General features: G+C 41.3%; 16 protein-coding genes, 2 long non-coding RNA genes and 2 other non-coding genes across 38 annotated transcripts in view; 9 read left to right on the top strand and 11 right to left on the bottom strand.

The window, feature by feature from the left end:
* Positions 1-5,515: 5,515 nt before the first annotated feature.
* On the bottom strand, positions 5,516-16,165 carry LOC130414133 (uncharacterized). Of its 2 annotated transcripts, none has more exons than XR_008905577.1 (3): positions 16,073-16,165; positions 13,377-14,787; positions 5,516-6,542 (listed from the first exon to the last, which is right to left on the bottom strand). It is a non-coding gene; the product is annotated as an uncharacterized LOC130414133 (long non-coding RNA). The 2 variants fall into 2 exon arrangements; XR_008905576.1 differs by lacking the exon at positions 5,516-6,542 and adding an exon at positions 12,922-13,053.
* A 5,056-nt stretch (positions 16,166-21,221) lies between these two features.
* Positions 21,222-28,474, top strand: LOC130413803 (cingulin-like protein 1). Of its 4 annotated transcripts, none has more exons than XM_056739251.1 (20): positions 21,222-21,298; positions 21,401-21,491; positions 21,679-22,468; positions 23,323-23,408; positions 24,159-24,255; positions 24,381-24,488; positions 24,583-24,701; positions 24,813-24,948; positions 25,037-25,249; positions 25,323-25,529; positions 25,695-25,799; positions 25,874-26,026; positions 26,150-26,320; positions 26,507-26,650; positions 26,740-26,829; positions 26,934-27,017; positions 27,120-27,244; positions 27,323-27,431; positions 27,498-27,661; positions 28,069-28,474. In XM_056739251.1, exons 3-20 carry the CDS (start codon positions 21,725-21,727, stop codon positions 28,151-28,153), a joined length of 2,940 nt encoding a protein of 979 aa, XP_056595229.1. In that variant the 5' UTR covers positions 21,222-21,298; positions 21,401-21,491; positions 21,679-21,724; the 3' UTR covers positions 28,154-28,474. The 4 variants fall into 4 exon arrangements, with proteins under 4 accessions (XP_056595229.1, XP_056595228.1, XP_056595230.1 ...); XM_056739250.1 differs by having other exon boundaries at positions 21,401-21,541; XM_056739252.1 differs by having other exon boundaries at positions 21,223-21,298; positions 21,401-22,468; positions 26,150-26,203.
* Positions 28,475-29,547: 1,073 nt separating this feature from the next.
* aqp9a (aquaporin 9a) lies at positions 29,548-32,400 on the top strand. Its single transcript, XM_056739257.1, has 5 exons — positions 29,548-29,727; positions 30,127-30,264; positions 30,338-30,456; positions 31,899-32,116; positions 32,199-32,400. The coding sequence occupies exons 1-5, from the start codon at positions 29,574-29,576 to the stop codon at positions 32,398-32,400; spliced, it is 831 nt and encodes a 276-aa protein (XP_056595235.1). The 5' UTR covers positions 29,548-29,573.
* Positions 32,401-33,992: 1,592 nt separating this feature from the next.
* LOC130413806 (hepatic triacylglycerol lipase) lies at positions 33,993-39,444 on the top strand. 2 transcript variants are annotated; one of them, XM_056739256.1, is made up of 10 exons: positions 33,993-34,161; positions 34,753-34,867; positions 35,049-35,239; positions 35,744-35,923; positions 36,004-36,118; positions 36,487-36,720; positions 37,731-37,976; positions 38,105-38,219; positions 38,314-38,532; positions 39,143-39,444. In XM_056739256.1, the coding sequence occupies exons 2-10, from the start codon at positions 34,783-34,785 to the stop codon at positions 39,273-39,275; spliced, it is 1,518 nt and encodes a 505-aa protein (XP_056595234.1). In that variant the 5' UTR covers positions 33,993-34,161; positions 34,753-34,782; the 3' UTR covers positions 39,276-39,444. The 2 variants fall into 2 exon arrangements, with proteins under 2 accessions (XP_056595234.1, XP_056595233.1); XM_056739255.1 differs by having other exon boundaries at positions 34,657-34,867.
* On the bottom strand, positions 39,298-49,808 carry LOC130413805 (disintegrin and metalloproteinase domain-containing protein 10-like). The gene is made up of 16 exons (XM_056739253.1): positions 48,674-49,808; positions 46,495-46,645; positions 45,716-45,834; positions 45,382-45,540; positions 45,200-45,300; positions 44,949-45,092; positions 44,774-44,866; positions 43,934-44,117; positions 43,467-43,630; positions 43,142-43,325; positions 42,916-43,066; positions 42,653-42,836; positions 42,475-42,583; positions 42,170-42,390; positions 41,961-42,087; positions 39,298-41,569 (listed from the first exon to the last, which is right to left on the bottom strand). Exons 1-16 carry the CDS (start codon positions 48,741-48,743, stop codon positions 41,385-41,387), a joined length of 2,346 nt encoding a protein of 781 aa, XP_056595231.1. The 5' UTR covers positions 48,744-49,808; the 3' UTR covers positions 39,298-41,384.
* A 1,406-nt stretch (positions 49,809-51,214) lies between these two features.
* LOC130414592 (cAMP-dependent protein kinase type II-beta regulatory subunit) lies at positions 51,215-60,137 on the top strand. 2 transcript variants are annotated; one of them, XM_056740563.1, is made up of 12 exons: positions 51,215-51,747; positions 52,585-52,620; positions 53,976-54,028; positions 54,100-54,183; positions 54,341-54,447; positions 54,521-54,674; positions 56,214-56,315; positions 56,467-56,541; positions 56,721-56,789; positions 56,918-57,053; positions 58,067-58,251; positions 58,342-60,137. In XM_056740563.1, the coding sequence occupies exons 1-11, from the start codon at positions 51,474-51,476 to the stop codon at positions 58,207-58,209; spliced, it is 1,233 nt and encodes a 410-aa protein (XP_056596541.1). In that variant the 5' UTR covers positions 51,215-51,473; the 3' UTR covers positions 58,210-58,251; positions 58,342-60,137. The 2 variants fall into 2 exon arrangements, with proteins under 2 accessions (XP_056596541.1, XP_056596540.1); XM_056740562.1 differs by having other exon boundaries at positions 58,067-60,137.
* Positions 60,138-60,489: 352 nt separating this feature from the next.
* Positions 60,490-67,308, top strand: hbp1 (HMG-box transcription factor 1). Of its 7 annotated transcripts, none has more exons than XM_056740399.1 (11): positions 60,491-60,561; positions 62,074-62,254; positions 62,379-62,577; positions 64,299-64,422; positions 64,558-64,669; positions 65,099-65,214; positions 65,284-65,440; positions 65,517-65,661; positions 65,737-66,018; positions 66,125-66,266; positions 66,339-67,308. In XM_056740399.1, exons 1-11 carry the CDS (start codon positions 60,547-60,549, stop codon positions 66,354-66,356), a joined length of 1,491 nt encoding a protein of 496 aa, XP_056596377.1. In that variant the 5' UTR covers positions 60,491-60,546; the 3' UTR covers positions 66,357-67,308. The 7 variants fall into 7 exon arrangements, with proteins under 7 accessions (XP_056596372.1, XP_056596377.1, XP_056596371.1 ...); XM_056740396.1 differs by lacking the exon at positions 60,491-60,561 and adding an exon at positions 60,583-61,008 and having other exon boundaries at positions 62,334-62,577; positions 65,263-65,440; XM_056740397.1 differs by lacking the exon at positions 60,491-60,561 and adding an exon at positions 60,585-61,008 and having other exon boundaries at positions 62,334-62,577.
* A 5,302-nt stretch (positions 67,309-72,610) lies between these two features.
* LOC130413754 (uncharacterized) lies at positions 72,611-76,198 on the bottom strand. The gene is made up of 3 exons (XR_008905531.1): positions 75,362-76,198; positions 75,249-75,285; positions 72,611-72,692 (listed from the first exon to the last, which is right to left on the bottom strand). It is a non-coding gene; the product is annotated as an uncharacterized LOC130413754 (long non-coding RNA).
* Positions 73,484-75,236, top strand: gpr22b (G protein-coupled receptor 22b). The gene is given in 2 exon segments (XM_056739166.1): positions 73,484-74,918; positions 74,921-75,236. Coding segments are annotated over 2 exon segments (1,422 nt in total). The 5' UTR covers positions 73,484-73,564; the 3' UTR covers positions 74,989-75,236.
* A 1,090-nt stretch (positions 76,199-77,288) lies between the features above and the next one.
* On the bottom strand, positions 77,289-80,759 carry slc35b4 (solute carrier family 35 member B4). The gene is made up of 10 exons (XM_056740014.1): positions 80,522-80,759; positions 80,310-80,423; positions 79,620-79,722; positions 79,494-79,543; positions 79,328-79,409; positions 79,187-79,247; positions 78,989-79,098; positions 78,825-78,900; positions 78,149-78,224; positions 77,289-78,050 (listed from the first exon to the last, which is right to left on the bottom strand). Exons 1-10 carry the CDS (start codon positions 80,596-80,598, stop codon positions 77,804-77,806), a joined length of 996 nt encoding a protein of 331 aa, XP_056595992.1. The 5' UTR covers positions 80,599-80,759; the 3' UTR covers positions 77,289-77,803.
* Positions 80,760-81,106: 347 nt separating this feature from the next.
* Positions 81,107-83,510, top strand: golt1bb (golgi transport 1Bb). Its single transcript, XM_056740437.1, has 5 exons — positions 81,107-81,287; positions 81,711-81,802; positions 81,920-82,098; positions 82,816-82,897; positions 82,980-83,510. Exons 1-5 carry the CDS (start codon positions 81,263-81,265, stop codon positions 83,016-83,018), a joined length of 417 nt encoding a protein of 138 aa, XP_056596415.1. The 5' UTR covers positions 81,107-81,262; the 3' UTR covers positions 83,019-83,510.
* Positions 83,447-86,456, bottom strand: ldhbb (lactate dehydrogenase Bb). The gene is made up of 8 exons (XM_056740436.1): positions 86,330-86,456; positions 85,440-85,576; positions 84,969-85,086; positions 84,732-84,905; positions 84,483-84,656; positions 84,262-84,379; positions 83,842-83,965; positions 83,447-83,770 (listed from the first exon to the last, which is right to left on the bottom strand). The coding sequence occupies exons 1-8, from the start codon at positions 86,382-86,384 to the stop codon at positions 83,603-83,605; spliced, it is 1,068 nt and encodes a 355-aa protein (XP_056596414.1). The 5' UTR covers positions 86,385-86,456; the 3' UTR covers positions 83,447-83,602.
* A 682-nt stretch (positions 86,457-87,138) lies between these two features.
* slc25a3b (solute carrier family 25 member 3b) lies at positions 87,139-92,523 on the bottom strand. Of its 2 annotated transcripts, none has more exons than XM_056740480.1 (8): positions 92,399-92,523; positions 91,955-92,104; positions 90,589-90,713; positions 89,503-89,682; positions 88,752-88,933; positions 88,244-88,416; positions 87,930-88,040; positions 87,139-87,576 (listed from the first exon to the last, which is right to left on the bottom strand). In XM_056740480.1, exons 2-8 carry the CDS (start codon positions 92,088-92,090, stop codon positions 87,416-87,418), a joined length of 1,068 nt encoding a protein of 355 aa, XP_056596458.1. In that variant the 5' UTR covers positions 92,091-92,104; positions 92,399-92,523; the 3' UTR covers positions 87,139-87,415. The 2 variants fall into 2 exon arrangements, with proteins under 2 accessions (XP_056596458.1, XP_056596457.1); XM_056740479.1 differs by lacking the exon at positions 90,589-90,713 and adding an exon at positions 90,331-90,458.
* LOC130415107 (small nucleolar RNA SNORA53) lies at positions 87,657-87,834 on the bottom strand. The gene has a single exon (XR_008905876.1). It is a non-coding gene; the product is annotated as a small nucleolar RNA SNORA53 (small nucleolar RNA).
* On the bottom strand, positions 88,533-88,710 carry LOC130415106 (small nucleolar RNA SNORA53). The gene has a single exon (XR_008905875.1). It is a non-coding gene; the product is annotated as a small nucleolar RNA SNORA53 (small nucleolar RNA).
* A 798-nt stretch (positions 92,524-93,321) lies between the features above and the next one.
* tmpob (thymopoietin b) lies at positions 93,322-96,835 on the bottom strand. Its single transcript, XM_056740726.1, has 6 exons — positions 96,205-96,835; positions 95,544-95,661; positions 95,286-95,462; positions 95,114-95,211; positions 94,919-95,028; positions 93,322-94,765 (listed from the first exon to the last, which is right to left on the bottom strand). Exons 1-6 carry the CDS (start codon positions 96,421-96,423, stop codon positions 94,432-94,434), a joined length of 1,056 nt encoding a protein of 351 aa, XP_056596704.1. The 5' UTR covers positions 96,424-96,835; the 3' UTR covers positions 93,322-94,431.
* A 15,471-nt stretch (positions 96,836-112,306) lies between these two features.
* Positions 112,307-117,259, bottom strand: metap2b (methionyl aminopeptidase 2b). Of its 3 annotated transcripts, XM_056740488.1 has the most exons (12): positions 117,058-117,259; positions 116,128-116,220; positions 115,926-115,988; positions 115,515-115,617; positions 115,268-115,429; positions 114,961-115,142; positions 114,780-114,874; positions 114,497-114,593; positions 114,313-114,416; positions 113,974-114,089; positions 112,832-113,103; positions 112,307-112,685 (listed from the first exon to the last, which is right to left on the bottom strand). In XM_056740488.1, exons 1-11 carry the CDS (start codon positions 117,215-117,217, stop codon positions 112,851-112,853), a joined length of 1,428 nt encoding a protein of 475 aa, XP_056596466.1. In that variant the 5' UTR covers positions 117,218-117,259; the 3' UTR covers positions 112,307-112,685; positions 112,832-112,850. The 3 variants fall into 3 exon arrangements, with proteins under 3 accessions (XP_056596466.1, XP_056596465.1, XP_056596468.1); XM_056740487.1 differs by having other exon boundaries at positions 112,307-113,103; positions 117,058-117,258; XM_056740490.1 differs by having other exon boundaries at positions 112,307-113,103; positions 115,926-115,985; positions 117,058-117,258.
* A 2,043-nt stretch (positions 117,260-119,302) lies between these two features.
* On the top strand, positions 119,303-122,311 carry cib1 (calcium and integrin binding 1 (calmyrin)). The gene is made up of 7 exons (XM_056740592.1): positions 119,303-119,515; positions 119,711-119,745; positions 119,838-119,931; positions 120,151-120,304; positions 120,864-120,982; positions 121,059-121,147; positions 122,114-122,311. The coding sequence occupies exons 1-7, from the start codon at positions 119,465-119,467 to the stop codon at positions 122,133-122,135; spliced, it is 564 nt and encodes a 187-aa protein (XP_056596570.1). The 5' UTR covers positions 119,303-119,464; the 3' UTR covers positions 122,136-122,311.
* On the bottom strand, positions 122,301-124,224 carry LOC130414610 (RCC1 domain-containing protein 1). Of its 3 annotated transcripts, none has more exons than XM_056740588.1 (7): positions 123,992-124,224; positions 123,530-123,724; positions 123,282-123,447; positions 123,047-123,168; positions 122,662-122,964; positions 122,551-122,580; positions 122,301-122,483 (listed from the first exon to the last, which is right to left on the bottom strand). In XM_056740588.1, exons 1-7 carry the CDS (start codon positions 124,149-124,151, stop codon positions 122,302-122,304), a joined length of 1,158 nt encoding a protein of 385 aa, XP_056596566.1. In that variant the 5' UTR covers positions 124,152-124,224; the 3' UTR covers position 122,301. The 3 variants fall into 3 exon arrangements, with proteins under 3 accessions (XP_056596566.1, XP_056596567.1, XP_056596569.1); XM_056740589.1 differs by having other exon boundaries at positions 122,301-122,465; XM_056740591.1 differs by having other exon boundaries at positions 122,301-122,465; positions 122,551-122,574.
* A 149-nt stretch (positions 124,225-124,373) lies between these two features.
* gtf2h1 (general transcription factor IIH, polypeptide 1) overlaps positions 124,374-126,629 on the top strand; it is a 4,826-nt gene continuing 2,570 nt past the window's right edge. Inside the window, exons 1-7 of one of the 2 annotated variants that reach the window (XM_056740008.1) lie at positions 124,374-124,592; positions 125,231-125,386; positions 125,546-125,738; positions 125,878-126,043; positions 126,136-126,229; positions 126,355-126,504; positions 126,596-126,629. The exon at positions 126,596-126,629 is cut by the window's right edge and continues 46 nt beyond it. In XM_056740008.1, the coding sequence (XP_056595986.1) occupies positions 125,233-125,386; positions 125,546-125,738; positions 125,878-126,043; positions 126,136-126,229; positions 126,355-126,504; positions 126,596-126,629 (791 nt within the window). In that variant the 5' untranslated portion in view covers positions 124,374-124,592; positions 125,231-125,232. The remainder of the gene's footprint in view (positions 124,593-125,230; positions 125,387-125,545; positions 125,739-125,877; positions 126,044-126,135; positions 126,230-126,354; positions 126,505-126,595) is intronic. The other variant, XM_056740006.1, reaches the window with a different exon arrangement.

The raw sequence follows: 126,629 nt of genomic DNA, 5'->3' as shown, positions 1-126,629 counted from the left end.
TCAGTTCAGTTTTGCTGTACAGTATTTCTGAACCCTCGGGGGTGATCACTTATTAGTGTGCGTTAGTGCACTTGCCCTCCCGCTGGTTTAAAACGATCACAGCGAGCAAACTGCTCTTTATACAACACATGTGAAAGTGCTCATTAGAGAGAAATCTCATTGTGCGGTTCAGGACAGTCGTCTTCTCACAGCTAAACAACAACATGTGCTTCAGGTCTTTAGTGCACACTGAGGAGGGGACACATGCACCAAAGACAACTTCAGCGTGGGACAATTATGTCATAACGTATGTTTGTTTCCGAAATGAAATGTTTTTAAAAACGTTCAAAAATCTTGTTCTTTATTTTGTTGTCGTGTTTTATTGTGTTAGTTTGAGTTATTATGGCTTAAATCAAAACAAGCCGACTGCAGTTTTATTGATATTCATTGGAATACACAAATAAAAACGTGATTTTTGAAGCCATATAACTAAAAAAACACAATAAAAGCATGAAAACATCATAAAGAATGTTTGAATAATGAAAAAACTGAGTTATCTCATCTTGGAAATAAACTCTTCATCTGTCTTTGATGATTCTTTGTCATGATTTTTCTAAACAGACAAGGTCACAATTATTCAAAGCTTCCAGACCATCAAAACAAAGAGCATCATGGGACACTGGCGACTGGTCATTTTAAATCAACCTCTCTGAAGTGTGTGTACAGACGGTGTTCTTACCTTCACCACGGCTGTCAGATCATCAGCTCTTCTTCAGCTCTACATATACATCAAGACTGAATGAACTTCAAATAAAAGCCTGTCTGACAAATGTATGAAAGAAAACACATTAACTCACACAATGAGCTTCATGTTGTAGCACGCACAACAAGCTTCCGATCGCTTCACTTGACCTTTGACACAAGCGATGACCCCTTCGAGACCTCTGTGTGGCCCCCAGCAGGACCCTGGGAAACCACTGGAGCTTAGTGAACAAGGGTTGAACTTAAACGCTTGAGATCAGACTCAAACTTCAGCAGTTTGACGTAAAAAAAGGACTAAAATGTTCCAAATGTGTCATGAATGTATAACCTGCATAAACTATTTAAAAGATGAGATCGACATCAATGTAAAGATCACTTTCTGAGGTTTGTACTTTCCTGCATAATTCAAAGAGAAAAAGCCAAAAAAAAAACTCTGGGAATTTGAAAAATTACATTCAAATGCCAAAAAAAAGATGAACCCACGTTCTGTCCAAATATACGCTTGATGTAGACGGAATTTATTGAAGAAATTTGTCAAGGCAGTTTTCTTTACCAGCGTGCCAGAGAAACGCAGTCCAGCCGAGAGTTTTGTGTTGAGCTTTCTGTGCTGCTTTAAATTCACATGTCAATAACAGACATCGGGAGGTTCTTTTAATCCATTATTGTCTCAACAAAAACTCAATTGAATTTAAGCATGTCTATTTTTGAACCCTTTCTGATTCTTGAATCAGACCAGATTTTAATCAATCAAACACTTGTGATTTATCTAAACCACAATATCATATAGATTCAGGGTGGACCATTAAGGAAACCAGTTTATAACCACCCAAATCCCCCTAGCAACCTCATAGCAACATGCTTAAACATACTCAGAAAACCTTAGCAACTGCATAGCAACACTCTTGCGAACAATTAAAAGCCCCTAGCAACTACACAGCACATAGCAACACCCTGGCAACCACCGGCAACATCATTTTTAAACGAAATTCTTGTTTTATTTCAGTTTATTGCTCTGTGTTCATTGACATGATGAAGGCTTTGACCCTGAACTCAATGGAAACAGTAAATATGGGTCGTTAACAGAACTGACTCTCTCTCTCTCTCTCTCTCTCTCTCTGTGCATTTCATCCTTAAGCTTGTGTTAATGTTTGACACACTGATTGTGTAACGGTGTGAGACGCCTTCACACGACTACAACAAAAACACATTTGTACAATAAAAGCACAATGGGATAAACCTTCTATCAGACAAAGAACGTTTTTTGTTTTCTGTTTATTTAACAAACCTGTGCTTGCTTTGTCACGGCCTCATGCCAGTAAAAGGATTTTCACTCAACCTTATCGAATACCTATAAAGACAAACCGTGTCCAGAGTGGATTCAACTCCATTTCATTTAAAGAGAAGAAAATGCCCAACAGGACTTCAAGATTAAAGATTTATTCAGACAGATATTGAATGTCGCCCTCTCTCTCTTTAAAAGCAATCAGTCCTAAAATGACATGACACTCCAGCTAATGAAATGAGTTGAGAAGGGGAACGCTCACAGGCCAGCACACGAAGAGACTCTGAGCGTCTGAAGAAGATGAAAGCAACGCTACTTTGATTCCACCATTCAGACTTCAGTCCATTCATTCCGTTTCCACCTTAAACAATCACAAAAGTGGTGTAACACCCCCTGTTCACAGGCTCACCTTTGGACGGGTGGTCCGCGCGGCCCCTCATCATCCGGTCTGACTCTGATTCTCCACAGCGTAAGCTTTAAATTCCACAGACGCTGGAATGCCGGAGCGCCTCGCGAGTTCTCTGCGCTTCATTCGGAGACTTCACAACGCTGTCAAAACATCTTCAGCCGGATCTAAAGCATCACAACTGCGGTCTTAGAAGAAACGCATGAGATCACCGTTCTGTTAACAGGAGGACCCTGCACAACATCAACAACATCTCATGAGATTCAATAGAAGCTTTGGCTTTAGTCTCATGTGCGTCTCATATGTTTCTCCTGAGAAAAAGACTCAGAAATCTTATATATGTGTTCGTCAGAGTTTACATTTTCATTTATGCATTTGGCCGACGCTTTTATCCAAAGCGACTTACATTCATTTATCCTATACATTTTACATAGGTATTTGCAATCCCTTGTGATTGAACCCACAACCTTGCGTTGTTAACGCAATGCTTTTACCACTGAGCTACAGGAAAGCATGTATTTGAGTTTGAGAAGAGATGTCAACAATGAGTCAAACTGATCTGAGATTTGTCCATTTTATTAAAGATCTCAAACATTTCTCATCACATTTACTCAAATCCAGATTACATTCAATACAAATAATTCTAGATAAAGGAAGAAACACGACTGAGAACTCCAGCATGAAGCACAAACATTCGTCAGGGACACAACATGTGTGAAGCGTCATGATGTGACCTGGTCATGTTTACTCCGTGAGCAAGCTCTGAATAAACACGTGTGTTAGTGTGACAGGTAATGGCATGACTAAAGAAAGCTTTCGAACTTTCAGGAACTGATATTAAACCCTGTGTGAACTTCTCTCCTGCAGTCCCTTTACAAGCTTCACACACTTTCAAGAGGTTAGCAGCTCTCAAACAAATGAACCTCAACACAGATTGACCTGCGGAGCCCAGCGGACGGGAGACATGAGTTTAAAATAACTAAACATCGCCACACTCCCTCACGCCATCACCCATGATTTCATGAGGTTAAAACAGCCACTCCACTCTTGTGTGTAAACGGTTTTATAAGGCTGTAAAGTCGCAAACCTTTAAAGTCTCCGTGAACCGGAAGTTGCAATCATTTTTACTTCCGCATTTTGATGCATTTCTGAGTGTATTTTGTGTTTTATATAACGATAAATAAACCGTCACATAACTTGTTCAAACTGCCTGAACACTGTCATGGAAACGCAAATATCCTGGCCATTAAACGTAAATTAAAATTAAACTAACATACATTTTACAGTAAAACCTGCAATATTTCAAGAATAAATTGACATTGTCATATTTAATTTCACTGGGACTTTAACATTTACGATGGATTAAAGGTTCTTCAGACTATATGAAGGTAAGAATGTTTCAATGTTCAAGAGGCGTTGACTGACATGTTTTTCAATTTTAGGAGTGCAGGCTTCACGCTTCCTGTTTAATACTGATGATGTTGAATAAACTTCTTCAAATCCTTTATTCCATGTGAGCTCACAAAGACTCGACCTGGACGGACAAACAGCCCCAATAAAGTGTTCCTCTCTGACAACACAGCAAGACGTTCCAAGACAGAAACACATTGTGACGTTCTTTGAAGTTCTGAGATCTGTAAGACTAACAACATATGCAGTGTTTTGTTTGGTTTGTTTATTCGGAACACAACAGAAGATATTTCGAGAAACGTTTTCATACAATGGGAGTCAATGGAGTTCAGTATTGATGGATTATCAACATTCTATAAATGATCTTTTTCTATTCTTCAGAAGAAGGTTTGAATAAATCAAGGTATGATCTGTGAGAAGTGTGTCTGGATGAAGTGTGCAGCGATTGACATGAATGACGGTGTGTGGAATAGATTTGTTGTACGCTCCAGAACTAGATGCAAAACTTGGCTGGCGGGACCACGAGCAGACTTCAAACTCTGAACACGTCTGAGCTCTCCGGTTTCATTCTGGATAACAGCTGCTGGAGTCACACGCTAGTGCTGTTCTGGTATCAGTTTCTTCAGCTAACGGAGACAGATGAGGCTAAACTGACCTGAGACCAGCGATGAGACCCATCTGGAGCATCTGTAGTCTGAGACACACACTAGTGCTGCTGGGATACTGGTGCAGAGCTTCTCTGAGAAACACTTGGGTATAAATACCAACATTTATTTACACTAAAACACACAGAATCAAGGTATTTTTGGATGCTAAGTGTTGTGAGCATGTGATGTGATAACAGCTGAAAGCCCCAGAGACTCATGGGATATGATGACAACTGTGTGAGGTCCACAGCAGCTCATGGGAAGAGTTCTGTTCAAATTGACATCAGCTGTAGATGTGTTTAAACACTGAGGTGATGTCTCTGTGTCTCTGTGCCTCTTTCTCTTTCTCTCTCTCTCGCTCTCCCAGTCTCTCTCTCTCTCTTTCTCTCACTCGCTATCTTGTTCTATGGCTGTCTTGCTCTGAAGATTCAAGGAAGCTTTTTTGTCATGATAAAAAAAAAATTACATTGTCAAAGCACAGGAAAATTCAATATAAAAATAACCTGAAACATTTTTTTTAATATAATCTCTCTCGCTCTCTCTCCCTCTAAAAGCCGGACAGAGTCATGACGTGAAGTTAACATGTCAGAACATCATCTGAAGATTAAAGAGTCAAACAAATTGTTAGTATGTATAAAAAGATTAAATGCAAAAGCATCTAGCAAAAAATAATCAGCACATTTTTTAATCTTATTTTAATGTGCAAAACTACACACCTACTAAACACAAAAGATGGCTTGAAACGGGACATCACGGGTATGCCATTTAAGAAGCATTCAGTGAAAGTTTCTTTTAAGAGTCATTTCTTTTGTACCTTTGTCAACCTTTTGGAAACCGAGAGCTTCTGTAGATAATTCTTCAAAAGTATCTTTATTTGAAAGACTGTATTCCATTTCAACATACCCAAATTATACAAGCATAAATCCCTAAATCATTTGAATAAATGTGTTTTCTGAATAAAGGTATAAAGACTGAAGATATCTCAAGTTTATCAACAGAAGACTTATAAGATTATAACCGCGTGTGATGTTGTGGACGAGGAATGTTGTCATTGGCTGGAGGCACCGCTGAGGCAACTGCTTCTCTATTTGTGAAGTTTAACCAAAATAACAGGTTGTGTAATGGATGGGATAAGATCTCCAGCGGCCAATCAGTGACTTGAGCAAGGGTCAGCCTCTATTACAGGGGTCTCTAAGTGTCTCACCCCGCTGGCTTCTCCTAAACATCATCTCTGGTTTAACATGAAGGTGATATGATCCGAGCTTCACTCAATTTAATGTTAAAAAAAATTCATCTTCATGATGAAAGACTTATAATTTAAATATATCAGTACATTTCAATTTTGGATACATTTTTCTACTGAGCTATTTACAATGCATTCTGGGAGTAGACCTATGATGCCTTAAAATCCCTACCATGGCGGTTAATGGGGGATGAGATCGGTTTGGTTACTGACATTCTCACAAATATCTTCCTGTGTGTTCAGCAGAACAAAGAAATGTATAGAGGTTGGGAACAATCTGAGGGTGAATCAATGATGACAGAATTAACTTTGGTGTGAACTGGCCCTTTAAGATCCTTCTTTGTGTGCATTCATGATAAACTTTTAAAATTTTCCAAACGCAAATAAACATATTCAAGGATATGAAACTGAAATGATTCAGTCAGGAAAGCCAGTGAGCAGCTGAATTCAACCGTACGTGTCTTTCTGTAAAGAAAAAAAGCAGTGGAACTTTCTTCTTCAAAAAATTTCGAGCCTTAAAACTCATGTAAACCACAAACGTAAATCTCGTCCATGTCCCAGAATGGGAGTTGTTTGGGTTGAAGTAGCGTATTTATCCTCCTGTGGTCCCGGCACCAGATATGAAAGGCCGGAAGGCGGTTGATAAACTCAATATTTATGTTTGGATGATGTGGATGTGTAGACATGTCAGTGATGGACGTACACCAGCGCTTGTTTAAATCATGTGGAACCAAACCCGTCTCCGGCTCGTCTCCTCACCTGAACTTTATATGTGTGAGTGTGGTCAGGTCCTGCTTCCATGGGTCATCTAGACTGAATCACAAAATCAAAGACATGACAGAATCGATTTAGCCTTAGTCTCGCATACGCTGAGAGAGAAGCAGAAACACAAACCCAAGCATGTAAACAACACGAGTCTGACATGTTGATGTGTATTTATCATGAGCTGCTGTGGTGCCTCATCAGTTTACACAAAAGTCTGACGGGTTATGAGCGCTACCATCAGAACATAACAGAATCTGCCTAGTAACAGCATAGTACCAACGCAGAAAACCCTAGCAACCAGATATAAAGTTCTAGCATCTACCAAGTACAAAAATCCTAGCATCTCCCTAGCAACAGCATAGCAACAACACAGAACATTTGGTTACGCTTTAGATTTCGGTCTGCAATGAACATTTGAACAGCACCAAATTCTGCTTTATAGCTTTTCTTTAGAAGCACCTGTTACTATTACTTCTATTTAAAACAGAAACTGCACCCTAGTAACACCCTAGCAACCGCATAAAATGCCTTAGCCCAGGACAGCAGTCCAGAGTCATCACACTGGAGACGAGTGGAACACTGATGTAAAGATGGACTGGTGTGAGATGTGTCATGCGTGACAAGCAGCGACACACACACACACACACACACACACACAAACACACACACGGAAGCTTTTTGCTGAATGCACAAAATGTTCCCTGAGGAAATGAAGCAGTTTGCTGGAGACATCTGATCTGTTTAAATCACATAGTTGAGCAGTGAATGGGTTGAACGCCCAGCCCAGTTAATATCTTTAATGAGTCTCTCTCTTATTATCAGAGGACAAACCCAAACTCAGACATGACTGCTGCTTTAAAGGAGGATTACTCAACTAATCTCTCTCACACACACGCGCACACACACACACACGCGCGCACACACACACACACACACACACACACACACTCACATACACGCACACACACACACACACACGCACACACACACACACACACACACACTCACATACACACGCACACACACACACGCACACACACACACGCGCACACACACACATACACGCGCACACACGCACAAACGCACACATAAAATAAAACGGATGGATCCATGAGAATGACTGACTGTTATATGAGGAGGATCTTGAAATAGGTTTGTTTTTTCTAATAGAATAGATATTAAGATTTCCACTGGTAAACAACATCTTTTGTATTGAAACAAACATCTGTTGGAACTGAAATCCAAAGTACATTTATAAATGGTTTGATTGGTCCAGAAACTGTGATGACGGGTCAAGGATCACACACGTATAACAACTGAGAAAACTACACACGTCTCACCATCAGTAAACAACTGAAACTAAAACATCAACTTTCATTAACATTCAAGGCGAAGCATCTCAAATCTACAAGATAATATAATAACACAGCACCTGTTCTGAACTCAAGACAGAGAGGAATTCATTCTTTTTTCTTTTTCTGTGTTTTTACTTCACTACATTATAAAGCAAACATTTAACTCTACAACGTTTCATAAATACATGTTGTTACATCTTTTTCCTAAAGTACATAAAAAATCTAGAACTCTTTAACTTTCACTCGAGTATTTTTTTACTTGAGCAAAAGTAAAGTGTGATTTTTACCTACACCGAGACGCGTGACCTACGCCGTACACTGGACCGCGACGTGGACCACGAGCGCTGTGATTGGTCTGCTAGAACCTCCTCCCTTCATGTCGCTTCTTCTTCGGCTCTTGTCTTGGTTACACGAGCAAACACGCCTGTGTACACTGACCCCTAGTGGCCATTTCTTTCGATGCAGACAACGATGCTCGAGTATAAACAAAACCGGCGTGTTTCCTACGGCGTAGGTCTCATGCAGAAGTAAAAATCTGCTTTAAGAAAGTACTAGATTTAAACGCAATTAAGTATTAAATGTAAAATAAAACACACAAAAATGTGAGCATAAGTCAATGCTGGACTAAAAGCTAATATCTCAAAAACTGACACTTTACAGGAAATGAAAAAACACTGCATCTTTTCAACCATTAAACACTGTTGACAAGCACTTTTGAATACTTCTAGTTGATCAAACCCCACAAACATTAAATGTGTCCAATAGTGATGATTGATTTAAAATAATGAAAAACAGTGAAGATATAATGTTGTGAAGTAAATACTGTCCATCTCTATCTCAAGAACACTTGACGTGGCTGTTAAATGTCGATATATTGTGCAGTTCAGACCTGGAAATGATCACAGAAAACTGAATTGTTGAGTGAAGAGTCGTGATATCAAACTTCTTCAGCTATTACGAAGACAAAATTCTGCTTCAACATATTAACTGTTGCCTTTTTTACGACCTCTGCGGTCGGTTTGAGATGTTAACAAGCACGTCTCTAGCGTGTGATTCTGGTGTCTGTGCTCATGTGTTTCAGCACACGGGTTCAGAGGTCCATGTGTGTGCAACACATATGTGTGTGATTTAAGAGCCAATGAACACAAGCCAACAGAAAACTTGATATTATCATCATCTTCACGAGCAGCTTGACTGGTAATCTGCGCTGTTTCAGAATGCTAAAGTGTGTTTCTTCATACACTTCAACACAAATCAAAGCCAAACCACACGCAAACGTCTCCAGACCAAACACAACTGCTCTCGTATTGTGTAAAATAAGGGCTTGGAAACAGGTTCATGTGTTTAGTTGTGAAATGAGGTGTATGTACATTCAGTGTTTGTGTTTAGTAAATTGAACAATTGAGTTCAAGTGTTAAACACATGTAGAGTAATGCATTAATGCAGCGTGCCAAGACAATTGTGAGCGCTGCGAGCATGTGCAGCCGGTCAATGTGAACGCTTTCTGCACCGCTGACTAAAGAAATGAAAAGTCCAGCGCTGCCATTCACTTTGCTAAAGAGATCTTCAGGGGATTCAGTCCACGTGGATTTTATTCTTATCTGGAGATGACATGTGCTTACATTTATATTTAATCTCTCTCTCTCTCTCTCTCTCTCTCTCTCTCTGTTCTGGGTGTATGATAATCAGTGTTGGCTGTAATATTTAATAAGCAATTAGCAACTGTAACGTAATTACTTTTTCCTTGAAAAAGTAAAGGGAATATTTCTCATTAAAGTTACTTCTGAAGTAATTAAACGAAATACTTGATGTAATATATGTGTGTGCGAAATCAAAATTCAAAGTCTAACTTTATAATCCATGCTTTAATGTATAATTCTCACATTTTAATAATTCAGTCAGTTAATAATAATAATTTATGTAGTTTTATATTATTTATTTTAATATCCTGTCTATCCTTGAATCACTGAACTAATCAAGGTTGATATAGAATATAATAAGTAAAATAATACTTTTAGAGAGATTCATTTGTACAGTAACCTAAAGACACTATTGATTGTGTAATAAATAACTAGTAATCCATTACTTTTCCAGAGTAATTTACCCAACACTGATGATAATACGTAAGAATTCATCTGAATGTTGTGTGTTGTGTTGACTGACCTGTGTCTGGTGAATGTGGTGATTCGTGGGACGTTTGTTGGAGGTCAGTGGAGGTGACGGGTGACATGTCAGGTGACAGCTTCCTTCAGACCACCAACAAAACATTCAGTTGTTTTTTTCCTTCTATGAGAGTCAACGGCTGTTGAGATCTGTCTGGTCACAAGCATTCTTCCAAATATCTTTCTCTGTGTTCACCAGAACCAAGACATTTGGACACATTTGGACTGGAAGGTGAGGAAATGGTGACAGAATTTTCATGTTTGTGTGAAGTATGCTTTAAAGTGCAAAACAAATTGAGCATTAGGCCAGAAACACACAAACATATGAATCCCTACAGCATGGGACCTACAGCACTAACACGACACAATCATTAGAATACACTATTGTGTTTCTATGAGCTCCCGACACATTTCAGTTTAGACCCCACGGGACCCTCGGTGGCCACACAGAACGCACGAGTCGCCCACTTTCCCCCGCACATGGAAGCTCTCGGGCCACCTGAGCGGGTCGTGACATCTGGCCTGAATTATTGCTGTGGATGACGGGTCTCAATGTGGCTCACATTAGAAAACACCACGGCACGGCCCGCTCGGAAATGGATTCGGATTCAGCGCAGGAGGATCTAATTAGCCGGCAATTCTTCACTGGGGAAATCCTGAACGATGACACGTACACACATTACGATGACACGTACACACACAAACACACGCTGAGGTGAGATCTATTATAACTGTCTGAAACTGGGTCTGATTTTAACGAGACGAGAAATGAAATGATCTTCTTTAGAGAAAGCTGTGGATGAACTCGAATGATCTCCATCTTAATGAACTCTAATGTCATGTCAGGAATTCTGTGTGTGTCTTACCAAAACGATCCCTCATGTTTCTTTATCAGGTAGGTTTAATGAAAGGATTAGCATTGTATCCGGACCCTAAGGAGACCCTCTCTTCCCTCAGATAGCAGGACTGTAATGGCCGGAGTTGATCTTATCTACACAATCCCACAGGACGTCACTAAGACACACACACACACAACACCAAATATCCTCCATACGTGTGACACGAATCTTTCCAGCGCCCCCTTCAGCTCGCGTCCATCATGTAACTGTGTTAAGTTCACGGCTGGCAAGAATCCAGCGGAGGAGTGAAGACGTGTCCCGGCAGACGCGCTGGGAATGCTGATAAGTTTCTCCATTCATCCCCACGAGCCCCCCGTCGCCTCGTACCTCTTTCACTTCATATTTCGGTGCGGTTCTATTGACTTGTTCTTCCTTTCAGAGCGTCTTTAATCCCGACCTCAGAGTCCAGCTCGGCCCTCCACAGAGCCGTCTTTATTGGGGGCTTACGGCATCCGCCGGCGGGTTTATCTCCCACTCTTTTCAGCGTGCTTCTTAATGACATGGAGAAACTCGCTCTCACGCTGGGCTTCCCAGGACTGCAAAAACCCTGTGACATCAGGAGAATTAAAAGAGATAGGCCGAGACCATCTCGCCACGTGTGCGCTCTTAAAGATTCTTTCTATTCTTTCCTGATGACTGTCTTTCTTTTGCAGATATTCTAAAGTGTGTTTACTTCCCTTGGTTTGTGTCAAAACTGGGAGACATCGTCATGAAAACACAACACGGTGCTCTTGCAACAACATGATCCGCTGCCGTCTGAATGAAGACGAGAAAATAATGACCATGGCCCAGATTCACGAAAATGTTCTTGAGACAAATATTAGAAATTTCGTAAGATAAATTATAGGAAGTTTGTAAGTGCAATTTTTTAAACATTTCTTAAAATATTTTCTTAAAAACATCTCAATTTAGTCGAAAGAATAAAATAATATGATTTAACTCGTTTGCTCGGGTGTTAACTGTATATGTTTATCTATACAATAAACTTAAGTTGTGTAACAACCACATCGCGTTCTTATGCACTCTATATATTAGCATGTGATGTGTTAAACGGCATTTACCATAGCATGTTAGCTAATAGCCTATGTTAGCAAGCGTCAAAAAATAATAATAATAATAAAAACGTTTTGTATGTTACTATGACATAGGACTTGTGACCCTCTCCGTTTCAGGTCACTAGGTCCCAGGATAATGTAAAAAGCAGTATAATAATGAAAGCTAAAGTGGGCTAGACCTTATTATTATATCAAAATAAATATTCCTTAATGGGAAGTAAACGTGAAAATGATGATTCTGCCTCAATACACATCACGTGTGAAATAACCAAATACATTTTTTAAACATGGCAGTTCAGAATAATTTTCTTCTTAAGAATGTTTTGTGAAGGTTTCCATTCGCAGGTGAAGGACCTCAAACTGTTCTCCGAGAGAAGAAACAGGAGACCGCTGGGACATCTCAGTTGGGATGGTGGGGAACAGCTGGCCAAATCCATTTGAAGCATTTCAGAAAAACACAATCAGTCCAGAACTACAGACGAGAGCTCATGAAATGAATTTGTCCTGTTGTCACCCAGCAGGACAGAGATCAATATTTGTGAATCATTCCGGCACTCTTTAAGTCCTGTCATCCTGAAATAAAATCTCATGACTTCTTCTCAACTTGTTTAGACTCCAGCTTCACCTCACTAGAATGTGTGAGTGTTTAATGAGGGAACTAACATGTTGCAAAAAATGTACACAATTATTGGAAAAAGCAATGATGAACTCCATTAACATATGATCAATATACTGAGCTGTGATACATTATCAGAATTAAACCCCAAAACAATAAACAATCGTCACATTGACTGTGTTTTCACGCTCAACTTGTTCAACATTCTGTCCAAATACTTTTTAATGATGCAAAAGAAAAGCGCCTTTAATGAATCGATAGACAACATCAAGTTAAACAAAGTGATGAGCTTCTTAAAGTCAATCTTTTGACATGTGTTGTCAGTGTATTGAAGCAGAGATTTAACTTCAGCTTCAGCTCATCTGCGTCAGTGCTTTCATTCATCACAACAGTCAACAAACAAAGAATCTCTCTTTCTAAATGAGCTGTGGATTATTGTCTGAGTAACGTGAAACAAGAGCTTCAGTTTCATCTGAAAGAAGACGAAAGACAAAAGCGTTCACAGACAAAACAAATCAATCGCTTTAACAGCAGGACTTCAGCTCCACGACTGCACAGACACAACACAACACAACACAACACACGTGAGAGGATCCGACACACAAGCACATTAGATTTAAGCACTTTGATGTCCAAATAGACTTTTTTAATGCAGTACAAATGTATTTGCAAAATAATCACACACACACACACACACACACACAGACACACACAAACCAATACACACAAAGGTGGCATTTGATCTCAGCGTACACAAAGACGTGATGAGTTAATAATTGAAACGCTGGTGTGTACCTGTTGTGTTCCCGTCAGACATCACTGCGTCTCCACAGAGCCGGATCTCAAGATGTTTGAGAGCTGAGAGACTTTATTTATGTTGACATCAGTCCCACCGCTGAATGAAGTCATGAAACACTCAGGAAAGAACAAAGACAAAGACAGTTATGATAATCTGTGCTTCTTTATAACACAATAGAGACACTAACAACAATGAAAAACATGATCAAGAATGAATGGACATTCCCGTCATTTCCTCATGACATGACTTCACTTATTCCATTGAGAAAAAAAGAGTTTTATTGTGATGCGTTTCTCTGTCTTGATGTCTACAGAGACAGCTAAACAACCAACACACTGTACATACATAACACGCATGTTCATAACTAGTGCCTATAGATTGACATCGTTATGAAGGATACACACAATTCAGTTTGTATGTGCGCATATGTGAACTGTGTGTGTGTGTTAATGGGTGTGTGTTTGTGTGTCTGTGTGTGCACGTGTCTGCGTGTTAGTATGCTTGCTTGTGTGCGTGTGCGTGTGCGTGTGCGTGTGTGTGTGCGTTGCAGGCCAAGCATGCTGTCATGTCTGGAGGTTAGTGTGTAGTTTCTATTGATGTTGTAAAAGGTGTCATTAGCACATGACCTGCACGACCTCTCTTAGGCTGGCAACTGAGGTCAGAGGTCAATTACTTCACTTTGTACCAGGAGTGTTAAACTGGAAGAGCCAAAGAACATAGAGATCAATGATATCAAATCTCATATTCACACACATTCAATAACAACACGTCACCTCCATCAGATGTGAAACACAATGTTTCTGTATTTACAGCAAAGTTCTGAGATGCTTTCAAAGGGAAAAATGACAAATCTTTCATCACTTACTCACCCTCACGTCAGTATGAGTTTCTTTCTGCTGCAGAACCCAAACGAATTTTGAAGAATGCGGATAATCTGAAACCACTGAGACATTTCTCAAAATATCTTCTTTTCTGTTTCACTTAATAAAGAGACACATGGACGATGACAGATCCATCATCTCTGTATTATTAATACATACGTGAGTGTATGCTATAGTACTAAATGAATCAAATATTCGAGACAGAATCACAGATTACGTGATGTCCTGTACAATATTCATGTGCTACTTCAAGGAACAGTTCACTTTACTACAACGGTAACATGACAATATCTGACAAAGATCTGAACGTTGAGGTCCACCTCGATCCCACCAAATAGTTTCATGAGAGGTCAGAGGTGAAGGCCTCAGGTGTGTGTGAGATAACATCTAAACACTGTTAAACCTTCAGCCCGGAGGATCTGTCTGGAGACTCGTCTTATCTCCTCTCCGTCTTCCTCGTGTCGTCTGCGTCACATCTACAATCCATGAGGTCAGGAGAAGATCAGCGCATACTTCCTCTTCTGTCCTGATCAACAGACAGATGTAGAACTCTTCACCATCTCATCTGAACAGTCTAGTCCTCTTCAAAATGAATTGACATGCTCATCATTAATGTTTCAGAAGCATACATTTATTTTGTCTAGGGGTGTTAGATACTCAGATCAAAGAACGATCACCATGCTTCGAGCAAGAGATCAATAATTAAAGTGAAATTCCCATACACACACCATTCACAGCACCATCATGAGCAAATAATCATTTCATACATGTCTTCATATCTCTGTTCAGCAGCTGTGTCATGATGGAAACTCATATTATTTACAAGCGTGAAAGCTGTGAGATCACTAAGCGTCCAAACGATCAGGTGGAACGCTTTAAAGGCTGAAAGATTGCTGTGTTCAGTAATTGAAGAGTACTTGTGAAGAACGTTGTGTTGTGTAAGAACGCTGGTGTACACACAAACATCTCAGTACCTGCCGGAAACACAGATTACAGGGACGTGTGCTTTACACGCTCAACTCCCAACATGAAACACAAATGTTCAGACAGCTCAACATTACAGCCAACCTACAGATTACAAATGTGCTGATCATCATCTTTCTCACTAATGCTCAAAGACTGTGTGTGTGTGTGTGTGCATGTCTGACTGTGTGCATGCGTGTGCATTTCAAACTTTGCGTGCATGTCTGACTGTGTGTGTGTGCATGTCTGACTGTGTGTGTGTGTGTGTGTGTGTGTGCATGTCTGACTGTTTGTGTGCATGTGTGTTAAGGTGCGTGCATGTGTTTGTGTGTTAATGTGTATGTGTGTAATGTGCTTGCATGTGCTTGTGTGTCTGTTAATGTGTGTGTTAATGCGCATACGTGTGTGTTAATGCAGGTGTGTGTGTATTTGTGTTAATGTGCATGCATGTGTGTCTGTGTGTGTTAATGCGTGTGCATGTGTGTTAATGCAGGTGTGTGTGTTTGTGTTAATGCGCATGCCTGTGTGTTGTGTGTGTGTTTGTGTTAATGCGCATGCCTGTGTTTGTGTGTGTGTGTGTTTGTGTTAATGCGCGTGCATGTTTTTATGCGTGTGCATGTGTTTGTGTGTCTGTTCGTGAACGCGCATGTGTCTGTTTGTGTTAATGCGGATGTGTGTGTTAATGCGGATGTGTCTGTTAATGCGCATGCAATAAGTGTGTATGTCTGTGTGTGTATGTGAATGCGCGAGCGTATGATTGTGTGTCTGTGTGTATGTGAATGCGCGTGCGTGTGATTGTGTGTGTACAGCACTAAATGAGTTTTCTACACTGCGGGACGTCTGCTTACCTCATTCCCTAAAGCTTTCGTATCAGTGGGAATGTTGTTCTCACGCTATCCAACTCCTCCTCCTCTGGGAATCACAGAATCCTGACATTCCATACGGGATCCAGAACGACTCAATCATCACGACTTCAGCAGAATTCTGCCACTCCAGAGGGAACGTTAGGATTACTGCACTGCAGTGCTATAAACTAGGGCTCTCACCATTAATAAATCATCTCATTGCAATTAGAATAAATACTTTATTAAAACTTCTATTGTCAAAGCCTTAAAACAGTCAACTCATCACCATAATCACAATTATTTAATAAACAATTAACCGTCAGCCACTTGTGACAGTTCTACTGTTAACAACAACAGCACACGCAGAGGCCTGTCGTAAGAAATAAATCTGTTTGTTTGCAAACATCATGTCAGTCCTGCTTTCAGAACACTTGGCCGGTGTGTTGTTGTGTTGTGTTGTGTTGTGCAGATGTGTATGATGAGAATCCCATTGAAGGCTTGAAAACACCTGTCAGACGGCGCAGGTCCACACTGGCTCACAGGAACAAACCCACTCACACAAATGTAAATCACTGTTTTTTCCCACTTCCCCTTTGTGCCGTAACCTAAAGACTCTCTTTGAAGTCTTTCACAAACCTGAATGTAGCCGGCCCGGTGGCTTCTGGGTATTTATTTAGCTGCAGAGAAATCAAGAACGAGTGTGTGTCTTCTTTTCAAACGTCTAAAGCCGACGGCTTGTGTTTGTACATCCAGAGTGTGAAAACCTGTAAAACACAGATCTCTATTCTCCATCACAGCCAGAAACACAACGACACACACCGCACGTGTCACGGGTCATGATGGCTACCAGGTTGATGATTGGCTGGCCCTGCAGGGAGTGATTCGACTCTAACCGGGGGTCACGGGCTCAGGTTTGACTCCCACACAATCACATCAGCCGTGCTATTGGTGGGAAAGTGGCCTTTAAATCTGATTCAGGATCAGTCTGATGGTTTCTTACAGGTGAAGGTTAAGATTGAACTCCAGTCACTAATAAGCACATCTGACCCGGACCTTCTCTTCATGACGCTGTTCATATCAAATAAACTCTCAGAGGGACTGTGAAATGTTAGGGTCAGAGTTCAAAGCATTGGCATGTGTTCACTAACACACAACCGCTGTTAAGACCTCACTGGCACAGACCTTCAAAACTAAACAGACCTCATCAGCCAAACACTTACAAGAAACATAAAATCTTTTGGTTGATGAAGTTAGTTTGGTCTGGAAACACCAAACAGGTGAAACAAAGTTTCTTGGTGAATAAGGTCATCCCGACCCAAACCCACTACGAGTCCGGTTTTATAAAGGTTTCTTTAAACTCACTGCTGCTCTCTGTGTGTTTCACTGAGAACTACAGTGACGTGTTCTCTGCCGTATCACTGCCAGTGTTGTCTCGTGAAGGAATTTAAGTCTGTGTCACATTAAAAATAATAATACCACTGAAATATAAACACGCTTTCAACATTGGTTCGGTTCTGACTGTTTCTAATACGCGCTCTTAACTCCCAGAGATCCATCCCAGGTGCTCGTCCAAAAAAAAGAGGAAATGACATCACTGATGCACCTGGGGTCTCGTCTGAAGCCAACTTTCCATCAGCAGGACCTCTTTTACACCCCTATCATGATTAATGAAGTCAGTTTCTGCGCAGATGCGCTCGTGTAATTATTTGTTTCAAAGATATACACGAAGATCTCCTCTGGTGCAGTGTACATTAAAGCACACATATCACACACACACTGACAGATGTGTATATGAAACATGTTCTAATGGACTCAAACAGGTGTCTCGAGTCAACGGGAACACTGTGAACATCTCCTGAAGCACAAGATCGTGTCCAGATTGTGTACGCATGGACTTCTTCAATTGATTCTGCGTGACATTTAAAACAGATCACGTCATCCTGTTCCTTTATGGTCTAATGCACACAATTTCTCAATGAAACTGAAGATTTGCATACATATAAATGGTTTAATAAACTTCATTTAGATTTTCAATGTGGACTTGACCAGCACGTTATGTGCAGAATAAACATTAAACCAGTCGCATAAACTCTATTATACTCCTGCCACATGGCGGTCTAATAGTGCTACTGCATACGCACAGTTATCTGTTTACTTTTATTTGCTTAAAAACATAACAAAACAATTATAACAATACTTTATATCAGACATGCTGTACTTATACAAATACATATCCGATTCCGTGACGTTTAAATGATTTACCACAAGACATCTGTGATTGGGCCATACTGACCAGCGCTGAGAAATGTAACAGGTGTCACGTGATTACATCCACAACGCACTCGACTATAATTTACACACAAATAAATGTGTAAATGAACTGTAATGAACTGTAACTGTAATGAACTGTAATGAACTGACGAACTGTAATAAAAGTTTAAATAGTCAATTATCATCAAATATAACCAGTTACAGACCAAAAGAGATTAGGTTAACTGACAATGCTCTACTATTATTATTAAATTGTCGTCATCAATGTACCTGTCCAACACAAACACGGCAGAGGTGATTACAAACAGAAATTACTTTCACAAATACACATTTAACATGCACTAACAAACAATAATCTTCCTTTATATTAACATGTGACACGGTACTATTTTCTACTGAGCTGCGGCCAGAGATAAATAAACAAATAAACAAACAACAATACAAAAAAATATGAAAAGACACATTATTACATAAATAATCTATATTATGTTGAAAACAATCATATTTATCTTACCATTCCCCGATGATTCAAGAGAAGTAAGTTTCCATGCGCTGTTTTATCTCCAATCCTGAACAGAATACTTTTATATATTTCAAGTCTATAACATTTACGATTTTTATTACTTTCACAGTCTGACACAACACATGATATGAAGCATTTCGTACAAAATGTGTTGTTTAAAGTTATTGTTAGTGTAATATCTTTGAATTCAGATTTATCCGCCATCAAGCATCACGTCAAACGTAATCTTTAAACGGCCAATCAAACGACTAATGCTGCCACGTGGTCTCGGAAATGTGATCATTCCCACTTCTGACGTCATGATTCCGAGCTGGTTGTGTTCAGGTGCAAAGAATGCAGGACGTCTTTCAAAAATGTTTGATGATAATAGTTTTCAGCTGTTGAAAATCCTTCTCCCATCCGCCGTGTTGACTGTTGGGTGGCCAATCTCGGGTATCAAACTTTTTTCCCAAATTCCCAGTGGGAAACCCGACATCAGAGGACGCTCGTGTGCAATGTTTACCTCTGAAACTCGTACCTCCGACCATTCCGAGAGTACAAGGCAGCAAAATTATTTCATGAATTGTTAATGAGTTTTTTTTGTATAACATAAAACAAAAACAACAGTGTGAGATATACATATAAACACATTCTTAAAACTACAAATAAAAACGTTTCTTAAAACTGAACGGAAACAGACAGCTGCATCACGTGATTATTGTTACTTTTCTCAGCGATGTACGGAGTGAAGCAATAACACTTCAGCTTGACCCCGCACTGACTGACGAACCGAACTTTACGACGTTCTATCATTAAATCCTTGATGTTCCGTGTCTGACGTCATCACGCAACCGTGTTTTTTGTCAAGTTTAACAATGATAGGTAGTTAAGATGGTTAGAGTTAAACCCCAAAGGATTTAGTTTAAACCAACAAGCCACGCCCACTGATCTGACACGAAACACCAATGATTTAAGTGAGAAACAGAGAAGAAGAACACATACAGGTGAACAGATCAACGTTCAGCGTTCCTACTTGATAAAAATACAATAACTGATTTCCAGACATGGAGAACAGATAAACAAATGTGAAACTCTTGACAAGCATGGACATGGATATTCTTATTTTTTGACGTTTGCTCTTTCTCGATGAATGATTGTGAAGACGTCCATTTTGTCATGACACACAATGACTGTGTGTGTTATTCGTGGACAGCCACTAGATGGCACTAAAGTTCATGATGTGTTATTGATTCTGTGCAGCAGAGATCCAGCCATACACTGAAGAGTATGCTTATCATGTTTATTTATTTTGCATAACAATTAATATCAATTCAACTGCAGTTAGTTTGTTTTGATGTCGGCAAATACAATAACTAAATAAAACATAATAACAAACATAAATTTTGACTCATTTTTGATCTCATTTTGGAACCAAACTCTTCACACATATATCTATGTAACCAACAAGGTGTTTAACTCCACAACGTATGTGTTCTTGTCGAAATGATGACGTGGTTAGCGGTGTATTGTTGTTGGTTATACACATGCATTATGTTTACATGTGTCCCAGTCCATCTTTGTCGAGTCCAAGACCAGGACTAGTCGACATCGAGACAGTCTGAGTTTTAGACCAGCAGATTGAGGACTAAGAGAGTCAAGTGAGGACATTTTTTCCGGTCCTCGCTTTCGGAGACCTCTTCAAAGGACTGTTTGAGGGTCAAGACCTGGTTTTAGGGTTTAGGTTATAATCAGGTTTAGGTTATAATCAGGTTTAGGGTCAGGTACTCACTTCTGATGGTTAGGGTAAGGGTCTAGAGATTGCATTCAATGTCAATGTATGTCCTCATAAAGATAGCTGTACAAACATGTGTGTGTGTGTGTGTTCGGCAGTGTGTACATATACACACAACACCCTGACAAACCTGTTCATAAGAGACATGATGTGTGTTTTCTTCTGGTGTTTCTCACAGTACACAGAAATATTCTCTATTTCAGCACATGACACAACGTTTGCTCTCCTCTCTCAGATCTGTTGTTAGTCCCCTTCAGACCACTAAACATGATTGAATCTCTTCTGTAGCATCTGTACTTCTGATTTATATCATCAGATGTGTTTGTGTAAGAAACACTTTTATAATCAATGATTAGATTTTAAAACATTCCTGAGGTTGAAGTTTATCAGCTAATATCTCTGTTATAGAAAGAAAAGAATCCAGATTATCTGCCAAAGTGTTCTTATTTCAAACTTTCGTAAAAATAAATGTGTTTTTAATCTATCACATCTGGAGCGTGTGTGTGTGTTCAGGGTGTGGGCGAGTCTCTAGAGAGATGGGGAGTGGTGTTGTTGTGGAGGCGGGGCTCCTCTGAGCCTTGACCAATGAGAGCGAGGAGGGTTTACGGTCAGTATGTCTCTGATCAGCTGAGCCTCTAACAGTGAACACGCTTTTACTGAAACGGTAAGATCCTTTTAAGAAACCAACATATCTGTTTTTAATGCATCAACTTGATTTGACTTTCATTGAGTGTGTTCCTATCATTCTGTGACTCATTTATTTCAGATATGAAGAACTCACTGTAGATTTTCCTTGGACCAGCTGACCTGACACAGTTCTCAATCAGGTCCTGTTGGACACACCGTTCATTCCTCAAGTGATTTGAGTTTTCAGATGATCTGGTAGATTGTGTTATCAGAGAAGAAGGTCGTGTCATCATTTAAAGACAATTCGGCCTTGTTGCATGGGGGGTTTACAGAAAACACTGTGTTATAAACCATGACACTATTGTTTCTCACGCTGATGTCAATCTAACTCATGCACTATTGTTGACTGTCACACAGACAAACAGCTGCGAGATAACACTGAGAGATCATTCAGTGACTCTAGATGGAGTCGTACCACGGAGACGAGCGGCTCCACCCGGCCCAGAAGGATGAACCTGGATTGTTCGGGGTGCAGGTCCAGGGGATCAACGGTCGTCCTTGTGTGGTCCTCTGCGCTCAAGGGAAAAATGTCCTGGAGTACCCTGACGTGTTTCTGACGGAAGACCCGCAGCAGGGTTTGCTCTCATATATGAGCGGAAGTGCTTCAAGGATCCAAACTCCTCCAGAGGATTCTACATCTCAGAGGAAAAGCCCCGAGATCCTCAGACCGTACGATCCCAGAAACATCCAGAGTCCTCCGTACCACAGACACACAGCGGGTCGGTCCGGTCGAGTCTGGTTTAGCCCCCCTCCGTCCCCAGTGTACGCCTCGCCCGTGATGGTAAAGAGAGCTCGGATTCCTCTGCCGGGAGCGGACAGGGAAGTGGAGAACATTCCCTGTCGAACATCTCAAATCATCTGCAGACCCGCGTCAGGGGATGATCCGAAGCTCAGAGAATCACCTCGGCTCGCTCGACTGGGTCACAGGAGCAGAATGAGACCGGACGACAAGAGACGCTCGAGAAGTGCCGAGTCCAGATCAACACTCACGGATCCAGAGACATCAGGCGTTGAGATGGAAGTCGAGAGCTCCAGTGATGCGTCTGCTACTGTCAGACAGCAGGAGGTCACAGGGGTCACATCTGCAGAACCTACTGAGAGGTCAAAGGTTAGAGGCGCAGAGAAGAGCAGTGAAAGGGAAGCTCAGGTAGAGAACATTCAAACTAAGTGACTAAATGAAGACACGACCAATCAGACGTTTGAAATGTTTGAAGTTAGTTTTGGAGGCCAAAATAGTTGTATTTAATCGAAATGTTTTTGAAACGCATGAATAATGAGGAGGAATCAGTCTCAGTATTTTTTAAGTTCTCATTTATTTTAGAATTTTCTAATCTCAGCATCATTTACAAAGGAACATTAACTCTTAAAAGAAGGTGCTACAACAGGTTTTTCAATGCCATAGAACAACCTTTTGGTTCCTTAAAGAACCTTTAACATCTGAATTCTTTGTGGCGAATAAAGGTTCTTCAGATTATAAAACGGTAAGAAAGAGGGGATTCTTTAAAGGAGTGGTTAACTTTCAAAACCAAATGTTCATGATCATTTACTCACCTCACGTCATCCAAGACGTTTATGTGTTTTTTTCTTTAGTTGGAAAGAAATGAAGGTTTTTGATGAGATGAAGAATACATTTGTATTTTTTTATTGAATGGCCGATGGTTTCACTGGATAAGATCTTTATTCATGGTCTGGTGTGGTTTAAAGTCCTTTGGAGCTGCACTGAAACTGTCATTTTCACCTTCAACATGAGGGTGAGTGAATGATGAACATTTATTTTGAAAGTGAACTACTCCTTTAAGAACCTTTGACTGAATGGATCTTTGTGGAACTAAAATGGTTCTTGTATGGCATCGCTGAAGAACCTCTGAAGCACCTTGTGTTTTCTGTCATTCTAACACTGATATTAGAGAAGTGACTTTTGGTTTTGATTTGGGTTAAATGATTGGTTTGCTTCCATGCGATCTTTTGAAGGCTCTGATTGGTCAGTTTGGATGTTTTCAGGTCACACCTGATCTCTTGAGAGGACAGAAAGAGCTTCCTGATGAGACAACAGCTAAACAAGTGATGTTGAGCTACCTGAGAGAGGGGTGAGAAGTTATCACATCAACTCTTTCTTTGACATGAACTCTGGCACTATCATCGTTTGCACTGGTAGATGAAGGTACTGTTGGAATATTATGGGATGTTGAATAAATATTGTGATAATATCAGTGTGCCATAGTATTGACACAGTTTGAGTTGTGTCGTAAAGTCAGTGAAGGATGTTAGCACGGAGCGTCCAGACGGAGGTGTTGTGTTGTTTCAGCTGGACGATGAGTCTGGAATTCTGGGAAGGATCGTGAAGAGCTCTCGCTGTCATTCATGTGGTTGAGAAAAGTGATTTTTAAAAAAACGTCCAAGAAGTACGTTTAGAAAAACTAAATGTAGATTATGTTATCATTTAATCACCCTTACATCATACAGAATAAAATCATGTTTGGTGGAGTTTACCATACTCCATAAAGACCTCAACTATCATCAGTGAGATTTATTCAGACAGTAACAACTGAAGTTGATTTTCAGTGTGAATCTCCTTCTGTTTCCATTTAACAGTAAAAGAAAACAACACGAGGAAATCATTTGATGAATCTTAATGTCTGCGTGAAGAGTTTTGATTTTCTTGTGTTAGTTGGCTGTATTTAATGATATTGTTATTGAATCAAAACAACATATTTTGCATCCACAATTTAAAAACATCTGTATTGCCAACAAAATCTTCATGTGTTTGTGATCACGTTCATTCAGCCGATGACCGCTGTAACACTACATCAGTGTATCTGTGTGCTGCTTTCCTTCAGGTCCAGTGACGGTGAAGACGCTATCAGACACAGGGTGGACGTGCTGTTTGAGAAGATCCACATGTTGAAGTTCAGCACAGTCGAGACGCTGGGGGTGGTGAGAACAAAGACTTGTGTGATGGGTTTCTTCTTGATATCAGAATCAACTAATATGTTATTTTGAGTTTCAGAGAATGACATATTGTTACAGAGAAGAGTCATGTTGATGCATTTTGTGATCAGTTTGAGATGGCAGATCATCATAAGGAGGTGAAGGATCTTAAAGACAGAAGGGCGGCGCTAGAGAGCCAGATCTCTCAATTAAAGCAGCAGCTCCAGCAAGAGTCAACGGTGATCTGACTCAACACAACTCACAAACACAACATCAGTGTTCAGATGAGCTGGTGAGTGATGTTCTGCTGTTATTCTTCATGTGTGTCTACAGAACAATGAGGAGAAACAGAAGAGACTGCAGGAGGTGCTGGAGAGGAGTGAACACCAGCAGCTGACGCTCCGTCACAAACTCACTGACATGGAGAAAGACCTGCACACCACACTGGACCAGTGAGTCCAACACAACATCACCATCTCTGTGCCTGTGTGAGTTGCATGTGTGTGTGTGTGTGTGTGTGTGTTTGCATGTTAATCTGTGTGTGTGTGTGTGTTTGTGTGTAGACTGCTGCAGGTGAGGAGATCTCGAGACGCGTGTCGTGCTGATATGAGGGCTCTACAGCAGCAGTTGTCTGACATTCATGATGAGTTAGACAGCAGTAAGAGTTCAGAGGCAGCTGAGAGAGACACACTTCTGCAGGTACACAACACAACAACACAACACTGATACCAGATCAGCTCCATCTAAGCGTCAGCGTCCTCGTGTGTGGTGTGTTTGTGTCCGTCAGGATCTGTCAGCGTTACGTGCAGAGTTTGGAGCTCTGCAGGATGTTTATGAGGAGCAGGAGGAGGTGTTACACCTCAGAGAGAGAGAGCTCACGGCCCTGCGGGGGGCGCTAGAGGAGGAGATCTCCGCTCATGCCAGAGACGTGCTCATCCTGAAGGAGATGCATCAGAGAGAGGTTCACAAACTCCTGCAAGCAACCGAGGAGGCCAAAGAGGCAAGAAACCCCCATCTTACAGCGTCACTCTGTCCTCTGATTGGTCTGTGACCGTCTGTGTGTCTGTCGGCAGAGTTTGGCCGTTCTGGGGCAGAAGGTTCTGGAGGTGGCGGCGGAGAAAGCGGCCAATCTCACTCACATCTCACAACTGAGCCGGACTCAGACTGAACTCCAGGAGACCATCAGAGCTTTAGAGGAGCAGATCACAACCCTCAATGACATCACACAACACAACGACACACAGAAGAACCTCCTGGAGGAGCGTGTGGAGCAGCTGAGGGTGAGAGAGAGAGAGAGAGAGAGAGAGAGAGAGAGACAGAGAGAGAGAGAGAGAGAGAGAGAGAGACAGAGAGAGGGAGAGAGAGAGAGGAGAGAGAGAGAGAGAGAGAGAGACAGAGAGAGACAGAGAAGGTGTGTGTTTTAATGTCTATGTGTGTGTGTTTAGATGGAGAATCAGGATCTGGAGGCGGAGCTGATGGACGTGCGACAGCAGGAGGAGGACATGTGTGGAGCAAACAGAGCTGTCATGAGACGTCTGGAGGACACACAGGTGTCTGTCTACTTCTCTGTCTGTCTGTATGTCTGTCTGTCTGTCTCTTCATCTTCTTCTCATCTGTGTCTCAGAGTGAGTGGAGCGAGCTGAATCGAGCTCATCGTGAGCTGAAGGAGAGACTTCAGGAGGAGAGCGGACAGATGGAGGAGCTTCAGGAGAGAAAGAGAGAGTTAGAGGAGCAGAGGACCAACCAGAACAGAGAGTTTGAGCGCCTGCAGGAGGAGGTGATGCACATCATCATCATCATCATCAGCTTCATCAGCTTCAGCAATCAGTTCATTCCTCACATCTCTCTCTCTGTCTCTCTCTCTCTCTCTCTCTCTCTCTCTCTCTCTCTCTCTCTCTAGATGAGTGTGGTGGTTGTGAGTTCAGAGCGAGAGACACAGCGTTTGCAGAATCAGGTGTACACAATCAGAGATAACAACCAGAGAGAACTGAACGCTCTACATACACAACTACACAACACACACACTCAACTACAGACAAACACACAGACTGCTCAGGAAAACCACAGAGAGGTGTGAGGACACACACTTAACTATACACACCAGCACTTAACCACGCACACACACACACACATGCACACACGCACACACACACACACATACTCAACACACTGACTGCATATCAGTATCACAGATTGACTGACTTTATTGTGATCTCTTCGATCATACTGTGTGTGTTGTGTGTGTTTGTGTTGTCAGCGGTGTGTTTTGGAGGATAAACTGTCTCGATGTGAGTTTGAGCTGAACGAAGCGACTATGAGAACACAACAGCTGCAGAAGAGAACACAACAGCTAGAAGAGAATAGACACACACATGAAGACAAACACATCAAACTCATGGAGGTACACACACACGCAACAAATGTTGATGTGACTGTTAGATAGAATGTTTGTTGTGTAGTGTTGTATTGATGATATGTTTGTGTGTTCAGGTGAAGGTGCTTGAGCTGGAGAAGTGTCTGACAGACGAACAAAACAGTTCAGATTTACTCATGAAGAAACTGGAGAGAGGGAGAGAGCAGGTGCTCACACAACACACACTGCACAAACTCTCCAAGTCTGTGTGTGCATATGTGGATGTGTGTTTACATGTTGAATCAGTCAGTTGTGTGTGTTTGTGTGTCAGACGGAGCAGGTGAGATCAGATCTTCTTCAGGAGAGAGCCGCTCGACAGGATCTGGAGTGTGACAAGATCAGTCTAGAGCGACAGGTGCTCACACACACACACAGACACACACACACACTTTGTGTTACACTGACCTCTGATCAACATCAGTGTGTGTGTGTGTCGTGTTTTTGTTATTTCCTGAAGAATAAAGATCTGCGGGGCCGTGTATCACAGCTGGAAGCGTGTCAGTGGACGGGACAGGACTCGCTGCTCTCCAAACTACAGCTGCACATACACGAGATGGAGGAGAAACTTCTGCAAGAACAAAAGTACTAGACCAACAGAACATACACCATGAACATGTGAAAACACTCAAGAGAAACTGATGTGTGTGTTGTGTTGTGTAGAGACAACAGTGACTTACAGCAGCAGAACCGTAAACTGGAGCGTAAGATGAAGGAGACGACGTTACATCAGGAGGACGAGCGTCTGTCTCTTCAGGATCAGAGAGATCAGGTGATGATCACAAACACACACACACACTTGTTGTTCAGACTTGAGATATTAAATGTGTGATTTCAGCTCCTGCTGCGTCTCAAGAGTCTGAAGAGACTGCTGGACGAGGCCGAGGAGGAGATCCAGAGACTGGAGAACAGCAAGAGAAAACTTCAGAGAGACGCAGATGAGCAGCAGGAGATCAACCAGCAGCTGCAGACACAACTCTCTGCTCTCCGCATGGACATCAGGTGACATCATCATCATCATCATCACACACAACCACAACACACATTTACAACACACACTAACCAAGCGCTGATCCACTCTTTATGTAGCCTACTTTTCACCACTATACTTCCAAAGACACTTAAAGTCCCCGTTGCATTTGACACATTTCAGAGTGAAATGGAATTTCGAATGAGACAAATTGTGGGCGTGGCTTTCATCTTGCTCTGCAATTTGATTGGATGTTTTAAAACAGCAGTTGCGTTTTGAAATGGACCTGGCAGCAGACTGAAGGTCTTTGCACATACAGTCAGAAATTTTCGTATGCGTTTTCTCTATATCCATACTTTCATGTGTAGTAGAGTTGCGGTACAAACAAAAAACTAGTTGGGATGGATGCTTGTTTAATGAACTCTCTGTTTGTCTGCAGGCGGGAAAAGAGACCGAACACACTGCAGACGTCTGATGATGATGATGATGATGAAGAAGATGAGAGAGCCGTCAGTTCAGACTGACACCTTAAGCACACAAACAACAGCTGATGTCTAACTCATATAAACATTCTGTCATGAGCATCATTCCTAATCTGACTTAACTTGATACTACAGTAAAACTTTAAAGTGTGTGTGTGCGTGTGTGTGTGCGTGTGCGTGTGTGTGTGCGTGTGTGTGTGTGTGTGTGCGTGTGATCTGCCCTCCAGTGGTCACATGATGGAACGGCTCAGTTCTGTCTCCTCTCTGCTCATACAGTGTGTTTATTTTTAATATTCTGTTTATTCTTTTTTTTCTTGTGCATCTTGATGTCTGTGTGAAAATAAATACGATTGATATGTTAATATGAAATTTTGCTGTTTTATCTTGTCTTGTTACAACAAAAGAAAAAAACTTTGGCAGTCCTTGGTTCACTGTTTATATACATTTATGTATTTAAATAATAAAACATTCATTGAGTCAGACACACCAAGCACTCTTACGTCTGCTAAACATCTGGAGATCATCTGCTAAACATCTTAGAAGGAGCAGTTTTACATCCATTCTAAATCATGAACATCTTTCAAACGTCTTCTAGACATCTACATGACATCTGATAGCAGACGTCTCCGAGACGTATTACAGATGAGCAAACCATGACTTGCAGAACCCAGCTAGAACAGATGCGTCTGTAAGATGTCTGCTAAAGATCTGGAAAACATCTGCTGTGTAAAAACCTCTGCTGAACATCTTAGAATGAGCAGATTTACATCTGTTCTAAATCATAAACATCTTACAGACGTCTTCTAGATGACTAACTGACAGCAGACGTCTCTGAGATGTATTGCAGATGTAATACAGATGTCAAATAGACGTCTGCCAGATGTGCTATAAGAGATGATTACTGTGAAATGTCATGAATGTGGAGGTGACATTGAGTTCAGCGATGGAGCAGCTCTGTGTGTGTAATGACACGGCCCTGACGGATCGATGCCGTCTGTGTGTGTGTGTGTGGAGATTTAATGTAGTTGAATGTGGAGTCAGACACACAGTGTGTGAACATCACAGACAGGAGGAAACATGAAGCATCAGTGCGCTATCAAACACGACATCTTTAAAGAGTTCCTGGCTGAGTTTCTGGGGACATTTGTGTTGGTGGTGAGATTCTCTTTCTTTTCTTTTCTTTAATCAGACTGTGTGTGTCTCAGAATCAAAAGGTGAGATTAGCAATCTCTCTCTTTCTGTTTTCATACAATGTTCTTGACGTGTTGGATGCTTTCATGTTAAAAGTGACTTTAGATGTGTTTTTAAAGAAATACTTTGTCAATTTGGAATTTGGAAAGAGGTTTAATGTGTTTACATCCTGACTCATTTGATCATTTAAAATGTCCTTATTACAAAAATGATGTTCACATGTGTCTCAATGCAAACTCACAGCAGTTGTTGGGTTGTGGCTCAGACTGTAATGTGTAACTGTGTGTGTGTTGGTCAGTTGTTGGGTTGTGGTTCTGTGGCTCAGACTGTGTTGAGCAGAAACTCTTTGGGCGAGCCTCTGACCGTTCACATCGGCTTCAGCATCGGACTCATGATGGGAGTTTATGTGGCCGGCGGCGTCTCCGGTAAACACGTTTATTGTATTATACGCACAACATTTACATTATATAACAATCACAGATGTGTGTGTGTGTGTGTGTGTGTGTGTTCTGTTGGATTTTTCAGAAGTCATCAAAAATGAATCTTTATCAGTCTGCATTAATGTCGTGTTTTCTGTGAGTTTGTCATGAAGTCTTTGGTGTTTTCATCATCAGCAGCTCTTGACTGACAGATTGATTTGATTGATAATAAACGTTCTCTCAATGAGGTCATCTGATGCCCAGAGCAACACACTCAAACCCCAATTGATCTGTGTGCATGTGTGCGAACACGTGTGTGTGTGTGTGTGTGTGTGTGTGTTTGCGCACACGAGAGTTAAGAGAGTTCACTTTAGAGATGATGATGATGATGGTGTTGTTTCTCAGGCGGTCATCTGAATCCCGCCGTGTCTCTGGCTATGGTGATTGTGGGAAAGTTGAAGATCTGGAAGTTTCCCGTCTATGTCCTGGCACAGTTTCTGGGTGCGTTCGCAGGGGCGGCCGCGGTCTTTGGACTCTATTATGGTGAGATTCCTCCAGTCAAGTAAATAATGGAGATGACTTTCTGTTCTGTTTGATAATCCTGCACTTTTTTCAGATGCTTTCATGGACTTCACCAACGGAATCCTGTCAGTGACGGGCATTAATGCCACCGGGCATATTTTCACATCTTATCCTGGAAGACACCTGACAGTACTGGGGGGATTCGTGGATCAGGTCAGTGGAGTGTGAGTCGGGGTGCATGAATCTGATTCAGGATCTGTACAGCTTACAGTTTAAACCACAGTATCTTCCAAACTTAACACAGACATTCAACCTTTGAGAGATTTCACAGAAACACACACAGAGTTTGTTGAGTTGATGTGGTTTGGAATAAGATCAGATAAACATCAGACTGTTGACATGAACGGAGGGCTGGACTGGGAAGTGAAATCAGCCCTGGCATTGAATGGCCCACATCGGCCCCCAATCATTTCTGTTGACAGGGGGATTGTTGCACAGGGTCAGGTCTGTCGACTGGAGGGATGCATGCTTGGTTAAGTCTGTCAACGGGGGGGCTGGAATGCATAACTGTCTTTTGTATTCACGTTGTGAGCATTTGCACATATAATACGTCTGTCCGAGCAGCCAAAGTGTCAGATCCGGCCCCAAACGAAAGTGGACCACCAGAACGCCAGATGGCCAGTCCGCCCCTGCATGTACGGTAAAAACATGGTCGTTTAGATGTAGTCTTTGTGCGGACAGATCACAGTAACCCAGATTCATGTTTTGCCTTCATTCTGTTAGAAATGGATGCCCATTGATTGTCTGAAAGCCAGAAAGCCGGCAAATCCAGTCTGACCCCAGTGACCTAATTCACTCGCCGATAAACACCACACAGTGAATCTTTCACAATTAAAATATCTAGTTTTACTACATCGTTTTATCTTCATGTTACTGGGAAAGACTGGATTTCCTGGATTCCTGTACACTGTAAAACTTTGCTGTAGTATGTGCGTTAGGTTTGCTGGTAATTTACTGTAGATTTAATTACTACTTAATAAACTTTCAGATTAATACTGTTTTCAATGACTTTAATCAAAATTAAAACACTTTGACTTTTGAGATTCAAAATGACCAAGAGAATGGCATGAGCACAGCAACACTGCAAATAATGACATTTTTCTGTACAAATATTTTAAACTTCTTAAATTATGATACAGTTACACAAGAAAAAAAGTGACCCAAGATATCAAAAAAATATATAAAATAGGTAAGTTTATGCTTAAAACAAAATTGTACATTGATTCTACAGTAAATTACTGGCAAACCTTATGCGAAATTACAGCAAAGTTTTACAGTGTAGCTCAGGGGTGGCTGACCGATAGGACATTCTGTCAAAGTTCAGAATTCCAAACTCCATCTGGAGTACCGAAACTTTTCTCGGGGGGTCGCTAATGTATGGGAACGGAATGGAAGCTTGGGGAGGACGGATGTGGGCCGAATAATCCAGGGCAAATTTTGCTTCTCAGTCCACCCCTGGTCCCTGATTAGAGCATGCTCGCTCGCAATGGTAAGGTCATGGGTTTGATCCCAGGGATTGCAAATACTTAAAAGTGTCAGCCGAATGGCAGTAAATAAAAATGTTAAATGCGATGAAGGGTGTCTGTCTGTGTCAGGTGTTTGGCACAGGAACGCTGGTTCTCTGTATTCTGGCCATCACTGATGTTGGGAATATCGGAGCTCCTAAAGGGGTGGAGCCTTTGGCGATTGGTCTGATTCTTCTGGGCATCAGTGTTTCTATGGGGCTGAACTGCGGCTACCCGCTGAATCCCGCTCGAGATCTGGGCCCGCGACTCTTCACCGCTCTGGCTGGCTGGGGGACGGAGGTGTTCAGGTAAAACCACCGCTGTGATTTACATCCTCTGTACCGACAGTCAGATGTGATTTCTCACGTGTGATGTGTTGTGATCCTTCAGCACTGCAGGTTACTGGTGGTGGATTCCAGTCGTCGGGCCGCTGGTGGGGGGCGTGGCCGGTGCTGGGATCTACTTCCTGTTGATCGAGCTGCATCACTCAGACGACACGGTCAAACCTCATGAAGAACCAGAAGAAGAAGAAGAGGATGATGAGGATGACATCGGCCTGAAGGACAAATACGAGATGATCAACATGAGCTAAACTCAGTGATGAAGACTGACAGAAGAAACAGATGTTCTGGGTTCAGTACTCAAACATCACGTCTACACTGAAAGTCCATATAGAACCAGATGGTGTTTTTTCATCAGAATGACTTTCTGTGGTTATTTGATTTGATTTGATTTGATTGTACTGAACTCAGAACATTCAAGTAAATTGTGAATGATGGAGAACGAAATGTGCTGTAAATACACTGATGATGGGTGAGAGATCACTCCTGAAAATCTGTCCACCAATGACCAACGATTATATTCATATTCTATTCTTTATGACGGAACTTGACATTCATTGTTTGCATTTTATTAAGGAAGTAATCCCGTCATTATAACAACATACAACATCACACTTCTGGAACAGGTTTTTACCTTTTTCATTTTTTTAATTGTAATGCCATATGTTATTTCACGTGTGAGACGGGGGCAGAGCAGCCATTTTAAAAGTGTGGGGGGGCCAGCTGTCAGGTGATGTGTAACTCAAACAAATTATGCACATAATGTACATGTTCATATAATAAACTCTATACAGAAGACCAGATGGCATTATAGAGCACCCTAGTAGCAATTTGGGGAAGATGCCATGATATCAAATAGCCTACCATAGTTAACACACTGACTTTACAAAATAATCCATTTTATTTAACAATTTGAACATAAATATAAACAGCAGATATAAATGTTGAATTCCTTAAAACATTTGCAAGTAGTCACAATTAAGAAAACACTACCTCGTCAACACTCAAATCTAATCCTGAATACAATCTGGATTACAGTGGTGCAGTGTGATCAGGACGTGAAGCGCAGGGTCTTGTATCACATGGAAGGGAGTTATTTTGTGATAACAGCCGGCTGCTTGTACATTATCCCGCTTATCACATGGCTACTTGCCACATGAAAGAAATGTATTAGCTAATTTTTACCGAATGCAGACCTTCCGCGAGGAAAATCCGGCAATTTGGTTTAATCATTAAACCAAATTGCCTGTTCGTGAATTTACAATTGTACAAAATGTACAAGCAGCCAGCTGTTAAAAGACATATTTATATTTAATCTGTCAAAAAAATAACTGTCAAAATGATTTGCTGCATCCGGGTTACCATGTGTTATTAGTTTTGAGCAGTTGTTATCTGGGAATAACGAACCTGCAAATGTTGCGACTGGCCAATCAGAATCAAGCATTCCAACCAGCCGTGTAATAAAAGAAACCCTTCAGTGTGAAACAAGACCATCCGCTTCATGTCAGAGTCTGTCGGTGATTATTTCTGCATAACAACCGGGTGCCTGTACATTATACCTTACGTGTGTGTACAGGCTCTTTTGTTCACTTCATTTTCTATGTCTTCAATAACAGAACATTAAAAAAGAGTTTTGTAAATAAAAACTTAAAATCCAAAGCTAATATTGTGTATTTATTGTTTGTGTGTGAGCTGCAGTAAAATTGAAAGTGAAACTGTTGGTAGTGTAACAACTGTGTGTGTAAATTGAACACGTGACGTTTTTTACAGAAACACTGGTCAAGTTGTATATTTTGACACAATTATACAATTATGTGCATTTGACTGATCGCAAATAGGCCTATAAAGAAAGAGAACACAAGTCGCGCGCTGACGTGCACGTGCTGACTGAAACGATCATCGACAGAAAACTTTCTTTGTAAAAGAACTACAAAACTTTTTCTCGCAATATCTCCTGTGTACTGACACCACGTGCGCGAGATCTGTGTACTCCTGAAAAGAATGCGGTATACGTAAGTTATGACAAAACAATAAGAAAATAATGATGTATTTTAAGAGCTTTTTTCGTGGTGATATGAGGAAAATGCGACAGTTTCGCAGAGGCAAGAAAAATAATACGTTTGATATTTACTTTATATGTAGTTGTAATCCTCTGTGCGTGCGCGCGCGCGTAAGACACCTCAAATCACTGATAAGAGAAATGTTTTTCATGTATTTGTAATATTTCCTGGAGTGTCTTGATGTGCAGCTGTATTTAGTGAAACAATGAATCATGCGGTTAACATTATAAATCCTCCTGTACGGGTGACGTCACAGGACGTGTTTATGCTCGTTCGTAGCTCACGATGAAAGAGTTTCACTTTGAGTCAGAAGTCCCTCTTAACATTCCTTAACAGACCCATCAGATGAGATTAAAAGTTCCACAGGAAGTCTGTCACGAATGGGCATGTTTAACATAAAGTGGCATGTTTTGTTTCATTTTTACAAGTATGTCCACATTCAAACAGTGCCCAGGGCCAGTAGCCAATCAGAGAATGGCCTTACGCAGACTCCTCCCCTCAGACAGCCGTCTAGCCGGCCTTCTTCCTCTTCTTCCATCACAGCACATGTGTGAGAGAAACAACTGAGACGTGATGAGGATCCAGACGGCGGCTCGACTCTCTCTTCTCCTCATGTACACTTTATCAGCGGCTGTGAAGGGAACCGGTAACATCACAGGTAAGTGTGCAAGTTTTAAAGTGTGATGTGATGGGATTCCACACAAAGTCATATCTCACATCCAGCGTTAATGGCATGTTTCTCATCAGAGGTCTTTGAACATTTGCCACGGAAAGATTTAAGAGGAAACACGGCGGGAGCTCCAATGCTAACAAAATTACACATGTGTGTGTATTTATAGATGCTGTGGGAGAGACGCACACTACGGAAGCCGTACACACCCTGCCGGTGGTCAAATCCAGCTTCCATGTCTACCACGAAGGGAACCTGTTTGAGGAGACCTGTGCCCTCGTACCATTCAGATCGGACACCTTGGACAGATGCGCTTACAACACGAGCTATGACCTCGTTCTCATCATCCACGGATGGACGGTCAGAGCAGACGCACATCACCGCCAAACACATTCCAGCTTCTAACACACCGTCATGCGTAATGATCTGGAACTCTGCACGCAACAAATGTTCTCGTGTTATTACAAATGAAATCATGTGTAAGAACGAGATGCCTGGTAGCCGCGCACGCACAGGATTGTGGGACAGGATTTGGAGTAAAGGAGTCTTGTCACTTGCCAGCTGAAGGTTCTCAGGGGGTTCTGGGTTCAGTCTCAGATATCCCACACATGTATAATGTCAACAATGACGAAGAACAAACAGGAAACTCAGGGAGGGAGGAGAGGGTCTGTCGAGGGTCAAGATATCACACAGTTCTTCAAGTGTCCAAAGAAACAGTCATTGCATTAACATGCTGTATCAAACACAATCATGTTTATATCTTCATTTGAAGATTTATTTGCTACTTTCACACACGTCAGGAATACAAGAGCTAAAAGGATGGAAGTTATTAACTCGATGACTGTGTGTTGTGTTGGTGTGTAGATGAACGGCATCATGGAACAGTGGATCTTCAACATGGCTTCTGCTTTAAAGTTCAGGAGGGGTCAGGTCAACGTGATCATCAGCGATTGGAGGAGTCTGGCCCTGCAGCCTTATCCAATCGCAGCCAAGAACAGCCGTCAGGTGGGCCGGGACGTGGCGACGCTGCTCGAGTGGCTGGAGGTGATTCAGATCTCGAACAAAACACACCGGTGACTATACATGTGTTTGATTGGACGCTGATAGCACTTCCTCTCTGACAGGGAGCCGTCCAGCTGTCCATGGATAAAGTGCACCTGATTGGCTACAGTCTGGGAGCGCATGTGGCGGGATTCACCGGGAGTCACTTCAGAGGACAGAAAGTTGGCCGCATCACTGGTGTGTTGAAATCTTAGACATGTGTTACATTTACATTTACATTTAGTCATTTAGCAGACGCTTTTATCCAAAGCGACTTACAAAGAGTTTAGGAGCAATAAGCGAAAGTTCATACAGGAGCCATAATACATTAGGTGCCAATACAAAGTTACTGGTTTCAACAAAAGCTAGACCACTACCTGTTGAGAGAATGGGTTAGTGTATTTTTTTTATTTTTTCTCATTTGGTTGTCAAGTATTCACTTGACAGACGTTGAGAGAGACAGAGGTCTAACACTCATCTGAAAACAACATTTGATATTTCATGAGAATTAAATAATCAGGATGTGAAAGCTGATGTGTTTTGTAACTGTGGTGTGTGTGAGACAGGTTTGGACCCCGCAGGGCCGCACTTCGAAGGGGTCCCGGCGTTCGACAGACTGTCACATGACGACGCTCAGTTTGTTGATGTCATCCACACCTTTGCTAAAAGCAACATAATGCCTGGAGTTGGTATTAAACAGATCATCGGTCACGTGGACTTCTATCCTAACGGAGGAACGTTCCAGCCCGGCTGCAAGATGTTCGACATCTACAGTAACGTTTATCAGTACGGACTGCAGGGTGAGACTGAATAATCAAACAGCAGTTGTATAATTGAGTGGTGTTCACACTTATTGTGCATTGGCCTTAGCTGCATCTGAATTCACTCGTTCACTATTCCCTATATAGCGAATGCTAAACAGTCCACTATAGACGGTTTCACCTTAACAACATAAACAAACGTTCCCGCGCTTGTGGACTTTTGTGACTCCAACTGAACTTCCAGTACACATTCACAAACAACAGAGCGCCTGTAGATTATTACTGATAACAATCAAAAGAAACAGAGATGAAGTGTTACTTGGCTAAACTTTTCTAATTTAGACTGCGATACCAAACTCAACCACTAGATGTCAGTGTACCGTACGGTTTCTTTAAATGCAACCGAACTACAGGACACATTCTACAAATTTGTTTATCTAATAAAATGAACACGCAACAAAATTCAACAAATTGTTTATTTAATAAAATTATTATAGAATTAAATAACAATATAAATGAATATTAACATAAATAAAATAGTTATATTATTAGACACTAACCAAAAGCGCGCTTGTCGGACTGTACTGTCCATTCGTTAAAACGGATATATTACAACTAGTGTCTTAATGGATTGTTTAATAAAATGGTCAATTTAATTTTTATCTTATTTGTCACGTTTTTGTAAAAACGTCTGTTCGCCACGTGTGCATTATTACGTTTAATAAAATTATTGAATATAGTTCAAATAAAATACACCACAGTCTATAACATTAATTTCATCTGTTTATTCTCAAAAAGTAAAAAAATAGCTGTCAACAAGAAGATTATAATCGTACATTCGTGGCATAAACGGTCGCTTTCCTCCAGCTGATATCGGATGGACACTCAAAATCAGAATGCGTTGTGGGTAAAAGTACTGAACGAATGTAGGGAATAAATTGTTAACTCAGAATTCGGACAACACTACAAAATGGAGGACACCTGATATAGTGCACTGTATACGAGGTTCAGACGCAGCTCATGATTTTACTCCACATTTTATTAAACAGGTGTACCCAAAACCATTAAATGCAGTCATGAACGTGCGGTCAAACTCTACACCGAATCACTCCTCAACACCAGCCAGCCCATAATGGGCTTCCGTTGCCGCGGCGACAGCACTTTTAATAAAGGCCTGTGTATGGACTGCAAACACGACCGCTGTAACAAGCTCGGCTACGACATCAGACGCGGGCGGGCGGGCAAGAACACTAAAGGCCTCTACTTTAAAACGGGCCCGGAGACGCCGTATAAAGGTCAGTTCACGTTCTTTTACTGCAGAACAGCCGTCTAGACAGCATCCGGTGCTTTAAATAAAGACTTTCCTGTGTGTGTTTATACAGCCCTCACACACCCTTAACCACCCTCTGTACTGTACTCACAGTGCTTCACTACCAGATCAGAGTTCTGCTCATGAATGTGATCGAAACTGTCGAGGCCTCCGTGTCCATCACGCTCAACGGAACCAGAGGAGAGAGCGGAGAATTACCCATAACCCTGTGAGTCAACACACACAAATAAAATACAGAAAACTGAACGAATCAGTTGACGTGAGGTCTCAGGCTCCATGAATGATGAGAAACATGTTGACAGATATCAGAAGAGCTCAGGTGAGAAGATCTACACGTCTCTGCTCACAGTCAGTGCTGATCTGGGTCACCTGACGTCCATCAGGCTGGTGTGGCGGGTCGAGCTGGTCTGGTCCAGCTGGTTGAGACGGGTCAGAAACATCATGACCTGGAATGGATCCGATCAGCCCACAGAACTCAGCGTTTGGAGGATTTGCATCAAATCAGGAGAGAAGCAGGAAAAGTGAGCAAATGACAAAACACCACTGATAATACCACACCACGTGTTTTTAAGAACAAAACATTCCAAAATCAAGATATTTACTTGTAAAGCAAAACAAGGCAGCATGTTTATAACTGAAATCAACTTTATAAATGACGTGTTCTTCTGTATTAGTAAATCTTTTCTGCGTTAAGCATAAAGCATAACATAACTTAATTTAGCTTTTTTTTCAAAGAAAAACAGGATTTTAATCGCTTTCATCTAAATACGTCCTGATTTTACATTGACTTGTGGGTTTTACTGAAAACATGTGAAAGGTCATATTATTATGATTTATACTCTATTTACTCTATCTTAAGTTTTGTAGATTAATGCAACTAAATCAAAAACGATAATATTTAAAAAGTATAAATATTAGTAAAAAAATGCTGTAATAAGTCATATTTTCCACGTAGCTTTCATGTACCCCAGTGGTCATAGCATGGCGCTAGCAATGCCAAGGTCACGGGTTCGATCCCAGGGATTGCACATACTCTTGATACAAATGTACAGTATAATGCAATGCAAGTTGCTTTGGGTAAAAGCCAAATGTATCAATGTAAATCTGAAGTTTTGTGTCTTCTCTTGTCAGGGTGTGGTTTTGTGCTTCATCTGGTAAAGTGACTCACCTGAAGCCCTCACAGGAGCATAAGTTCATTCGCTGTGACGTCTCAAAGAGAAAACCTTCACCTCAGGAGAAATCAAACACGACACGAGACGAGTGAAGAACAAGCGAAGAGACGGCAGTCAGAGATCAACCGAGTCTTTTTATTAATGCATTTCAAGTACTCCAAAAAAATTACATCTCTTTGCACAATACGGTTTGTTATGTTACGTAAAAATGTTCAAAGTGAACAAAAATGAAGTTACTGTATAAAACACAGTGAACATTTACAGACAGAATTATTCATCTTTTTGTTTTTTTTCATTCGTTTTAAACTTTAGTGATCAGCCTATTTTCACCTAACAACATTTCGACTCAGTTAAGACGTTTTCAGTGCACGTTCCTCTATAATGTTTCACCAAGACTATGAAAAAAAAAGATAAAAGTCAAATACAAGCAAATATTCAATCTCCTCTATTCAGTCCAGACCACAGAAAAGACACCGAACGCCTCGTTTCCTCCCACGTTCCTTTGTCATAAATGGCAGTATGGAAAAACAAAAACCTTTATGTGCACCTGACAAACCGTGTGAAGTAGTTTCTAGATCTCAGAGGAAATGTCTCTCGGTCTGGTCCGACAAAACTCGTTTCTAGAGGCGAACGGAAAAGTATCAAAATTTCTCTTCAAATATAACAGAAATACTCCAGTTACTGTACATAAGTTTACAAGAGAAGAGGACCGTCTGGACGGACAGAAATCAAACGTGTCAGTCGTTTGTCCGAGCTGCTTCTGAAAACAAAACAAAGAAACATTCGACCGTGATCACATGCAGAAATCAGTGGCGTTTTACCACCTCAGACGGGACGCTTTTACGAGGGAGAGTGAAAAACAAATGTTTCAGAGGCCGAAGATACATCACAGCCTCGCTGACACTAATGTGACCGTGAAGGTTTCAGTGGTGCTCCCCAGTTCAACACCAGAGCGACTGTGAATCTCCAGGAGCAGAACGGAGAAGTCAACGAGTCCTGAGGTGTTTGTGTATCATGATGCTTCTGCTTTATTCCTTTCATCATGTTTTTGTGACGTGCTGCAGCAGAGAGCTTCACCTCACAGACACTTCATCTCATTCAAGCTTCACTACGGCTACTTCAATCCGGATATTATTATTTATAATGCTGTACCTGCCGCTCTGTTGGAAGTACCCTTCATAGACAAATACATAAAAACATACAATGTGTGTGTGCTCGTTTTCTGATGGCATCTGGCCATACACAACAACAACAACAACAACAACAACAACAACAACAAAACATTTGAAAACATGTCAACAAACATACGCACGAAATGAAGAATGTAAACTGTAAAATCTGTCCCATGGAATGGCGAGGAGCAGCTCGCGAGTGATCCGTTTCTCCTCCGTCGCCTTCAGCGTTCGAGTCCTGAGTGTTTTCAACAAAACTGCAACAGTAAAATCTCTTTATCGACAGTAGAAGAAATAATTTGTTCTCGCGTATAATACAACTAATATCGTTTCTCTATACAGTGGCGAATCTGTACAGATGCGTCGCCTTCCGCGCGCTGGAAAAGGGAAGGCTTGACGTTTCCAGTCGTACAAAATAAAAGTCCTTTTCCGGCGGTCCTGCTAAAAACGGATTTCCAAGAGTCTGAAAAAGAAACGAGCAGACGAACTCAGAGACGCTCTATCTACAAATAAACTTCAGCACTCGAGTACTCGGACAGAGAGGGGCGAGAAACCGAAAGCAAAAGACGGAATAAAAACACAACTTGTTCTGCGTTTCCCAGCGCGATCCGGGAGTCGTGTGCGATGGGTGAAGTTCATGTTCACTCCAAAGAGAAAACGCCGGACGTGTGAGGGGTGGAAGCATTGTGAACACTGGATATATTCCTGTAAACCGTTCCAGCACATCTGCGTGATGAAACATCTTTCTCTTGCAGTGTGAAGATCAGAAGGGCTCCTGCGGGGTGGACGGGGGGCTGCGGGCGGTCGGGTTCGATTCTTTGGAGTAAAGCCCACCGCTCCACGGTCACACTGACGGAATTTACATCTACAACCGTAAAAAAAACTAAATGCAGGCTGTAAGAGTTGAAAGTCCTGAAGTGTTGCGTTGAAGATCAGACGAGCTTCTTCAGTGTGACTGTGGATCAGAGGCTTCGGGCGACTGCAGTACCACGGATGGCAGGCACTGTGGGGCGGGGGGATCCGGCGGTCTCAGCGTCTCATCTGACCCATCTGGTAGTTCTCTCTGGGCTGACGGTGGTGACGCTGCGGCTGCGGTTGGCGTTGGGCCTGACGTGGAGCCTGCCGCTGGTTTTGATGGGCGTGAGGAAGCTGATTCTGGTGCTGAGGATGTTGCTGTTGGTTGGCTTGTTGAGCTCGTCGTCTCTTCAGGGTACCTTCACCAGATACAGAGAGAGAGAGAGACATTCTGTTATAAAGGATTTTAAAACATTTTGGCCATTACTTTTATGAAGCATCTAAAGCTCCATGCAACATTAGCACTATTTTTGTCTTCCGGCTTTAAAATCCTCATCTACCCAACGTCAAAAGGTGTGACGTCATGAGACAAATGAGAAGACATTTCTCCTAATTATTCATGATAGCGTCTTGTGATTGGAGCGCCCGTCTCCCATGCCGGAACCTTGGCAAGTTTTTAACGGCCCATTTTAATTGCATTTTTGCAAAAGCGACGGTGAGGTAGAATGATGCTGAAGGAGATGTTTCGTGACGCTTTAAACATGAGATCTGAGTCATCTCATTTGATTTGAACATCACAGGATGAATTACCTGGCAGGGGTTTAGGAGGTGGTAGCTTGGGGTTGCTGCTCGGTGTGTGAACGCTGCAGATTTTGATAAATCCCGCCATAAGCATGATGAGAGCAATGCCCATGAGTAAAACTGCCCACCAATGAGCCTTTGTAGAGAAAACAAACACACACACAGAATAAACACACGTGACATGCGGCATTACAAAACGCATTCATTCAGACACCAACCACTATCCACTCGGCGATGTTCTCGTAGAGCTCGGGGTTAAAGATGGCTTTCTTGAGTCGCGCCAGAGGACCGTCAGCGTCCACCAGACGACACTTCATGAACACGTCACAGTAACCTTTGAAGTCATTACAGGGCGAGCCGGCCTGCAGCGTGGTCACTTTCTTATTAAAGAAGCGGGCGAGACGCTCTGAGCCTGTACTGCTGCACGTGCTCGGGTTCACTGCGGACACACAAACACACACGTCATTTTAACACTCAAATCTAAAACAGCAAACAGAACGTGTACAGATTCCCGCGCTCATACTTTTCTCCATGCAGCAGACGTGACAGAGTTCCGTCTCGTCTTTGCCGTCAACGCTGGCGCAGGTGCACACCTCCAGACCGTACTTCTCACAGATGGATCCCGAGCACACCTGAAACACACAAAGTGTCAGACACCACGTCCGTGTCACTCTCATGCAACGGCTCGCTCGCTCACTCACCCCGTTGAGACACACTTGCGTCTCTCCGTGACAGGCGGTGAAGTTGGCTTTGGGTTCAGAGGTGGGACACTGAGCAGTGGCTCCGTTACACATGCCCTGATGAGCGCACTCAGACTCCTCTCGACACTTCTCATTGCGAGTCTTGTAGGTACATTCGGGCGTACAGCAGGGACCCTGACTGGGGCTGGACACGTTCAGAGGAGCGTTAATAATCTCACTTCTGCGTTCACGAGTTCCTGCGGGGAGGCGAGCGAGGGTCTTACCTGCACACTCTGTTGGGTTTCAGTTTGCATTTCTTGTTATCCGGCTGATTGGCGTCGTAGCAGCAGTCGTCTTTGCACTGATCGCTGTAGCCGCAGTCGCACTCCTCGCCGGGCTCCACCAGACCGTTTCCACAGATGGGCTGTCCGGATTCTGTCCGATCAAACACACACACACGAGCGTCACATTCAAAACTGAATTAAACCTGTGGAACGGATCACAACTTACCCACGAAACAGGTTCCGCGCTTCTTCTCCAGCACCATGCTGATGTTTTTGATGCTGCACACAGAGAACTTGTTGTTGTTTAGTTTGTCTCCAGACGTCGCTCTGGCGTACATGATGTAATTCCCTCTCTCTTTCTTGTCCTGGCTTTTCGACTCGCCCGGGGTACACTCCGACCCGGAGTCATGCTGACGGATGGAGACAAAACCACCAAATCACATGATTCATCTGACATGTGTACATACACCCGCAGTAAAAGCTTTCTACTGGTTTCTGCGCTCTTTTATATCAAGTTAATGAAAAACAAACCTCGACCTGTATCAACTCACCGGCGACCCGAAGTTGTGTCCGACCTCATGAGCAAATGTTATGTGAGAGACTTTAGGAGGCACGTGAGAGGCGTAGTTCTGTACCGTGATGATTCCAGTGTTCAAAGATTTCTTCTTGCCATCAGAATATAATTTATTCTTCTCGCAGATTCCACCAGAACTGCCTAAAACACACAGACATCGATCCAAACCACTGATTCATTAAACATAGCAGACACAGAGTTGAATCAAAACTGCTGATTCTTTAAGCACAACAGAATCATAACGACTGATTTAATAAACTCAAGTGAATCATTGAATCCCAACAAATCATTATAACTGATTCATTTAACACAACTGAATCAATGAATCACAACAGAATCAGAAACGAATCATAACAGGTGATTCCTTTAACACAACTGAATCAATAAATAAGAACGTCAGAATTTGCTCATCTATAATGTAGAAATATGAAATCACAGGTGTACCTGCAGGTGCTCCGACCCAGGCCAGACCCAACACCCCATCATCAAAGTCTCTGTCTGTGAAGACGTAGGCCAGACAGTAATCATCATGATTCTGTTCAGAGTTCAGCTCTAGAAACTTCTCCACACCGATATTGGCGAAGCGGAACGGATTGGAACGATCTCGCTCGTCATTGGTTGTGTTTATCTGCGACGACAAAGAACATTTGAAAGCGCAGTCCCATTAAACACAAGTTTTTTTTAACAGTTGCTCATTGGTTTCTTAAAGAGTCAATATTTTGTGATTTCTAAGATCCTACTTTGGTTTATGGAGTGTCCGACAACAAGTTTATGTACATACATTATTATCTCACTTCTAGACGGACTTGTAAATGATTCGTTCGGCGATTCAGCTGTCTAATCCCCTCCTCTCTGATCTGATTGGTCAGATGGTCTAGTCTGCTGTGATTGGTCTACAGTGTGCGGTGGAATGCAAATTGATCATAGCCGGCCTTAACACCGAGTAACACAAATCTGACACGGAACTGAAATGGGAACTCAACTCAACTCAACTTTATTTATATAGCGCTTTTTACAATTTTCATTGTTACAAAGCAGCTGTACATGAGACACATTTAATACAAGTATGAATTCTAACCTTGTTGGAAGGTTAGAAGACAACAAGTTGGAAGACAACTTGTTCACGTGATTCAGAGTCGACTCCTTTTTTTCTCCAGCCACTAAGTTTGTTATTTGTTCACATGCTTACATTCACACACAGCAACATTACACACCCATGAAATGTCATTTCTAATATTTACTCTTTAAGAAGGTTTTGTCTGTTTGCCGTCCTGGGTATCTTACCCGTATTCTCTTGACCATGAAGCTAATATTGCGGATGCCCATGAAGTCTGTGCCCTGGTAGATGGCGTCGATGGCCTTCACGTGATTGGAGATCTGAGCGGGGGCAGACGATTGTGGTTAATGACTCAAAGGTCGACTGCGTCTGTCGTTCGACTGCTGTCGATGTGTGACGTACCTGAGCGATGACGGCCTCTCGCGTCTTGTAGTATTTGTAAAAGAGATGATCGGTCTGAATGAAGAGCTGACACGTGTTCTTCTCTATCTGTGTCATCCTCTTCTTCCTCAGCAGAACGCCATCGTTTATTTCCACATCCCCCACCTACAGAACAAAACATTTCCACTGAGTCACTCTGAATAGACTCGACTCACCGGCCGGGTGAATAAAACTCAAATACTTTCAGATAGAGTTTCATTTGAAGGTCTGACCTTCGCTGGCTCCTTGGCGGCCGACCCTTGATACGTCTTCATTCGCTCAAACACGGACGAATCCGCACAGCCGCCTTCCGGCCCGTATTTGTGAGGATAATCTGAATGAACATCAAACATTGGTCTGTTCGTAAGAGCGGAAATCAAAAATTTGATAAATAAAGTGACGTGGTTTCACTCACAGATGTCGTCCTCGTGGTAGATGACCGAGTGGAAGGGAACGTTCTTGTCCTCCAGGTATCTCTCGACTGGTTCCACGTAATACATCCCCTGATGAGTCTGAACGAAGCCATCGAACCTCCCGTCCACCACCGAACCGTGAGTCACCGTGCCCGCTTCACCTGAAGAGCACAAGCAGCATCACGTTCTGTTCTCGCATCAACGCCTCTGAACACTTCACAACATTTCTCTGAGGTTCGTGAAGGACGACACGCGTGTTTTCATTCTTCACTCTGGAAGTTCATTCATTCTCTCGCTTTTCTGCCGGAAGTGCTGATGTTTGTTGGTTCAGCTCACCGTAGATTTCTCCAGTGTAGATGTGAGAGGTGTCGTAGTTCATCTCCTGTCCAGACATCTCCAGCTTGAAGTCCTCTGAAAACAAGCGCGTGTCTCTCTTCATGCGGAGGTTAAAATGTCTGTCCGATGAAAACACAGCAGAGGGATGTGAAAAACATCAAGAGAAGCACAGCTTATGTTTCAATCTCGCCAAGCAGTAATAACATCACTGACACCAGTCTACGGACTTTAAAACATTTGTTAAACTAAATCCATGTCATGTTAACTTTAAAACTCACATTTGTTATAGTACTGGCCTGTCCACACCTGGACGATGATCGCACGCCTTTATCGTCAACGTTTAGTGCCTCGTGACTCCACAAAGGGCGCCAATGCAAGTGCACAGCACACTGACGAGCAAAACGCCAGGTGTAAACGCGTAATTTTTTTAAACACTTTAAAAACTGGTTGATCAATGAGATCGCTTTTGTTCACGACCCTGGAGCTGCTGAAGTTACAGTAAAACACCACTTGGTGGCGCTAAAAAACGGTCTTGCCTACTGTGCGAAAAGCGAGTGTCAGAAGCATAAAGTTGCGCAGCGCCACCTTGTGTACCGGTGTGTTTCTGTTTATCATTGAGCGCCATCTATGTCAGGGAGTGAATTTGCAGTTCACTCGGCTCATAACCAGTGAAAATCGTTAGGGTATGAACACCGAAAAACCTTTGGCTAAAAGCATGTGCAATTATCGGTGTGAACAGGCCTTAAGGAAGGACTCCAGATGAAGACGGTTCGTTTTACCTTCCGTGAGCGTGAAACTGCAGGTGTAAGAAGCTCTCGTGATGGGACAGCGCTCTCTTGGCTCTCTGGTGGTTCTCGTGAACAACATAAGTGTCGTACGACAGACCCTCGTAGTGACGGATGTACTTGTTTAACGGGTTGCCATGGTAACCTGTTCATGACAAAAACAGCATTAATAAGTGACACATATTTCACACAGATATCATATCAGGCCTGGACAATTCACCATCAGTAGTGTTCACGTCCTCTATTGTTGATTGGTTAAGATAGTGTGATGGTATCCGTCTGAGACACTTTTCTCATATTAACACAAACAAACACCCAGGATTCAAAAAAACCTGTTTGTTTGGGTGTTGATTTCAGTTTTCAACATCGTTTCTCAGCACCTTTAATGACCCACATGTGTTTGTGACACAACTCATTGAATTTTTTAATATCTGAGTGGGCGTGGCCTGTGTTTCTCACTGCGAATTGATTGGATGTGTAGAAACAGACGTTGCATTTTGAAATGAAGCTGGCAGCAGACTGACAGTTGAAGGGGAGGAGTTAACAGATGCTCCACCCAAGCCGTCTACTATAAAACGGTCAGTTCTGGTCCTTGATTCTGATTGGCTGAGCTGAGTTCTAAGCCACTATTAAATACCCAGATATATATCGGCTGACCGCACCACATAGCCTAAATATCATTTCATTTACTTTATTTTGTGAAACCTTGCTACGCATATGGAATAAACATTTTATTAAAGCAATAAGCCGTGTGTAACAGTGCATTTTAATGACTCACAACATCCTCAGCTGTTATAAAATGCACTGTAACACACTGCTTCACACAGCTTCTTGCTTTAATTTATGACATTTGAGATGGACAGTCATTACAGGAAGGAAGTTCATTTCCATATTTTAACTGAGGATTATGAGGAATTTTAAAAAGAAAATGACCCACATTGATCAGCTATGTTGCGCTACAATAAAGCAATAAGCCCTGTGAAGCAGTGGGTTACAGTGCATTTTATAACAGATAAGGGCGTTTGAAATCCTGTAGCTGTTATATTTAATTTAATTTAATTTAGTCATTTGGCAGACGCTTTGCGACTTACAGTGCACTTATTACAGGGACAATCCCCCTGGAGCAACATGGAGTAAAGTGTCTTGCTCAAGGACACACTGGTGGCGGCTGCTGGGATCGAACCAGCAACCTTTGATTTACCGGTTCAGTGGTTTAACCCACTAGACCACCATCTCACACGTATATAATGCACTGTAACCCACTGCTTCACGGGGCTTATTGCTTTTATAAACCGGTTACACCATATGCGTAGCAAGGTTTCATAAAATAAAGTAAATAAAAGGATATTTAGGCTATGTGGTGCAGTCAGCCGTTATATATCGGGTATTTTATAAGGCCTTAGAACTCTGCTCAGCCAATCAGAATCAAGGACCAGAACTGAGCGTTTTATATTATTTCCTGAAAAAATAAGAATCTTCGTTTTTATATCACTGGGACTTTAAATTCTGAGATCTGCTGTGTTTAAAGGGGCAGTTCAGCTAAACATGACAATTCTGCTATTGTTTTATCATCTCTCATGTCATCATGTCACATGATGAGGAATAAATGATGTCTGAACTGTCCCTATTAAGTGTGAAGAGATTGTGTGCATCATGCTAAATGTTGTGAGATGATGGCCAATTTTGGTAAAGGATGTCATGGGATGATAGTAATGCTAAATGATGTTATGGACTCATGGTAAATGATGTCATGAGATAATGGTAAATGATATAGTTTGATCATGATAAATGTTGTGGGATCATGGTCAATTGTGGTGAACTATGTCACGGGATAATGGTAAATCACGGTAAATTACATTGTGTGATCATGGTAAATGGTGTAGTGTGATAATGGTAAAGGATGTTGTGTCATCCATCCATTTTAAGCTGGATGTGTTATCCTTTATTGCAGTTTAACCGGCCCACGGACACGCGCATCTATGCGTGTATCTAACACATTTGAGCTCTTAAAGTCGTGTGTGCTCGATCCCGTCGTGAACATTGACGGTAAACCGGGGATTAACCGGGTTTGTCACCATAACAATGGGGTGAATGTAGCGGCTTTAGCGTTAGCAGCTCGGCTTGCGCGAGCGTCAATGAATGAAACGCGACGCGCGATTAAAGACGCACTCACCTCGCGCGAATCCGCCGCAGATCAGGCACAAGAGCACCGATAAGGACACCGACACCGCGGACAGATGCATGTTTAGCGCATGGATGACGGACGGGTTGGGTTTTATTGTTTACAGCTTCAGGCTCGGGTTCGGGGCTTTGCGCGCTGACGTCAGACGCACGGCGTAGACCCCTCCCCCACGGAGAGAAGATACTGCAAACGCACACAGCAAGGCAGCAAACACTCTAAAGTAAAATTTTAATGTTAACAGTTGTTTTAAGCTGATAGAAAACAATGGGTTACACGTGTGGATGGACATTTTCTTCAATACAGTTCAAGGTGAATTTTACTCAAAAATCAAATAAAAAGAAGGTGCATAACTTAGCCATTTGAATGGAAATCATTTCGAAATACATAATTAAGGTTTGATACCCGAAGGACTTCAAACAACATGTGTGAGGTCTTGTAACGTTTTATTCGTTGAAACAGCTCGCTATCTGTATTAATAAAGAATATTTGTGCACCCCTACAATGGGTCATACCATTATCAATGCATGCGCGAGGCCGTGGACGAGTCGACACATGAACGCGCGGATCTTGTCGAAAGAGTAACTTATAGAACGACATTATGCTGCTGTTAGTGTTTAAAAGAAAATTCTTGTAAAATACGAGATAAATGTGTGTAGAGGTTATACAGAGATAATACTAAGTTAAGTTTGAATGATATAATGACTTGATTCCTTAGTGCTTAACAGGTTCACCTCAGAAGGACGTATTAACCCAAAAGGACAAATGTGTTATTATTTATTCAACGTGTGTCTTTCCAACCTCATAACTTTCTATCTTTTGGTTTTCCAGTATTTCTTTAGAATCCCTCTTTTTATTCATGCAGTTAAACTGCTTAATCATGTATTTGTAAATAACATATTAATCGTGAATGAACACATTTATAAATGGAACCTTACTGTAAAGTGTTACCGGTTTATGAATGTGTCTCGTTTTGTAAGGCTGCGTCCTTGTGTCCTCCAGAGGTGTCATCCTCTAATGATTCTCAACTTAGAATTAAACGAGACGTCGTTCGTAGGACACACTGGCAGAGAAGGAAACAGGAAGTAGCACGTTGCTATGACAACACTTTGCACTCACACACCTGTCAAATTAATTGAAACGATTTCTACATGATTTAAGAGGTAAAAGTTGGTTACGTTCTAAAGAATGCCAAAAAAATAAAACGTATTGCCTTACTGTTTCAACAAGTTTAAAAAACAGGATTTGGTTTCAGTAAAATCTTGAAAGATAATCTTGTATTCCATAAATGGTGAAAATATAAAAACCAACATAACAGTTAAGTGTGTCTATGTTGTTCTTCATGTTTGCTTTGGTCCCTACAGGACATTGATCTCTTATCACTGTTTTTAATTGATCTTTTCCCAAACAACATCATATCAAATGTATATACATCAGGGATGGACTGGTCCTTTCAAGAGCTTTTCTATCACTACTGTGAGGATCTAGAAGGATGCAGCAATGCCGGATAAATGAACAGACCTTTAAATATATCAATCATCCAGTTGTCTCCAGAAGGTCGAGCTCTGCTTGTCAAACGGTCCAAATGAACTTCTGCTGTCAAAGAGGGATTAACCTGCAACCCACCGAGTCTAATTCTCTGTGTTTATCCATTAACCTAATGATGATGATGATGATGATTATGTGGAGCACACACGGGCGGTGCTGTCACACACTGTGGGCATTTAAACTCAAATTTTTGTCATAAATGTCAGGTTGGAACAGGTAAAATAGCAGTCTCTTGTTGTGACAACATGCCCCTATTATGATGAGTAATTGTATATGCAAATATTCTACCAGGGTGTATATACAGTATTCCACTTGGAAAAAGTGGTAAATTGCAGTACCGTTCTACACTATAAACTAGAGTAAATGAATTAACTGAAGTAAAATTTGTCGTTGTTGCTGAAGAGAATGCGAAGCTGACGTCACGCCCTATGTTACAGTGGCGCCGCCATCTTGGGAGGATAATACTCCACTGCTATTATAGTTTTGATATGTACCGTTACTTGTTTTGTTTGATATGTGGAGAAATCGAAAGTGAAAGAACCAGGAGCTTTTCCTGAACGATGCTATTGTAGCTTTTTAACACAGCAAGACCGAAATACCAAAGTTATATTTTCTAATCAAACAAGAAAAACAAAACACTACATTGAACGCACTGACAGCCGTCCTCCCAAGATGGCGCAATATTTAAAGCGGCGTGACTTCGATTAACAAGCTCTATACAGTATCTAATCTTTGCATTCAATGTGGTAAATTCTATGTGAACTATAAATAGGTAAACTGGAGCAGTCCTGTAGTAAGATTAAAAACACAGTCCTGTCTGGGTCTGTCACAATAATTTGGTATTTTTGTAACGTGTGAAAAAGTAACATCGCGTTTGTGACGCGTCCGCGCTGCTGCTCATCTGAACTGCGGCATGCGTTCCTCCTACGCACATCCCGGGATTCTGGTTGCCATGGTTTCCCGCATCCCATGCGCGGCTCTGCTGTATCCAGCAGCAGGAGCAGAAAGATGCGAGCGCTTAGATCCTCAGCCATCTTTACGCCTGTGAATTAGCCCAAAGCGTGCGAGTGACCGAAACGGCTGCGGATGGCGGAATAGCGAGCAGTCCGTCGCGTCGCGTTCCCTCTGACGCGTTGTGCGCAGCGTTATATTCTCGTACACACGGCTGACGCGGCGAAAACGGGGAGCGTCTCTCCACGCGCAAGGTCGGCTCGAGTTTTGCGCAGATTCCACGGGAGCGTCAGGAATGAGTATAGAAATCCCCGCGGGCTTGACGGAGCTTCTGCAGAGCTTTACCGTGGAGGTGCTGAGGAGCCAGCCGGCGGATCTCCTCGAGTTCGCGCTTCAGTACTTCACGCGCCTCAAGGAGAACGAGAGCCGCGGCGGCGCGTTTGGCAATGAGCGCAACTCGAGCGGGCGAACGGGGAAAGCCGTTAACTTCTGCGAGGAGGCCATGCAGATCGACTCTGAAAACGGCGACGAGGAGGAGGACGACGACGACGACGACGAAGAATTCGTAGGTAATGAACGATTGCGCGCGCGCTTCTCCTGTCATCTGTAATGATGCATAATAATATGTGCTTGATTTCACTCATTGACCTGCGCTGTAGTTGCGTGTTTTCTTCATTAGCTCGGCCTTATATTATAATGTCAGTATAAAAGATCAAAAGAGCATCATCTCCGGGAGCGATGCGCTCTTTGATAAGATGTCCGTCAGTCAGCTTTGAATGAGAATAATGAAACGCGCTTTAATTCATGTGCATGTCCAAATCAACCGTTTCTGGATGAAATTATTCAGTAAAAACCATCTGGCCTTGAACAGAAGAGGCCGCAGTCATCACTTGTTTTTCAATGTGTCCTTTTGCATAAGTGTGTATTGTGTGTGGCCGAATGATTTGTGTTTCCATGAACCGTAAATGGTGCGTGTCATTCAGAGCCACACATCATTCATATGTTATAACAAAGAAACATCACAGATGAAATCTCTTCACATAGACATCACAGCAAATGGAGACTTTTGCATCTCACATATTTCTCTTTAGAAAGAGTCCGACTTCTCCATTAGAAGAGATGTCAACAATGTGTCCAACTGAGCTCAGATTCGTCTCTGCAATCAAAAGTGAAAATAGGATTGATGGTCTCACTATCAACTCAAATCCAGATGATTTCACCTCTACAGTCTACATTCATTTACACCTCCAGACTCTTCATATGTTTACACAATCGCACTCGTTTCATTCTCTTTTCATTTCTACAATTTTTGGGTTGAGTTTTGATGTTGAACAGTGAATCTTGTGAGCTGTAAAGGAGCATCATCTGTGCACTGACATTTCTCTCTTGCTTTTGCTCTTCACCAGCTCCGGTCATTAACAGATTTGTCAGACGAGCTTCCGGTAAGTTGTTTTTGTCATTTTCTATCAATATACAGAAAAGGCTTATTCAGCTTCACGAGTGGCTTGATCGGCAGAGAATTTATTTACTGCCGTGAAATATTCTCTTCCAGTTTGTGATCGTGGTCTGATTGTTTGCAAATAATTCTCTTCTTTACTGCGCTTTAATTGACTCATGGAAGATGAGTATTGTTTGCCGGATGCCACGAGAAAGGGTTTTAGAACTTGTGTCCCTCATGGATCATTTAAAACCACAAATGAAGATGAATGGATGTGTTAATGTGCTGTGTGCCATCAGAGCTGATGGACTTTCAGAAACACACGACACAGATTGTGCGGGAGCCATACAGGAAGAAATGTCTTTATATTGTTTTCTGTAGTTACAGTGACGTTTTACAGACAAATCTACTTTCATAGAAGCGTCTCTTCTCTGTCTCGTTCATTTCACCAAATACGTCTTTGATAGAACTGCATGACTCTTTCTCAGACTGTTGAAAAGACAATGTGTCTGGTATCTAAAATGAAAAGATTTCCATCGGATTGCAAAATAATGAACCAAAAGTTGAATTTGACAGTGCAACGTGAGGTTTTCTTGACCATTTACTGTATTTGTTATACATCCACAAACTGTGTACAAAGCGACCGCTAAAGAATCAAACCTGCTGTGGGCATAAAAAGTTAAATAGATCAGAAGAAAAAAAGAATAAATTGGAGCATGGAGAGTGAAATATAGGTCTGGTGAGTTCTAGACTGTTCCTGTAAAAGAAAATCTGTATATTTCTGTGTTGTCCGTTTTTATGAAGAAAGATGTTAAGTGAATAATGACACAACAGCACAGAAATATAAAACTTGCAAGAGACTTTTATTGAATTTTTTAAGACATTCACAGACTTCACAAAACACTATGGATGCTATCTCAAAATCTCACTGTACGATAATACCTCAGTATAAAGTCTGTACGATATTTATTGCACTTTTTTAAATGACACATGATGACTTGTAAACGTGCCATAAGCGTTCTCTTTTCTTGATCCTCCAATCATAACTGTTGTTTAAAGGTGTGAGTTATAGTATGAGATGAGTCAAATGACCGAAAAATCCCATTTATCAGATACAATTATTACACCACATGGACCTTGACAGAGGAAACATCTATTATATGTTGTAACATTCCTGTCCTGAAGACCTATCGTTTTATACAGTCATGTGACCACCTTTATATCAAGACAATTGTGCTATTGTGATAACACAATATCTATAATATTGTTACATCCCTCATAAACACTGTTGACAGCTTGATCGCTCTGTAATGCATCACAGACTGGTTTCATCTCTAATCCTTCATTTTCACATTCAAGTCTGTGCCGAGGCGTTTAACCCGGATGAGGATGAAGACGACAAAGACGCACGAGTGAGTGTCCTCTAATCATCTATTCCACGTTTGTTTTGAATACATCCCACAATGCTTTGCTGTGCCCTCAGGTCACTCACCCTAAAACAGACGAGCAAAGACAAAGACTTCAGGAGGCCTGCAGAGACATCTTACTGTTCAAAACCCTGGACCAGGTGAGATCACAACAGACTAACAGTACAGTAACCACTCCAAAACATGAATCAGTCCTAAATGAAATCCAGTTGATTTGTAAATATAACCTCCTAAATGTCCATTTTTGTGATTGACTGTATGACATTCACACGGGATTGTTTATTTTTTTACCAACAGGAGCAGATGTCACAGGTGTTGGATGCCATTTTTGATAAGATTGTGCTGACGGGGGAACACGTTATCGATCAAGACGACGACGGCGACAACTTTTACGTCATTGAGAGGTGAAGAAAGCGTTGGATCGGTCACCTGTCAAACCTTAAACACATCATCAACATCGTTTGGTTTCATTTCTAGGGGAACGTTTGACATCGAATTGAAGGTAGACGGCACTACGCGGACTGTGGGGTCTTATGACAACCGTGGGAGTTTTGGAGAGCTCGCCCTCATGTACAACACGCCCAGAGCAGCCACCATCATCGCTACCTCACCCGGAGCTCTGTGGTGTCTGGTGAGTGTCATAAACCTGACGATCTGTGTATGTCAAACCTGTCTCACGTATTCAGTACAGCTTGTGTTTGGATCAGAGCAGAGCCTTTGAAAAAGAGAGTTACGACACACTGTGATCTCGCTGACGCGCAGTCATGTGCTTCGTGGAGCTCTCAATCGCTCCATACATATCTGTGCTGTCAACCTACTTTAATGGATTTTAGCCGGACAGACAATAAAAAATTGTGTTACACGGTTCAATAAAAGGAAGGAAGGAGGCGGGAACCAGCAGACATTTAAATAAAGTTTTAATATAAATAATAACACCCGGCGGCCCCTCACGGACGACCACCGGCGAAATAATATAAATATAAATATAAATATAAATATAAATATAAATATAAATATAAATATAAATATAAATATAAATATAAATATAAAACATGTTCGGGCCCGGTCCTCTCTCATCGACGGTCCGGTCGCTCGTTCCTTTTATATGCTCCCTATCTCCTACGTGATTCGAGCCCGGTGTGCGCACAGCTGGCCCTCATTCACAATTACTCACCGGACTCGAACCACGGTCTCGCCCCGCCTACTCTACTACAAACTGTATTTGCATAAATGGTGCTAAATATATTAGCACATTGTGTACACTTTACAAGTGTTGGCTGTAACTAGTTACTAAGTTACTGTAATTTAGTTACTTTTCCCTTGAAAATGTCAAGTAAGGGATTACTCTTATTTTTTCAGTAATTTAATTGAACTAAATACTGTGTAATAAATACAATAGTGGAAATTACATAAAAAATTATAAATCTAACTTTTAAATGTATACTTTTGGTCAGTTAATCAGAATAATTGATATTGTTGTTTTTATTTATTTATTTAATAAACCGTGTCATGTCTATCCTTGAATCAAGTCTTATCAAGGTTAATGTAGGATGTAGAAAGTAATTAGTAATAAATACTTTTTGGGGAGAGTAATTTGTACAGTAATCTTATGACTTATTGAATATGTAATTAGTAACTAATAATGAATTACTTTTTTAGAGTAATTTACCCAACACTGATGATTACAATTTATAGAAGCATTTTTTCCGGGGAGTAATATGATCTATGAAAATAACATTTATGAAAGTAAGATATGTCCGCCAACTGGTAAAAATGTATAAACATGCCGTTATTTCTCAACTGTACAGTAATTGAGTTTGGGAGACACGAAAATGAATGGGCTTCAGACACGAGTGACATCCGTATCCTATTCTTCCAACAGACGTCTTTGCCAGTGTCGTAACTCTTTTTTTCAACGACTCTGGATCAGAGCCTCCTCTCTCTTTATCTCCCCATACACTTTCTGACATTACAGTACTGATGAACCCTGCACTGATGACTTCTAACCCAATTCCTGAAGTCAACATTTTCAGGATAAAATATGAATGTGTTTGAAATAAACGTTTTCTCAAGTGAACAGATTCAGTCTTGGCAGTAAAGCTGAAGTTGCATACACATGCTGCTCTGGTTTTCAAAGATTTCGCAATCGATGGTTTTCTACTTTTTGCAGGATCGACTGACGTTCAGACGGCTCATTGTCAAGAACAACGCAAATAAGCGAAAAATGTACGAGGCTTTTATAGGGACTGTTCCGCTCCTCACGTCTCTGGAGGTTTGAACACACGCGTGCACTCACACTTCATCTGCTAACATCACGCTACTGATATTTTAGTCACTCGTTCATTCATTTTCCAGTTTAAAGTGTGCAGAACACCTGTCAATCAACACGTGAGGTACATTGACTTGATCTGTCTTGTTTAAAGGAATCAGAGAGAATGAAGGTTGTCGATGTCTTGTCAACCAAAGTGTACGACAGCGGCCAACGGATTATCGCTCAGGTCTGGAAGTCAATTCAACGAATAATTATAATAAAAAACATTGTGGCTTCATTAAATAAATATGACTTTTTGTCGCTTAGCTACTACTATGATTTGTTTTATTGAAATTTTCTTGTTTGAAAGTTGTCAGTTAGATTTTACATCCAAGTTATTGTTGCTAACGTTATTTGTTTTCACAGGGTGATTTGGCAGATTGTTTCTACATCGTAGAATCAGGACATGTTAGAATCACTATGAAGAGAAGTAAGGTGAGTTTGAGCGTTCCGATCTGAACGGGATCCAAGACTCAGCATTTTAAGCACGCTTGGGTCCAGACAGGGATTACTATGCAACAAACAAAACACGTCATTTTTCATATGTGTCTTTGGTCTTGTAGTCAAAAAACGAAAGCGAAGAGGAGGAACTGGAGATCACCACGTGCTCTAGGGGGCAGTATTTTGGAGAATTGGCTCTTGTCACGAACAAGCCACGGGCAGCATCTGCATACGCTGTGGACAATGTCAAGTGTTTAGGTACTGCGCTTCTATCAGTCGAAACACTTTTATTCATGTCTTTCCTTCAATCTCCCTTCCCTGACATTGATGACATTTTCTGTCACTGATTAGCGACATTGGCGTGTTTTTCTGGATTTTGGGTAGGGGGTGCTGCTTCTCATCTTTTGAAAGACTAAAGACTCAAAAATAAGCATTTTGGTTCTAAAGTCTTTAACAAGCATTCTCTTTTTTTACCTTTTAGTTCAAATTCCGTGCTTCCGAAATCTCCTACTTTCATACAATATAGTAGGCAAAATTGTCCCAAATAGTATTTTCGAAACCTTAGTATGATACAAACAGTATGCAAGGAACGCCTGGATGGTCTTCCGCTTCAGAGGAACACTTATTTATCCCATGATGCCATGAGATCTTAGCAACGGTCACATTTCAAATGTAAATAAAAAAGAAATAGCGCAAAACTTCAAAGCGGGTGTCAGATTAATAATTTCATGTGAATAAATGATGTTTGTAGTACCGACGGCAGGTCCAGGTTGTTGTTAATACGTCATAGGTCATCTGGGTCACATGACATTGAAACATGGCGCCTGCAGTACCTTTGAAGATCTATTCATACTACCGTACACCACACACATCCTACACTATATAAAACGCCGATAGGTGGCTACTTCATTTAAATCAGTACTGTCACAGTATTCGGACCCAGCAATAGTTTCTTTTCTAATAAAGCTTTCCCACATAAAAAAACAATGAAGTTGGAACATGAAAAAAAATCATAGGATCCGATTGTTCTCATGATATTTTAAATGTTTGCATATTCATGCAAAAAATATCCTGGGGATCAAAAACAGTGCAGCTGGCTGGTAACTTTTTTTTTAAACGCTCCTGGGGAAGAAGTATATGAGAACCCTGCTGCTAGAATCAAAACATCAGAACTTCACAATTTTTCTGAAAGCTGCTTACCGTCATACGAAAGAACCGTGTGATCACATGTGATCTAAAATCAATTCTGTGTTTATCTGCGTGTTTTACAGTAATGGACGTGCAGGCGTTCGAGAGGTTATTGGGTCCCTGCATGGACATCATGAAACGGAACATTGCGAATTATGAAGAACAGCTGACGGCGCTCTTCGCGAGTCACATGGCAATAGACAAACAAATGCATGAAACACAATAAACATCACAAACAATAAATGCAACATGAAATGATGAGAGAGCGGTGAGTACTGATGACTGAGATCACACGTCTTCACATAAGTCATGAGCTTGAAGTTATTGTTTTTTGCAATCAATAATCCCAATTCTATAGATGTGAAAAGCCAAACGTGTGAGGGTTTGACTTCAGGACGCACAAGGTTTCTCTCACCAGGCACATGTTTGGGATTTGGTACTGTTTACCTACATCTGCATCTTTATTTGGTTTTTGGTGTTCGTTCACATGTCACAAAGACGTTGACTGTCTCTTACAGTGAGGTTCAGATCAAGTTTGAGTTTTTTTGCAAGACTGTGTTGTTCTCATGAACAGCTGACGTGACACAATTGGTTTAGCACAACTGAATTCTGCACCTGAAGTTTGGAAGTGCTTTCTCAGATGCTTCATGAATTGCATTCTGATAACAATACGCCGATGTATAAAGTCAACATGGAATGTCAAAGTTTTATGGACTTATTGTGCATGATTCACTGGGACACATGATTTCAAATAAATATGGTCGTCTTCATACTTATCCTTAAAAACCCACACAGCCTGGGAAACAACTTTCCTTTTTGAATTACGTCACTGTCCCTCCCCTATAACCATCTGATTCTTTCACATTCCAGTCAGCTCTCAATAGACTTTATTAGATTTTAAGAGTTTGGTTCCCAAATGTTTTTTTATTATTATTCCATAGGTAAACTGGATTTTTTTTATTGCGTTAGTTTGCTGTATTTTTTTATTGCGTTAGTTTGCTGTATTTTTTTATTGCGTTAGTTTGCTGTATTTTTTTATTGCGTTAGTTTGCTGTATTTTTTTTAATGCGTTAGTTTGCTGTATTTTTTTTTAATGCGTTAGTTTGCTGTATTTTTTTTAATGCGTTAGTTTGCTGTATTTTTTTTTAATGCGTTAGTTTGCTGTATTTTTTTATTGCGTTAGTTTGCTGTATTTTTTTTTAATGCGTTATTTAGCTGTATTTTTTATTGTATTTTATTGCACTAGTTAGCTGTGTTTTTTTGTTTTTATTGCTCAAATCAAAATAAACCAACTGCAGTTTGATTGATATTAATTGGAATGCACAATAAAAAACATGATTTAAAAAATGTAATAAAACAGAGTTTAATTATATACATACGAGTATATAAACTCTTAGTCTTTGGATAAAAGCGTCTGCTAAATGAATGTAAATGTAAATACGTAGAGTGATTAGTGAAGGACCTTTCATGTTGACTTTATTTCAGTCAAATTCCAAACATATTGCTTGAGAATAATAACAGAAAACATCAGAAAGAGAGCCACATGTTTGAATATTATTGCACTTTGAAGCCAGTGTTGTCATGACATTTATACTTGCACACTTCTAAATGTTTTCAAGCTCCTTATACTGTTAAACATAGAAATAGTGACTATAGACATTGTGTATCTTTACTTTCTGTTGTGATGTAGCACATTTGTATGATTTGGTAACATCACCACCGCTTGACGCATCTGTCGATGTGAATCATTTTTGTATAACTAAAGTATTTCGCTGATTTTGAACTGAGACTATTTAACATGCACAACTTGTATCTTTATGTGAAGGATCTTGAATTTCTCAAGTGTTTGTTTAGTTTCTGACCATCTCTTTTTTTTTGGTAGCATTTCTTCTTTATTAACTGTTGATTCTGCAGGATTTTGTCTTTAACAGTCTCTATTCTCATGGCTGTCTACCTCTGATATGAGCGACACAATAATCATGTAGATGTCAACATCACACCATTTACATTCAGTTTTTCTTCTACGTGTCTGTGCGAATATCTGCTGCCTAGTAAATGTCCTGAAAAATGAATCAAAGGTCTACAGTCTCTCAGTGTAAGAGAGCTCAGTATCTATCTGACTTTACATTCAAATAAAGAACAGTTTTCTATTGACATCATATTGTGATTATTCTGTGTAAACGGTACGTATGTGTTTATTATTTATTTTTCTTCATCGAAATGAGATTATATCTAAACTAAAATTAAGATTAACAGCGACGATTTGTGTTTGTTTATCACGTCTCGGAACGACACGCTTCTCAAAACCTCTATTTTACAGAAGAGGAGGGACTTAGACCCAAAATATGCTAGCTAAACCAATGACATTTACGGCTGATGTAACGGGCATGCTGAAGTGACCAATCACAGACACAATAACAAACTCGTCACGCCGACTGCAGCGTCCAAGTGACTAACCTATCAGCGTCGAGTTTATAAGACTGACGTGCGCCTCCACCAATACGAGGCGAGGTCTAAAAGTAATCAGTCCTGCCTTCTCGATGAATGCCAGAGAGACTCGGTAATGGCGACAGGTTTGGTGAGTAAAAAAAGTTCTTGAAATATTACGACGAAACGCAACGGTAATGTCAATGAACTTTATCCCGCGTCAATATTTAAGGACGCGACGGACGCAGCAGTGGAAAGTTAAAAGACTGTCATTCATTTTTTTATCGCAAATATCAACTTTGTTGTTTGATTGGGTCTTTTTTTCTTCTGTGTGACGTCTGTTGTTTGTATGTTTGTGGTTGAGTCGTTCTCGACCGTGACGACAATAATTCAGAGGAAATCAGTCGTGTTTTCTCGTTTAAAGTATAATGAGAACAGGATCTTCATTCATTTCTGTGCTCTGAACGGAAGGACTTGATGTACCGTGTCTGAACTTGTTGACATTCTTTTGTTTACCTCTGACGGATCGCGTCGGACTTCTGTTTCAATGCTTTATTTACGTCATTTTGACATCTGTCAGACAGTTGAAAGCTCGATGGTCTGTACACGATGTGTTTGAAATCAATCTCACTGCTGTTGATCTGTTTTTACGATGTTTTTCGAACAAAGAGATTCTCGTTGTTGTTACAGTTGCATTAAAGGGGTTGTTTCACTGTTCAACGATTAACTTTTCGCAATAAAAATAAGCTCAACGACAAAAGCATTTTTAAAACGGTCGCTTGTGTGGCGTTATTTCAGGAACGAGAAGAGAAAAGGGCAGATTTTACATCCCGTGTTGTGAACAGAAAGAGTCGAGCCTCTCGTTTATTGAAACGGAATGATCGTCGATCGAGGTGATCGATTAGACTGTTATCGGTGAATTTTGATAGATTTGCTGTTTTTCTAGAGCTGTTATTGATCTGCTGCTGTTACGCAGTTATGAATGAATGAGCTGCGCTGCGCATGCGCGAAGTACGGAAAGTTTATAAACAAGCGTTTGCGTGCGGACGCGCGTCTCGTGACCGCGCTTTACGAAACAAAACAAAAACTCGTTTCATTTCCTACACAAATGTTTTCTGTGTAAATGCGTTCAAACGCTCGAATGGATCTTATTTGTGGTTTTATTTTGTGTGGATGTGATAACAGCGGTGAGCGTGCAGAAACAGCGGCCAAGAACATATTGCACAACAAGAACTGTGTGTGTGTGTGTGTGTGTCTGCGTTCATTCATAAGTATTTATTATTTATATATCACTCAATTTTATATAATATAATATACAATATAATTATCACTTGAAAAATAACACAATCGTTGAATTTTTTCAATACTGTAAAATGTTCCTGAGCAGAATTTTCAGTATGAGAAGCGCAGAGGAATCAAGGTAAAGGGTCTTAAAGGGACAGTTCGCCCAAAAATAAAAAATCTTTCATTCTCGTTTCATTTCTTAGTTCAACAGAAGACAGTCATGTACCACGTGAAGGGGGGGGGGGGATAAAACACCATTTTTATTTTTAGCTGAACTTTAAGTCCTCGTAACCCTCAAATGCAAAACAAACTCTGAGACTAAACTAGTTTGTAAACCCATTTTGCCTTCTCTTGATCATGTTGTGTTGTGTGTTTGTAGTCCGGTCAGCTGATCTGTCATAATATGGTTTGGGAAGTGAAACGACAGACAGTCCCTCAGAGAGTTCAAGACGTTCAGGTACAGAGCTCAGGTATGGACGACACCTTTGACCTGCTCAAGTGTAATGAGCACCTGCCCTCCTCACCCGGCCGCCCATCTCAGCACACACACATGGAGTACGGTAAATACATCACTGTGACATCACTATCTGTCAGATACTTTAGGTCAGACATGAAAACACAATCCAAACATGTGTGCAGAGAGCCGTCGTGTTCCAGATGCACTGAGAGTTGATTTCTCTTCAGATGACCTGCCCGAGCTACAGGAGGTGCGGGAGGACCAGACCCCAGCGGGCGTGTTCCAGGTGACCCCGGGCGTGTCACATGAAGAGGGGCGGAGCTCTAGGCCAGAGAACAGCGTATCAAATACGAGCTGGCTGACGGAGCTGGCCAACATTGCCACCAGCCCTCAGAGCCCCCTGCTCCAGAATGACCCCCACAACCGGTTAGAAAATCCTCCAGTACACACCGGAATTGACTGTGATTTATGGACATACTGATGTGTAGGGCTGGCTAAAAAATATCCATTCTTCCATTTTAATTGATCTGTATTTGGCCTCTTGTGCAGAGGGTGGCGCCGTTATTCATGTTGAACTGTGAAATCTGTTTGATATCTTAAAGGGAACTCAGGGTATAGAGAGATGTGTGGTTCAATGCGTTGTGATAGCTTTACTCTACTAGCATCTGTCGTCACAGACACATCAAATATTTAATTTCTTTAAAAAGATCATAATGTAATTCTCATTTTGACCGAAGGAGGCGCCATTTTGTTTTCTGTGATGTAAAATGGTTGAACACTCAGACAGTCAAACTGAACACAGACACACTAATCAACTCTTTAGTAAATATAATGTACTTTAGGATCAAATATATTTATATAAAGTATTAATAAAGAAAATAAAGACGCTATTTGGTGTATTTTCTAGCATTTTAATATTGTTGGTCAGATACAATACAAACATAGATGGTAATATCCAAAATCATCGTCAATTTATTATACACACAATGTTATTAGCCGTTATAAAATGCATTTTATCCTGATTTTGACTATTTAATGTTCATTTATAAAGCCTAACGTTACTCTCTTCTCTCTCTCTCGGTCATCAGCTGACGAGTCTATTATTCACGTGTGCTTTACATTTACATTTAGTCATTTAGCAGACGCTTTTATCCAAAGCGACTTACAAGTGGGGTAGGTAATGGAAGCAATTAGGACAGCATAAGTACAACAAAAGCATAAGTGCAATTAAAATGAAGACTAGTCTCATATAGCCTAACACAGTATACGTAACCATTCACTCATTCATACATTTTTTTTTTTTTTTTTTTTTTTTTTTTTTTTAGTTGAGTAGAGAAGAAAAAGAGTAGAGAAGAAAAGAGTGGAGAAGAAAAGAGTCAGAACAGATCAGTCAGATGTTGGCGGAAGAGATGTATTTTGCTTTAATACAAAATAAACATCTTATTATTGTGTTGAACATTTTATTCTCATTATATATCAATTATACAATAATGGTGAACGATGACGTCTTAACTGTCTTAAAAACGGTTGTTTATAGCTATAATGTGATGTGATGTGATGTGATGTGATGCATGTTTACCTTGAACAGACGCTACTGAACGCGTTCTTCTTTTATGACAGACCGGCTTGTGTTGAGAGGACACAGCGCCACCTGCTGTCCGTGTGTATTATACATCGTATCTTATGTTTCACGTCTCATATTATTCTGTTAAATATGGAAAACACTTTGGTTCTTCACGGTAGCGTTAAGAGAACGGGTTAAGGTTGCAAACATTTTGATTGTTTGAAAAATATGTTTTCAAAGTTTATGAATACTGTGACAGTTACACTGTTTTTTAATTTCACGTCAATGCTATTGTTCACATATGAAGCTGTACATCTCTCTATACTCAAGGTTCCTTTTAAACATGTTTCAAGTTGTTCATGATTTTCATTATTTACAGTAATGTTTGGTTACTCAAAGTAGTAGTAAAAAGTAAGTCAAAACAATTGTGTGGGCTCTACTATTAACGTTAATGTGTATTTCATTCAGTAGGAGGGGTTTTAGTTACCAGCCTATATATTTAAATCTGGATTCCATGTCTGCAAAGCTAATATTTTAAATGAAATACTGATGACTGTGTGTGTGTGTGTGTGTGTGTGTGCAGGTCGTCCCCTGTTCACATCTTCAGCAGCAGTAACAGTTTACATTCCTACGCGAGACCCCCTCTGTGGTCCAGCAGCGCCCCCAGCCCCGCCCGCAGTCACATGAGAGAGCGCCGGCGCACCCGAGTACGTCCCACATCATTATCATATATAACACACATACTGAACAGAACTGATAAGTAAAAACTGTTAAAACATCACTTATAGTTTCAATTGAATTGTGTGTGTGTGTGTGTGTGTGTGTGTGTGTGTTTGTCACAGGCCAGCAGTGAGTCTGAATCTGGTATCTTCAGCATGTCGTCTCTGTCTGATGATGATGATCTGGGCTGGTCTCATTCATGGCCCTCAACAGCTTGGCACTGTTTTCTGAAAGGTAAACGCACACATGCACACACACACACACACACACACACTCTCTCAAAGGTTAATGTTGGGATGCCAGCCATTTTATCATAGAAGATCTGAACACAGCGCCTCCTGCTGTTATAAAAGAGAAGACGACAGACGGACGTGAGTCTGAAACACAGGAGATTTAAGTCTCTTCTGTTCACACAAATTCAAGTGTATATATGATCACTAAACCAGTCTCAAGTAGCACGGGAACATTTTTAGTAGAAGACAAAAATACACTGTATGGGTCAAAATGATAGATTATTCTTTTCTGCCAAATATCATTAGGATATGAAGTAAAGATCATGTTCCATGAAGATATTTTGTAAATTACCTTAAATATATAAAAAAGTGTATAGAAGTCTACTATCAGCACACTTGAATCCATGTTGTCTGTATTTGTTGTGTCCAGGAACACGTCTGCGCTTTCATAAAGGTGTGAATGTGGAGTGGCAGGAGGCAGAAGATGTGATGGATTCAGATGAAGACTCTGAGGATGAGGGAGGATCACAGTCTAACCCCATGAAGGTACATGATGAGCGCTCATTCCAGAGAAATCCTCATCGTATTCATCAGAAACTCTGTTTGTGTCTGAAGAGTTTCGGCTTAGAAGGTCTGAAGCTGGTGGCTCTGGAGGATACGCTCTCTTTCGGTCAATCCGTCCTGAAGTTAACCTTTGACCCCGGTTCATCTGAAGCAGGCCTTCTGACTGCCGAATGCCGACTGGACCATCCGTTCTTTGTGAAAAACAAAGGTAGGTTTATTTCAACTAGAGTTCGTTACAGCATACGTGCGGATGCGAGATTCAGTCTGTGGTGTTTGTGCGTCAGGATGGTCCTCCTTTTATCCGAGCCTCACCGTCGTGCAGCACGGCATTCCCTGCTATGACATGCACATGGGAGACGTGTGTCTGCCACCGGGACATCGCGACGCCATCAACTGTGACGATTCGGTGGTGTTCGACACTTTCAGGAGGTACGAGGCGCTCAGGTTTGATTTGTGTGGAGCATGTGAGGATGGACGTTTATGTGTTGTGTGTTGACTTCTCAGTTACGACTTCACACCTCTGGACTCGTCGGCCGTCTATGTTCTCAGCAGTATGGCACGTCAGCGCCGAGCCTCTCAGTCCAGCGGCGGAGCCGTGAGTCCCGACTGTGACAAACTAGAGGCCTCCGCCCACCACTCCCCCAGCGGCAAATCACAGCGCAGCCAAGCTTCAGGGACCTCCGTAGCCACACCCACAAAGTGCAAGCGGCCAATGAATGCCTTCATGTTGTTTGCCAAGAAATACAGAGTGGAATACACGCAGATGTACCCGGGCAAGGACAACAGGTGTGTGTGTGAGCGTGTGTGAATCTGTGAGGGTGTGTGTGTGGAGATGTTGAGTGAGATAAGAACATTAACAGAGCTGACAATGTGTACGTCTGTTGTGTTTCAGAGCGATCAGCGTCATTCTGGGCGATAAATGGAAGAAGATGAAGAACGAGGAGAGGAGGATGTTCACCATGGAGGCCAAAGCTCTAGCCGAGGAGCAGAAGAGACTCAACCCTGACTGCTGGAAACGCAAGAGGACTAACTCGGTAATTCTTTAACGTTCTGCTGTCCATCATTCTGTGACGTATATGAAACAGATCTCTTGTGTGTCTCGCTAGGGCTCTCAACAAAACTAGTGTGACGGAAGCACCAGCTGGAGACGGACGCTCGTTCTCTCACGGGACTGATGAAGCTGTTCGGCTCGCTTTAGAAACACAAAGGAAAGGTTGTGATCATTACCACTTGGTGTAAACTAGAGCAAAGAATTGAAACCGAAGGAAAATCTGATATATTCAATATTTAAGAAAATGTAATCCTGTCAACTAACAGTGCTTATGTGTGTTTTATAATCTTAAAAAAAAAGAATGACGATAAAACGCCTTATTCTTCCAAAGCGAGACGTCAAGTTCTTCTTTCAGGTAATTTGTATTTCTGTGCTTGAAAGGTGCGACCCTGTGGTGCTATTTTACTGAGGCCGAAGGAGCGATTACACATATATGAATATATATTCAAATAAAGTCTATTTTTAAATGTTAAAAGGGGAAACGTAGATGTTAGCTCGTTTTTCAGCTGTTCACAATTCTAGAACTCAACTTGTTGCACAGACTCGGATGTTTTGCAAACGCCAGCGAGCTGAGAGGCCTTGAATTTAATGTGACGTCAGTCCAGCCAAGGCCATATTCTGTGTGTGTGTGTGTGTGTGTCTGTGTGCGTGTGTTTCTTCATGTAGCCATATTGTAGATGGATGGAGTCTCTCACACACGCACACATTCTGTCATACACAGCACTTCAGGGCCATGCCTTCACTGCAAGTGTTCAGGTTTTGCACTTTATATTCATATATAACCAATAAATGTATACAAGCTGAAATATTGTGTAAAAATATACATATATATATCTTGATATGATGATGTATCCTTTGACACAATCATGGTCAAACTGAGCAAACGTGTGTTGTGCTTTGCGGGTTTGCCATGGGATTGCATTACAAATACATTTGTTTTTGTTAATATTGTACAGGTCCACGTTCCCATCCATTTCTTGCACATACAATTGTATCATATTATAAATAAAATTTTAAACTTGCTAGCTTTGTATTCACATTTTTTGTGTTTCTCTTTGTACCACACAAAGATGTGTTAAAGGAAGACTGGTTGTAGCAGACATATAATGCTTTGTTGAACCAATTTATGCATAATTAATCATTCAAAATATATTCACACAGAACAGATTCAGTTCATTCTCCTCCCACATCTTCCAATCATACTCAAACACATGAATGTCGACACTCATTGTAAAGATATTAGATCATTTCACAGTATATGTATTTAAAATTGATACATAAAAATGATTTGACATGTGTATCATATACATTTCTGAGCACTTCTCCACAGTGTTTTTCATTTCTTGTAATGGAAGGAGTTATGAGCTCGAGCTCAGCTGTGTGTTTAACTTTGTTGTTGAATATTTTTAATGATGAATAAAGAGATCTAAGGTTAAGACATTTCACTTAGTGCTTCAGAGGTGACGCAAGGACATGAGCGCGCGCCAAACACAGAGTTCTGGCGCCACCTGCTGGACAACAGGCGAGATGCATCTCAACTGTAGAACTAGTTTTAGCGGTCCTTATCCTGAACAAACCGAACCTCTCATATCCTAAGAAATTGTATTGATGATATCTTTCTTTAATCTTGAGTTATTCAGTCTAAGGTTCTTTATAAAAAATTCAAAAAAGAGATTGTTCTTTAATCTAAAGAACCTTTATTCACCACAAAGAACCTATTGCGAAACAGAACATTGTTAAAGGTTCTTTTTGGAACCAAAAGGTTTTTTGTAAAGTTCATGTGATTGCATTTAATACACGAATGCCCGCTTTCACATTCTTCTGATTCAGTTGTAACATTAAACTGAGATCAGCTTGTGTCCCGTGTGTAGATGTTTAACCTCTGGACTCTTCCATCACTAGAGATAAAGGTCATATTGAGCATTTCTCTTTATATCTATACTCATGTCTGGACTTCTTCTTCATCTCATGTTGTGTGATCATCATCCACTGGTTTGTCTTTCAGCCGTGGGGTCAGGATGGTCTTCCATCTGTACTGAATACTAAAAGCATCTGTGAGACTCCATCACATATTCAGAAGCGCTGCAGGACTCCGTTCACCTCCAAAACTCCAGAGACAATCTTCCTTTAACAAAAGCCTTCAAGGTGAACGCAAGTATTCCTAAAACTATTGAAATACAGACTTCTACACCACATACTGCACACTGCAGACTGCATACTTCACAATGAAGTGATACAATAATTTGAAATAAAACACTTTCATTGAAACTCTGGGTTTGATATGTTTTGCTTCTTTTCAAAGAACGTTTACTTTCTTTTCCATTTCTGATGTGTTTTTTTTTTACAAAGGATCAGGGAGAATGTGTGTTTGTTTGTGATGGAGGATGTTTTGTTCTTTCTCACGCTACAACACGTTCATGTAGACAACAGCAAATCAATGAACTGTAACATACGCCACAAGCATCTAATCCTGCATTTATATGATCATCTGAAGCATCTTTTAACTTTTATCATATACACAACCGCCGGATAAATAGAGAGACCATTTCAAAATGGACTATTTCTTGATGTTTAGGTCAAATTATCATTTTTGTTTTATTCTGTGAACTACTAACAATATTTCTCCCACATTTCTTATAAAAATATTGTTCCTATTTGCATTTATGTGCAGAAAAGAAAACTGGAGAAACAGGGGGAAATAACAGAGAAGATGCTGTGTGTTTTTCACACCTCAAATACTGCCAAGAAAACAAGTTTACTTTCACTCTTTAACAACACAACAGTCACATGTATTTACGAAAAGTTTGGAAATTTAGTGTATTCTGAATCACAGTGTTCACATTGCTGTTCAATAACTTTGAGGTTTGAAATTCAACAGACACTAAACTGAAATGACCACAACACAAAAAAATGGTTTTGTGCTTTAGTAGATTTTACAAAAAGAAATTATTAAAATATACTTAATATAATTATGTTCCTGTTTTAACAAAAAAATTGAGTTAAATGTCTACTTTAAGTAACATTTAATTGATATTTGAACAAAAACAACAAATGTAAGCTAATGAGTAGAATTTTTCTATTTTGAATTATAGCAGCAATTTTACGTAAAAAATGAAGTGCAAATTGTTACGAGGATTTTATTAAGTAAATTCTACAAGTATTTTTTTCACTGTAGAAATGATGATTTCATATGAAGATTTTGAATGGTCTCTTCACTATTCCATTGTAATAATATTATTTAATATTTTGTAATATAATGAGTGTAAAACATTCATGTTTGTCCGACTATTGCATCCAATCTTCTTATTGACTGATTTTTCTAGATTTCAAAAATATTTCTTTGTCTGTATAATGGTAATTTTATCACGACACAATTATAATCTTCTTCTACAGATGCTGATAAGAGATATCATACATGGTAAATTGATGATTATGTATTCAATATTGTGTGACATCTTTTATCAGATAGAGCGCTGTTATACAGCAAATGAACTGATGATGTCATGAGTCAGAAAGAGAGATAATAGAAGAACATGGTTGACTGGTCACATCATTATATTCACAAGAATAAAGACTGAAGACACACAAACAAACATGAATGATTTGCTTCAAGTGTGTCAGACAGACAACACCAACCACTCTGAAGCTCTTTACATCATCTGTGGAAGACATCACCTTTTAATGTGTTTATCAGACACAATCTCATTTAGAGTGACACATCACAATTGAACAAATCAATTCACACTCAGTGATTTAGAACCGTTCTTTTAATTACAAAACAAACAAGATTCAGCATTAAACTAACAAGCAAACACGAGTCATCCATGTTTCATGATCATTAGAGTTTTTCTCGTCCTCTCTTTTGTTGCAGCCGAGAATGTGTTGAGATTTCTGGAGTTTAAGAAGAACGGAGAGCACTGAACCATTCAGCGACTTCAGACGAGATCAACGTGAGACTGCTGAGATCCTGTGAGACAGACTGAAGAATCATGAGACATCCCATCGGAGGTTTGTGTAGATCAGATGTCTGTTTGTCATGACCAGTGTTGGGTGTAACAGTAACTAAATCATTAGTTACTATAATTTAATTACTTTTCCCTTGAAAAGTTAAAGTAAGGAATTACTATAATTTTTCTATTTAATTTAATTTCTAATTTAATTTCAGTCACTTCTGAAGTAATTAAACTAAATACTGTGTGTAATATATGTGTGTGCGACATCACAATTCAAAGTCTTCATAACTTCATAATCTGTGCTTTAATGTATATTCTCACATTTGTAATAATTCGGTCAGTTAATAATAATACTTTATGTAGTTTTATATTATTTATGTGAATGAATCAAGAGTCGTTTCATGTCTATCATTGAATCACTTAACTGATCAAGGTTGATATAAATCTAATGTAATCTAATGACACTATTGAATATATAATTAGTAACTAGTAATGAATGACTTCTCAGAGTAACTCACCCAACACTGCTCATGACAGACAGATTCAGTATTCATTGAACCATAATCACCATCATTCATACTTCTCTGTGATATTCATGCTTAATGTGTGAATCAAACACAAACCCGTGATCCACTTTGCTGTCTACATAGACTGCTGTCGTCTAAGGGAACTGCACATTTTGAACTTCTTGAAGTGACTGGCATTGCTTTTCCAAATGATTTCCAATTTCTTCATCTTCATCCACCACCGTGAAGTATTTTTGCTTCACAAAGCTCAGTGCATTCTGGGATTGCCCTGGAAACAAACGTGGGATGCTGGTTTTAGAACTCGTACGGTGCTTTCAAATCTCACATCCCTATGCAGCGTAGGCCTACAGCATGAAATATAAATGCATCAGAATCCTCTCCACAGGGATCGCAGGATGGAGTGAGAACAGAACAGAACGGAGTGAGCCACAGGAAAACAAAAGAGCCTGTCTGACACGGAAGGGTTAAACCCATTACAACAAACCAATCAGAGCAGAGAGCAACACTGCAAAACCACCGCAGTGAGTGAGAGAGGGAGATGAAGACAGAGCTAGAGAGAGAGAGAGAGAGAGAGAGAGAGAGAGCACAGGCGCAACAGAGGAATACATCGCCAAGACTTGAACGCATCACACTAGGAATGCAGAAAGAGAGAGAGAGAAAGAGTCTGAGCTCTGCTGCCGTGTCAGGACTGTTGTGTTGACACATCTCCAGAGGAATCCCGTTTACAGCGTGTTGACATGCGACGGCTGCAGACGCGTGTGCACTTGTGGATCCGGGATGGAGATCTGGTGGAGTTCAAGCTGTTGGACACGTGTCATTGAGAACTCTTGGAGGTAAGCGGCTGACACAGAAGAACTTTGCAGGCTGAAGACCTTAGAGAATGTGTAAATGCAGGTTTATTTGACATGGATGTGATCGGGGGGGTTTGGGTCAGGGGGTGGGAACGGGGCAGTGAGAGCGATGTCAAACTTGCAGGTCAATATCACCCGCAGATATACGGCTCCCCGGGGTATCACCTGAAGAGCCATCTGTCACTGAACATCAGCAGAATGAAGAGCAGCACGCCTGAACACATCAACATTGTGTGATTACAATCATACGGCGTCTGTCAAACATTTCAACTTCACTTCACATCTCCACTTCATCTGCATAATCGTCTCAGTAACAGCTGAGAAAGACCACAAACGCACACATATCAGCCATTCATACACAAGTGTCACACATTCTCCAGACGTCACCGATCCTTTCATTCATCACGTGTTATTTCCACCAATCGGCCACGTCTGTGATGTTTGCGTGCAGATTGCAGATTTCAGAACTGAACTGATTTGTATTTTTCTCCTGTATGTTTTATTCCATCAGGACGCGCCTGTCCGGCTAGATTGAAGAGTTTTGACCACTTTCGTCGCCTGCGAGGACAAACCCAGCAGTGCATTTCCCTCACATACGTGACGCGGGATTCTCAGTCAACTTTAAAACATCTGAGCAAGGTCACCTTCAGCCATGGGACAGGAAGTGACATCACCGCCTCCTCATGCTGACCTAAACAATTCTGTGACCTTGCTTTCTGTGGCAGATGGCACGTGCGAATCGATGTGGATTTATCGCCACCCGGGGCCCATGAACCTGTCATAATGGAAATATATCAGCGTTAAACCGACTAACCGAGAAAAAAAGACGTCCAGCTATTGGAATTCTGTAAGCGCTGACAATCCTTCTCATGTTTATAGAACGGTTATCTCTGAATCCTCTTCATTTTTCTTCAAGAAATCTAAAGCGTTTGGTTTGAGATAACAAAAGAATCCGCCGGCAAACGTTCTGCACAACATCACAGAGTGAACTCATCTGGATTATGTGCAGGAAACTTTCATGAAAGGCCATGACTGAGGCCGACGTACATCTTGAACCCCATTCAGATTCTCCTGACTCCTGAGAGAGAGAGAGAGAGAGAGAGAGAGAGAGAGAAGGAAGAGTAAGTCAGAATAATTCATCATACAGATGACATGAATGATGGCGATGTTGTGTCAGGTGTTAATAGTATTTCCATGTGCTCACACACACACACACACAGTATTCTCATTCCACATCAATTCATTCATCCGTCAGTGAGACACAAATGAAAATGTGTTGATGATGAATGAAGAAAACATGAATGAATCTCTTGAATCACTTTGTTTCTCTGATATATCAATCTGTAGTCTCTCTTGAGTCTCTCTGTCGCCACCTCTGTTTGAAACATGAAGATGCAGGTTACTTTCTCTTCTTCTCCCCACACTTGTCAAACAGACATTTGTGTAGAAAACAAAGAATTTTATTATTAGAAGTGTGCTGTTGTGAATTTGATTACTGTTAATTTTCACATATGATCAGAACTTTAGTTTTAACATATAGACAATTCATCAGACGCGTGCCTGACCCCCAGTTAACTTCCGCTGTGTTTTTGGCAGGTGTCAATAATATAACTATTGATATTTGATTTAATTTGTGTTTTATTAATTTAAATTCTTATTTTATTGTATAATAATTGTATTAAATAAACGACTTGTTGAATGTGTCCCATGGTCGGGTCGCTTTTAAAGAAACCGTACGATACACTGACATCTAGCGGTTGAGTTTGGTATCGCAGTCTAAAGTCAAAATATCATAGAGAAGAGTTTGGCCAAGTAACACTTCATCTGGGTTTCTTTTGATTGTTATCAGAAATAATCTACAGATGCTCTTTTGTTTGTGAATGTGTACTGGAAGTTCAGTTGGGGTCGCGAAAGTGCGCATGTGCATTAACGTTTGTTCATGTTGTTAGGATGAAACTGTCTATACAACTTTACATCAACTTTAACTGTACTTTAAAACTGAAGGCAGAAACAGTTTTGTCTACAGCGCTGTTGGCAATAATCATGTTTCCCTTTTCTGTCCTTCAGGATAATGCTCATCCCTCTCCCGTCGCAGAGAAAGACGCCGCCATGAATAACGCCACCGTTCTCGACATCATCGAGTTGGCGACTCCCGCCACCACGCCGGAGGGTCCGCACCCGTATCCCCTCGGCTTTCAGGTGTCTGTGAGCGGATTCCTGGCGCTGGAGATCGTGTTGGGTCTCAGCAGTAACCTGACCGTCCTGGTGCTCTACTGCACCAAATCCAACCTGGTGAATTCTGTCAGTAACATTGTCACCATGAACCTCCACGTGCTGGACGTGCTGGTGTGCGTCTGCTGCATCCCGCTCACCATCGCCGTGCTGATGCTGTCGCTGCGGGGAGACACCGTTCTCGTCTGCTGCTTCCACGAGGCCTGCGTGTCCTTCACCAGCGTCGCCACAGCCGCCAACGTCCTAGCCGTCACCTTGGACCGATACGACATCTCCATTAAACCGGCCAATCGAGTGCTGACCACGGGGCGGGCGGCGGCTCTGTTGGGTTGCATCTGGGTCCTGTCATTCGTCAGCTTCCTGGTGCCATTCGTGGAGGCGGGCTTCCTGGGAGCGGAGGGCATTGCAACCAATCAGACCGCCGTGTTCCACGTCAACGAGTATTACACCGAACTGGGTCTCTACTACCACCTGGTGGCTCAGATACCCATTTTCTGTCTGACGGCCGTCATCATGTTGGTGACCTACGCCAAGATCCTGCAAGCGCTCAACATCCGCATCGGCTCGCGCTTCCACGCTGCGCAAAAGAAGAAGTCGAGGAGGAAAAAGAACTTCTCGCTCGCATCCACGTCCGAACGGCAGCTGCCCGAGATGGCTGACGGCGGAGGCCGCGGGAACCCGCCGCTGGCCATGCGCACGTCAGTCTCAGTCATCATCGCCCTACGGCGGGCCGTCAAACGCCACCGGGAGCGGCGGGAGCGGCAGAAACGCGTCTTCCGTATGTCGTTGCTCATCATCTCCACCTTCCTCTTCTGCTGGACGCCCATCACCGTTTTAAACGCCGTGATCCTCAGCACCGGTCCAAGCGACCTCAACGTCAAACTCCGGCTGGGATTCCTGGTCATGGCGTATGGCACCACTGTCTTCCATCCGCTCCTCTACGCCTTCACCAGACAGAAGTTCCAGAAGGTTCTAAAAAGTAAAATGAAGAAACGGGTGGTGTCCATCATCGAGGCCGATCCGCTGCCGAACAGCGCCGTCATACGGAACTCCTGGATCGACCCCAAACGGAATAAAAGGTGACGTTGGACGATCATGAAGCCAGACAGAAATGTCTGTCCTCAGAAGACGCCGACTGTTAGAAGACACTGTTAACCCCGTCACCATCCCAATCAAACATTCACTTACTATTTATTAAAAACTGTGCCATATTATAATGCCATTGCTTTCATAGAATGTGCATGTGTGTTAATACACAAACTCAGATTTGTCTATAGTCTTTATCACATGTAGACTTTGTGTATATTTGCAATAAAGCTGCGAGAAATCGTCCTCTTGTCATCATACAGAAGCACTAACAGCTGTGAGAAATCCTTCAGAAACATCTCAAACATTTCCTCACCGTCAGTACCGCTCACAGACACCTCTTCTGTCATGATCTAAAGAAGAAAACAAAAACCTGAAATATTATACAAATGCATTAGACAGTATTTATAATATTAAGATGAAACATACATGATGAAAGCAGAAAGTTTTGAGTTGTGTTTCACTCAGGTTTGGTGTACGTCTGTGCTGTATTCAGAGATGAGATTCATCAGTTTTCAGTGCGTTGTGTTCTTCAAAAGCTTGGAGAAAAGAGATTTCTCATGTGTCTGCTTGTCCTTTTAACCTTCTCCAACAGCGCATTACATCAAAAACAAGAGTCAAAGACCCTACTGCGCCATCTAGTGCTCGTCAGTGAGCCCTGCTGTTTATTACACAACACTTCACGTCATTCATCTCCAAACTCTCATCATATTATAATAAGAGAAAAGAAGAAGAGCTTATGCAACTGAAGAATGACAGAGACTGCTGGGAAACAGCCATTAATGCTTTCACCTGTATCTGGAGTTCAGCGAGCTGATGCTGGAAACACACAGGGGGATTATGGGATGGAGGTTGAGGTGGTTGTGACTGTGGGTTCAGGTGATTCACAGGTAGAAGTCACGTGATCATCGAGAATTAGTTAATATGTGATTAATACCTCGCTCAGACAGCAGTTCAGAATGAGAGAAGTTTATCTCTGATACATATTTACATTTGGAAAGAAAAGTCTAAAAGTTATTCAAGATACACGCCTTAGTATATCTACTTAACAGACCACACGCCCCGCCCCCAAATGACCGTGTCCTACCATTCAGATTCTGATTTACCTGTAGTCTGTGCTCCAAACCATGTATTTTTCTCATTTATTATAACTCACCTACACATTCACATTTCAACATTATTCTCAAATATAAATATTATCAAGGTTTTAACGTATTCTGCATTCGAAGCACGTGGAAAATGTGTTATGCTGGGATCACACCAAACTCGAACAATCGGGTTACACGTGTTTGTTACTCGCGGGAAAACTTCGTTATTTTCGCCTGAGTGACGCAATCTGACACATTTTTTCAATCTTCGCGGAAAACGAGATTGACGCGTTAATTCGCGTTCGGTGTGAACCCACTGTTACATATTCGACGCTTTCCATGAGCTGATGGGCTGCACGAGATCTTTGTGGTGCGAGCTGCCGTTTCATCATCACAGTCTTGATAGAAAACAACTGTCCCTTGTATATCTTAAAATATATCAGTGCGATTGTTTAGTCTCAAGATGCACACAGTAATGTTTCTTTGTTAAGTATGTTTTTAAAAACACCTCATTTAGCAAAAGCCCAGTCCTGGTTTAAATCAGCCCGCCCCTATATGTCTAAAATGAGTTTTGGAGGCATAACTTTACCAATCTATTGCATTCTTTCATTACAAAACCTTTGCTTAATAAAAACACTTTTGAAATGGATGACTTTGAGTAAACAAATAACAACGAACAATCGATCAACACAAGTTCAGAATAGATGTGAAGTCCCTCAGAAGCTCTTTGTCATGTGAATGTTCATGGTCTGCTCAATATAATAACACTTATAACACTTTATCCTCATGTGCATATGAGTTTACAAAATAATCAACAGTATTGTTACAGTAGTGTCACATTTAACACACAAGAAACAGTCTGAGAATATATTCATTTCAAATTAAAAAACTAAAAGGCATAAGGTGTATTCTTGATTCTGCAGTTCTAGTTCTGAACTAGTTTTAGGTGTCTATTCAAACTTATGCAAATCTTTTGAAATTTCAAATCTTTGCGGTTAAAGAAGGCAAATCCCTTCACTGAAGCACAAGACACACTCTTTGGAACATGATGAAATTAAGCTGACATGACATAAAACTTCTGGTTTCATCCGTCCCAGTTTGTGTTCATAAAGAGCACATTAACCGTTCAATTTCTCACTGGAATTGTGTTTTTTTATCTGATGATATTGATAGTTAGTTCTGATAAAACATTTGAGGAGAATGACAACACACTACATGTGTATCATGTCATGTGACTCATGAAAGTACAATGTGAATGTGCACAGAAGTGGGTTTTTGTTTGAAGTCTTGTTTTATTTAGAAGACACGAGTATGAGTCGCCTGTCAACACCTAACAATGAATCTGTCTGGGTTTAAAAAATGAAATAAATACTCTAATGTTTAGAGAATGTTCACATTCGTGTTAAGAAACCCTGAACATCTGCAACAAGTGCTGAATTGAATTGCTAAATTTTACTGGTGTGCGCCGAGTTTTTAAAAACAATGAAGTAGATCTGGGAGAACACTCGAAGACAGTGCCATGAACAAAAAACTTCTGTTAACAAAACAACACAATCTCTGTACTGAAACAGACAATGGATTGTGATCTGTTGCTTACATGGAAAACACACACGGCAGTACACACACACACACACACACACCTGGCTCAAAACATCTCATAAATGTTGCCCAGAACTACCCTTAAGAGCAACAAACAAACATCCCAACACACCCTCACAGAGCTGAAGATGCATGACACTTCTGTCCTGTCGTTCACAATCACTTCCTGTACAGAATGTGTGAATTATTCCGTCTTCCTGACGGTTGTCTTTCCTCTGACTGCCGTGTAAACGCTGGATAACACCTCAGTGTAGATCAGCGTCCCCAGAAACACCACGGCCGTGCCCGTCCAGTGCCACGCTGTGAAGGGATTCTGGAAGTACAGGATGGATATGACGAGACTCAGGAACTTACGCAGCGTCACCACCAGCGTAACCGTGAGCGACGCACACTCGGTGGTCAGAATGAACACGCCGCGGATACACACGTATCTGAGAGAGACACATAAGGACCAAACAAACCACACTCTGTCATATTTCTCTTGAATGATATTTGACACTTGTGTGGATGCCAGAATATGAAAGGATACTGTGTGATGACGTTCATCAGAAGATAAAACCACATGACCGGCATTGAGTGACCAATCACAGGGATTTCCACAGGAGCTTTGACAAACACAACACATCATCAGCTACACAATCATAAACATGATTAAAGATTTGTTTGATTAAACAAGAGTGTGTCTGCAGCACTACGATTATCAAACAGAAATAAACACTCATTTATTTCTTGTTGTCATTTATTGCACGGCTCCATTTGAATGCTTGATTCTGATTGGGAAGTGGCGATGTTGTTCTGAAATAACAACCGCTCAAAAATAATAACACCCTGTAACCCGCATCCTGCAAATCATTTAGAGAGGAGCAGTTCAATATTACACAAAAATGAATTATAAACATGTCTTTTAATAACATATATGACATTATTTTTACAAATGATTCAACCGAAGACATTTGAACTTCATTTCAAACATTAAAACCCAAAGTTAACGGTCTGCATTTGGTAAAAATGAGGTAGAAAAAAAGTTCAAATGCACTTTTTATGTCCAGTTTTTTTCTCATGTGGCATGTTGCCGTGTAATAAGCGTGTAATCCGCAAAATAAACCCCTGCTTCACATCGGGTCCTGATCAAACTGTCGGGGCTTATTTCTGTGATAACAACCGGCGGCCTGTACATTATCACTTATGTAATGGATGAGACTCACAGCTCTGGCTGAAGAGCACAGCGTGTCTGTAGATGTCACCTGACAGCAGGAGGAAGCCTGGCAACGGCAGACAATGCTGAAACACACCCCAAAACCCCATTTAACACAAGGCACTTGAAAACAACACACACACACACAGGTCAGCAGCGAGGGAAGCCACTCACATTGTAAAACAGAGCTTCTTTGGAGTGTTTGCCGTGTTTTTTGTAGAGAGTTTCTTGGAAAATGCCCATTCTGGCAGACATCAGCAGGGCAAACGTCAACATGGCGATACCTGAAACAAAACAGTGTTACGCATCAGTCCTTCACTTTCTCACACTCGCTCCATCGACCCGAGCGTGAAGGTGTCATATAAAGTTTACCCAGAAGCCAATGCAGGAAAGCATAAACTCCTTCTTCTTCTGAGGCTCCCTGCTCGACGTTCTGCGGAGAAAACAGAGATGAGAGCAGATGTGTGAAGTGCAGTGACGATTATCAGTAAATAAATCTGTTAATAAACTCACCACTTGTTTAGCAGACATGACGGTGCAGATGAAAATGCCCACAGACACCAACACGATGGACAGATATTTACTCGTCGAATACCTGCGTTTAGAATCAAGAAGTAATAATACCATCATAATAATAATATGTAATATGTTAACGTGGTAAATAATGAATTTAGCGTACCGCTTCTTTAGGATGATGATGCCGAGAATCATGTTGGCTATTAAAGATCCCTGCGGTTAAAACAAGAGAAGGTCAAAAGTGAATAAAGTGTGACGTTCTGCTTCATCAGTGTCGACGGATACTCACAGATCTGAAGATCATGTGCAGGGGCATGGCAATATTAAAGTTGAGAGCGTAGTTGTTGATCACGCTCACAGTGAAGAACATGGAAACCATGACCCCATAGTTACTGCAAGGATACAGAAGACAAGACTCAGAGGGAATGACTAGATACATAATCTTAAAATAATGTGTGTGTTTAAAAAGAGTAACACATTCAACTTTTAAAAGTGAATACAAACTTTTCACATCTTTTGTGTGAGGAATAATCCACAGCTAGCTGTGTGTTAAAAGGTTTTAATGCGCAAGTGGATTATCCCATTTATACCATGGTCATTGGCTAAGTTAAAGCATTTATTGATGTTAACAGTGTCATTTTAGATCAAACAGTTGAGAATGACAGTTATTTAGTCAGTTCATTTAAATGTAATCAAACTGACCAGAGCTACCCGTGTGTTAAAGGCTTTTAATGCACACCTTACAGCCAATCAGAATCCAGTATTGAAACAGACCATGGTATAAGATCTGAGAAACAATATAAGTGTGTAGATGCTCTTCATAATGGAGGTGATGATGTGTCAAAGGTGACTACAATCCACCTGTAACAGTGACAATGAACTTTGTTCACCTTTTACCTGCACTAATCAATCAACCTGATCAGCTAATAACTAACTGCTCTTAAAAACTCATTTATGGAGTCATAAAAGTCTCTGTCACCTCAACGGAATTTCTGGTTTTTTGCGTCCAAAGTTTGTCTCAAAGATGAAGCCCTCCAATGCAATGAACGCAAACTGAGCAAATGTCACAATATTTCCACATCCAGGGAAATCCCTAATAAAACAACAAAGACAAACACGTTATGATATTTAAGAGTAAAATGTGGCCAACGAACATTTAACTGCGATCATATATGTTCGACACACACTCACCTCACTAAAAGTTCCAGAAACACAACATTACTGCAGCAACCAACAAACACCAACGTTGTGGCAATAAGCGTATTCATTTTAAATGTCTAAAGAGCGACAAAAGTGCGAGTTGTTTCAGCTGAACACTGCTGTAGATGTGAGCATTGTGAGTTCAACACATCTAATGTTGCTGCAGCAGTAGTGAGTGTAAACCATAGGCGTAAACACGCCTCTCTCTCTCCCGGCTACACATATGACTTCCGGAACGCGGCGCTGAGCGTTCTGGGTTCTGTAGTTTTTTCATCTGAAACATATTTAGCATTCAAAGACAATATAAACTGCACTTCCCATCATCACACTGTGTTCATTCAAACTAACAAACGTCAAGACATTTAGAATAAAAACAGAGAACTGGTTGTTTTTTATGTAATAACGTTTATAGATATACTGACTTTCTTCAATGCGTTCTTGGCCACCGGCTAGTACTTAATATAATAAATAACATAATTAAATAAAATATTGTATCATATGAAAAATTATTATAATATAATATAAATGTAAGCACTCGGGACACACTTTTTTGACAAAGGTTTTTAACAAAAAACACGGCGGATTAATTTAGTGAAATGAACGTTAAGCGGAAGAAAAGTCACCAGCTGCGTATTCGCTGAAAGCGTGACTACGTGTTTCCGGTGTCGTGGCGCTCGCGCACACAGAACAGTTTCACACATCAAACAGATAATCAACAGAAACGACAGAAACATGATTTCATTATCAGACTCGCAGAGTAAGTCGAACTTTTTAATTTTATGTCTGTCATGTTAGTTAGGAGAGAAATGTTAGAAACGGCAGGAAGTGTTGAATGTGAATGAATGGAGATGTGTGTGATGTGTGGCCTTTATTGTGTCTCAAATCACTGTCTGATCTCTAAACTACACTCAATGACCTATGACTGTGACACCACTATGGAGTTCCTTGTGAAAACAATTCAGATCAACATAGTGTACGATCACTGTAATCGTCTAGACAATAACACATAACATGGGGATTATTCTTTGAATGTTTTTGTAATATGGTGAATGATACTCATACTCCGTAACATACAGTAATCCGTGAGAAGGTTTACAGATCTGATACATCATCCTCCAGAAAAGTGTTGTGTTGTTGTCTTGTGCAGCACTATAACAGAAGCTCTTGTGTGTTTGAGCAGAGATTGGGATGGGCTTGACGGGCTTCGGTGTGTTCTTCCTCTTCTTTGGGATGATTCTGTTCTTTGATAAAGCTCTCTTAGCCATTGGAAATGTGAGTATGTGCACACACAGAATATAAATGTGTGTAATTGTGATATCTTTACCTCTAATGAAGTGTAGATGCATTAAATACTCTTTTGTGTGTGTGTCTGTGCGTGTTTGTTTGTAGATCTTGTTTGTTGCAGGTCTGTCTTTTGTTATCGGACTGGAACGGACATTTCGGTTCTTTTTCCAGCGGCATAAAATGAAAGCCACTGGTTTTTTTCTGGGAGGAGTGTTTGTGGTGCTCATCGGATGGCCCATCATAGGTGTTGTGCTGGAGGTCTATGGATTTTTCCTCCTTTTCAGGTGACTTGAGACTGTGGATGTGCTAAGACAAAATAACATTGAGTTTACAAAAATCACATCTGTAGAAAAACTATGGATATATACTATTGACAAGATCAGGCATCAGATTTGTATTCATGTAGGGTTAAACCATGAACTTAGTCTGTCCTGGGCCAGTAAGCAGATACCTAGCAACCACTCTCAACCCACTAGCAACCACCACAAACCCCATAACAACCATCACGAACCCCCTAGCAACCACCGCAAAGCCACTAGTAACCCCTATGAACCCCTTAGCTACAACTCTGAACCCACTAGCAACCGCCACGAACCCCCTAGCAACCTCCACGAAGCCCCTAGCAACCGCCACGAAGCCCCTAGTAACCCCTCTGAACCCATACCAACCACTCTGAACCCCTTAGCAACCACCACGATCCCACTAGCAGCTACCACGAACCCCCTAGCAACCACCACGAAGCCACTAGTAACCCCTCTGAACCCCATAGCAACCACTCTGAACCCGTTAGCAACCACTCTGAACCCACTAGCAACTACCACAAACCCCCTAACAACCACTACGAACCCCCTAGCAACCACAACGAAGCCACTAGTAACCCCTAGCAACTGCCTAGCAATCACTCAGACCTTGGTTGTGTTTGTGTGAATACAGTTACGAGCAGCACATATGTTGTCATCACGTCTGGAGATGAACTTGACTTTCATGTATTTTGTGTTTAGGGGTTTTTTCCCAGTAGCCGTTGGCTTCATCAGACGAGTGCCTATACTTGGATCTTTACTGAATCTTCCGGGTATTAAAGGGGTAAGTCCATCATCATAATAAGCTGACGGTTTCACACATTAAGATCCTGTTTCAAATCTACACGTCTCTGTTTCTCTTTCAGTTAGCGGACAAAGTTGGCGAGAGCAACGCGATGGTATAACAGTTACTGGCTTCTGTTTTTAGTTTTCTATGATTATCTCATATTTATATTTGTAAACTGCGTCTCTGGCTTGCGGTGGAGAACTCCTGGAATGAAAGACGTGAGATTCTTTTTCTATCTGACCTGTGGAGAAATGTTTTTTGGGACTTGTGGAGGACTTGCTGTTGTTGTGTCTGTACGGCACGTCTCCCTCCAGCGGCGACAGACACCAGCGCTGAAACCTAATAAAGAAACAAACCGCTGAGAATCATCCAGTTCTGAATGAAAGCGTTACTTTTTATTGCCCCTTTATGTGCCAACTTTTTGTCTTTATTTTAAATCGTCAACATTTGATGGAGTGGACTTTCCTTTATGTCCTCGTGGAACCCGTTTGAACTGCTGTTCTGATGAATGAATGACTTGTAAATATTTGACACGTGAGACCAATGTACGTTTTTACAGACAAAAGTTTAATAAATGGATGATATCCTTCTTCATCACATTGAAACATTTCTTAAGCGGATTTCTGACAGAAAGTGCTAAGCTTTGATAAACACGCGTGTTTCCTGATGATAACACACACTCCAGACAGATCAAGACTAGCGTCACACATCTTTGAGATCTTTCTGGACGTTCCACAGAGTGTCGGCGCTGTTCTTCAGCTGTGAGATCTCATGATGGCTCAGAGTGGTGTTGATCACACTGTTCACTCCGGTGCTGTTTAACACACACGGCAGACTCAAAAAAACTTCATCACTGATCCCGTACATACCCTGAAACAAACACACAACACCTCAATCTGTGCTTCTACACAAAATGACACTGACCTTTATAAGAGACTGACCTTCACCATAGTGGAGACGGGATGAACCCGGTTCAGGTTCTTCGTCAGGCTCTCCGTCAGATCGGCCACGCTCAAACCGATGGCCCAGTTAGTGTAACCCTTCAGCCGAATCACCTCGTAGGCACTGACGCAAACACAACCATGTGATACAGAGACTGACAAACACTCATCATGTCATGTCAAACTTTCTTTCATCATCAGAACACAAAAGAAGACATTTCGAAGAAAGTTGATAATCGAACAACACTGAACTCCATTGAGTTTCATTGCATGAAAATAAAAACACGGGACATATTTCTCAAAATATCTTCTTTTGTGTTCCAGTGAAGAAAGACTCACATACAAGTCTTAAATAAATGATGACAAATGAAGTCAAAATAAGGAAGTAAAAACGATTCTGTTCACGGTTGTTGGCTGTACCTGTCCACAACCATCTTGTGAGTTTCTTTCCAGTTCTCCTGGTCCGTGTCTTTGCCGATATCCGGATTGAGTTTCTGGAGACTGACACCTGCTACATTCGTGCCGCTCCAAACAGGAACTGCATACAAACATTTGAAAGACACGAACCCATAAAACCAAGTGATATTGTCTCTGAGACGAGCAGAAGAACTGCTGATCATATTGGTGTGTTTTCCACTCACCGCTGGAGTCTCCATGTTCTCCCAGTATACAGCCGTTGAAACTGCTGGAGTGAATCCCCAATCGCTCGGCCATCAGGTAACGGAAGCGGGCGGAGTCCAGGTTGGTTCCACTGCCGATAACCCGATGTTTGGACAGACCGCTCAACTTCCAGGTGACGTAGGTCATAATGTCCACTGTGTGGGCAGAACATGATGTGATAATAGAAAATAAAACACAAATCAGGCGATGAAGAGAATGATGGTTTGTACCCGGGTTGGAGACGACGATGATGATGCAGTTGGGACTGTATCTGACGATCTCAGGGATGATGAGTCTGAAGATGTTGACGTTTCTCTGCACCAGATTCAGTCTGCTCTCGCCCTCCTGCTGCCGAGCGCCCGCTGTCACCACCACGACACGAGAGTCAGCGCTCACAGAGTAATCTGAGGGATCAGACGGCTCAGACAGGAATCTAAAGACACCGATTGAGTAAAATCAAGTGCTACCTCTGCCTGAGACGATCTTGGGCGTCTTTAAGAACAGACTGCCGTGCTGGAGGTCCAACATCTCACCCTTCAGTTTGTCTTCCATGACATCCACCAGCGCCAGCTCATCCGCCAGCTCCTAAACACACACACAATAATACATCACACAAACAAATACACACTTATTACAAATGTATGCAAATTTCTGATTTCCACTCAAACACATGACAGCAGAAAAGACAGACTGATGATGTTAACATTAAATGTGACTGTTCTCTTGTCTAGATTGCACAACATTTCAGTAGTGTTTTGTTTTGTTTTGTTTTACATACACAATTAATACATGTTGAATGCTTTGTGACACAAAACTCTTTCCACATTACGTAATGTCATCACAGTTACGAGCAGCATGTTCAGCCCCTGTTTGTACAATCAATAAATAAACATGGAATCTCTTCAGGAATATGTTGTGTTTTGGTCCCAGATCCTCACCCGCAGGACGATGCTGACGGCACACGCCATGCCCACCTGACCCACCCCGACCACAGTCACTTTATTTCTGGGAGGTTCAGCCGGACCGCTGTAGAGCGGAGTGATGAGTTTCTGAAGAACTGATGTCATATTTAACACTGCACAGAAACATCACAAAACAAACTAACTCACATCGCTGAAGTCTAACCAGAGCTGAACTCATGTGTCAATGCTGTCCATCTCACATTTAAGTCTCTGTGTTTTAATGATAATTTAAACATGATTTGATGGATGTTCAGTATCGTATTAAGACAGCAGACTTATAAACTACAATACACCACATGTCACAAGGGTTAAAGACATCGGCTCTTCAAGTTTATCTCCACAAGCATTGTTGCAAAGCAGCTTGTGAATGAAGCCATTGAGACAAACTATAAATAAGTAAATAAATAAGTCTAAATAAGTCAAACAAGATAAACAGATAAAAAAAGGCTCCTGTGTATGTCCACATTCTGAGCAATGCAATACACCATTAAACTCTTTGTGGTAAAACAGACATTACAGAAGATGATTACGTTTAATTTATTTAAGATCACCGTGACGTCATTTCTACCAGCCTGTCCTCATGTGCTCTCTGACCTCCCAAACACTGCTGTCACTGTGTGTGCCATTACATCACACCTGATCCTCCAACAACACTTTTTATATTATTATATGTCAACATGTTCTAAATGTAGATCCTGACAGCACTTACCTGCAGACGGGTGCTCAACCCCACCACACAAACAAGAGAAATCTGACCAGATACAGACCTTTATAAGACAAACAAACTCTCATTCCGCACGTGTCAAGGTCACTGAGACGCACGTGAAGCATCCGCACGCACGAGAATCATATCTGTCTGTTCTCACCTTCTCTATAAAGGCTTTGAGCTCCCAGGTACAGATACCAGCACGAGACGAGCATGACGGGAAGATGATGAGAGGAGACTGCGGTCAGTCAGAGTTCTGCAGACGCAGCTCAGCGCATGCGCAGCACAGCACAGCAGACAGGTTTACAGTAATCCTGCGACAGGTGACATATGTTGTACCTGTGTGATGTCTGACAGAAGTTTTCTAATGACATGCACAGCTTAATCAAAATAGGATTTTAAATCCATGCACTTGTCATTTCAACAAAGAGAAAGATTAAGCATTTAATGTTTAACTGTTTTTCATTTCCGTAAGGGATTGTTTTAAAGCAGGGGTGTCCAAAGTCAGTCCTGGAGAGCTTGTGTCCTGCAGAGTTTAGCTTTAACCCTAAACAAACACACCTGCACAGCTAATCAAGGACTCACAAAGCAGACTAGAAACTTCCAAACAGGTGTGTTCAGCCAAGTTGGAGCTAAACTCTCAAAACATGACAACGGTCATTTTTAATACCCGAATGTCATATCACACCACCAAAGTGGGCTGTATTGTTTTACACATTGAAAATGTCAAAATTATTAAACATCACACAACATTGAATTATGAACTCTGTATTATTAAAAAGCACTTTGTTTTCCTGATCACTATTGTGGCCCCTCTTGACTTTATCAGCTGAGCAGTATTTAACCAGAGAAAGACACCTGAAACGACACCAGTTTATGTGTACTGGTTATACTACATTGAGAGATTAAATTCATGCGTGTAGAGGTCAAAAGAGTGAACGGTTGATATGAAGAGAGACGAGTCATGTATAATTTCCAGGTGATTTTTTTAATTGTACTACTGACAAACGAATGTCAGCGATTAAAACCAAACTGCATTCATTCATGTCACAAACGTTTGTATATAGACTACATAGACATGATGGTCCCCTATGAAGGGGACAAGCTGCCCCTCACTTTTTTGACATCAGTCAGAGGGGGCCGGGCGGGACGAGAGGGGCTCAGAACAGAATTAAATATAGAAAACATGTTAGGCTGTGTCGAAAAGAATAAAGGAGGTGGACGAGCGTCGGATCTCTCGGGCCGTTTATTCAGTGAGGCCGAGCTTCTTCTTGAGGGACTCTGGCATCTCGGGGGGAGGAGGGCGGGGCAGACGGAAGTAGACCTTCACAGAGTCGTAGATGAACCACTGCAGGGCCGTCAAGGTACCGATCATGATGATACGGGCGACCAGACCCTTCCAAACGCCTGAAAAACATATCAAGAGCATGCGGTCATGACCTGATTTACCACCGTAAAAAATCACTAGGTAAACTATATATCAATAGTGTGTCCGCTCTCCAGCTGTTCTGCCCCGGTGTGGTCCTGTGAAGGGTCAGGGCAGAGAGAGGCCGGGCGAGCAGGTGGACTGATCTCACACGTCAATGACTCAAGCACCTCTGACTGTACAGCCGTGAAGCTGCCGGGAGTCTCAAACTCCCCAGAGGTGGATCTAAGGAACGTGTTGAGCGACTATATCCGTATAAAACACGATCAACAGTCACTCTGGAGAACACGGTTACCAGCAGCACAGTGACAGTAAAAAGTTGGAGAAGTCTCACCCTTAGGTCCCAGTTTCTTGAGGACTTGCGTGGCTGTGCTTCCCTTCTCTTTGTTCAACACGGACACGACAGAATCAGCAGGGTGAGACACGATGGCACAGAACACACCAGCTACACACACAAAACACACTCATTAGATATCTGAGCTGTACATAGGAGATGCAGAATGTAAAGAGTTTTGGGCCTCATGACAAAAGCAGAGTAAATGAGAAAACAGTTTTGTGAACAATTCATGACAACTTCTCTGGTTTGACGAACGAGGCTTGTTAACATTAATGGCATTTAAATAATAAAAACAAGCACAAGAGCCTTACCAATGTACCCGGCGACAAAGGTGACCACCAGCTGTTCAGATTTGGAGCATTCGTTGCGGGGTTTGGGCACCACGTGTTTGTAAAGCAGCTCAACGGTTCGCTCGAAGCAGGCGAACTTCATCATGGTGTAGGGGATCTGCCTCATCCACAGAGGAACTACACCTTTGTAGAATCTAGAAGAACATTCACAAAGCCATATTATTAGAATCTTCAACAGTATTGTGTGTCAGCGAGTACACAGTTATAAAGATTAAAGAAAGCCCCAATAGTCCTATTGGAAATAAAGTGGTTTGTCCGCTCTCCAGCTGTTCTGCCCCGGTGTGGTCCTGTAAAGGGTCAGGGCAGAGAGAGGCCGGACGAGCAGGTGGACTGATCTCACACGTCAATGACTCAAGCACCTCTGACTGTACAGCCGTAAAGCTGCCGGGAGTCTCAAACTCCCCAGAGGTGGATCTAAGGAACGTGTTGATCTCTCGAGCGATTAGCAGAGTGACTGGTGTATACTCACGCCCAGAGTCCCTCCTCGCCGTACATCTTAGGGGCACATTCTCTCAAAGTGTTGGCGTAGCCGGGCTGGGTCTGGATTCTCACTTTACACGCCTCCATAGGGGCCAGAGCGATATCGGCAAAGAACTCAGCACTCGCAGAGGCAGCCAGATACAGCGATGTTCTCCACATGTATGAGTTCTCCTGTTGACGCAACAATTAAAACTTATTGAAGTGCCGCAAAGCACTGCTCGTTGCTCTCCATCAAGAAGTTTAAGCCCAGTTCGGTATACTAGAAACATTTACTGTACATAGATAGCGACAGGCCTGACTCTAGATCAGTGAGGATATTACACCAAATGAATTTCCACAGGATTTGTATACATTTTCTGTGGTTTGAAAAAACTAGATGAGTATTTACATGACCACACAGAGTTGGTAAAGTCAAGCGATGAATCGCATCCAGAATAAAAGTTTGTTTACATCATACATCTGTGTTCTGTGTATATAATTGTTGTATTTATAAACAACATTCATATATTCAAGAAAATGAATAAATGTTTATATATTATTTTAAATATAAATAATTACATCTAAATATTTCCTAAATATTAATTTATAAATACAAAACAGACTGTACACAGTTAAATATGTAAACAAAGCACATATTTTTGATGTGATTAGTCATTAGACTATTGTAAAGATGTGAATTATTATACTATTTTGCAAATATGAGAGCAAAAGGTATTAAGACATGATGGATGTTTGCTCACCTCTCCTAGCAGATCTCCGTACATGATCTTGAACACCTCATAGAAGCCAAACTTGCAGAGACCCTGCATGGAGTAACCAATGAAGGTGGGAGCCCAGCCCTTGGCCAATCCCCGCATGCCGTCCTCTCTGATGGTGACCGAGAACCCATTGAAGATGCTCTTGTATTTGGCTGGGTCAACCTAAACGCAGCACTGGATTATTGTCATGTCAATGGTCTGCATCACATGCACCCAGAACTGATCACTCAACGCTTATGAAGGAACACTGTTAATGGTTCCACTTCAAAAATGTTTCCACTTTGCATGCCGAATTATCAAAATGAAAAAGCAACCGGATCGTCAACACAACATGAATTAATTCAGCTGGATAACATCGGTGGCTCAGGATTTAAAGGAACAGTTCCCCCAAAAATTGAAAAAGCCATTCACTCATTCCCATGATTTAATAAAACTATTATTCTTCTTTAATTCATGAAACAAGATCAAAAGCAGATTGTCAGTTGTTATGCTCTGTAACACAAAAGTAATTTGGACTGCCACATTGCTTATAGGAATCCATCTGCATACAGAAAAACTGTTTCACAGAAGAAAAACCAACAAGGTGTCAGAATGTCATAACAACGAGTAAATGTCAGCCAGATGTTTGGGGAGAACTATTCCTAGGAGGCGCTAGAAACAGATTCATGATGCTGCAACTCCACGATCAGTTAAAAGCAAAATGTTGTTAAACCATTGGTAGACACGTCAAGCCTCCTATCACATTAGTGACCTTCACCACAGATGTCATCTTTGATATGTGGGAATGATGATGGGCAGGTGAGCACAAACCTGAAGGCGACACTTCACCAGGTCGAGTGGTACGACAGCCGTGTGAGTAAGACCGCAACTCAAGATGCCCCCAAACCCGCAGAGGGCGTAGTATTTCATCGAGCCGAACTCACAGCTATTGCCTGATTCTGTGACACGAGGGGAACACAGGAACACACATGCTCATGCATCACAACACAACATTAAACATGCTGATGAGAGGGTGCTCCGGGTCAGTTCACACACACACTCGAGTGACTCCAGCAGACACGCACACACCTGCATTCGGCACTTGACCAGGTCGAGGGGGACCACAGCCGTGTGTGTGGTGCCACAGCTGAGAATTCCTCCAAAACCACAGAGTAGTAAGTATTTCTGTGAGCCAAACTCACAGCTGTCTCCCTCTGAGGACAAACACGTAATCACCCACACAAACATCTCAGAGACTGGTACAGGAAGCACACTGAATCCTGATTCATTTAAATTTATTTGTTTATGATGTTTATGCAATATACAAAATCTGTAAAGAAACTGCATCATTTCTACAAGACAGCTGAGTAAAAGCTAAAATCATTTGAAAGGATATCAAAGTTGTCATATTTGTATATTTGCATATACAGAAATAATACTTTCAAAATAAATGTAACCGACTAAAAAGAATAAGTAACAGTTTGATTTGGGATTGACAAACTTGTTAATAAACACCAGTTCAACACATTATACTACAAAACTAGGATTACAATCATTTAGCTTTACATTTATCCTTCAGAAAACCACAATGATCTACAGAGACAAACACTTAACAGGCTGTCAACAGTGTTGTGTTTGATCAATATAAACTTCCTCAGAAGAAAGGATTAATGCACCTGTAAGCAAAGAGACTAATAATCCTTATCACATGAATCTAACATGGATAAATAAATATGAAAAATGCATTTAAAGGTATGATTCTATGCTGGGCAGGTGCAGGACACATGATATTGGACCAGGAGACGTTCTTGAGACTGACAGCCAATCAGCGTGCAGCTTATTAATGCCTCAACGACTTCCTAAGGCAGCTAGCCAATGAGATCGCTCCTTATTAAGAAGTCCAGTACACATGGGTCATGCGACAGTAAGACGCTTTAATAAAGAACATCGGGTCCCCTGACCTCCTGATTGACATTTAATACACTTCATTTATATAATCGCTGACTTTTGATTCAATCTAAACTGTGTATCATTCAGGTTTTCCTCAGAAGCGCTTTAAACGCGCCGCGCATCGGTGTCCTTCACTGCCCTCCATGACAGAAACGAGGCCCCACAACCTCTCACAAGCGCCGTTTAACGACCAATTTAATTCATCTGCACTACATACTTCAGTACTAAAGAGGGATTCAGGAAGTTTTCAACTAATCTTACCGAACCTCTCATCTAAACTACCGGTAAAGCCTGTGCTAATGCTAACTGCTCACCACTGGCACTCCGTCTAACCTTTAATCTTATCTCTGAATAAAGTTGATCATTTCACTCTGAACCGCGAGACATCCATTAGAGCAGAACAATAATAAATAATCGCATAGGTCAGAGGTCATTCTTATGATGCTGGAAGAATCGATAGAGGTGATAAGGCGTAATGAAGTGTGAAAGGCGATTCGGGTCTTACCGGAGACGGCGGCGGCAGCGAGCTTGCGCTTCTGTACGGGAGTGTCTGACGGGGGCTCATCGGCTCTCTGCAGTGTGAACATCGGGGCGCTGAAGGGGTTCGCCCGGGAGAGCTGCGTCAGTGTGGTCGGGTACATGTCTGATGCTGGGACTAAATGAGCAAATAACACAAAAACACATGTTGAAGATACCGCATTTCAACACAAATGTGTCCTAAAGGCGCTATGAGGTGTTTCATATGATGTTCGGATCTGTCGCTACAATCTCATCGTGAGGTTATCCGGAGAGGTCAGCGGCCCCGCGCCTCTGTGAAACCTTGCTGAAGAAAACCCTTACAACCCATTTGAGACCCTAAAAGCCGTTTGTTGTGGACCACGTAATCAACCCCACACACTACAGCCGAAACATCAACGAAACTATGACAGAACGAGAGCTAAAGTCTTACTTTAGACGAGTTGTCGCAAAATGGCGCCTCCGTCCTCTCCTCGACCGGCCGCGTACAGAGAGTGAGCAATGTGCGCGAGCGCAGTAAACCCGACCGGATAAAGGAAGCGACTGCGTCACGGCATGCCCCGCCCACTACACGTCTCTTTTACTGTAACTAAGATCCTCTCGTTAAATAGGATAAATTTTGTTGCTTTATAATTATAACATATTATGCAGAGAACGCAGAAAAGCGCCTATAAAAGACCAATAAAACTAAAAAGAGAATAAAAAAATCAAACACACGAAGCCTTATCAGACATCCTATTTGTCAAAATCAACAATATTATCATTATTATCAAAAAAAATATTTAACCGATTATGATGAAAGAAAAAAACGTTTATGTAATAATCTGTTTATGTGACATCATGGTTTTACTTTAACCCAAAGTAAAACGCGCAACAAACTATACCGCCTTAGTTTTGTTTCAATGTAAAAATAGAAGGATTATTAACCATGTTAAGTTACCCATTCTATTTTCTTCTTAAGTACAAACCTCTGCCATTTAATAAACATTGTTTTCTAATATTTATACGCAAAGCCTTCGCCAAAGTAGAACACACAGACAGGGCGAAACCAACGAGGGGCGGAGCTTCACTCAGTCACAGATAAAAGCTTAACATTAGTTTATTGTGGGTTTATTTATGTGCTTGTACAGGGGATAATGATATCAGAAATGCTAAATGCTTAATGTAGAACTACAAAAGTGAGATTTATATGATAAAGTTTAGTAGTTGTTAAGTAGTTGTTACATGAATGTATCTAAAGGTCAAACGTGTCTTAAAACAGAAGGAAACAGTCTTGCGTGACCATTCCAGGAATGAACTGTGACATTAAACTAACCTTGTTGTGGACAAACTACACACAAATAAAGAGGTCACCTCCAGAATTAAAACTTTTTTATTTACACCAGTACTGCATTGAATCAACCATAAATAATTCATTGCAAATGACCAATTTTTCCCCAGTTAGCTGCCTAAACGGTGCAAATATGACTTACACCTCAGTCTACTGCCTGAGACACAGCAGACCAAAACCAAACCTTGTGAAAGTTAACCACTTTGTTTAAAAAATGCTTTTCATTTACAGAAGACGTTAGAAAAATATTGCCGTTAAAAAGTAAAATATAAAAGCAAACCTGAAAACCAAGATATCTGTCACAAATGTATTCCTGACTGAAATTGAGCACAGTTCATTCTGGTGAATATGTTCAGAAGACAAACGTTGTCAACTCGATCAATCACAGTAAAGAAAGGAACACCAGTGATTAGGTTCAGTCAATGACAGAAGAGGGTCAGTGAATTGAATTCTCATTCTGGGTTTTAAAAATCTCCATCATTATCACATTTTAAAAATATTACAAACTCATGAACCAAGACTCTCATCAGAGCTGAAGAATTATTGACTACGTGAGACTTGACAAACAGCACAGAAATAAACATTATGTGAGCTGTTCTGTAGTTCGAACATTTTGATGCTACAAATGATCTACACAAACTTTTCTAGATTCTACGCCCAAATTCTGCCCAAAACTCATCATCTGGTCTCTTCATTTCAGCGGTTCTAAATCAACTTTGCCACAATTATTTAAAAAACGTTTCTGCAAATACTCAGCTTCAGGTTTTTTCATCCGGTCCTGATGTGTGTGAAAGCAAACTCTTGTTGGCCATGTTTTGGCACTTAAGGTTTTTAACTCGTTTTGAGATTCTGAACCGAGCTGGCGAATTTGACAAATGGTCCACTATCATAAACGAACACTACATTACACACTACATCATCTTTAACGCTACAAAACAGTAAAATCGCAAAGCAATATGATGCACGAAAGTTTAAAAGACTATCTGTAAAACAAGTCTATTCAGACGTCACGGCTAGGTTGAACTGCAAACCCCCCCCCTCACTGTTGGACCCCTGCCGATGAGACACTGAGATACAGCTAGAAAATCAGTCTGCCAGTGATGCATGCTGAAGCGCAAGGCGACAGGTGCGGCAGCTCATTTTCCAACACGACTATCCCACCTCATGTAATTAACAAGAGGCGTAATCACGTTGTCCTGGACGAAGACCTGACAGGCGTCAATCTGATCGGCGGTGACGTTCTGGGAGGCGTAGTACAGACACGCAGCCAGTGTGAGCACCAGCAGGACCTTTAACCAGAAAGAGAACCAGCGTCTCGGTGGTGGGGCGGGCATGGTGCTGCGCACTTCAGCGAGGGAGGATTTGGTGGCGGTGTAAACCTCCTGCTGCAGGACGGGCTCTTCTGACCAGAGGTTCAGAGGCTTCACTGGACGTCCGGCCGCACCGTGGATCGGCTTTCGACACGTGGCCCTGTTCAAATGCAATTTATTACTATTGTTCTCAGAAACATCAGGTTTTGTGCACTGTGAGGAACGGAATCAGCGCTAAAGTTTAACAGTTGTTTATGATAAAACATCATCCAGTATCTAGATTAGGGAAAACACAAACACATGTTAAACTCACATCATTCCAGTGGGTGTGCGGTGTTCATTCGGGAACATTTCCTTTAAAGCGTCTCCTCCATCCACGGATGTTTTCTGAAGACCAGTTGCGGTCGTCTCCTCCACCTGCACCTGAACACATGACATCAATCAGTCCTTAGCCGCTGTAAATCTGTACCGGTGTTTGATTTGATTCATGTCATCTGTTTGTCTTTACTTTGGCACGCTGTCTGCTGCCGGTTCTGGTGGTGACCGGGGGCTTCCCTCTGCTTCGGACCGGCTTAGACGCTACAGGAACCGGCTCTGGAACGAAATCTACTCCAACACGAGATGATCAATGAACTTTCTTTAGATTACTGTATTAACACGGCTGTAAAAAAGTTCATTACCGTCTTCTTTGTCACTGTACTGATCTTCAGAGGAAAGTGTGTTTCCATTCTGATTTCCATCTGCCTTGATGGTGACGGCCTCTGGGATGGCAGTCTCGGGCTCGGGCAGTGTGGTCTCCACCAGAGGCTGATCCAGAAACTGCTGAAGCTTCTTCTCGTACAGCTTACGAGTGGATGCTGTCACACGGGACAATTGGTAAATTTAAACCAAGAAAGAAAGACAACCCCTTAAAATTCCCAGAACTCGGGAACACTTACCGACGATGGGACCGGTGAGGACGCCATATTTCTGAAGCTGAATATTCAACTCTTCATCGGTCAGAGATGAAGCGTCCTTCTCGTCCTCGCGAGCTCTGTCCGTCTTTCTTGTGGCTTTCTGCAGATAGAGGAGAGGCGAAAGTTGATTTTATGAACTGAACAAACACACATTGATGATTGCGGATTATAACATCAGCATCAGAAAGAGTTTTCTTTAGGCTTTTGCAAATTTAACTACACACATGCATGTGTAAAAAAATGTTCTGTCATCATTTACGCCCTCCGGTCGTGTCAAACATGTGTTAGTTTCTTTCCCCATAGAACACAAAAGAAGATATTTTGAAGAATGTTGACAACTGAACAGCGGTGACTTCTATTGTATGGACACAAAACCAACGCAAGTGAATGGCTGCAATCGCAGTTCCCTCAACAACATTTTTCTAAATATCTTCTTTTTTTCACGCAGGTTTGACATGACCGTAGGGCGAGTTAAGGATGAGAGAATTTTCAATTTTGGGTGAACTTTAACATTAATATCACACAGTATATATGAAAGTACACTACTACAGTTTTATTTCATGTGGGTATTTACGGCAACTATAAATAAATGGCAAAAACATCTCAAGCAGATCACGTGTGTTGTTGTGTATGTGATGATGACCTTCCCGGTGACCCGGCTGCTGTCCTCATCATCACTTGAGAAAGTGTCTGCAGGCGGTGACGCGCGTGTCTTGTTGAGCACGGTCAGGTTCTTCAGGTAAAGCTGAACATAAACATCTTTCTTGCTGTCCGCGCTGGGCAGAGGAACATTATTCGCTATTAACTCGCTCTTCAGTTTCTCTTTCGTGAGCAGCGCCGGATCTTCGTGAAATTGCGCCATGCTCGAGCTTAAACCGCCTGCGATACGAAACAAGAACTTTCACTGACAAACACGAATGCGCTTAATTCTTGATCACCCGCGGAGGGTTTCGGGGCTGAATCGAGGTGCTTTCCAAGCTTGTAAAATTGCACAAATCGCGCCGCGCTGTTGACAGACACGCATCAAACCGGCTCGCGCCTTCCGTTTGAACGTCCTCGCGCGACTGCACGACAAACGCAGCTCTCCGTTACGCGCGAATGTGAACTTTTTAGAATATCACACATCGAGGCTCACGGTCGAATAAAAAATCGCGTCGCACAGACACAGATTCAAGCGGTTCGCAAATGCGGATAAAAAATATACAAATAGCTCAACGGCTCGATGCGCGCGCCTCGGAGTCGGAACTGGCACGATGAGAAGAAGCTCGACGACCATTGGTCGAGCGTATTCAGTAAGACGTTCTCCTATTGGCCAATGTTGTGGAGACGCAGACGCTCGCCCAAAACAAAGAGCCCGTAACCTGCTGCCCGTGGGGATCACACTCCATTAAAACACAACACATCTTGCTTTAAAATCCTGCAAAGAATAAGCTTGTCATAGAGCTCTTATGAAATAGTAAAACAGAAAAGCCATAGTTAGGGTTGTGTGGCTTTTATTTGTAATAAAAGAAGGAATGTGACGCATTTGTGTTATAAAGGCATTTGCCAAATGTACAAATTTGGACTTCTGCCTTTGAATACTTGAGTCAATCTGTTGGCTAAAACTTTGAGCAGACAGACAGAAATGTCCAAAATAAGACAAGTCGAAAAGAGAAAGTGGAGTCCTAAAGATGGCAGCACAAACCAACCTCTGCAGCTTCACATCTACAGAACTGCTCGTGTGTTATCACTCAATCTGTGACACACATCACATAAAGTCATATTTTAGATTAGACGTCAACGTATACCATATACATCAAATATTTGCCTTCGTAATTTCAATTAAGAGTTACATCACAAATCTTCCTTCCTCATTGTTGCCCACTTTTCCTGTTTATTGGATAAAAAGCAAGTACCCTTCTCTGTTTCAACATGTTATGAAGGTAAAATGGCTTTCAGACACGTTCTCGCATGAATGCATTGTGACACCTCACCAAGACTGTTCAGAGTTTTGATGCAAACATCTCTTGTTCCACTCCTGTCAGATACACGCATGTGTGCATGAAGGTGTTTCTGACCGCTGGATTCCAGCTCGCTGTGGTTAGGGCACCCCGGGTCTCCGCTGCTTGAGCCGGTGATTTTGCCCCGCACTTGTTCCCCTCGATCTGACTTGTGTTTCTGGGATATAGCTGAATGATGGCTGCTGTGCCCAAAACCACAGGGATTTTAAGGCTTCATCTTTAGGTAAAGCCTTCCAAGAGAGCCCTGCCAGTGAAAGAGGGAAACTGTGAAACACCCCTTCTGTCTTTATTGTATTTCATTTACACAGAAAACAGTCCTCGTGCCAAACGCCACATGAAAGTGTCGTTAAAAGCATAACAGAGGCGCTCTGAGGCAAGGGATCTGAGAGGAGTGAAGCAATTATCAACGTCGGCTTTTATAAAAGTGCTTTTCAAAGAGGAATGCAGTGTAAACTGTAGCGGGGTGATGACATGTTCAAACATATAAACTGTCCAAGCACGTGCCATTTCCAAATCCAACAGTCTGCACTTGATATTTACTGTACAAGAGTCCTTATATGCATTGTGAATGTTAAAGAAACAGCATCTGCAAGAGTTTGGCCGAGCCACTTTTGATCAGTTGTGTTCCTCCAGATAAACGTTGCTGTTTTCTAGATAAACCAAAAATGACTATTCTTTAATCATTTACTCGCCCTCGTGTCATTTCTGACTTTCTTTCTTTTGCAAAACACAAAAGAAAAATATAACACTGAACCTGAACCTGGCTTTCCTGTAGCTCAGTGGTAAGAGCATTGTGTTAACAACGCAAGGTTGTGGGTTCGATCCCATGGGATTGCAAATACTTATGTAAAATGTATAGGATACAAAAAAATGTAAGTCGCTTTGCCAAATGCCTGAATGTAAATGTAACCCCATTGACTTCCATTGTGCGAACACAAACCCTTTCTCAAAATATCTTCTTTTGTGGTTCACTGAAGAAAGTGTCACATACAGGTTTACAAACGCATGAGACGGGGGAACCAATGATGACAGACATTTAGAAACCGTCGCTCTGAGTGTTTCACAGCATCCCATCACACCAACACTCAATATTTTTCCAATTCTGTTTCTTATGTGACAGAAATGACATGTCACACTAGAATAAAACATAAATATACATTAAATTGTTTCCAGGTATCCTTAAAACAAAATGTGTAGATTTTTCTGCGTCTGTCTGGCAGGTGACAAAGATGGGACTGTATTCTTCACCAAAACATTTTTATTCACGTCTCATAAGAATCGGCCGTTGCTGGCCGTGTGGTGTCAGTTTTTCACAGGCACCGAATGGATTGGTCCTGGCTTGGAAACTTCTGGTACAGAATATTTCCCATGTTGACAGTGCAAACTGCTCTTATAGGACACACACCTCGATGTCAAGACTCGTTCTTCCCGCTCAAGCTCTTTATGAGCGGCGTGCCAAACAAGCTTTCCGTTTATTTGTTTAATTACGATGTGAATTGGTGCTGTTGTGTTTGGCTGGTGCTGACGGAGGTCAGTTGGTGTCAATACTGAGTTCTGCTTAAAGGCAATGTGAAGTGTCAGGTGTTTTTATGGGGCCGCGAGTGGGTACCCACGCCCGCCTACTGTGTGCTGGCTGGACGTTTTCCACCGAGCCTGTCCATCAGGGCCGTGCTATCATGTGACTTCCCCCTGAAGGATCTCACGTACAAAGAACTTCTCATGCCAAACACAATGACCCAAAGCACCTGAAGAGAAATCCACCACAGACTGTCCCACAATATATTCCATGATTACAGCACTAAACCCCACAATACTTCAGCTTTCGTTCTCTAAGTACATTTAAGACCCTAAAACATCATCCAAAAGTAAAAAGAAAGAAATACAATTGTTATATTCTAGTAGAGCAGTAAGCATGTTTGTTTTGCCTGAATGATCAAAAATAATGTTGTACACCACCGTGTTCACTATAGTAAATTACAGTACAGCACTGTGTAAATATAATAATAATAAAGTGTCCTAAATTCAAAAACCCTTTACAGCATTGTGTAAATATATTAATGAGCGTGGGATTTATCACTTTTTTTATATCTGTGGATAAGAATCCATGGCTGCGTCCGAAACAGCATACTGTGACAGTACGTACTGACTGTGAATAAGTACACACCTATCGGCTGTTAAAACACCACGCTCTATATAGTATGAGTATCGAGTACGTTTGGGACACACTGCGTCCGCCATGTTTTATGGTCATGTGACCCGTACGCTACAACTTACACGTGAGCGTTGATAAGAACTTAATTAAGTCACAAGAAATTCATTTGTTAAAATCATCACATTAAAAACAGACATCTGCTTTAAAGTTTTCCACTATATTTATTTCATATAGTATTTAATATAATATATATTTATTTATTTAAAAGATGTACTTTTGAAATTTGACCGTTGCTCAGCTGCCGTGGCATCATGGGATACTTTTTTTTTTTCTTTTCAAAAAAAACAAAAACAAGAGCATCCAACATCCAGAGTATAGATGTTTTACAATAAGAAAAAATAAAGAATTAAAATAAAGAAATATATTAATATAAATACACATAAATGTAAAGAATAATAATAATGACTAAATACATAAACAATTTGAATTGGGAACATAATTATACAATTGTACGATAAATATACCGATTTTATATTGTTCCCAAATTACACCATACTCATAAACCCATACTAGTGCAAAAATCATAGGATAGATAAGTGTTCAACTGATCCACACTCACGAACCTCGGCGGAAGGAGTAGACCACACGGGTATTTCTTGTCACATAATGTTTTTTGCATACTGAGGTTTCGTACATACTACCTGTGACTTTTCGCCTACTATGTAGTATGGAAGTAGGCGATTTCAGACGCAGCCCATGGCACCTGAAATCCCGCAGATGTGTGAGAGAGAGCCCTAAATGTATCCTGATTGGCCGGTCGTTTATTTGACATGTAAGAGCGCACTGCCGCCAGCATTATTCTTTCGTTTTAATGCCTATTATAATCAAATGAACTTAGCTCGAATGTTATTTCAGTCTTGTAATGAAAAGAAGTTCCCCACCGTCAGAGAAACATCCAGCCTGCTTACACAAGCACAAGCACATGTGAGCTGAAGATCATTTGCCTTAAATGAACAACCCAACATCCATGTCAGATGGCAGCGTTATGATATCCATAAACCTGTGGGTCAGACATGTCTCATGTTATACGACGTCACAGGAGGCCGATCACACACAGGATCCACCTGTCAGAAGACACAGAAGGCAGCTCTTGTCAGTCCATTCCTAACCCTCACCGAACCCTGTCGCTCTGGAAACTTCGACAGCTTTTTAAGAATGCGGAGGCTTTCTCAGTTTATTCAAGCTAAATTTAGCTTGGCCCTGTGCAGGCAGCCGGTTCCCGGGCCATTTTCAACAAAGATGAGCCGAGGTCCGTGCCCGGTGCCGGCGGGTGGCAGCGAGCCGGTGGTCTGCTGTTCTCTTATGCACTAACTTATAAGTAAACACGGCAATTCTGTGGTCGCCCATGCCATGGCAGCCAGCAAAAAGCCTTACTGTGTGGCAACACACACAGCCTTGGTGTGCCTTCTTTTGACCCCCCCCCACACACACACACCCATATACACACACACACACAGACACATACACCTTCATCCATCCAGACCAATGATGTATGATCCCCGAAATCTGATGAAGTCCCGCAGTCCTTCACCCTCCAGTCACAGACGCTCAGACGCTTTTATTCATTGGAGCTGCGCTGTTTCAGTCATCTGCCCCGGGATACGTGCAGGGGTCTTAAGAAGGACACCCCCCACCCCATCCACCTCCATCACGCAGTAAATATTTGTATATTTTATGTATGGCTGGAAACCGAAGGATTACTGGAAGGGCTTCACCTCTAGACGATGAGATAAAATCGAAACATGTTTGTTTGGGCGCTCGGCTCGCCGCTGAAATGTTAACAGACCACATATGATGATGATGACACCTGCTCCTCATGTGCTCCATCACATCCTCTGAAATCACCCACATTCTCCTGTTCTCATGATGCTTTAATGCTTTCACTTATTTCAGTTTTTTGTCTTGTTTTATTTAGTGTATTTGAGATGCAATCTTTCAAATAAAACACAGTGGCTGTAAAAGAAGGAATCCTGTCTGAATGATCACAACAAAAGTAACCGTAGAGATAATATGAACATAGATTGAGTTGTGTTCATGTATATCATTTTAGAGCGTTTAAACACGACACCGCAACACGGCCTAAGCAAATGCCACAAATATCTGACTTTTTATTTGTTCGGTTCGAGGTCTAGAAAGTGAACCCCTTTAAAGAAATAGGAAATTTCTTTCGATGAAATGTAACATAGAAAACTATGTTTTCTGTCACTGTATAATTCACAGACTTAAATAAGTGTTATACTATTTATTTTAAAATTTGCAAATATTTAAAAAGATACAAAGGGAAAGATGTCTTGTGTTTCACCTTCAGATCTTCTTTACTGACTCCTGAATTGAATGTTGAAACACTCGGTTGTATTTCTTTATTTTTATTAATGTGTGTTAATGAGATAAGAGTGATTTAAATGAAGCAGATCAGTTGTGCTTTGGTTACCTGCGAGCAGAAGGATTTACTGGAACCCTCAGACAAGTTTTCACAGCTCAGACTCTGGCACGGTGGCCATGTTTTCTCTGGCACCAAATCAGACCCAAAAGCACCTACACACAACACAAACCAGTGGCATGTTTCGATGATGAATTGCCGACGTTCTGCAGCCGAACAAAAACATATCTGCATCAGTCTTCATAATCTCACAGTGGTTTCTCAAATCACAGCGCTACAGGTGTCCTTTAAAAGTTTGTCTGCATGCTGAGAGGGTCGGACGCGGGGAACCAGCGAGGTGTTAAATGACACATTTTATTCCTTCAACAATTTCACAGAGACGACCACAAAAATCTGAGATTTTCCTCAGCAGCAGAATTCAATAAGACTTGGAGAAGAAACGTGTGTTCACAATCGTCTGTCTGATGGAAGAAATCATGTCGCGTTCTCGCACGGTTAACACGATCAAACAAACAGAAGAATAAAACAGGAATTACACGGGAAGTGGGAAGGGAAGTCAACCCACGAGATTTAAACAAGGTTTGTGTGGATGAGTCAAAGCGTTCTGAACATAACTAGACGCTGCAGTCACTGCTGAAAGACAAAACAAAACACATGTTTCTCTCCACTTCTACATTTAACACTTATCAAGAGCATTCTGAGACCAACCATAGTAGAATCTTGTTTATTTAAGAGATTGGAAAAGTTCTTGGAGTTGTTTGTAATTAGTATAGAGTAAACACAAGTCACTTTTACATCAGATGGCTGCATTCATTTATATGATTGATTCGTTCAGACTAGTTGTATGATGCTGAACATGGGTTAAAGCTTCACACTCATGCATGTGTCCTGTTGGACTTTAAAGGCGTCCTGCATGTTCAAAAATTGAAGGAAGGCAATCTCTAACAAGTATTGAAGTTTATTGGTCAGAAAGTATCAAAGTACAGCGCTGGGTTGTCTCAGACACAACGTCTCACAATGAACAACAACCCCCACAGCACACATATATATATATATATGGTAGGTCTCGTCGTTCTCTCTTCTGCAGGGGGCGGGGATCCCCCTTGTTTCCACCAATCACCAACTTCTGCTTTGTCCATTTGGCTCCTGCAAAACATTCCTGAAAAAACAACATTCCAAATACCTCCCCCACTTTTTACACATACCACATTCCTGTTGCAAGCACATCAATATGAGCACATAGCTTGGGTATCAAATACATGTATTAAAACACTCACAATATTATGACTTCACCTATAAATAAGACAAAACTAGTTAAATGATTAAATCCTTCAGTCCCAAATGGCATACTGCTGCACTATGCTCTTAAACTATGCACTTTACCATGTAGTGTATGATTTTAAGAAGGGTAGTATCGTTCCAAATGGAATGCTCAACCGTTTCATACTAACCGGAAGTATATCGGTTTCCCAGACGAGCGCCAATGAAGTCAATCACACGGCAAAATGCGTGTGAATAAAAATAAATGTGTGCATTGTACATTTAATGTAGTTTTCATGTGTTTTGCCCAGTATTACTTTAGTCATCATCAAATTGAAGCGTTGTGACTCTGCAGGTGTGCTCGAGCAGCGTCTGAAAGCCCCGCCTCCTTTCGGCTACGTCAGGGAAACTGCGACCGTTGAGTGCGTGAAGTGTTCACAGTTCCACACTTCAATATTTTCGATCGAAGAGTTCATCATCCGGGTACTTACAGTGAACTTCTTTTTTGAGAATTTTCAATGTAAACGCACTACTCTACTATACTATTTATACTACAAAATGGCGTAGAATAGTGCATACGTGCGCGATTTGGGACTCACCTTGTTCTCTCACGCCACACATCCTTTTTCTCACGCAGATCGCACCCGTCATTTATTCTGTAGGGTGTAAAACCTTTTCCCTCAGCGGTCTATCAGTGGACCTCAATGTTCAAATAAAGCGGCCATCGGCCAATCAAATGGAAGAAGACGGGAGTTACTGTTTGCAGAGCCGGTGTGGTGACCAATCAAATCAAAGAAGAAAGCGAAGGTTCGAGTCCAACCAGTGCAACGCACGACGTTACATGCAAAACATTCAATATTTTACCATTTTTTAACGATATAAATGTTTTTCGCCGGTAGTATCTACTGACGCAAACTACAAAACTCCGTTTTAATGGAAAATAATGTAATTTAGCCTACGTCGTTATTTCAGTTTTTTTCTTCTGAAATGCAACCGTCAATGTAAGAATGAAATTACAATGATTACGTCTTAAGAGAATTAAATGTTCATATTATCCTGTTTTTAACTAAAACGAGACAACCTCGATGACGTATGCTGTAGACAAATGTGACCTCCGGCAGGGCGCCGCTCAAAATTTAAAGGGACAGTTCACGTTAAATAAATGAAAGTGATCAAATTGTTATCACAATACTTCTTCTTTTGTGTGTGTTTTATACAACCTTCCGCCATCCCACGCCCTCTGCAGCTCCTAAACAACATAACCCATAACACCCTCCTCCAGCGGGCCAAAAGTTGGCAGCCATGGTTAAAGTCGGGATGAATAAAAAATTATTGTTCTTATTGTTTTATACAGTGTTGCAGTATTTATTTTAAATGATGTATCCCTGCACACCGTTGTTTTTAGATTGATTTGTATATGAAATATTTGATCAAAAACGTTAAGCTCCTCCCCCCTCGAAACGGCCTATCTTCTTGTCACGAGGCATGGCGCGAGGGCGGGGCTTCAATGACTGATTGATTGCAAACTGGAGTTCAAATCTGACGACATTTTGTTGGCAATGCCCAACTTTCAACGATCCAATCAGAACTCGATGAACGAAATGAAGTCCCAGCATACATTTTTTCTCATTTCAGAAGTTGTTTCACTCGGATGTACGTCACGATACAGAGAAAAAAGACAATCGCTACCTCTGCTCCATGCTGACTTTCTTTCTTATTAAACATGGTTATATGACTCATGTCACGTCACAGAGAAAAGACACTTTGTAATGACGTGCTTCTCGTTCTTGTTTGCAGATGATGTCTGCAGGACAGAAGCAGCCTTTAATAAATGACTGACAGGACACGCCCACTGTTCACGATCCAATCAGCTCCTGTTGGATCATCTCTATTCACACACATCACTTTATTAGGGTTCAACGTGTCATGTTGGATTTGTGAGGCGCGAGTGCAGTTGAAGCATGATACGGAGAGCCACACACCCGCAGGCTTGACTCACTGAGGTTACGCTCGTCGTCTCTCGGGACGCTGGTCAGCCAAAACTGTTTACTCTCCTTGCCCGGCTTCACCCCTGTTTTGGGAAGCGAGGGTCGCTCAGTCCCTTCGACTGATCTTTTTTTCTTCAAAGGAACAGTGTTCTGCAGCACTTGTTAGCATAGAAGTATCAGTTGTGCGCTTTAATGGCTTTCAGGAACTAATTCAGCAAAATGCAGCGGACACTTCATCTGTCACAAAGAGTCAGTGTGCAGCAGATCCTAATAGTGTCCGTAAACACAGAGAAGACAGAAATATTAATCAAAACCTCAAGCCAGACATCACTGAGGTGTATTATTCCTTCAAATGCTCCTCCTCCCGACCAAAACTGAGCACCCTCTTTCCAATGAAGGTGTCTGCATGCACTGTGTGTGTGTGTGTGTACTTCTGTGTGCGGGCGTTTGTGTGTTTGCGTGCGTGTGTGTTTGTGCACTTGTGCGTCCGTGTGTGTGCTTGTACGTGTGTGTGCGTCCGTGTCCGAGTGTGCCTTTGCGTGTGCTTGTGCGTGCGTCCTCGTGTGTGTGCGTCTGTGTGTGTGTTATATACACTTTGGCAGTCCCACACAGACAGACAGAAGCATACAGTGTGCAGTGATGTAGTGTGCTGTAGCGTGTGCTGCTCAGAGCAGTGTGCAGAACAGGAGAGAGGAGCAGTGCCATAAAACCAACACCAACACTCTGAGATCTGGACCACACGTGCAACTTCATTCATGGAAGAACAATCACATGTTTAACACGTCCAGCATGCGACGAGAACTGATCCACTGACTCGCTGGATTTCTTGTGAGTATATTGCACTATACACACTGCTCACTGGATGGGTTCAATGCAGAGGTCACATTTCGGGTTAGGGTCACCATATCTGACAAATATACTTTCACTTTTTCAGTCTCATATTCATGTTCACTGGTCATGTTGATGTACCCCTTAACTCATGTTTAGAGACGGTTAACTTAATAAACGCTGTAAAATGACTGCAAATCAGGATGGATGTTGATACAATATTTGTTATGTTATAGATTCATTATTTCACGCATGGAGATGTATAAACGATACTTATGAAGAGATGTATTTATATCCATGTTTATGTATGTAAATATATATATATTTGAAGAGTTTGGTTCCAAAATGAGATAACTAAGTTTTTGTTACATGTTTTTATTGTGTTTGTTAGCAGTTTTTTTGTAGTTATTATGGCTAAAATCAAACCAAACCAACTGTAGTTTGATTGATATTTATTGGAATGCATAATAAAAACATGATTTGTGAAAAATTGAGAGTTGTCTCATTTTGAAACCAGACTCTTCGAACATATATATATATATTCTTTAACAGTGTCATTGATACTTTATGTGTATGGGTAATGGGTTAGGTTGGGTGATTCGATTATACAGTATATTGGGTTCTCTTTTGTTTATTTCCTTCTTTTCTTTTGTGTATCACAAAACTTGAAATAAAAAAAAGATTGATCTCACAGTTTGATATGTATCGTAATGGAATCTTTTTGATGGTGTGCTGTTACAGGCGTGTCTGCAGTATGTTGAGACACTGGAGCTTTGCTGTGTTTCTGTTGACCGTCCCGATACCGGTTGAACCCAAACCCACCAACAGCGTCAGCAGACAGTAAGTCATGATGAGACTGAACATGATGTCTGTAGAAACCGCTGCTGTGTTCAGACTGCCACCTGCTGCTAATGCAAGAAACGTTCACTTCACCTCTCTTAATGGGCCACACGTCACCCCAAAATCAGCATTCTGATCACGTCACACACAAGAAGATATTTTGACGAACGTTGATAGTAAAACAACACTGAACTCCAAATGTCACATTCTCAAAATATCTTCTTTTGTGTTTCACTCGCATACAAGTTTACAAACACACATGGGGGAATAAATGATCCGTTTGGGCTGTACTGTCTCTTTAAGGGGTGTTTTTTTCTGGCATGTCTTCTAGAAACCACAGTTTGCAAGTGCTGTCTTTAAAAACGTCATCTCTTTATTGCAGGCGACGTTCAGTAAGTCACGCTCAGATGATGCACGACCGCGGTCAATCCCTTCACGACCAGAGAAGACGTCTGTGGATACAACAAATTCTGGAGCACATACACACACCACAGATGTGGAATTCACCCCATGCCTACCAGCCAAGCTTTCGGAACGTCCCCTGGGCCATCGTTCATCCACCCAAACACCCCAGCAGCACCAAAATCTTTCAGCCGGACACGGTGAGGACGAGCCGAGATTTAACCCAACAGACCAGCAACAGTCTGAGGTATGAGGAGTCTGTGATGAAGAGGAAGGTTTGTTCAGAAAGATGGAGAGACCCGGACAGAAGAGACTGGAGATGTGCCACGCAAACACAAATGCATCAAGACTAACTGTGTGACAGACATTTACAGACGTAAAGAGACGCTTGTCTTTGGAGGAAGCCAAAAAATATGAGCAGAGTTTGAATCCATTTAAATGATAATGAACTTTCTGTCGTCCTTAAATTGTTCCAAACCTGTACACGTTTCTTTGTTGTGTTGAACACAGAGGAAGATATTTGGAAGTGAATTTTCAATTTCGTGTGAACTATCACTTTAAAACCTTCATAATGAACCTGATGAATGATTCACTGTCCTGGTGTTAAAGACAAATGAACTGATCTGAGAACATGTGGCTTCTAGCTGATAAATGAAGAGACGATGATGTGCGTTTACTCATCATATACAAAACAATCTCCATATATTACAGTGAGTGTTTCTCTTGGATTGGTTCAGACGTGTAATGATTTCATGGTTAATTTATTGGATTATTTAATCCCTGAATGTATCTCAATGCTGCTGAATTATATGATATTTTGCACTTTAGATAGTTATACATATTTTAGATTTTTGTGATCAAACAGCTTCTTCAGTTCGTTATCAATGCTCTACTATTTTCATGAAATAAATTTGAAAAAACATAACAAAGGACACAGGATCTTTATTTTTTCTTGTTTTAAAATTAAACTCATTTGTTTTTCATGTTAAACTAACGTGACCTAAAATATGATATCTTGTTTTGAGGGGGAAAATAATATCCTATGTTGTTTTTGGTTATTATTTGGTTATGATGCATTTTGATTAAATAGGTTTTCGACATTTGTATCAGAAAACAAGAGTTACAGAAGATGATCCATTAAGCATATTGTGAAAAGGCCTCAAATGAAGACTCTTGACATACAGTTGTGTTCAAAATTATTCAACCCCAAATGCTGTAAATGGTTTTAGGGAATTTAGTGTACATGTGTAATTGTATTCAGAATGAAATCCTACAAGGACTTCTTAAAGAACCATATGCAACTAAAATGACATCAATTAGTTTTGTAATACAGTAGTAAATGTTTCTTTTGTGAATTCTTCATTGACATAATTATTCAACCCCTTAAAGACTACCACTCTGAAGAACAGAGGTTCAATGAAGTGTTTTCAATCAGGTATTGAAAACACCTGTGGATATCAGGGAGCAGCAATAAAGCCTAATAAGCACCAATTAGGCAGCTTTAAAATGACTGTGATACTCAGCTCCTTCTAGACATTTACTGGTGTGGTTACAAACATGGTGAGGTCAAGAGAATGGTCCAGGAAGACAAGAAAACAGGTGATTACTCTTCACAGGAAGGGCAATGGCTATAAGAAGATTGCAAAGATGTTAAACATACCAAGAGACGCCATAGGAAGCATCATTCGCAAATTCAAGGCAAAGGGCACTGTTGAAACGCTACCTGGTCGTGGCAGAAAGAAGATGCTGACTTCGACTGCTGTGCGTTACCTGAAGCGTAGAGTGGAGAAAAGTCCCCGTGTGACTGCTGAGGAACTGAGAAAAGATTTGTCAGATGTGGGTACTGAAGTTTCTGCTCAGACAATACGGCGCACCCTGCGTAATGAAGGCCTCCATGCCAGAACTCCCAGGCGCACCCCCTTGCTGTCCCCAAAGAATAAGAAGAGTCGACTGCAGTATGCCAAAAGTCATGTGGACAAACCACAGAAGTTTTGGGATAGTGTTATGTGGACTGATGAAACAAAATTAGAACTGTTTGGGCCCATGGATCAACGCTATGTTTGGAGGAGGAAGAACAAGGCCTATGAAGAAAAGAACACCTCGCCTACTGTGAAGCATGGCGGGGGGTCAATCATGCTTTGGGGCTGTTTTGCTTCTGCAGGTACTGGGAAGCTTCAGCGTGTGCAAGGTACCATGAATTCTCTTCAGTACCAGGAGATATTGGATGAAGATGTGATGCAGTCCGTCACAAACCTGAGGCTTGGAAGACGTTGGACCTTTCAACAGGACAATGATCCCAAGCATACCTCCAAGTCCACTAGAGCATGGTTGCAGATTAAAGGCTGGAACATTTTGAAGTGGCCATCGCAGTCACCAGACTCAAATCCGATTGAGAACCTCTGGTGGGACTTAAAGAAAGCAGTTGCAGTGCGCAAGCCTAAGAATGTGACTGAACTGGAGGCTTTTGCCAATGATGAATGGGCGAAGATACCCGTAGATCGCGTGTCAAGCTATGCTTCACGTTTAAAAGCTGTTATAACTGTAAAAGGATGTTGTACTAAGTACTAAGATTGAATGTCACTTGGGGGTTGAATAAAACTGATAATGATGTGAGCTCAGAAAAGACAATTGTGGTTATTTCATTATAAATGTTATGTTATATTTGTCTGACCTACACGTGCCTCTTTGATTTAATTGTAAGCAGGATGACTGAATGATCATAATCAATGTCAAACCGACCAAAACAATCAATTTCAGTGGGGGTTGAATAATTTTGAACACAACTGTATATAGTGGAGCAATAATATCCTCATATATATATATAGTGGAGCAATAATTTCCTCATATATGACCCCGTAGTGGAGCAATACTGTTTTGTACTCCTTTAAAAATAAAACATCATCCTTGAGCAAATGCTTCCCGTCAGTGCGCAAATATTTTCTTTCAGGCTTATTGCTTGAATGATAAATACACATATAATTATGTCAAAATGTCCTTCGAGGTTTCTTAAGCACAATCGGGTATGAGGTCAACAAACAGTTTTGGGGAGAAACTTTTTGGGACGTGTATCACCAGATCCGCACTTTACTGCAAGTCTTAGTGCCAGAAGCTCAGTCACACCAGCAGTTATTAGGTCACAGACTGTGTTTACTTCAAAACCTTTCATTTTTTATTTATATTAGGTTAAGCATTATCAATTATAGTTACTAAGTATTTATATTCATTTAAACACTTTTAATATTTAATTAACTAAAGTTGTAAAAAAACTTAAGGAACTGACTGTTCATTCCATGCATTATTATCGCCCAGCTCATAAACGTGAAAGCACTAACGCATTACAAACATTATCATATGCTTTTTTTTGCTCAAGTCAAGTATGGAAGATTCTCTGTGATGATTCCATCATCAAAAAAATTTACAGGAAAATTACATGGATAAAAGAATCATAAAGAACTTTGAAAAGTCCACAAGAGAATGAAGTACAGTAGACATAGATAACACTGGGTCAGATGTATATAGTTACATATATTTGATTTGTGTTTGATAAATCATAAGATCATAATCATAATAGATCATAAATGTGTTCATGCAAAACATATTTTCCTTGAGAATAATTCATTTAAATGTATCTGATTATTTAGTTTACTGATAAACTATATTGCATAAAAAAACTTTATTTTCCTTGAAAAAATACCCCTTCCATCCTAATTCAAATTCCCTACATTAGCCCCTAATGTTTTAGGTTCAGCCCGATGGTTTTTATATCCTAGTTACGCCCCTGGCAACTGCAAAGGCAACGGTTAATGTGACTCACTCAGCCCTCAATTACATTACATTTCTTATAAATTAATTTCTCCTCCTCAAACTTGTATTGGCATCTGGTGGAATGTCATCGCGCTATCTATCATCGTTCGCCAGACATTCTACAACATATAAATGGCAAGTGCAAGTAAAGCCATTACTTTTCCATTCATTTAATTAAAGACTAACAAAACTTACACATTTTCTGGGGGAAACCCTTTCACTGGAATAGTAAACACTTCTCTAATTGAATATGGGCTAGGTGACTGCCCTCTTATTTGATCAAAAAACCTTAACTTGACAGGCTACTTGACTGTCTGTCCATTCTCACAAAACCATAATGCCATTGTTTTCTTCATAAAGAGGATACCCATGGCGGGGAAGCAGGACGGAGAGCGGTGTATACGTAATATATCAATAGCATGCATGTTGTTTTAGATTAATATAATATAATAATTATCTTTGTGCTTAAACAATTATCAGAAGGGTGCACCGTTGGTATCCCACCATATGAACTTTCATCAGCATAACTGATCTGTCTCTAAACGTTAAATCCAATCCACCAACCCCTTGACTTATTTTACAACTCGAGTACTGGTTGTTTCAGACTGGTCCATTTTGTTTGTTCTTATTTTTATCTTTGTCGAGTACCCTGACATTCAAATTGTTTTACATAAGTCTAATTTTAAAGGCATATTAAAATGTTCCTTGTATAATGAATATTTTTTGTGATAGTTTGGTACTCTGTTAAAACAATAATTACTGTAAAATAAAACAAAGCTAAAGATATGATAAAAGCCAACATCTATAATGAAAATTGAACTGGAAAAAGGTTAACGGTGCTCAGAGAGCTTACATAGTTATATAAAGCTTGAAGCATGCATGGGGATCGGCCGATCACGACAAGAAATCTGTACTCTGTATCGGCTGCAAAAATCCTGATCCGAGCATTCCTAGTTATCGGCTAAAATATAATGAATAATAAACATCGCTAGTCATGAGACCTGAGAGAAACTGCACATACAATCAAAAACTTTAGTGATGTAATGTAGCCGTAATGTTTATTTGTTGTTCACAGCGACCAGAAAGATGTTTGACAGAATTCAAATGAAGAATGAGAGAAAGCCATGAAGATTGCATCGTTTGTTTTAAACCAGTGAAAAATCAAAAGCCTCAAACTGAAAAGCCGAAGCATACAGGACTTGAATCAGAAATGATCAACAACATGACTCTTCTCTCTTCCTCTTACATCTCGCAAACGTTCTCTGTGTATTAAAGACATGCAGATGATCTGAAAATGTGGTTTTGATGTCACATTTCTCGGGTTGAAACACGCTGCTCATGTTGATCATGAAAAGTGCACCGGACGTCCTCCAGAGTCTGACAAATGTTTCTAGAGCACTTCATTGGTGCCTAAAACAAATTACACCGCAGTTAAACTTCTCAAAGCTCATCCCTCCTCTGTACAGACAAATGCAAGCATGTTAAAAATGAGAAGGCACAGCTTATTCCCCCCATCTTTACCCATGGAATACTCAAATTGACATAAGTAAGCATACGAGAGATGAAGGCAGATGTCTAGTAATCGTCTCCTCGGCTGACCACCTCTTTACAGGTGGGTCTCAACAGGATGGTGTGTTCAAACTGAGCAGTGTAGCAGCCTTTGGTGTCACACAGAGGAGGGTACGGGTCGATGATGCCCAGGTCACACAGGTTCTTCAGCGCCATCAAATACTTGCTCTCACCCAGACGATCCAGCCAGCGGCGGCAGAAGGCCAGCGTGCCAAAATTGTCGTTCACCACATTCAGCAAATGTTTGGCTCTGGGGAGTCTGGAAAACACATAAGAACACCATGAACAACAATTCTCATGAATACTAAAACAACATATAATAGTTCTGTAGTTTCCTAGAACTACATGTGTTATGTTCTTCTTCTGCAGTGCGTATTTGGAGTTTCTGCACAAGAGCGCCCTCTGGCGTTCGGATGCAGCACCATTTTACTGTACTTCACTCACAAGTTGTACATAAATCATGTGATATATATTTTCGGTTAATCAGGCAGATGTGTAATTGTTATACACGTTTACAGTAGGGTTGGGCTGATGGACAATGATATCGGCGATGGCTGACAGACATCACAATGTTGAGCCAGTGTTGTGATGTTTCACTTTTGTCTGCGCAGCTCGCATTGCATAAAGAAGACGAGGCATGTCTGCGTAGGGCTGGCCGACATACATCACGGTTCAAGCGAATTATAAATGTCTTAATCAATTTTGAAATGGATTCAATGTTTTATGCACAGCTCTTCCATGAAGTACGGGTGTTTGGTCAGAAATAAGTACTGCTCGTCTGCTCCATCTAAAATCACTACGAGATTGAGTCATTTATAACGTGTATTTGATAAAGCAAAACTCGTCTATCATCGTCAATATAACTCAACTCTATGTATAACTTCCCAGCTCAAGCTGTATAAAGATACTTCTCTGCACAGATCGCGCCTAGACTCGCCTCACTGTATAACACCACCGTAGTTTACAGATGCACGTGTACTTGAGATCATGGGATGTTCCAGTGTGTACAGAAAAACTAATAGGAATTTATTCAGTGCAGGAAATCACAAAGAAGAGTAACATGTTCAAGCAAAAGCAGGAGTGTGACCACAGGGGGTGCTGTAGTGTCAGAGATCAATGTGTTTCTCACCTAATTGGCACATGGCCGACCTCAAAGTTTTTCATGTAATGAGAACACTCCATGTCATCATGAACCATGCCTTTCCCAGTGCTCCCGAACGTCTCGATGGCATACACCTCACCCTCCTGTTAGAGCGGCAATGAAACAAAAAAACACAAGATTACGGTTCACATTTGGAGCAGAACGCTGATCTGAAGGCCATATATAAGCTCAGCTGTGTGTGTGTCATGTTGTGTTTCTGACTGATAACTCTCCGTCACACCCAAACGCTTCACTTTTTCAGATATCAGCTGCAGTTGTAATCATGTGAAAGTCTAACACGAGCAAGACGTCAGAAAGAGAACCTACCTCCATCTTGGTGGCTTCACCTCCTTTCACGATGGGCACGGTTTTGCCAGCGTGTATTCTGTACTGGCCGATGGAGTGTCCGTTGAGATTTCTAATTGGTTTCACTGGAAACATCAAGAAGCATGTCAGTAAAATCAACACAGGTGCCGTTTATACCTTCAGCGTCGCAAGAACTTCATCTCACCTTGATACGTTTTTCCATCAAGATCCACTTCGTAAGACTCCATTACCTCCTGAATGGATTCTCCAATGTCACACAAACGCACATCGATCCCTGCACACTGATGCACAAACACCCAATAATGCATTTGTCAAAAACAAACGGTTTCATCGGTACGGAACATAACACGCCGATGTCCTGAAACCAGTCAACAGCATCGACTCAAGAGAATCACACCACAACATTCAGATCAACTGAAATTAGATTTTCAGGACGGAAAGTTGATGTAAATTGGATTGAACCCTACCTTGATTCCGGTATTTGTGGCGTCTTTAACGGCTTCCAGCAGCTTATCGTATCTTGGGTTAAAGGTGACGGTAAAAGCGCAGTCGATGATTCGACCTGAAACACCACATGATAACATCAAAAAATCAGATCAGTCGCACGACTGGGAATCAAAGGCAGTAAAAGTTGGTTTTCAGATGTACCGTTAATGTGTGTGCCGAAGTCGATCTTGCAGACGTCATCGTACTGGAGGACGGTGGTATCTCCAGCGTTAGGAGTGTAGTGAGCGGCACAATGGTTCAGAGAGCAGCCGGTGGGAAAAGCCAAACCAGCGTTCAGACCGTTTTCCTTGATCAGTTTCCTGGAACAATCCTCCAGTTTCTGACTGTCAGGGACACATGAAACTCAACCCATCAACTTCAATTCATCTGGATTTCACCATTAGCCCTCTAGAAGGTATTTATGCTTCCTACAGCAGTTGTTGAAGTTGAATCTTAATCATTGTCTTACCAGATCTCGATCATGCTGATGCCCGGTTTGATCCAGCTCATGACGTATTTCCGGACCTGCCGATGAGCCTCGGCCGCCTGTCTGAAGTCATTCCACATCTCCTCATTAGCCTGATCCAAAAACTTCTTCTCTTCATTGCTGGTCCTCCACGCAGCCGTGCGTCTGTGAGCAACACAAAACAAACACCACGGTTCTGAGTCTCAACACAAACACTTTCTTCACTATCATTCAGCGTGTAGGTCCGTACCCGTCGTGTGTGGGGGGATATTCACACTCCTGGCCTTTGAGATAAACTCCAGCAGGATTGAGCTCACAGATGGGGATGGATGGAGGATCCGTTTGAACTTTGGCTAGAAACGAATGGAGAAAAACAACAAAACATTAAAACAAACCTACAACTTCTGTCATCATTTACTCAACTTCCAGTTGCTCCAAATCTGTATAAATGTCTTTGTTCTGATAGATACAGAGACAGACAGATTTTGCCCCCCATGATAAAGTAATTTTCCTACTATGGGAGTCAAAATCTGTGTGTATGAGCATTCTTCCAAATATCTTTCTGTGTGTTCATCAGAACAAAGACATCAATAACAGGTTTGGAACAACTCAAAGGTAAGGAAATGATTTCAGATGGGTGATACTTCAAACAGCCTCTTACGTCCTTTCTTCTTTTTCTTTTTCTTCTTCTTCTTTCCTGAGGAATCTCCTTCCTCACCATCTGCTGAATAAATACAGATAGAGTACATAATCAACATCTGTTATTAAGCTCAAGAAGCAACACTAGACTCTCACAGATGCACACAAATAAACTGACATATATTTGACATGTTATAATGTGAAACAGAATGACACACACGCACCGTCCTCGGCCTCATCCTCCTTCTCTGGGTCTTCTAATGTTTGTTGCTGCAGTTCTTTTGTCACTTTGGTGATGTCAGATTCGTTGTTGTTTTCTAACACAACATAATATTGTCAGGTGGCTGTACAACATGCAATATGGGACCAAAACCACGAACAACAACATCCAGAACTAACATTTCTACAATGGTATAGGGAACATTGCCACTATTTGGAATCACACTTTTGTCAATTTTCAACATTACACAATCAAATATGAACACGCACGTGCAGTTGTATAACTGTTAGTGGCTCAGCCCAGAAGCGTTGAAAATGAGAGTTACGACACTCCCATAGACGTCCACAGAAAGAATGGAATGCGTAAGTAACTCAATAGTTCTAAACACTGCACTGGAGCCCGTTTATTTCAGTGTCTCCCGAACACATGTGCTGTACATTTGGTGAAATAACTGCATGCCTTACATTTTAAAGAGTTGGCAGTTGAAAGTAAATGTTAAAATTATATTCATATTACTCCCTTGATAAATTGCTGTAATAAACGCAGTCAACATAATTATCAGTGTACACAATGTGTCAATATTTAGCAACATTTATCCAAATACTGCTGCTGTTATCTGTCCCGCTGAAATAGATTGACAGCACGGATTTGTTTTGAACTTTTGAGGGCTCATGAACCACGTGAGATCGAGTGTCGTAACTCTCATATTCATCGTTCTGGCGCAGGTGACTGAACCACTGCGTTATAAAACTGAGACAAAACACATGAAGCACGTGGACAAGCGTCACGAGATCTCACTGAACAATCTGAAGCATAAGACTAAAGCTCGCGCTCGTGTTATGTGAGAATGTAAATGAGAGTGTGTCTGAAGAGCTCAAGAGAGCTCGAGCTGCGGTCGGGAGGCCACGCGCTTCTTTTCTCCCTCATTATTTACCCGCGGCTGATGGTTTCGTCTTCTTCTTCTTTTTCTTCTTCTTCTTCCCGCTCTCGTCCGCGGGTTCCGCGTCTTCTTTAGGAGGATGAGAGTCTCCATTCGTTAAAATCGTCATTTCTGCAGCTGTCGACAGCGTCTCGTCCGTCTGCTCGTCCGCCATGATGGTGACCGCGCAAGGGAAGCTGGGAAGTCACGCACGTCAGAGCTCGGGCAAATACATGTGGATCCAACCCACTAAACTCAGGCTGCAGAGTTTATAAAACATGTGTTGTTAAATAACGTAAATAACAGAATGCTTGATTCTGATTGGCTAAGCTCAATTCTGCCGTTATAGAACACCCACCGCAGTGATATACAATGGCTGACCGAATTACATAGTCTAAATATAATTTCATTTACATTATATTATGAAACCTTGCTAACATATGAATTGACTGTTTTATAAAAGCAAAAGCCTCATGATGCAGTGGGTTACAGCGCATTATATAACTGCTAAATACACTGTAACTCTGTTTCTTGGGGCTCATTGCTTTAACAATAAACTATACTTTTTCAGAGATTCAAGTGTTGCTGATAAAGGAGGAATAATTTTCCATTCACACACTTTATTTTACTTTAATACAATGAAATACACCACGCTTCCTTAAGAGCACTTCCAAGTGAAAATGATATTTTAGAAATAACATCATAACAGAATCAAATGCATGAGCAAGACTTAACGTCAGTGAGCAATAATAAATGTCACATCTCTGAGAGTAGTGAAGATTAAACAGGAGTCTGTAAACTTGTATGAATGTATATATATATATAGAGGGTGCGGGGCGGAACACAACATCAACACCTCCACCGGCCGGTTCATGTGATGGTGGAGGTGTCCGCTCTGTGATCTCTGGCTTGACATTGATTCATCATCTCTGAATTCTTCACAGGAACTCTCTGACCTGACCTGGAGTCGTCTAATAAAATCTGGAATACTAACCCATTTTCGTTCTGTTGCAGGAACCGTGATCTGAACAATCCCATGAGGACTTGATCACCTCTTGCTGTATTCTTGACCCTCCGCTACAACTTTATGGTTTCTTTTCAGATGGGTTCTTATTTTCAGATGAACTTTGCTGTGTGATCGTACATGATTTATGACTTGATTTATATTTGACAGTGTAAATATTTGTAAACACCAAACTGATTTATTTGTTTGATTTACTGCTTACTTATCACTTGGTGAATGTTTTCTCAAGCAAACCAGTGAGTGACCGCATACAGACCGAGAGAAGACGTGATGTGTTCATGTGAACTCAAAACTCTCCAAATACAAGAGACCGTCACAAAGAGAAAACGCCTTAATGATGACGTGTCATGTTCTGACATCATACTGCAATTTTCTTCATATATTTGAATTACAGTTCTTTTTTAATCTGGGTTTGCATTTCATCTTGTTCTCTGTCTAATTTTTATGAACGTCTTCAGCCTTTTGAACTCATAAAGCATCAACCCTAACTCATTCACCAAGATAACATGAGGGCAATTCTGTGAAAATCAACCTTACCATGAATGTTTTCACTATATGAACAGCACAGATATCAACATTTTGTGGTTCAAATAACCAAGTGATGTCTCCCAAACATCACTTGTGATATGCTCCCCTACTTGTAAGTCGCTTTGGATAAAAGCATCTGCCAAATGAATAAACGTAAAGCATTTGATTTTTTTAAACGTAAGTTCCACAGTTTTGTCACATCTACAGCGGAACACATTCCTCAATGGAAACATGAAAATGAACTATGTTCTGTTAAGAGCCATCCCTTCATTTAGTGGGTATTCTTCAATCAGGTTTCACATAAATAAAAATTTGTCATCTCCCAAAAACGTGCCCTTTTCCTGAAACATAACCTAGATAATAATGTCGAAACTCTGTACTGTACTCCAACGTTTCCTGGTTACTACAGTTTTAACATGCTTCATTTTCCTAAGGATTATTTAAACGTTTACTTCGTTGTCATTAGAATTTTTTAACACAAAAAACTGCCTGATGTGATACAAATGTGTCATTATTTGTGATAGGACGACACCTGTTGAATTCACTGACAAAGTGCACTCTGCTCGTGCTTCAGCTACAAAATGAGAAATAAAGAGCAGATTCATGTCATCACCACATCATTTCATTTACATAAATTCATTATACACTTCACTCCTACTTTGCATAGCGCGAGGCGCAAACATGTTACTATAACAACTACACGTCATCCAGGAAGCGGAAGTGAGCCTTGTCAACCAACGTCCAAAGTCTCTTAAGTCTGTTGTTAGGACCAAAAACAACAAAACTAGCGACAAATAAGTCGATTTAAAACAAAGAACGACACAAAGTGACTTTTGAAAGTGAATATATCAGTTGTGAAGTCAGTCAGTCATGGGCGGAAATGCGAGTAATTTACCGAAAGAGAGTCTGTCAGAGTATCAGGTAAAGTTAACACTAACAAATAATATACAGAGAAACGCTCAAAATGTCAACTATAAGTTTGTGTGTGTAAATATCTTGTATCGTTTAATATATTTGGACAGTAACTTTTACTCGTCTCCAACTTTAAAATGTCTATGTATTATATAGAATGGAACTTATTTGTCATAATGTTTAATTTCTTCTTGTTTAATTCAGGAGCTCACATTTCTCACAAAACAAGAAATCAACGAGTAAGAATGATCATAACGCACACACACGTCTCGTGGAAAACTTTTTTAATAGCATAACAGTATTATTCAGTCATTCTCATGTGTTTGTTTAGGGCACACAAAAAGTTCTGTCAACTCCAGACCAGAGAGAACGGGCCGATTGAAAGAGTGTCCATGCAGATCATCATGACTCTTCCAGAACTCAAAGTAAGAAAGTCTGAACCCTCGAATCCAAAGAAGAAAAACAAGAATGTATTCAGTGTTTTGCCTATTCTGGTGGTTTTGGTGTGAAATATAAACTACTGATTCTAGACATGTGTCCTAATACTCACCTGTAACCTGCAGTTCTGTTTGTGCACCAAGATTGACATTGACAGATCTTTACAGATTGACTAAAGCACATGTGTTTTTTCTCTTCAATGGCAGTCGAACCCCTTCAGGGAGAGAATATGTCACGTGTTCTCCACATCTGACCGGAAGGATGGCAGTCTGAGCTTTGAGGATTTTCTGGATCTCCTGAGTGCTTTCAGTGACTCTGCGACCCTGGAAATCAAATCCCACTACGCCTTCCGCATCTTCGGTAATATCAACTCGAGGAGATTCTGCACATTTACATTAATTTAACATCCCGTTATAGAGAATCAGATCATCTTAGTGCCATAACACACATATCAGTGGTTTGAAGTTGAAGGATTGTGAAGTATGGTTGCTGTCCTTAGATACAGCTCCTGTCAACAAACACCCCTGATATAGACCCCTTCAGATGACGTAAACTACGCTGGTCCAGAAACACTTGCTGTACAACCAACAGAATATTTGAAGAGTTTTGTTCCAAAATGAGATAACTCATGAGGTTTTTTTTAGATGTCATCATGTTTTTATTGTGTAAGTTAGCTGTATTGTTTGAGTTATTATGTTTTAAATCAAAACAAACCAACTGCAGTTTGATGGATATTAATCGGAACACACGATAAAAAACATGATTTTTGAACTGTAATCTCATTTTGGAACCAAACCCTTAATTTTAAACAAGATTTAATTATATTTGTAAGATTAAGAATAAAAAAGAATAATAAATAAAGACAATTTGAAACTGCACCTTGCAAAGTGGGGCTATAAGGTATTCTTGTATTCTCCAGACTTTGATGACGATGGCACGCTTGATAGTGAAGACCTGAGGAAGCTGGTGAACTGTCTGACGGGAGAAACGGACGACGCGCGTCTCACCTCAGAGGAAATGAGACAGCTGATAGGCAATGTGAGTCCATCTCCAATCCATCTCACAGACGGCCATCAGATCAGCTTCACTAACACAAACTCGCTTCCTTCTGCAGATCCTGGAGGAGTCAGACATCGATAAAGATGGAACCGTGAACCTTTCTGAATTTCAGCATGTGATCTCCAGATCTCCAGACTTTGTCAGGTGAGCCATAATTCTCCCAAAGATAAAACATTCTGTCATGTCTTTGTCACCTCTAGGACGGCCTTTCTTCAGCAGACCACAGGAGGAGTGGTTAGACGAAATGTTTACACTATAACAATAACAAAGTTCTTGGCTTGACAAAAAGGAGTCGACTCTGACTCACACGAATGAGTCGTCAGTCATTCTCATTTCAGTACCGGGTCAGATCAGAGACTTGAGCCAACGGAAGTCAAAAACATTGGAGCGTCACGTGATTCTTGGGCCTTCAGATAGTTCCAGGAAGTGATGTTTTCTCTTTAAATGCTTTATTTCTTTCAATTTTTATTCATTAAATGGCTTTTGTCTTTAAATGGGTTAGAGGTTTACCTCAGTTGGTCTGTTTAGTCGCAGCTCCATGCGTTACTAGCAACTTTTGAAACTGTGAAAAAACTGTTCCATTTGGAGTAAACGAAGAAGACACAACTCTCTCTCTCAATGGCTCTGGGGCAGATTTGCGTCACTAGGTGTAATACGTTCCATTTGCGACACCGCATGCGGTAGACCAATCACAGCAGACTAGACCATCTGACCAATCAGATCATAGAGGATTAGACAAATGAATCGCCGAATGAATCATTTGAGAGTCAGTCAAGAAGTGAGATAATAACTGTTTTCACAGCGTGTATGAATATAAACTTGCTGTTGGACACTCCACAAACCAAAGTTGGACCTTGAAAATCACAAAATATTTGCTCCTTAAAGTGGCAGCAGTGTGTTCGCTCACTCCATATCTGAATGGATAGAGAGTAGTTTGAAGAGGCACAATAGAAGAAATGTAGTGTGTCACACAAGAAGTAGAGTCTACATCATCTCTTGTCTTCTGCAGAACCTCCGTTCTTAGACCTTGAGATGTTCATATGACTTCAACAATTGAGAAACCTTTGATATCTTCATTGATTTTACTGACAAATGAATGTTGTGTTGCAGTTCCTTCAAGATTGTGTTGTGAAGCTGTGAAGCTGCTTTCCGGTCCAGAATATTCACCTGTGATCTTTCATCCAACTTTTATCTTTATTGATTGTACATGTATTCTCTTATTCATTCCTTCGTTTGACATATTTACAGTTTCTAATCAGTATTTTTGATGATATATTTCTATCTAATGTAATAAAGCTTTATTCTGTATGCAAGGATGTTTTTTCTGGAACAGCCGACACAAAAGTGTTCCATAATCCACAAACAACATCTCCAACACACATGTCACGACTGTGAAAGTATTTCACCAGCGCCGGTTCATCTGTGCTGCGTTCAGTGTCGTGTCCCAGCTGACCGTACCAACCTTGTAAAGAAAGAGAGACTGAAGGGTGACTAATGCAAGAACACATCTACATTCTACATGAACAAACAACGAAGCAAACTCTTACCCCATCCCCAGGTGTAGAGATCGCCTGTACCTACAGGAAAAACAACACTACTCCATGATGTTCATGTCACAATGTGCCAATTTCACTACAAAACAGACGTGAAGACGTCACCTGTGACGGCGGCCGTATGTCTGGATCCACAGGCCACGCGGATGATTTCTGACACTTGAGGAATATCCACTAGAGCCGGGAACGCTTGAATGGAAATGAACACGTCATCTTTGTTTTTCTCCTCTGCTTGATTTACGTCCAAGTCAGTGTTTCCAAACCCACAAGAGTCCACACAGAGATCTTTAGACACAAGTGTGTCACCGGTCCTTCTCGCTCTGAGGAGCTTTTCCTCCTCCACGCTTCGAGATGGCAGTCCGAGCTGCCCGCTTTCGTTCCAGCCCCACATGTACAGATCCCCTCCCGCTAAACACCAACAGACACATGCGGCGTCAGACCTGCTTAGAATCTAGGTGTGCTCCTACAGAAGTTTGGTGAATATTCTTACCGCTGACAGAAGCGGAGTGCCAGCCGCCAGCGGACACTGCTGTGATCTGAACTCCCCAGAGCGCCTCCACAACCTGAGCTTCCTCCTGTGATGTCAGATGACCATGACCCAGCTGCCCGTGACTGCCAAAAAAAATGTCTTGTATAAAGGGAAGAAATCTCTCCTAATGAGAGAGATTGACTTTCTATATCATCTTAAAAGCGTCTGCCAAATGACTAAATGTAAATTCACGGACCTTCCAGATCCCCAGGTAAACACCGCTCCGGATGAGCTGAGCAGCACAGCGTGTTCTGTGCCCAGCGCCAGGCTGACAGCGCACAGTTTAGCGCACAGAGGACGGAAGAACGGCGGTCTGGGCACCACGTACCCGCCTGGCACTAACGGCAATGCAACATCCTGACCTGTGACAGAAGGTTGTCATCATCATCTGCCCTCTTTATGACATGAAGAACAGAATGAGCTGCGGTCAGTGTTGTGTGTTACCGCTGGACTCCTGTTCCCTGCTCCAAACCAGCCGCTTCTGTGCCTGTTGTATTTCCCAGCATTCCACTCTGCGTGTGAAGCTGACGGTCACATGTCTTTCACTGATGGAGGCGTCTGTGCACCCCTCACTCTCTGGAACACACACCTGTCCTGAAGAACCACACACAAACCCCGACACACACACACGACTGCCACCTGAAACACAAACAACACCATCATCACAGTGTCAAACTGCACACGCGACATCAACAGCTGATCGTCCTTAACATTCTGGTGGAACGTGTTTTAAGATCTAGTTTGAGATGCATCTCGCATGTATATTTGAAATATTGTAAATACATTTGAGAAAAATGATTTAAAAAAAAGGGAAATTAATCAAAATAATAGAAATACACCAAATAGATGTGAGCAACATTGTAGTAGAAACAAACATTTAAGTCAATACTGAAGTTTTTTTCTCACTGTCTGTGTGAATGACAGCAGCTCTCGAGCTCCAGCTGCCGCTGACTCTACAGTCCGATCCAAACGCGTCCGATAACAGCACAGGTGTGCTTACTTTACACTTCACATCTGTAGGGATAATCTGACCAAAGCCATTAAAACCAAAACCGAACCAGTTCATCTGTTTATCTTCTTGACACAAACAACCGACACGCACACTTTCACGAGTGATGTGTGAGAAATCAGCCTCATTCAGAAACAACTAAAGCAGGAAAGCGAGAATCGCTCAAGTGTTCTGTCAAAATAAAAGCCACGCTCCTTAATCTCGAAGCGATTATTGGAGCGTCGAGGACTTTCATTTTGAAATATTTCCGTTTATCAAACATTGAACGGCAGAGGTTCTAGCTTCACTTTGTTTCTATGGCGGCCGGATCTGAGAGCTGCTGTCACTCACGGTGTCTGTGTCGACAGTAAATAAAACATAAAAACAGTCATTTACACTGATTTCACTCCGTCTAGCACAAGATCAATATTGAGTCTCGGGCTTCAGCAGTTTTGGAGCGCCAGGTGAGGGTCTTTAATGCTGAAATAAAGCATCTCCTGAAAGTGACCGGCAGTGCGCGTGAGTTGAGTTGCGAGCTGAGGAGAGATTGAAATCACACACACTTCTCTTTCTAAATCTCTCTTTTCTGTTTGGTCGAAATGCTCCTGTCATTACAGATCTGGAGTTTAGTGTTTACATTTAGATGTTTACTGAGAATGACTGTTGGTTTCTGGACTTTAAGTTTGGTTTTGGTGAGAATAAATGATGCTGTTGCTAGTGCTGTTAGCTCCAGTAGAAACTGATCAGAATCTTTAATACTTTAAGATGTAAAACCGTCTTCTGATTTAGGATCTCGTCTAAATTTGATCTGATGTTTATTACATATTTTGTGTTAAATATTATGTCAAACATCTTCAGCTCATCACCTGTTTCGATCTACCTTTACAAATCTGAAATATATCATAAGCTCTTTTTAATTATATGAAGAGTTTGGTTACAAAATGAGAAAAAAATCATGTTTTTTATTGTGTTAGTTAGCTTTGTTTTTGAGTTATTATGGCTTAAATCAAAACAAACCAACTGCACTTTGATTGATATTCATTTGAACGCACAATAAAAGTCATTTTGGAACCAAACTCTTCATATTATCTGTGTATTTTTGCACATGGAAAGAAATGTGAACGTGTGTGTTTGTTTGTGTGTGTGTTTGTGTGTAGTCATGGCGTCTCTGTCAGAGGAGGTGTTGTTGGTGGTGAAGAGGGTCCGTCAGAGGAAGCAGGATGGAACTCTATATCTGATGGCTGAGCGGATCGCCTGGGGTCCGGAGGGGAAGGACCGCTTCCCTGTCAGCCATCTGTACGCTGACATCCGCTGTGAGTTCCAGTCATTTGAAGTCTCTTGTTGACAAGATTGATTTTGTCTTTAATCTGTGTTAAGATATAACCCACTCAACAATCAATTACGGCATCATGTCCAAATAAACTCCATCTGAGCTTCTAGCTTAACAAAGTAAACACTTCACTCGCGTGCAGGTCAGAAGATCAGTCCCGACGGCAAAGCAAAGATCCAGCTTCAGTTGGTTCTGCACACGGGCGAAAGCAGCACTTTTCATTTTGCCAATGAGAGCACGGCACTGAAGGACAGAGACGCCACCAAAGAACTCCTACAGCAACTCCTGCCCAGGTTCAAGAAGAAAGCCAACAAAGAGCTGGAGGAGAAGAATAGGTGAGCGGATCTCATCATCTCGTCCCACAAACAAACACTGACTCTCACATTCATGTCCGTGTCAGAACTGATCCCTCTGTGCACAGAAATGTTTCTGTCATCAGACCAACATCACGCGTCGTTCCTTTGTTTTGTGCAGGATGCTGCAGGAAGACCCCGTTCTGTTTCAGCTCTACAAGGATTTGGTGGTGAGTCAGGTGATCAGCGCTGAGGAGTTCTGGGCCAATCGGCTGAGCTTGAGTTCTGTAGAGCACTCTCTTTCCAACGACAGCAAACAGGAAGTGGGCATCTCTGCTGCCTTCCTGGTGAGTTGGCGCTCGTCCCGAAGCGTCGGGTATTTGTTACGTTCACATTATAAATGAGAGCATGTGATATTGACGTGTCGCCGTGGTTACAGGCCGACATCAGACCGCAGACAGACGGCTGCAACGGTCTGCGCTACAACCTGACGTCTGACATCATCGAGTCGATCTTTAGAACCTATCCTACCGGTGAAATATGGGAAACATTTACATTACAGACCAATGTTGTGGTCATAACATCTGTGCAAATCTCACGCTTTGTGACATCCGTTCATGTGTCAATCAAATGTATCTTTCGTTCTGTCTGTTTGCAGTGAAGCAGAAATACGCCGAGAACGTTCCGCACAACCTGACCGAGAAAGAGTTCTGGACACACTTCTTTCAGTCTCATTACTTCCACAGAGATCGACTCAACACGGGCCAGCAGGACATCTTCTCCGAGTGTGCCAAACAGGATGAGAAAGGTGCAACACGCCTCTGTATTTGTCACACGAGCACCTACGATGCGTGTGCTTCTCTGTCACTGACACACCAAATGTGTGTTTTATTTCTCAGGTCTGAAGTCGATGGTGACTCAGGGTGTGAAGAA

The sequence above is a fragment of the Triplophysa dalaica genome, chromosome 24 (assembly GCF_015846415.1).
Source record: "Triplophysa dalaica isolate WHDGS20190420 chromosome 24, ASM1584641v1, whole genome shotgun sequence".
Lineage (NCBI taxonomy): Eukaryota > Metazoa > Chordata > Actinopteri > Cypriniformes > Nemacheilidae > Triplophysa > Triplophysa dalaica.
Note: the sequence above shows the minus strand (reverse complement) of the source record. Positions and strands in the feature narration are given on the sequence as shown.

Coding starts and splice junctions, on each gene's coding strand:
- LOC130413803 (XM_056739251.1), top strand. CDS start 21,725: ATGGAGTCGTACCACGGAGACGAGCGGCTCCACCCGGCCCAGAAGGAT. Junction 24,949..25,036: donor AGAGAGACACACTTCTGCAG/GTACACAACACA, acceptor TGTGTCCGTCAG/GATCTGTCAGCGTTACGTGC. Junction 25,250..25,322: donor CAACCGAGGAGGCCAAAGAG/GCAAGAAACCCC, acceptor GTCTGTCGGCAG/AGTTTGGCCGTTCTGGGGCA.
- LOC130413805 (XM_056739253.1), bottom strand. CDS start 48,743: ATGCATCTGTCCGCGGTGTCGGTGTCCTTATCGGTGCTCTTGTGCCTG. Junction 46,646..48,673: donor CTGCGGCGGATTCGCGCGAG/GTGAGTGCGTCT, acceptor TGTCATGAACAG/GTTACCATGGCAACCCGTTA. Junction 41,570..41,960: donor ACCTCCTAAACCCCTGCCAG/GTAATTCATCCT, acceptor TATCTGGTGAAG/GTACCCTGAAGAGACGACGA.
- LOC130413806 (XM_056739256.1), top strand. CDS start 34,783: ATGAGGATCCAGACGGCGGCTCGACTCTCTCTTCTCCTCATGTACACT. Junction 37,977..38,104: donor CCCGGAGACGCCGTATAAAG/GTCAGTTCACGT, acceptor CTGTACTCACAG/TGCTTCACTACCAGATCAGA. Junction 38,533..39,142: donor TCAGGAGAGAAGCAGGAAAA/GTGAGCAAATGA, acceptor TTCTCTTGTCAG/GGTGTGGTTTTGTGCTTCAT.
- aqp9a (XM_056739257.1), top strand. CDS start 29,574: ATGTGTAACTGTGTGTGTGTTGGTCAGTTGTTGGGTTGTGGTTCTGTG. Junction 29,728..30,126: donor TGTGGCCGGCGGCGTCTCCG/GTAAACACGTTT, acceptor GTTGTTTCTCAG/GCGGTCATCTGAATCCCGCC. Junction 30,265..30,337: donor GGTCTTTGGACTCTATTATG/GTGAGATTCCTC, acceptor CACTTTTTTCAG/ATGCTTTCATGGACTTCACC.
- metap2b (XM_056740488.1), bottom strand. CDS start 117,217: ATGGCGGACGAGCAGACGGACGAGACGCTGTCGACAGCTGCAGAAATG. Junction 115,618..115,925: donor AAAGAAAAAGAAGAAAGGAC/GTAAGAGGCTGT, acceptor ATTCGTTTCTAG/CCAAAGTTCAAACGGATCCT. Junction 114,875..114,960: donor CTTCGGCACACACATTAACG/GTACATCTGAAA, acceptor GTGGTGTTTCAG/GTCGAATCATCGACTGCGCT.
- tmpob (XM_056740726.1), bottom strand. CDS start 96,423: ATGGCGCAATTTCACGAAGATCCGGCGCTGCTCACGAAAGAGAAACTG. Junction 95,463..95,543: donor CCTCACCGGTCCCATCGTCG/GTAAGTGTTCCC, acceptor CCCGTGTGACAG/CATCCACTCGTAAGCTGTAC. Junction 94,766..94,918: donor CGCACACCCACTGGAATGAT/GTGAGTTTAACA, acceptor GCATTTGAACAG/GGCCACGTGTCGAAAGCCGA.
- slc35b4 (XM_056740014.1), bottom strand. CDS start 80,598: ATGAATACGCTTATTGCCACAACGTTGGTGTTTGTTGGTTGCTGCAGT. Junction 80,424..80,521: donor TTTCTGGAACTTTTAGTGAG/GTGAGTGTGTGT, acceptor TTGTTTTATTAG/GGATTTCCCTGGATGTGGAA. Junction 79,723..80,309: donor AAACCAGAAATTCCGTTGAG/GTGACAGAGACT, acceptor GTATCCTTGCAG/TAACTATGGGGTCATGGTTT.
- golt1bb (XM_056740437.1), top strand. CDS start 81,263: ATGATTTCATTATCAGACTCGCAGA. Junction 81,288..81,710: donor TTCATTATCAGACTCGCAGA/GTAAGTCGAACT, acceptor GTGTTTGAGCAG/AGATTGGGATGGGCTTGACG. Junction 82,099..82,815: donor GGATTTTTCCTCCTTTTCAG/GTGACTTGAGAC, acceptor TTTTGTGTTTAG/GGGTTTTTTCCCAGTAGCCG.
- slc25a3b (XM_056740479.1), bottom strand. CDS start 92,090: ATGTACCCGACCACACTGACGCAGCTCTCCCGGGCGAACCCCTTCAGC. Junction 90,459..91,954: donor CGCTGCCGCCGCCGTCTCCG/GTAAGACCCGAA, acceptor CTCGTGTCACAG/AATCAGGCAATAGCTGTGAG. Junction 88,041..88,243: donor CTTTGTCGCCGGGTACATTG/GTAAGGCTCTTG, acceptor TTGTGTGTGTAG/CTGGTGTGTTCTGTGCCATC.
- hbp1 (XM_056740393.1), top strand. CDS start 60,958: ATGCTTTATTTACGTCATTTTGACATCTGTCAGACAGTTGAAAGCTCG. Junction 62,578..64,298: donor CAGAATGACCCCCACAACCG/GTTAGAAAATCC, acceptor GTGTGTGTGCAG/GTCGTCCCCTGTTCACATCT. Junction 64,423..64,557: donor GAGAGCGCCGGCGCACCCGA/GTACGTCCCACA, acceptor TGTTTGTCACAG/GCCAGCAGTGAGTCTGAATC.
- LOC130414592 (XM_056740563.1), top strand. CDS start 51,474: ATGAGTATAGAAATCCCCGCGGGCTTGACGGAGCTTCTGCAGAGCTTT. Junction 56,316..56,466: donor CGCTCCTCACGTCTCTGGAG/GTTTGAACACAC, acceptor TCTTGTTTAAAG/GAATCAGAGAGAATGAAGGT. Junction 57,054..58,066: donor GGACAATGTCAAGTGTTTAG/GTACTGCGCTTC, acceptor CGTGTTTTACAG/TAATGGACGTGCAGGCGTTC.
- ldhbb (XM_056740436.1), bottom strand. CDS start 86,384: ATGCTCGTCTCGTGCTGGTATCTGTACCTGGGAGCTCAAAGCCTTTAT. Junction 84,657..84,731: donor CATCGTCGTCTCCAACCCGG/GTACAAACCATC, acceptor CTGCCCACACAG/TGGACATTATGACCTACGTC. Junction 83,966..84,261: donor CACAAGATGGTTGTGGACAG/GTACAGCCAACA, acceptor TGTTTGCGTCAG/TGCCTACGAGGTGATTCGGC.
- LOC130414610 (XM_056740588.1), bottom strand. CDS start 124,151: ATGAACTGGTTCGGTTTTGGTTTTAATGGCTTTGGTCAGATTATCCCT. Junction 122,965..123,046: donor GCACTCCGCTTCTGTCAGCG/GTAAGAATATTC, acceptor GTTGGTGTTTAG/CGGGAGGGGATCTGTACATG. Junction 122,581..122,661: donor ACATACGGCCGCCGTCACAG/GTGACGTCTTCA, acceptor TTTTTCCTGTAG/GTACAGGCGATCTCTACACC.
- cib1 (XM_056740592.1), top strand. CDS start 119,465: ATGGGCGGAAATGCGAGTAATTTACCGAAAGAGAGTCTGTCAGAGTAT. Junction 119,746..119,837: donor ACAAAACAAGAAATCAACGA/GTAAGAATGATC, acceptor GTGTTTGTTTAG/GGCACACAAAAAGTTCTGTC. Junction 121,148..122,113: donor AGATCTCCAGACTTTGTCAG/GTGAGCCATAAT, acceptor GTTGTGTTGCAG/TTCCTTCAAGATTGTGTTGT.